This window comes from Nothobranchius furzeri, chromosome 5 (genome assembly GCF_043380555.1).
Source record: "Nothobranchius furzeri strain GRZ-AD chromosome 5, NfurGRZ-RIMD1, whole genome shotgun sequence".
Taxonomy (NCBI): domain Eukaryota; kingdom Metazoa; phylum Chordata; class Actinopteri; order Cyprinodontiformes; family Nothobranchiidae; genus Nothobranchius; species Nothobranchius furzeri.
Window position 1 is genome coordinate 75929161 of NC_091745.1, and position 142218 is coordinate 76071378.

At 42.1% G+C, this 142218-nt stretch overlaps 9 protein-coding genes across 16 annotated transcripts in view; 4 read left to right on the plus strand and 5 right to left on the minus strand.

The window, feature by feature from the left end:
- Positions 1–16725: 16725 nt before the first annotated feature.
- Positions 16726–21298, minus strand: mrpl17 (mitochondrial ribosomal protein L17). The gene is made up of 4 exons (XM_015950538.3): positions 21202–21298; positions 20928–21110; positions 17205–17273; positions 16726–17102 (listed from the first exon to the last, which is right to left on the minus strand). Exons 2-4 carry the CDS (start codon positions 21099–21101, stop codon positions 16863–16865), a joined length of 483 nt encoding a protein of 160 aa, XP_015806024.1. The 5' UTR covers positions 21102–21110; positions 21202–21298; the 3' UTR covers positions 16726–16862.
- A 1482-nt stretch (positions 21299–22780) lies between these two features.
- LOC107379680 (uncharacterized) lies at positions 22781–36325 on the minus strand. Its single transcript, XM_070551945.1, has 22 exons — positions 36238–36325; positions 36007–36160; positions 35664–35923; positions 33608–33744; positions 33337–33486; positions 32732–32829; positions 31307–31493; positions 31130–31188; positions 31020–31084; positions 30743–30942; positions 30460–30573; positions 28762–28867; positions 28477–28560; positions 28163–28204; positions 24672–24820; positions 24314–24346; positions 24054–24189; positions 23826–23976; positions 23481–23731; positions 23251–23387; positions 23032–23133; positions 22781–22953 (listed from the first exon to the last, which is right to left on the minus strand). The coding sequence occupies exons 1-22, from the start codon at positions 36272–36274 to the stop codon at positions 22906–22908; spliced, it is 2700 nt and encodes an 899-aa protein (XP_070408046.1). The 5' UTR covers positions 36275–36325; the 3' UTR covers positions 22781–22905.
- LOC107379679 (trypsin-2) lies at positions 24968–31611 on the plus strand. The gene is made up of 7 exons (XM_015950540.3): positions 24968–25108; positions 30257–30392; positions 30470–30620; positions 30715–30965; positions 31059–31195; positions 31313–31414; positions 31492–31611. The coding sequence occupies exons 1-7, from the start codon at positions 25007–25009 to the stop codon at positions 31537–31539; spliced, it is 927 nt and encodes a 308-aa protein (XP_015806026.2). The 5' UTR covers positions 24968–25006; the 3' UTR covers positions 31540–31611.
- A 667-nt stretch (positions 36326–36992) lies between the features above and the next one.
- On the plus strand, positions 36993–39326 carry LOC107379681 (trypsin). Its single transcript, XM_015950543.3, has 6 exons — positions 36993–37096; positions 37187–37343; positions 37494–37592; positions 38003–38169; positions 38675–38811; positions 38883–39326. Exons 1-6 carry the CDS (start codon positions 37057–37059, stop codon positions 39033–39035), a joined length of 753 nt encoding a protein of 250 aa, XP_015806029.1. The 5' UTR covers positions 36993–37056; the 3' UTR covers positions 39036–39326.
- Positions 39327–39477: 151 nt separating this feature from the next.
- Positions 39478–64300, minus strand: cblc (Cbl proto-oncogene C, E3 ubiquitin protein ligase). Of its 3 annotated transcripts, none has more exons than XM_054741122.2 (12): positions 64049–64298; positions 63133–63700; positions 53459–53605; positions 53225–53381; positions 53002–53123; positions 51196–51333; positions 50962–51049; positions 50698–50829; positions 48433–48615; positions 43340–43386; positions 43059–43111; positions 39478–39857 (listed from the first exon to the last, which is right to left on the minus strand). In XM_054741122.2, exons 2-12 carry the CDS (start codon positions 63492–63494, stop codon positions 39727–39729), a joined length of 1560 nt encoding a protein of 519 aa, XP_054597097.2. In that variant the 5' UTR covers positions 63495–63700; positions 64049–64298; the 3' UTR covers positions 39478–39726. The 3 variants fall into 3 exon arrangements, with proteins under 3 accessions (XP_054597097.2, XP_054597094.2, XP_054597098.2); XM_054741119.2 differs by having other exon boundaries at positions 63133–63736; XM_054741123.2 differs by lacking the exons at positions 39478–39857; positions 43059–43111; positions 43340–43386 and adding an exon at positions 47953–48261 and having other exon boundaries at positions 63133–63736; positions 64049–64300.
- A 4253-nt stretch (positions 64301–68553) lies between these two features.
- On the plus strand, positions 68554–96288 carry bcl3 (BCL3 transcription coactivator). Its single transcript, XM_015950328.3, has 9 exons — positions 68554–69373; positions 69819–69942; positions 84975–85083; positions 92369–92570; positions 93085–93173; positions 93259–93336; positions 93707–93874; positions 95089–95182; positions 95274–96288. The coding sequence occupies exons 1-9, from the start codon at positions 68887–68889 to the stop codon at positions 95387–95389; spliced, it is 1467 nt and encodes a 488-aa protein (XP_015805814.3). The 5' UTR covers positions 68554–68886; the 3' UTR covers positions 95390–96288.
- Positions 96289–98275: 1987 nt separating this feature from the next.
- tomm40 (translocase of outer mitochondrial membrane 40 homolog (yeast)) lies at positions 98276–105985 on the plus strand. 2 transcript variants are annotated; one of them, XM_015950544.3, is made up of 9 exons: positions 98276–98403; positions 99043–99269; positions 99397–99557; positions 99688–99789; positions 99912–100017; positions 103856–103978; positions 104128–104204; positions 105285–105387; positions 105481–105985. In XM_015950544.3, the coding sequence occupies exons 2-9, from the start codon at positions 99062–99064 to the stop codon at positions 105618–105620; spliced, it is 1020 nt and encodes a 339-aa protein (XP_015806030.1). In that variant the 5' UTR covers positions 98276–98403; positions 99043–99061; the 3' UTR covers positions 105621–105985. The 2 variants fall into 2 exon arrangements, with proteins under 2 accessions (XP_015806030.1, XP_054597362.1); XM_054741387.2 differs by lacking the exon at positions 98276–98403 and adding an exon at positions 98451–98798.
- Positions 105986–106165: 180 nt separating this feature from the next.
- On the minus strand, positions 106166–126534 carry LOC129163517 (meprin A subunit beta-like). Its single transcript, XM_054741368.2, has 16 exons — positions 126519–126534; positions 123715–123783; positions 123523–123608; positions 123342–123360; positions 122770–122802; positions 122426–122451; positions 122228–122312; positions 121931–122048; positions 120762–120940; positions 116162–116380; positions 115121–115282; positions 111263–111493; positions 110742–111173; positions 110491–110664; positions 110301–110406; positions 106166–106534 (listed from the first exon to the last, which is right to left on the minus strand). Exons 3-16 carry the CDS (start codon positions 123583–123585, stop codon positions 106456–106458), a joined length of 1926 nt encoding a protein of 641 aa, XP_054597343.2. The 5' UTR covers positions 123586–123608; positions 123715–123783; positions 126519–126534; the 3' UTR covers positions 106166–106455.
- LOC107379683 (meprin A subunit beta) overlaps positions 125105–142218 on the minus strand; it is a 40764-nt gene continuing 23650 nt past the window's right edge. For 4 of the 5 annotated variants that reach the window (XM_070551139.1, XM_070551138.1, XM_070551137.1 and 1 more), the window contains 7 exons: positions 140961–141005; positions 140489–140530; positions 140108–140152; positions 139997–140038; positions 139711–139755; positions 138989–139033; positions 125105–126619 (listed from right to left, as the gene is read on the minus strand). In XM_070551139.1, the coding sequence (XP_070407240.1) occupies positions 126544–126619; positions 138989–139033; positions 139711–139755; positions 139997–140038; positions 140108–140152; positions 140489–140530; positions 140961–141005 (340 nt within the window). In that variant the 3' untranslated portion in view covers positions 125105–126543. The remainder of the gene's footprint in view (positions 126620–138988; positions 139034–139710; positions 139756–139996; positions 140039–140107; positions 140153–140488; positions 140531–140960; positions 141006–142218) is intronic. The other variant, XM_070551136.1, reaches the window with a different exon arrangement.

A 142218-nucleotide genomic window follows, 5' to 3' on the forward strand; every position in this document is an offset into this window, starting at 1 on the left:
AACCCGATGGAAAACCAGTGTTATTTCCCATTTTGGTTTTAGTCGAATTTTCACCAAAGTGCAGAATTTGCCTGTTTTGAAACGGTCCTGTTCGTTAATGTGGACGCCGGTGAATGTAATGATGCAACACAGCACAAGGACAGCGGTGTTTCTGAACCAACTTTTATCTGCAAAACACTTTTTTTTTGCTTCCACCAACAAAACATCTCAGATTTACAAGCAGAAGTTTGCTTTTTCTCTTTTTTATTACAAGTGACATCATGCTCACCCATGTCTTGTACCTGAAACCTGAATATTTGATTTGCCGCAGTGCAGAAAGCTGAACAGATAGTTTTGTATATTGAGTCGGGGGAGGGGGGCTGTGAACACGGCAACACAACTGTACATTTCGTCTGTCCTGCATGGAGCGCTTTAATGTTCCTGGTCTGTTTATTTCTGATGATGTCACCCCGTTAGGCCACTTTGACACCTGTATTCATCATGCAGTAGCATTCCCTCCACTTTGTAAATGCAAACTAAAACCACCACTTTCCAGACATCATATGGAACAATTTGTTCAAAGTTGATGCTTTTGTCTTGATTTACCACATCTGTGTTAATATACCAGATTTATCGGTGGAAGTCTTGCTGTCATGGAGTTCTGACGTTAGGACCGTGGTGTGAAACGTGCTAAGAGTCTAGTCAGAGGTGTAAATTAGTCCGTGAAACTGAACGATACTTGAGTTAAGAGTACACATTTTTTGATTGTCTGACTTGCGTTTTGGCGTGTCTGCCAACTCGTCCGCCAGGACTTGGTGGGCTTTTATTGACAGAGTACCGCTGCTTCAGCCTCGTGTGTACTGACATTTAACCACAGGAGAGAGAAGTGATAACGCGTGACAGACAACAGCACAGCTTTTTGGCGACTCGGGAGCGATCTGGTTAAGAGCACATCACTAAAGCACCATTCTAATGCATTTTAATGGTGTCAAGTAATACTAAATATGCTGTACATAGACACTTTTTGCCAAAATAAATAATAAAAATAAATTATGGTTTTATTTACACCCTTGTCTGACTGTTTTATTAATTGGGGGGGGGGGGGGGGGGGGGTATTCCAGCTGGAGCAAAGGCAGAAATCCAAGGGTAGTAAATCTCATATTTGTTAATAGTTTTAAAAAATGTGCCCTCATTATGAGGGTCTATTACAGTAACGTGCACTGGGGACTGTCTCCAACCTGCTCCCAGTCTGCTGGCAGCTATAATGGTTTCAGAGGATCCTATTACACTCTGTTAACCATTCAGCCTCAAGCTTACAGAACAATTCCCTGCATGCAATGTTTTTTTTTTCTGTTTTAAGCCTTTTTTTAGGCAAACATAAAATCTAAAATGTGTTTTTGTTGCTAAATGTGGCTTGTGATTGTTATAAAAAATGAAAATAGGCGTTTCTGCAGCCATTTTGTGAGACACGGGTGTAACACCAACCCCGACAGTGAGTCATTCTAGTAATAATCTGCTCCTGTGCTTCAGTGACTCATCCTTTACGTTCTCCATGGAAATGGTGTTAACTAAGCTGCAAGTGTCACAGTTGGTTTCTATGTTTGTTGAGGAGACATTTTACTCAATTTTATTTCAGATGACTGACGGGAGAGTCTCATGAATTTTCCTCCTGCCAATCCAACAAATATCATTGAAATAACTTAACATCCAAGAGATTGATCAAGTCGCTTACATTCTTAAAGAAGTCTTGCTTCTTTTTTGGGAGTATTACCTAAAAATTTGAAGCTTTGACTCCTTTTTTCTTCATCACATGTGCTCTACAAGTAACACTGGGCCTACTGGATTACCTCGAACCTGGAATTCTTTTTGTCTTCTATGAATTTAAACAGATTATCAAGAAACATGGCGACAAAGAGGCTATCAGAAGATATTGAAGAAATTAAGAAGTTCCTTAACTTCATGTCGGAAGAACTGAGTAAGGTGGCAAAGCAGCAAACAGGACTAATGGACTTGATTGAAGAAGTAAGGCAACTTAAGACTGTGATTAAGAAAAAAGATAAGAGGATTGAAGATCTGGAGTAGTATACAAGAATGGAAGATGTGGTGATTTCTGGTCTGAAGACAAATCACTACACCTATGCACGGAGTTCAGCAGGTGACAAGGAGGGAGAAGACACACCTAGAGCTGAAAAGGATTTGCTTGAGCAGCAAGTTATTCAGTTTTTTAAAAACAAAGACTTTCCCTTGGAGAGTAAAAATATAGCAGCATGCCATACTATTTCACAAAAGCATGACAAGATGCCAACTATTATACTTCGATTTGTGAGCAGGAAATATAAAGTTGAACTGTTGAAGATGGGAAGGAAATTAAAGGGAACTGGAGTGTACGTGAATGAGCATCTTACAAAGAGAAATGCTGATATCGCACGACAGGCAAGACTTTTAAAGAAGGAAAGGCACCTGGACAAGGAACTGTAAGGTGTTCATAAGACTCGATGGGTCACCAGAACAAGCAAAAGTTGTTGTTAGAGATGTTGCAGATCTTGAGAGATTTACACAAAGATAATTCAGTGGAGAAAGAAGTACTTTTGTTGCTGACTGTGAAATGGACAATATTTGATAAGTGTGAGAAAAAAACTATGTATGTAAATGTGTGGAACATTTCATGAGTTAGATAATATTGATCCAGATATCCACCTTTATTACAATGTTGATATGACGTGATTATTATAGTGGGGAAGAGTTAGATCCTAAGATAAAAGGTTTCTCGTTAATTCACTTTAACAGTCGGAGTCTTTACAGTAATTTTTTTAAAATCAAAGATTATCTTGATCAATTTCAAAATAAGTTTGCTGTGGTGGCAATTTCAGAAACATGGTTGAATGATGACAGAACTGCAGGATGGACCAGAGGGTTATGAACTGTTTTGGCAAAATAGGAGGAATAGAAGAGGAGGAGGGGTCGCTATATTTGTTATATCGTGTCTTAAATGTAAAATTGTTAACAATATGACCGCTGTGGTGGATAACTTGATGGAATGTTTAACTATCGAAATTCAGGTTGAAAGATCTAAAAACATATTAGTTAGCTGTGTTTATCGTACACCTTCGTCGTGCATGGATCAGTTTATGAGAGAAATTTCTGTAATACTGGAAAAACACAAAGAAAAGACTACTTTATTTTATGGTGATTTTAATATTGATTCATCACTTACCTTCTTCCCCTGGGAAATATTTTCCGTAAATTTGACATCCATTTTCATTGTTACGCGGATGACACCCAGCTCTATGTATCCTCCAAACCCTCCTCTTCACTTCCTCCTTCCTCCCTCACCAATTGTTTATCTGAAATCAAAGACTGGTTCACATCAAACTTTCTCAAACTCAACAGTGATAAAACAGAAATGTTACTTGTCGGCACTAAATCTTTACTATCAAAAATCCACAGCTTTACACTTCCCGTCGACAACTCCTTAGTTTCCCCCTCCCCTCAGGTCAAGAGTCTGGGTGTCATCCTCGACTCCTCACTATCCTTCCAGTCACACATAAACAATATTACCCGGTCTGCCTACTTCCATCTACGTAACATTAACCGTCTACGCCCCTCCCTCACTACTCACTCGGTCGCCATCCTTGTCCACAGCCTCATCACTTCCCGTATCGACTACTGCAACACTCTTCTCTTCGGTCTTCCTCACAAAACCCTCCGTAAACTCCAACTTCTCCAGAACTCGGCAGCCCGCATCATTTCCAGAACTCCCGCCTTCCACCACATCACCCCTGTTCTTCAGCAGCTCCACTGGCTCCCAGTCACTTCCAGAATCCAATTCAAAATTCTGCTATATACATTCAAAGCCATCCATAACCTAACTCCACCGTACCTCTCATACCTCCTTCATCCTTCAACCTCCACCCGTTCCCTCAGGTCCCCCCCTCCTCCATCCACCTCTCTGTCCCACCTTTCCGTCTGGTTACTCTGGGGAGCAGGGCCTTCAGCCGCTCTGCTCCCCAGCTCTGGAACTCACTCCCTCCTGACCTCCGTAACATTGATTCCCTCACTCTCTTTAAAACCAGACTCAAAACCCACCTGTTCCGTCTAGCATTCCAATAGTTACTCTCTTTGCTCCATTCTGTCTGTTTGTTTATGGTGTTTTATCTTTTATTGTTGTGTATTTTATCTCTGTAAAGTGTTCTTGAGTGTTCAGAAAGGCGCTGTTGAAATAAAATGTATTATTATTATTATTGAAGGCAAATGATCACAATAAGACTTCTGAATTTACTGATATAATGTTTAGTTTTGGGCTCTATCCGTTGATCCTAAAGCCCAGCAGAATAAAGACGGGTAGTGCCACTTTGTTGACAACATTTTCTTTAATAAGATAGATGGTAAAATACTCAGTGGACTGTTAGTCACGGATGTAAGTGATCACTTGCCTGTCTTTTCAGTGCTTGAAATGAATAATCAATTTAATATTCGAGAGGGAAAGATTGATTACATTGGTAGAATAAAAACACCAGAACACATTGCAGCTTTTAAAAGAGAATTAGAAAATTATGACTGGAAAAAGGTTTATGTGGGAGACACTAATGATGCATATAATGCATTTCTAGACATATTTTTGTCAATCTGACAGCCATTGTCCACTAAAAAAGTTTTCTGAAAATCTCAAAAAGAAAAAAACCATGGTTGACAAAAAGTCTGGAAAGAGCATGTAAAAGGAAAAATAAGTTATATAATATTTTTTTGACAAATAGAACTAAGGAAAATGAAGACAAATATAAGAAACATAGAAACAGATGAACAACTATTTTGCGATATGAAAAGAAAAGTTATTATGAAAAGCTGCTTCAGAAATCTAAAAATAATATAAAGGCTACCTGGAGTGTACTTAATAAGATAATAAAAAATCAGAATATTATATTTTTTCCAACATGTATTGTAAAAGAAGGTAATGTAGTGATTAAGAATATTGAGAGTATAGTCAACAAATTTAATGATTACTTTGTTAGTGTAGGTCCCAATTTGGCAAAAGAGATTTCTGTACCAGGAAGACATGATGACAATTTTTTAAATTTTACTTCTTATAAATGTAACTCAATGTTTCTTGGAGGAGTCTGTGAGAGTGATATTATAGATGTGGTGAGTAAATTTAAGAGTAAAAACTCCATGGATTGTGACGGCCTTGATATGTCATTAGTTAAAGAAGTTCTTCATAGTGTCCTTCAACCAGTAAGTTGTATTTGTAACAAATCATTTCAAACCGGCATTTTTCCAGATACAATGAAAATTGCCAAAGTGATCCCATTATATAAAAATGGAGATAAACAGGATGTGTTAAATTATAGACCAGTATCTTTGCTGCCTACATTTTCAAAGATTCTTGAAAAACTATTTGAAAACAGACAAAATTATTTTCTTGAAAAATATGATTTATTGAATGACCATCAGTATGGGTTCAGAAGAAATCGCTCAACATCTCTAGCAGTGACTGAATTTATTGAAAATATTGCAACAATTGTGGATAAAAAACAGATTGGAATAGGTTTGTTCATTGATTTACGCAAAGCCTTCGATACGATAGATCATTCTTTACTGTTACAGAAATGTGAAAGATTTGGTTTAAGAGGTGTTGTACAACTTTGGTTAAATAGTTACTTGGAAAGAAGGTTCCAATATGTGAGTATTAATAATATGAAATCTAAACTTAGAAAAGTAACTTGTGGAGTTCCACAAGGATCGGTGTTGGGACCTAAGCTATTTTTACTTTATATAAATGATATTTGTACAGCTAGTGATATTTTAAAATATGTGATGTTTGCTGATGATACAAACTTATTTTGTTCTGGAGATAACATAAAGGAATTACTGAAAACAGTGGAAATAGAATTGATGAAGTTAAATAGATGGTTTGTATTTAATAAACTATCACTGAATGAAAGTAAAACAACATTTATGTTGTTTGGAGGTATTAAGAGTAACATTGAAGTAAAATTGAATCTAAATAATGTTGAAATTGAAAGAGAAAATGAGACTAAATTTTTAGGAGTAATAATTGATGATAAACTTTGTTGGAAGTCTCACATAGATCATGTGAAACGGAAATTATCTAAGTCTATTTCTATTCTTTACAAAACAAGAGATTTATTGCACAAGAGCTGCCTTTATTTACTGTACACTTCCCTTTGCTTGCCTTATATGAGCTATTGTGTGGAAATTTGGGGGAAAACATACAAAACATATCTGGATTCAATTTTTAAATTGCAAAAAACAGCTATTAGAATAATAAATAAAACTGGATATAGGGAGTCCAGAAACCAATTTTTTGTAGGATCAGCTATGATGTAGAGTGGTGAAAAAGAATGTTCCAATTTGTATTTTAAGTATGTTTAAATTAAGAGATGAAAAATATGATTTGAGGGGGTCTTATATGTTTGAAATACCTAAAGTGAGAACTAATGCTAAGTATAGATGTGTGTCGGTTTTGGGAGGGAAGTTATGGAATGGACTTAATGATGAATTGAAGAAGTGTTATTCTTTGTTGTTTTTCAAGAAAAATTAAAAAATTTGCATCTTCCAAAGTTATAGAAACTTAGTTTGATGTCTAACCTTGTGTTGATTTGATTTCTTGATTTATCATTGCTTTTTCTTTAAATGTTATGCACCTTAGCTATCAGCCTTGGTTAAGGATTTGATTATCTCTGTGGGAGTTAATTATAAGCCACTAGGCTTCAGCCTATTCCTTTTTTCGGTTGCTTGATTACTTTTATGTAAAACTGATAAATTGTTTTTGACCGAATAAAAATGTCTGTCTGTCTATCTATCTATTTACATTTATTTAGCTGGGAGCCTGACACTGAGATGAGGATGCTGGACTTGAACCGTTAAATCTTTGGTTAGCAGCTAGCCACTTTTCCCCTGAGCCGTAGCAGTGTGCGTCTGTGTAAAGTTATAAATGGTACATCATTTACTCATTCTAGATGGGTGCCTGAACAGCCTCTGTTTGAAGAAATGGTGTTTACGTCTGACAGGACCGATGAGTTGAGGCCAAGTCTGAAATGGATTAAAAAACTGCTCCGAATTCCTAAATTTGACAGCAGTTTAAAAAAAATCATAAATTTTTCTATTGTGCATTATTTCAACAGAATTCTACCAGGATGTATCCCTGGATGCTACATTTTGCTAGCCTAGAAATCTAGACAAACCATAATAGCAAAAGATTTTGCTCTGCAGGTCGGTCCAGCCACACTCTGTAGCAGCCTCAGCAGGTTCACCATTGGCTCGGTGAAGTGTAGGCCGGGCCAATCACAGCACTCTGTAGAGAGACATTGGGCAGGTTAAGCACCATTACAGCAGAGTTTGTTGATGGCCGTGTTCGAGATGAGCCAGTTCTGCGCAGATTAGATCAGCGGTGATCGGCGAGCAGTGCATGTCGGTTAGATTTGTGTCCGACTTTACGCCGACTTGCTCTGATATCATGCATACGTAGGCAACGATAACCTCGTGAGATCAAGGCGGCCACAGATTTTGGAGCAAGGCGCTGCAGTTGCTCTCCCTCGGCTGCAAAACCTAGGGGATGATGGGAAACGCCTGGCTTTCACCTGATCTAAGATCTGATTGGTTCAAATTTTGATCCAAACATCCGGTGGTAGAACATGAAATGCTAGTTGGTCACATGTATTCTGTAAATCATGTAACGTTGATGATGACAGCTACTGTATATAGGCCATAAAGAGAAATGTGATTTGTGTTCTTTTGTCACGTTTCCTATGAGCACACTAAAGCTACAGCTGATAACCTTTACTTATTATTACAGGCATGTCTCCATATACAACATATGATATCCACAAGCACGTGAGGATGTGTTTCGGCTGCTAACAGGTACCAGTATGTTCTAATGGGAAACAGGCTTCAACACAAACGCTTGTTCTCTGCTTGGTCCTAGAGCTCAACCAGTGTCAATTTAATATAGCATAATATTGTTTTTGAACGGTAAAAAGTGCAGGGCTCAAAACTTGACTTTGGAAAAAGTGGGGGGGACATGCCCCCCCCCCCCCCCCCCCCCCCAAATTACGTCCATGGTCCCAGGTGAATGTCAGGGCCAGCACGCCCACCCAAATGTGGACCTACTCAAGCACCGTGAATGCTGTTTGAGCACAACAGTTTTATTGAAAAATGAGTGTGTTGTGTATATTTTTTCTATTGGTGAATGTGGTTTGTTCGTCCAGCATGAACACCCAGCAGCACTTGTGTGGTGACATCACTAAAGTAGATTACTGCGTGCATAGACGGCTTGAAAGGCAACCGTAGATTCTGCCCCACGACTGAGCTCTGTCTATGGGTCCTGGCCAGACCATTTTCTAATTGTTGCCAGGCCAAAAATTAACAGCTGCAGGTGATGTTTACGCTGGTAAATAACTGGCAGGTAAAACTGTGAGCAGAAAGATGTTTAAAATCACTTTTAATGAACTGCAGTAAAGTTCTAATGGCAGCAATACACTTTGGTCTCAGATGCACTCAGATTATTCGTGAGTTCATTAGTTTGGTTAAATGTAAACATTATTAGGTTCGCAGCTGGGATGAGGATCAGCACCTCCAAATCTGAGACCGCGGTTCTCGACCGGAAAAGAGTGGCTTGCCAACTCCGGGTCGTGAGAGAGGTCCTACCTCAAGTAGAGGAGTTTAAGTATCTCGGGGTCTTGTTCACGAGTGAGGGTAGGAGGGATCGGGAGATCGACAGGCGGATTGGTTCGGCGTCTGCAGTGATGCGGACGCTGAGCCGATCTGTCGTGGTGAAGAGGGAGCTGAGCCAGAAAGCCAGGCTCTCGATTTACCGGTCCATCTACGTCCCAATCCTCACCTATGGTCATGAGCTTTGGGTAATGACCGAAAGAACGAGATCGCGGATACAAGCGGCCGAAATGAGTTTCCTCCGTAGGGTGGCCGGGCTCAGCCTTAGAGATAGGGTGAGGAGCTCGGACATTCGGGAGGGACTCGGAGTAGAACCGCTGCTCCTCCGGATCGAAAGGAGTCAGTTGAGGTCGTTTGGGCATCTGGTCAGGATGCCTCCTGGACGCCTCCCCGGGGAGGTGTTTCGGGCATGTCCTGCCGGCAGGAGGCCCCCGGGTCGACCCAGGACACGTTGGAGAGGTTACATCTCCAATCTGGTCCGGGAACGCCTTGGGGTCCTGCCGGAGGAGCTGGTGGAGGTGGCCGGGGAGAGGACGGTCTGGAGCTCCCTAGTTGGGATGCTGCCCCCGCGACCCGGATAAGCGGAGGAAGACGACGACGAGGTAATTATTATTTCTCCTAACAGATGCTGTTCAAGCAGCCTTGATTTCCAAGTGGCTGTAATGTAGGAGCTATCAGTCGTTCCTGAAGCCTGCTGAGGTTTTCTTCACTCCAGCGGAGTACTTTTGACCTTCCACTAAATTGGCAGGTTGTGTGTTTTTCTCTTCTGGCTGCCTCAAACGGTCACCTCTCTCTCACATGAGGTGGTTTCCTATTTTGGGATCCTTGGATTGTGGAGCAATCCATCATGCAGGCATTTTTATGAATTTCCAGCAGAGCACTACTGAAAAATGATAGAATTATTGTTCATGTTTTCAATTATCATGTTTTATGCTTTTATTACAATTAAAGAATGTTTCATTTGTCATGTTTTATGCTTAATGATTTTACCATTTAAATGCTTAAACAGTTGCTGTATTGTAAAGTTCCCTCATGAGACTTTAAGGGTGTTAAAATCTGACTAACTGTGATCCACGGATGACCTGAGGAGATCTGCTGTTCTGTCAATTGCTGACTCGTGCAAACTGTTTGCTACTCATCGTGTGATTAGACACTGAAAGTTCTTCGTGTAATAATGAATGCTCTTTGTTTTAAACTTGTACCAATTTAGGACTGAGAGCTGTGTTTCCCCCCTCCCTTTAGATCAGCTCTCAGCCATGTAACCAGGGAAGCTCCAAATTTGTAATAAATAGAGGTGCTCGGATTTCAAAGGCCAGAATGGTTTGAGGAAGTGTCAGCTCAATGGAGACTGGGTTGGTGCGACTTTATTCCATTCTCCTCGAGCTTAAACAGAATTCTGACTTTTGTGTCTCTTTCCCTGTACTGTGTTGTTATATGGTGTCTTAGGTGCTGTGACGACCCTCGTCCCCTCGGTCCGTCCTCTCATCCTAGCCTGAGCCTTTTGTCCCCGCTGCACGGGATCCAGCACCAGGGACAGCGCCAGGAGCGGCCAGCTCACACTCTCCAGCGCTCCAGCGCCCTTTCAGGACCTCGGAGAGAGGCACGCCAGCAGAGACAGCAGCTGATCTTCATCAGCGATCAAGCAGCTACCAGCTCTTTAAAAAGGAGGAACGCAACAGACATCGAGGAGATCCTGGAGTAGCCAGAGATTCTCCTTTAGCTCACAGACACTTTAGCGACCGTTACCAGACAGGTTTAAGGCTGTTAACACCGTTCCTGCTGGGTTTAAGGTTGTTGATAGAGATCCAGGAGTAGCCTGAGATTCTCCCTCGCTCATTTGTGTTTAGGTTTTCTACTAAGGATCCAAGATTAGCCTGGGTACCTTCTGAGTGTGTTTTCACACACCTTGTTAAGGGTTAAGCCTTTGTGGTGTTTTTCTTTTTATCCCCATAGGACTTTTGAGCCGGGGATATTTTGCGTTTTGGCAGAAAGCCTTTGTCATAAGCAGTGAGACTGCTTATGTTGTAGTTTATTATTACGAAGCCTTATTTATGCCGTTTACCCACGGACACCTTATGTTAATAAATCCTTTTGTTTTTACTCGAACCTCCTCGTCCTTTATCCTCACACACACTTTTACACCTATTTTCTTGTGTTAGTCCCCTCATCCTCCTAGACCTGCAGAGAGGGGGCGTAACAGGTGCTTAAACCTGGCAAAAGGGTTTTATTGTTCTCCTTGTTCAACACAATTATGACATAAACTCTGATTATTTTGTCTGGATGAGTCAAGAAACCGCGTGGAAAACAGAACCTGCTCCATTTTGGTAGATAACGAATATTGGTGACTGATCTTAATGCATCACTTTCCTCATTAATGTAACAACTTCAGGTTAAAGTTTTAAAAAAGGTTACAGACGACTACATCTTTTGTTATTTATAACATTTATAAAGTTACTGCCAAAAAAAAGAAGCTGTTTCCACAGGATTTCACAGACCAGAACAAAAACACCCAAACTATCCTGGTCCTACGTGAAAAGGTAAGTGGGAAATCATAAAATTTACTATTAAGCTAATTATTGAAGCTCTCGATTTAGCAGTCGATCTACGTTCCTACCCTCACCCATGGTCACGAGCTTTGGGAAGTGACCGAAAGAGCAAGATCGCGGATACAAGCTTCCAAAATGAGTTTGCTCCGCAAGGTGGCTGAGCTCTCCCTTAGAGATGGGATGAGAAGCTCGATCATCCGGGAGGGGCTTGGAGTAGACCCGCTGCTCCTCCACCTGGTCAGGACGCCTCCCTGGTGAGGTTTTTCGGGCACGTCCAACCAGGAGGAGACCTTAAAGACGACCCAGGACACGCTGGAGGGACTATGTCTCTCGGCTGGCCAGGGAACGCCTTGGGATTCCCCCGGAGGAGCTGGCCCAAGTGGTTGAGGAGAGGGAAGTTTGGGCCTCTCTCCTGCTGCCCCCACGACCCGACTATGGATAAGCGGCCGAGGATGGATGGATGTCAAATAATTTAGAAATCTGCCAGATATATAGAATTAGTAAATCACTGAAAATATGTCACAAACTAAAACATCTAATCAGTGCTTCATTAGCAGATGGTCTACAATATAAGGAGCTGTGTGTGTGTGTGTGTGTGTGTGGGGGGGGGGGGGGGGGGGGCATTGGGTTTGGCAAAATGACAGTCTGGAAGAAAAAAATGATATAAAGGCAGATATAAATTTTCAGCAGCTAAATTGATGCTTTAATCACAATTTACTATGAAACAATGCCCCACAATGTTCATTAATTTTGAGCAGAACATATCAAAGAAATTGATCAAATGTGGGGAAAAAACAATTTATTTTCATATACAATTTTACATTTATTTTCACTGCAGAACAGTTGTATCACACTATGTCTGTGAGTAAGCTTCTAGCAAACAGGTGGCTAATTCTTACAGAAAATGCATTTTTCTAAACTCACATTCAAGGTTAAATACTGTCTGTATTTATGTTCAGCTGCTCTAATATAAATACATTATCTGTTGGAAGGCTACTAAAGCTTTGTTGTGAATAAGAGTGATTTGGAAATGTGTTTCTTCTTCCTTCATTTGTTATTTTAAAATTATTTAATTTTACTTATCTTCACGTTTGCCCTTAATTTCCCCCAAATTTAAAAATATATAATTGCCTCTATAATTGTGCTTTATTGCAAGCAATTAAAAGGGCAACATTTATCTGATTAAACAAGTAAATTAAAAAAAAACTGTTGTGGTCAAACATTTATTCTGCTTTTCAGTAGCCTTTTTGCCTAATAGTTTTTTTAGTTGACTTTATTTGTTTTTGTCTTGTATTTTATTTGAGTTTTTTATACATTCATTGTGAAATCCAAATACATGTTTTCCTATTCAAAATAAAATATGAACTTTTTAAAATAAAATAAAATAATTCAGTGTCTGAATGAATGTCTAGTGTGTTTATTAGATGTTGTTTGGTATTAATTGGTCTTTGAACTAAGAAATAGTTTTAAATCTGACATGTTTGATTAGAAACTAAAATGTTATGTTCGTAAAATTTTGTTACTACGTATATTTATTTTATATTACCCATTATTTGCTAAATTTAATTTATTAAGAAAAATCTGCACAAGGCTACCGTGAATTTAATTTAGCCTTGTTGCCACTAGAGGGCGTATAATCTGATATGTTTGTTGTGCTGTTAGCTAGCTGCTTATAGCTCCTTCTGTATCTCATTTATTTAATCTTGTTAAACACAGATAATTAAAATATATTTATTGAGCTTTAGTAGTTAAGTAGTTTTTATAAGTAAAGACGTTCTGGCTTCCCCATCATTTAGTCCATTATGTATGCTGTACCACGAATTTAAAACCGTAATAATTTTTATGTGTTATGTTTTATTTTGAAGGAAATTACAGGAAAAGCCAAAAAGTAATGTTGTGTTTAACTTTATGAACGTTGCTCGTAAGTAACAAATTCTGGCCGCTAGAGGGCGGAAAAATCCTTAATCTCAAAATGTGTTTCCATCCAGTTGACCTGAAAAATATGAATCCTTTAACAGTGGTAAAATGTGTTACTAAATATATTTATTTACTTTTACCTATCATTGATTAATTTGTTAAGAGAAACATGCCTTTAAGCTTGCCGTGGATTTAATTTCGCATTGTTGCCGCTAGAGGGCGTGTGATCCGACGTGTTTGATGTGCTGTTAGCTAACTGCTAATAGTTCCTTCTGCAGCTCGTTCATGAAAAAAAAATAGAAGCACATTGATGTTTATAAAGTCAGATAAAATACAAAAAAAACTGTCCCATATAGGCGCTTTATAACATTCCTAGTGTGTGATGTTATTATAACGTAAAAGAGTCACATATGATGTGGAGATCCTGAAATGCGACCTCCTGAACAGAATTTCTCACAGAACCGGGTCACGCTGTGCTGGATTTCACGCTGTAATGCTGTGTGTCAACTAGTGCTGCATTAGTTAGAAACACTGTTGCAGAATTACCACTGACACAAAAACAACCCGAATTTTATCTGAGCCTGACAGTCATGTGGACCGTTTTGTCGGCCAGGGCTTCGAGATATGTTCCGATTCGCCGCTGATTCTAACCTCCCGTTCCACATTTTGTGAACTTGACAAATCAGCCCGAAGGCAGTGCAGGCTGATATTAGCTAAATGGAGTGAACCATGTCTCTCAAACTTTGCATTTAGGAAGGGAATTGTCTTTAGAAGATGTTAAAACTTTTATTTAGCTTACTCACCTCAGACTGGAGCCCGTCATGGTGGGGGAGCAGAGTCGGTGGGCTGTATCTAAATCGCGGAAGAGCCACGGTGGGCACAGCCTCCCTCTTGGAACGGAGACGTGCAGAATCGCGGGTAAAATGCTGGTTGCAAACTACAGCACCAGGCGGGAGCTGAATCTTTTCCAGACACGCAACCACTGGCGCCTAATTTCTAAGTCCAGCGGAAAGGAGTGCAACCCGACAGAGCTCCGCAACCATACTACACTACACCATCTCACCATGCTAACACGATATGGAGCACTAAACCCGAACTACTTTCCTGATTACACTAACAGCCAAACAGTAACTAAACTACAATATCCAACAGCCAAGCTAACACTAAATAAGTATGTATAACACTAAAAGCTATGCTAAAGACTAGGATATGCTAATGCTATATGCTAATGCTGAACTACGGCTAGCCTCCTACACTGCTTGCAAATCCAACTCTCAACTCGCCACAAGGTGTGGCCGAGACGCTCGTTGCTTTATAACGTTGACACAGAGCTGCTACGTAGTACTCTACTGGTTTCTGTAGTATCTTACTCTTTAGCCATTTGCTAAAATGTATTCAAAATGAGTCAAATTCTATGTTTTAAGCTGAAGGTGGAGCTATACTGTGGTATTTAGGCAGAATTTTTAATTTTTAAAGAAAATGCACCAAAATGCTAAAATAATGAATACACACATTTAAAACACTATTAGACACTCATTCATACAGTTCATCAGCAAAAAAAGTTAATTTAGACGTTACTTGCTCTTTAAGCTTGTTGAACACAAATGGCACAGATTTATTGAATTTCAGTAGTTTAGTAGATTTTATAAGTGACAACATTCTGGCTTTCCTGTTACATTTAGTCTAGTAATGCTGTATTACTAATATTAAGCCGTAGTCGTTTTTACTGGCATGTTTTATTTTGAAGGAAGTTAAGAGAAGTGCTAATGCGTGATATCATGTATGACTTTATTAGCGCTTCCTGTAGTGATGTTTTTGTCCACTAGTGGGCGGTACATCTTTAAAGCCAGACAGGATATAAATATAAATAACACAGCTTTCACCTTGTTCAATAAAGTTTTGAAGAAAAAAAATCTAAATAACACAGTGCTCCTGATGGCAAGTCAGCAATTGCATACAACCATTGTGTTTATTATTGTTACATAAATAAAATTGTGGTTATTAATTTTGAAGTAATTTACAGGAAGTGTTTCTACTAACTTTACTAACTTTAAACGTGCAGTTCTCTGGTTTCTCCTCCTCCTTCTTCTCCATGATAGACACAAGTGGACAAAAATTTCCAGCTTCACTGAGATAAGTAGGGTCAAATATTGTCTAAATATAAACACAGTTCAGTTCTATCTTGTCGCCACAGGAGGGCGTCAGTCCTCTTCTTGCTCAGTTAAAAGTGGAACTTGTTGCCTGTAGCTAGGGGAGTTAGCACCTCTGACAGATTGACTTTCAGCATGAGAAATTGGGGGTGTGACACGAGAGCGTGGTTAAGAGTCAAATGCGTGTGTCATGCGTGAGAGTTGGCAGCCCTAACTATGCTTATATTGCTAATTCAAAACCGTAGTAATTTTAAGTGTTTTATTTTGAAGGAACGTACAGGAAGTGCTAACGTATAATGTCTTGTTTAGCTTTATTAACACTTCCTGTACTTACGATTTCAGTCCGCTAGAGGGTGGAAAAATCCTTTAAGCCAGACAGAAATGACCAATAGTCCATTCACTTCAATAATACGGGGAACTTTCACGTCTCTGTGCTCTTAGAAACCAGCCCGCCACTGAGCACAACCACTGTGTTTATCTTTGTTAGATAAATATCATTTGAATTGTGTTTTAGCAACACATAACAAGAAAAAAAACTGTTGCTAACGCAAACACGCTGTGGCGTTTCATTTTCAAATTATTTACAAGTGTTTTTACTAACTCTTGAAACTTTATAAGTGCAGTTCCATTATTCTGCTCCTTCTCCGTAACACACCAGAGTGCAAAAATGTGATTTATTTTTCCAGCTTCACTGAGATAAGCAGCATAAAACATTCCTGTTTATTTCTAGCTTTTCGCCACAGGAGGGCGTCATTTCCCCCCTTCTCGCTCATGTGAGGTCAATTTAAATTGAACTTGTAGCGCTTGAAGCTAGGGAAGCAATGTGCAACATACTTTTATTACAGATTCACTTCTCTTCCAGCGTGAGAGATTTTGGGTGCGTGAAAACAGTCAAATGCGTGTCTCACGTGGCCCTCAATATGTGCAGATGTCATAAAAAAATCAATGAGAGCAAAAATCAGTCCCAATGATTACCAAAAAGAACGCAATGTGTCTTGGGGCTATTTTCTTCTTTCTGATATGTGTTTTTGTCACCAGAATTAGTTTTTGTTTCTTAAGGGGAATTAAGCTCAACCAACAAACACCAAATAATTGAGGAGGTCCTCTGTAGCACGAGAATGTTCAATCACAGATGAAACTAGTGAGAAGTTAGCGGTTTGAGTATAACTGGGACTTACGGTGAGGATCGAACATATTTTTATTAAAATTTCATAACTTTTCACACAACAGAGGATCTAATCAGAGACGCTGCATTATTTAAAACGTATAAACGTGTTTCTGCTGAGGCGGCTTTTACCTTCTCATTATAAACAGTATTAAAAATGTATGAATTGTTTAAATATATATTTAAAAAAAGCTACTCGTTTTATTTGCATACTTCTTGTTGGCCAAACCGTGGAGTTCAGGAAGCTAAACAAAAGTGATGGAAGAAATATGAGCGTGACTCGAGAATAAACATTTATTTGGTCAGACTCAGCTCGTTCATTTCTGATGGCACACATGAGAAGAAATGCATCAAGGTCTTTATGCAGCAAAAGCATCCATCACATCCAACAAGAAGGTGCTTTTTAGGGGTTTGCTGCTAACGCCGTGCCCTCTCTTCTCTGTAGCCTCTGAGCAGCTGGTTGATCAGAGTCAGTTCATTCTCTTTCTTCGCTGGGTAGAGCGGAGGAAACGGGTTGCCTTTGTACTCCAGGACGGCCATCTTGGCCTTGTCCAGGTTCTCCCGGTTAGGAATGCGTGCCATCCGCGTGTAGCCGTTGGACTGCGTTTCAAACCGCGGGGCGAGGACTTTAAAGAGCTTCGGGACGAGGTCCTTTTCCTGGAACGAAGAAGCAGCGAGTAAACATCAGTTGGGCTGTTTTACATTCAGCGTTGCACAGCTCGTAACTTCAGAGGGATGAGAAGAGATGCGGACACGTACCGTGAGCCAAAAACTGGCCATTTTCATCGCCTTCTCGTCAGTGTCTCCCTTCTTGGCGTAATCAATCAGCTGGGGGAGGTAAAGGCAGAAAGAACAGATCACTTTAAGCCTAAGAGGATTGATAATCAGAAAGTGCTGCTTGGTTAGCGATCTCCATGGATAAATAATGAGTAAAGATTTCTTTCTTTTTTTTTTTTTTTTGGCCTGAGTACCACAGAACAATTATTTTCACACATCATCAAGCAACACGGGCACATTCAGAATGAGAACCACATCTGGTCTAATGACCAACGCTGGGAGTCTGTGCCGCATTAATATTTATAAGATTTAACTAATCAGAGAGGAAAAACACGATAAGAAGGAACGGGTCTCTGACAGCAAATGGAGAATCACTCGTTAGAAATGGTTTTCTGTTTCAGCTGCCGAACAGACATTAACACAGCTCGTTGTTTTTTTAAAGATGTGCCAAATATCCCTGCAGTACTTTAAAGTGATGCTTTTCCACCTCACGCCACGTCGGCACGCACTGGAAAAGCAGACGTATGAATGCATTACCAGAAACAACCGCCAGGGGGCGCCTCAGAGCTCTGCACCTCACATAAAACCCACTTATGATTTCAGCCATAACATTTATACTAGACACAGGAATGTACCACAAAACATAAAAGCCAAAATAAAGTATTGCCTTTTCCCTGCTGTACCAAACATTTATTAGCACTCTGTATTGACAAGTACTCGCTCTGATTAAAAAAATTGGTATTGTAAAGGCAGTTTAAGCAACTTTTTTGTTCAAAGTTTCACCACAAGATGGCACTGTGACTTTGTGAATGCCCTAGAAAGTTTATTTAACATGTTTATTTAAAATATTTTTTTTTCATGTTTTCAATACATTTAGTAACATTTACAGGTGCACAGAATTAATAATTTTTGATATTTGAGTAATCTTGAATTGGTTTATTTTGATAAGGTGTGTTTAAGAGCACTGTGATGTCACTTCCTGTCTCTCGTAGCTTCGGAGATTTTATTGACGTGAATGTGAACGGACAAATTTGTGCCAATTAAGAACATTCGAGAAGAAAGTTAAGTGTTTTCAAGTCTACCGGTTTGTCTACTAGCAGGCCAAAGTGGCATGTTTATTCTTTATTTATAAACTCTATATGTTAGCAAACTTAAGGCAACTAACTTGTTAATTTGTACACGATTTATGCTTTTTCATTAGTTCTACGGTGTTCATGTGGTGTAAAGATAAAGAAGATGCAAGACCGCATTAAACATCAGTAAAAGGAACGCTCGTGTCTCTCGTGTACGTGAACAAGCCGGCACAGGTATCTTTGCTTTTTTATGGTAAATATATGTATGCTACATATATCACTGCATGCTACAAGTGTGTGGCAGCCGTAATTTAAAATAACGGAGGTGACTTTATTGATGTGCATCAAACACCCTAGGTGTGTTTTGCCCTCCTTCTGCCAGCTTTACCCACATCCTACAATAAGCCACCACCTTTCAGCAGAGGAAAATGCCATTTGTAAGGCACAATAACAGATAGATTCCTCAGATCGATTAAAGCAACACTTGGGAGTTTTAACACTTCAAACTATTGCTTTCTAATTACTTTCAGTGATTCTTGAGGCATAAACTTAACCAAATTCATGCTGGACGGCACTCTGCTGACCCTAACCCCCAAATTCCACTATCTCCGCTCCGGTCCGCCCCCGCCTTCCGCAGCCGCTCGCTTCCGAACTCAATTTTTACTGGTACCCGCTCTACAACGGCTCCGCTCCGCTGCGGAGACCTGAGGTGGGCAAACAAGCATGCGCGGGATTTTCGAGATCTTGCGATACAGTCCGAGCAATAAACGCGGAAGTTAGATCTAAACACCCGTTGTGTGGGAGAAGCATCGAAATGAACAGTTTAATCTGCCCATCATTTGTGTTGACAGATCAGCAGTGTTTGGATCAACAAAGTGTGACTACTTTGATAGTAGAAACTGTATTTATGGCTTACTTTTGTGCATTTAAACTTCAGCCGCCATTGATAGTTGTTAAAAGTTGTTAAACCTGTTCATATGAAACAAAAAACGCATTTTGTTTATCGATGTATTGTGAAAAACGGAAGTTGTGCTCGCTCCTTTTCCTGTTGGGCGTTTGTGATTTCTGTCCATTTACTGCGGAGGTGCTCCGGCGTCCGGCAAAAATAGGATCGATTCTATTTTTGCTGGACGCCGGAACAGAGGGCGGCGCACGGCGCCACACTGCCGGAGCACGACCGCAGTAGTGGAATTGCTCTGATTGACTAGAACGGGACCGATTTTGCTCCGGCGTTCATGTCGGAGCGGAGCGCAGCGGAGTGGAGGTAGTGGAATTTGGGGGTAACTGCACTTAACAGTGTTGTGGTTCAGGTAGGAACACTAGTGGGAGGTCTCCACCTGCTTTACAGCAGAAGCTGTTTACTGTCCCAGTAGCTAATATAAAGGCAGCCAGTAAACATTTCTAGTTTGCCGACAATCAATAAAAGAACAAAATGATTATTTTTGTTGGCGTCATGGCAGAGCCTGAAAGTAAGAGTAATGTCTTTGAGCTAAAACCAGAGTGAACATCCGTGTGGCCTATACTGGTTTGAGGAAGCTAAAGGAGGCTATGAAATCACAGAATGATGGTGACCTGGCTTTGTTGCAAATGAATTTGTAAGTAATAATAATTATTTTGCCCAACAGTGTGGATATTTTTACTTTGTGGCTTTTTTTTAGTATTAATTGGTTCAGGTTAGCTAACTGTTTTATCATTAGCTACAAACGACTGCTGCAGGGTTGTTTATAACACTTGTAATTCCACTTTCAACCAGTAGGGCAGAGGAGCAGAAAACGTATTTAATGTTGCGACATCAGCAGAATGCATGGGCATCACCATTGATGATGATGATGATGAAGAGGAGACATGCTGTGGCTTAAATTGTGTTTGCTTACAGTTCTCTCATGACAAACGTGAAAGCACTCAAATTATCTTGCAGAAATAAATCTTCAAAGGTGGAATATGGAACACGAACACTACAGCGACATCTAGTGTGTGGAGGTTGTAGCTGCAACAGTAGAACAAGGTTCCCAGCCGTTGGGATACCACCAGGTTCGCTGCAGATACGTGAACTGTTTTATTTGGGTCCATCTGTTGTAAACTTCAACTAAACTCTTCTGAGAAGGATAACGACATCTGGGGTCAGGAGCAGCTGCCTGACTTGCCGAGTCCACCATCTTCCACAGGGCAAGCCTCACTGTGCCAAGCTGGACTGTGTGGCAACCTGCAATGATGCCCTCTACTGGCTGGTGGATGTAAACATTAACCCTGTGTCACGTCAAAATAAATATTTCATTATTTTTAATTCAAATATAAGTTTGAAAGCTTAATTCTGCACACCTCTTAACACCCCGTGGAGGTATTATTAAAAACTGTATCGTTTTTAATTAAATTGTTCCATATCCAACCTTTAATATAAATTAAAACCTAATGCAGGCGTCACTTGCTTGATTCACTTAATTAAAATAAAAGGTAAAAACCTTAATGTTGAGTGTGTTTAAATCCACAGGGTATGTAATCCTGCTTGATTCGTGTTTATTTTCTATTTTTGAGCTTAGTTTGTGATTTAATAAGCTCTGATGGACTGAGAGCTTTAGGGATCATGCAACTTTCATTCCTTTGATTTTCCTGATTCGAGATGGAGGATTTTTACCTTCTCAGCATAGAAGCGGACTTCATCCGCTCGGGCGTATGTTGTTTCTATCCTCTCATGTCGGACGAGTCCAGTCAAGATGTTCCGCAGCATGTGGATCCGGGACTCCGGGCCCAGACCCATCCTGCGGGCCACCCGGCCGTGGGAGATCAACAGCTGCAGCGTGAGGCGCATCTCGAAACCCTAAAAACACCCGCGATATAAAAACAAAGGTCAGAAAGACCTAACCGGACGATCTATTACAGAAAAATTTGAAAATATGAACTAAACAGACTTTCTAGATATGAAAACAAATTCCGAGGACAGTTTTAGCTACATTTGACATTGGGTGTGCATCATCAAACATGTCCGACTTGATCATTGAACTAGGAACTATAGTTCCGCTCACCGCTGAGAAATTATTGTGAGCATTTCAAATGGATTTTTCGTTTAAAACGACAGTTTATACTTCAAAGTGAAATTAGTTTTAGACTTCCACTGTTAATTTTGTTGTTGTTTTTTATTTGAAAGGTAAAAGAAAAACAGATTAATTTATTGTTCTATCTGTAATATTGCTGCCATTTATTGACACAGTCTGACTGGATTGTTGGCTGTTCATTTTAATTAGAAAACTAAATAATTCATTTTTTTCTGTTGCATATATAACTCCTCCTTTGACAGCTCAACTGTAATACGTATTTATGAAAAATACAAAAAATAATAATAATTAAGATTGCATTGTAATATTTGTTCACTATTGTATAATATTTTCTCATTTAATTTATATATTTTTTTACATTTTATCTGCAAAAAGAAAAAAATAGGGATCAGTGTTTGTGTGTGTGTGTGTGTGTGTGTGTGTGTGTGTGTGTGTGTGTGTGTGTGTGTGTGTGTGTGTGTGTGTGTGTGTGTGGGTGTGTGTGTAAATTTGAATGGAAATACCATGACTGCTATAAAGAAATTCTGGGTTTAACTCTCATTGCCTGCTTACCTTCCATAATTTGGCACTCACCTGTGCTGCTGACTGGCTACAAACCCCAAAAGGGAATTAAAGTAAAATTCTACATCCTTCATAAGTTTTGTAAATAAGATTATTTTATTATTTTAAACTTAAAAATAAACAGATTTTTTTTTATTATTTCCAAATGTATTCCATTGACTACAGCATGAACTGTTCACTGGTTAATGATGACCTTGCCCAGATGTTGTCAGGTGAAGCCATTCTCAAAAACCAAACAAACAAAGAAATGGCCCATCTATGTTTCAAAACACATTTTAATGCTTATTTCTCTTTCTTTCTAAAATATTACAGATCATTTTCCAAATGTTTATGTCGATCAACAAACTTGAATTAGACAAACAGCAGAAATTCCGTTGAATTAATTCATAAAAAGCATGCAAACTGTGGACCTTAAAAATAATGTTTTAGCCAGCTGATAAATAGTATTCATGCTTCTGGCAATATGCTGAACTTCATAAATTAAAAAAATGGAAAGAAATGTGAAAACTTCCATATTTATTACCCATTTGTGCAAAACCAGCAATTAATAAAAGTATTAATAAATTTTATTTCAAGCAAAAGATGTGAAGTCACAATGCTGTCAAGCATGCAGCCTTTAAAAAGTGAGAACGATGTTTGGCGTCTCAAAATAGCAACAATGAGCTGTAATTTCAAAAGGATTCTAGATGATGTCACACTTCAACATGACACTGTTGTATACAGGTAACAAGTTGCTTCTAAAGGATTGCATGCAGCAGCAGCAGCAGCAGCCGTTATAACATAATAAAAATGTGATTTCACAGAGAATTAAAGCGAAGGAATAAGTTAGAAAACAAAAAGTAGACGTGTCAAAAGAAAACACAAACAAACGTTAGGATTTAGGATTTTATTGATATGTATGAAACTGGCTGCACATTTTCATGAACAAATTAACAACAGGTGTATAGTTAAAATGGCCGAAGAAAGGCAGCAGTGTAAGCCAGCGGCAGGATGTTGTGTTTAGTTGCTGGCCATGGTGCTCTCCAGCCAGTCGCTGAACATGCAGACCTGAAAGAGAACAAGAACAGTGTTACAACGCTAAATCAGCTCAGCTGGAGTCAAAAGTTTGTCCTGATTGGAGGTTACCTTGGCGTAGACACCAGGGCGGTCCTTCTGAGCACATCCGTAGCCCCAGGACACAACACCTTGCAGCTCTTTGTTGCACACAACAGGGCCACCAGAGTCACCCTGACAGCAAAAGGAAACAGTCATTAGAAGGATGGAGATTATGTTCAGCAAGGGGCCGAAACGAGTTGTTAAATAATCCAGAAGACATTCTTGTTGCAGATTTGACCTGCTCCGTACCTGGCAGGAGTCCTTGCCTCCCTCCAGGTATCCAGCACAGAACATGGACTCATCGATCATTCCAGGGTAGGAGTTGTTACAGTCCCTGTCAGAAATGATGGGGACTTCCAGGCACTGCAGCTTGTTCTTGTCAGCAGCTGAGACGCACCAAAGAGAGCACAAGTTCATGGAATCAGGTTCAAAATAAAACAAACTCAACCAGAATCGGACCAGATTCAGATCTAACTCACTGGAGCTCATGGTGTTGCCCCAGCCGGAGACAAGGCACCTGGTACCAGCGGGAGCACAGCCTCTGGGCAGATCCACGGGCTTCACGTAGCTGTTGAGGGTGGCGGGCTTGCTCAGCTTGATCAGCATGATGTCATTGCTGATGGTGTAGGAGTCGTAGCGGGGATGACGGATGACGCGGGACGAGCTGATGAACTGCTCGCTTCCCTCAGAGATCTTGATGTTGTGCTCTCCCAGACGCACCTCCAAACGGCTGGAAACACACACACACACACACACACAAAATAATCATCAAATCCTCGTTTAAATCAGAGCTGCAGACTTTAACTGAAACACGACGAACGTACGACTGGTAGCAGTGAGCTGCAGACACAACCCATTCCTCGTTGACCAGAGAGCCACCGCAGAAGTGGTAGCCAACGTTCAGAGACACCTGATGGGGCTGGGAGTAGGGCGTGCACTCATACCCTCCAACAATCTTGTCATCGTCAAGAGCAACTGGAAAAAAGTGATTAGTGAATGTTTCTCAACTCAGTCAGGAACGTCAATGAATGCATGAATAATAGCGTGCTTACAGGCAGCTCCGATGAGCAGAACAAACACCAGAGACCTCATGGTTGCTGAGTGATCCTGTTGATGAGAGGGCTTCACCTGCAGCTCTGGATTATATAGGAAGGCCCCTGGCAGTGCTCCTGCTGAGGTCACCTCCCTCTGTTATCTCGGACCAATCAGAGTCCAGAACAGAAACAGTCTGGGTGTTGGAAAAATAAATACATTTTGCTGATTTGATACTGAATGACACCTGCTTTTGTCAGAATATGCATATCATGTTCACCGTCTCTGATATAACCACAGCCCAGCAGATGGCCTGTTTCACAACACGGTGCCAACCGTTCACACTGTTTCACTGATCATTTATTCAGGTAAGCATTTTAAACATGTTTAGCTTTACAAGTCAGACGTGTTCAGGTGATTTAACACAAGCAACATTTTCAAATGATTCATTGAAAAGGAAAAAAAATCACAAATGAGGTATTGTTTTTTAGATTTTTTTATTGTTACAGATGTAATTTGACATAATAAACACTCATTATCATACACACACACACACACACACACACACACACACACACACACACACACACACACACACACACACACACACACACACACACACACACACACACACACACACAGAAGGACAATTCAGTCTCCAGTTTTCCTGTTATGCATGCTTTTAGTCCGTGGGATGACACCAGAGTGTCTGGACAAAGCCCATGTATGCACGGGGAGAACACGCAGAAAGGCTGCAGACGAGATTCAAACCTGCAACCTCCTTGCTCTGAGGCAACAGTACAACCAACTGTGCACCCAGCTTCATAAAAAAATGTTTTTATAATGTAAAAGCTAGGTTTTAATGAAAAGTCCTCTTAAATGTAAACTGACCTGCACTTGTGTTTCAGAGTCAGAGGACTCCAAAGCGCTTTACACCACAGTGCATCATTCATCCATTCACACACTGGTGGTGATGAGCTACATTGTAGCCGCAGCTGCCCTGGGGCACACTGACAAAGGCGAGGCTGCTGAGCATGGGCGCCACTGGTCCCTCCGACCACCTCCACCAGGTAAGGTGGGTTAGGCGTATTGCCCAAGAACACAACAGCAGAATCCTCTGTTTGGAACCGGGATCAAACCTGCAACCTTCTGGTTACTGGACAAAAGGCTCCACCCCTTGTGCTACTGCCGCCCTGTTTATAATGCACACAATGGTGAATGTGGTTGTCATGTGTCGTGTAATAATTAGAACAAGAAGGCATCTGTTTTATTAGAAAAACTAATAAAAATGTTCTGGATGCACTTTATTTTACTTTCATGTCATTTTTGTTGTAAGTAGAAAAAGAAGAAATTATTTTTATGTAGCGCCTCTCAAGATAAAAATCACGAGGAGCTTCACAAGAACAAAAGATGATTTCAAAATTTATATCATATTAAAATATTGGAAATTTTTTTTGTTTTAAAATGCTAAGATTAAAGAAATGAGGAAGAAAAGGTGAGCTTCACCCGCTCTAATAACAGATTTTTTTATGCCGCTGACCCGGCTGATAATGACTTTAGCCATGTCCAAAGGCATGACACACCATCTGTTTCAGTCACATCAGGTTGAATATTGTTAGAATTCTTGGTGAGGGTGTTTCCTCCAGACTTTAAGCTATTCCACCAATCAGATCGCTGGAAGCAGATTTAAAAAAAAGGTTTGTGGGTGAATGAACTGAATGACATAGTTAGGGTTTTTGTTCTCTTTATATGGCTTTGTGGTTGTGACATGACTATAAATCATTGCATTACTACTTCATCCATCCATCCATCCATCCATCCATCCATCCATCCATCCATCCATCCATCCATCCATCCATCCATCCACCCATCCATCCATCCATCCATCCATGCATCCATCCATCCATCCATCCATCCATGCATCCATCCATCCATCCATCCATCCATCCATCCATCCATCCATCCATGCATCCATCCATCCATCCATCCATCCATCCATCCATCCATCCATCCATCCATCCATCCATCCATCCACCCATCCATCCATCCATCCATCCATGCATCCATCCATCCATCCATCCATCCATGCATCCATCCATCCATCCATCCATCCATCCATCCATGCATCCATCCATCCATCCATCCATCCATCCATCCATCCATCCATCCATCCATCCATCCATCCATCCATCCATCCACCCATCCATCCATCCATCCATCCATCCATCCATCCATCCATCCATCCATCCATCCATCCACCCATCCATCCATCCATCCATCCATGCATCCATCCATCCATCCATCCATCCATGCATCCATCCATCCATCCATCCATCCATCCATCCATCCATCCATGCATCCATCCATCCATCCATCCATCCATCCATCCATCCATGCATCCATCCATCCATGCATCATCCATCCATCCATCCATCCATCCATCCATCCATCCATCCATTTTCATCCGCTTATCCGGAGTTGGGTCGCGGGGGCAATAGCCTAAGTCGAGAGGCCCAGACTTCCCTCTCCCCAGCCACTTGGGCCAGCATCTCCAGGGGAATCCCAAGGCGTTCCCTGGCCAGGTGAGAGACATAGTCCCTCCACCGTGTCCTGGGTCTACCTTTAGGTCTTCTCCTGGTTGGATGTGCCTGGAAAACCTCACCAGGGAGGCGTCCAGGAGGCATCCTGACCAGATGCCCGAGCCACCTCAACTGGCTCCTCTCGATGTGGAGGAGCAGCGGGTCTACTCCGAGCCCCTCCCAAATGACCGAGCTTCTCACCCTATCTCTAAGGGAGAGCCCAGCCACCCTGCAGAGAAAACTCATTTTGGCCGCTTGTATGTGTGATCTCGTTCTTTTGGTCACTACCCAAAGCTCGTGACCATAGGTGAGGGTAGGAACGTAGATCAACTGGTAAATCGAGAGCTTCGCCTTCTGACTCAGCTCTCTCTTCACCACGACAGACCGGTACAACGCCCGCATCACTGCAGACGCAGCACCAATCCACCTATCGATCTCATGCTCCAGCTTTCCCTCACTCGTGAACAAGACCCCGAGATACTGAAACTCCTCCACTTGGGGCAGGACCTCATCCCTGACCCGGAGAAGGCATTCTACTTAAAATAAACAGTACAAAAAATACAAACAAAACTTAAAGAATTAAGAGTGAAGCTGCTGCCTGGTTATTAGAAGATCCCTCATCAGAGAGGCTGATCTTTATAAAATTCAATTCAATTCAAAGATACTTTATTAATCCCAGAGGGAAATTAGATTTTCAGTACACACATTTCAGAGATCAGACATACATAGGCAAGACACATGACAAGAATTGGTGACTGTGGTCATTCGCAACCCGAGTCGCGCTACCTTAATAGAGATCAGAGGGGTTTACATGAGGATTGGTTCAGGTGGAGGGGAAAAAGGCACTTCAGAGTTACCCTCCACAGGGAGGGCAGCTTTGCTCTGCAAAAAACTCCTCAGACAGAAATGCAACAGACTTCAGACGTCACAACATAAGTGTCCACTAGGTGGGAGGTAGGGTTGGGGACTCTCCACACATCAGTGCATGCAGCCACGATAAGCAGCACTCGTCACCTCCATTTGGACAGGGGAGGGAGGTAGATGGGTAAGAGAGCACAGTGACTCCTGGAAACGATTCAACAGCCTTCACCGGTCGCAGTCCCACCCAAGCTGGAATAGGGAGACAGAGTTGCCATGGCGACGGCAGCATTCCACATTTCTTCTGAGGGGGAAGTATTCATTTCAGCCTCACAGACTCAAGGGCACCAGATTCAGATAAGAACTTGTTTTGGGGCCAGACAGAGATAATTTCCTCTCTGTCTTAAAGTTCTGTTGGTTCTCAACCACTTTAAATCAAATACTGGCGTAAGTAATCTCTCCCAGTCCGTGCTGACCCGTCAACTTTCTCCTTGATTGAATCCACCTTCTGTGCCAGAGTCTGAATCTCAGCCAAAGTTCCAAGCTTACGACTCATCTCGACAATTAAATGAGTCTGTGCATTCCCAGCGCGGTGTAATCCATCCCTGAGCTCCGGGATTGAGCCAATATTCCTCGACAGCTCATTAATTTTCCGGCAAGCCAGGTAACCACTCAGGCCAAAAGCAAGACACCTGACACCAACGCCACGACTATCCAGATGTCTTCAGAATCCTCTACAGACAGTTGAGATAGGCAGATCAGGTCCCACTGTTTCCAGGAGTCCATGATATGCCCAGCTGGCTCTGTCCCAGAGGGGCACCCGGGAGCCCCTTCTCCCGTTCTCATCGTTGAAAAAATTTTGTCTATCGCATTGAAAGACCAACTGACCAGATCCTTCTTTAATAATTTCCAGTTTCCAGAAAAAATGCAGAAGCACCGTCCACCCAAAGACAGACAAAGAGCCTTGGATAAGATAGGGAGGAGAGGAGGAAAAAAGCGTCTGTACTGTCCAAGAGCCGGAAGAAGAGGATTGTGTTTGTCAAGTAGCATGAAGATGGGACGGTGAAGCGATGGGAAAAGGTCACGTTGACTGATGAGTTCAGATGCGAACCAAAAGAGTGATTCAGCCATGATGCCTTAGAGCATCTCTTCTGTAGAGAGCAGTGTCTTGGCTTCAGGCTGGGTAAATCAGTCAAATTTCATCATTTAAAAATCCAACCTATTAAATTATCTTTGAATTCCTTATGATCCCCCACTGGTAAGGAAACAAAAAATTAATACACGTTCTAACATCGCGTCAGCTGATGGAAATGATGTTGGTAGCAAACATATTCGGTTAAGTGGGACTCGGTTCCGCCGCAGCCGAGTGTGAAGCAGCTGGGATGAGAGCGGCTCCCCTGAATCCAAGAGTCAGAAAAGGGTAGAATGGTCAGGGCTGAGGTCCAGTCTCAAGGAGGAGTTTAAGTATCTTGGGGTCTTGTTCACGAGTGAGGGAAAGATGGAGCGCCAGATAGCTAGTGTTGCGTCTGGAGTGATGCGGGCGTTGTACCGATCTGTCATGGCGAAGATAGAACTGAGCCAGAAGGTGAAGCTCTCAATTTATCAGTCGATCTACGTTCCTACCCTCAACTATGGTCACGAGCTTTGGGTGGTGACTGAAAGAACAAGATCATGGATACAAGCGGCCAAAATGAGTTTCCTCTGCAAAGTGTCTAGGCTCTCCCTTAGAGATACATTCCAGGAGGGGCTCGGAGTAGATCCGCTGCTCCTCCACATCGAGAGGAGCCAGTTGAGGTAGCTCAGACATCTGGTTAGGATGTATGCCTCCCTGGTGAAGTTTTCTGGGCATGTCCAACTGGGAGGAGACCTAAAAGAAGACCCAAGACACACTGGAGGGACTTTGTTTCTCAGCAGGTCAGGGAACGCCTTGGGATTTCCTCGGAGGAGCTGGATGGCTGGGGAGAGGGAAGTCTGGGCATCCCTGCTTGGGCTGCTACCCCTGTGACCCGACCCCGGATCAGCAGACAAAAATGGCTTGATGGATGGACGGAGATTGCAGCAGCTAATGGAAATGATATTCGTAGCAAACATATTCAAAGGATTTCTTAGAAAATGTTCAAATTTGCAATTTTCAAGCCTCACTAGAATCAAAAGGATGTTTTTCTCACGTTCGATGCTCATGAGAGAAATTTAGACAAATCACAGTTTGTTTTTAAAGCGATGCCACAGGAACAAAGGCATAATGACACAGATTTGGACGTGAGAATTATGTCTACAGAGACTTCTCCTAACGCTACAAAACAAGTCAGAAAACAAGCGTGAAAGGTTTCAGATTTGACTCATTTGTGTGAAACTGCCGGCCTTTTGCTCAAAGACAAGAAATGCAGCAGCGAAAGACTGCTGGAAAAGGTAGTTATAAGTATTTTTGTTGTTCAGGGATCTGTAATAACATGTGAGTTGGTCCCGGACGCTCCGTGTTGTGAAACGGGCCACCTGCTGCGCGGCCGTTATGTAAACGGTTTGCAGCTTGTGACTTATGCAACATACTGTTATAGAAATGTCACATGAAATGTTTGTCACTGTTATTAGCAACAGGTTGACTTAAGTAGGAAAGTTGTTCCAGTCACAACGTAGTTAGAGTACACTTACCTAATCAAGCCTTTGGTTTAAAAAAAACACATTATGAGTGTAAATAATTTAGTTTAGCGACACGTCAGAATTTCTGAAGGACTAAATTAAGTCCAAAACTGTTTCTGTTCTGGACTCTGATTGGTCCGAGATAACAGAGGGAGGTGACCTCAGCAGGAGCACTGCCAGGGGCCTTCCTATATAATCCAGAGCTGCAGGTGAAGCCCTCTCATCAACAGGATCACTCAGCAACCATGAGGTCTCTGGTGTTTGTTCTGCTCATCGGAGCTGCCTGTAAGCACGCTATTATTCATGCATTCATTGACGTTCCTGACTGAGTTGAGAAACATTCACTAATCACTTTTTTCCAGTTGCTCTTGACGATGACAAGATTGTTGGAGGGTATGAGTGCACGCCCTACTCCCAGCCCCATCAGGTGTCTCTGAACGTTGGCTACCACTTCTGCGGTGGCTCTCTGGTCAACGAGGAATGGGTTGTGTCTGCAGCTCACTGCTACCAGTCGTACGTTCGTCGTGTTTCAGTTAAAGTCTGCAGCTCTGATTTAAACGAGGATTTGATGATTATTGTGTGTGTGTGTGTGTGTGTGTGTTTCCAGCCGTTTGGAGGTGCGTCTGGGAGAGCACAACATCAAGATCTCTGAGGGAAGCGAGCAGTTCATCAGCTCGTCCCGCGTCATCCGTCATCCCCGCTACGACTCCTACACCATCAGCAATGACATCATGCTGATCAAGCTGAGCAAGCCCGCCACCCTCAACAGCTACGTGAAGCCCGTGGATCTGCCCAGAGGCTGTGCTCCCGCTGGTACCAGGTGCCTTGTCTCCGGCTGGGGCAACACCATGAGCTCCAGTGAGTTAGATCTGAATCTGGTCCGATTCTGGTTGAGTTTGTTTTATTTTGAACCTGATTCCATGAACTTGTGCTCTCTTTGGTGCGTCTCAGCTGCTGACAAGAACAAGCTGCAGTGCCTGGAAGTCCCCATCATTTCTGACAGGGACTGTAACAACTCCTACCCTGGAATGATCGATGAGTCCATGTTCTGTGCTGGATACCTGGAGGGAGGCAAGGACTCCTGCCAGGTACGGAGCAGGTCAAATCTGCAACAAGAATGTCTTCTGGATTATTTAACAACTCGTTTCGGCCCCTTGCTGAACATAATCTCCATCCTTCTAATGATTGTTTCCTTTTGCTGTCAGGGTGACTCTGGTGGCCCTGTTGTGTGCAACAAAGAGCTGCAAGGTGTTGTGTCCTGGGGCTACGGATGTGCTCAGAAGGACCGCCCTGGTGTCTACGCCAAGGTAACCTCCAATCAGGACAAACTTTGACTCCAGCTGAGCTGATTTAGCGTTGTAACACTGTTCTTGTTCTCTTTCAGGTCTGCATGTTCAGCGACTGGCTGGAGAGCACCATGGCCAGCAACTAAGTGATCCAATCAAAGATCCTTTGTTTTTTTTATTCAAACTGAATAAAGCAAATAAAATATTCTTAAGAGGAATATTTGTGTCACATTTTACTGGATCATTCTGTTGGATCTGTATCTTAATCTCTCGCAGAAAATGCATGTTTTATTGTAAGTTGTCTGATGTTCAGTATCGGATTTTGCACCGATGGTCAATATAGACCGATGTAGTCTAATTCTAATTTCTGATGTTTATGTATTTAGCAGACGCTTTTGTCCAAAGCGACTTACAAGTGATAATTGGCATGTAGCCCTTGAGGCTAACAACAACAATAACAACTTGACATCAATCATGGAGAGGAGGGAACAAGGAGTGGACAGTAGAGGGGGGTGCAGGGAGGGTGCTAGTTTAGAAGATGCTCTCTGAAGAGCAGGGTCTTCAGGAGTTTCTTGAAAATTGAAAGGGAAGCCGCTGTTCTGGTAGTGCTTGGAAGGTCATTCCACATTTGTGGAACGATGCATGAGAAGAGTCTGGATTGTCCTGAGGGTGGTGTAGGCACTGCTAGCCGACGATCCTGTCGGGCCAAGACGTAAGCCTTTGCAAGAGGATTCAGGTAGATGGGAGCCGTACCGCCTCGGACTTTGTATGCTAGTGTTAGCAATTTGAATTTGATGCGTGCTGCTAGTGGTAGCCAGTGGAGCTCAATGAACAGAGGGGTGGCGTGTGCTCTTTTTGGCTGATTGCAGACCGATATATACCGATGTAGTCTAATTCTAATTTCTGATACCAATATATCGTTCAGTGCAGTGGAAGAAGAAGGCTGGAGCACTCGGGTTAAAGTAAAAATATTTAATAGTGCAAATAAATGCACTGAGGTGTGTAGCGTATACAGTGTAGTGAAGACTGGCTAGGCCACTCCAGGACCTTGGAACGCCGTTTACGTAGACTCCCGTTGTTCCCGTGCATCGTGTCTAGGATCGTTGTCTTGCTGGAAAATCTAGCCATGTTTCATCTTTGATGCTCTCACTGATGGATGCATGGCCCATTCATTCTTTCTTTATGTGGATCAGAAGCCCCAAAGTATAATGTTTCCACCCCCATGCTACACTATGGGTATGGTGTTCTTGGGGTGCAACTCAACAATCTTCCCCCTCCAAACAAGTGATTGGTGTTAATACCAAAATATTCTATTTTAGTCTCATCTGACCTCATGACGTTTTCCCCCAATCCTCCTCTGGATCACCTAGCCGCTCTCTGGCGAACTTTAGACGGGCATGGACATGTGCTGGCCCAAACAGGGGTACCGTCAAGCTCTGCAGGGTTTTAATCCATGACGACGTAGTGTTACTAATGGTAACCTTTGTTACCGCGGCACCACCTCTCTTCAGGTCATTGACTAGTTGTCCCCATGTACTTTTGGGCTGTCTCCTCTTTGTTCTCACGATAATTTATACTAGTAATTTTGTACTTATTTGTAAAACTGTTTGAGTTTTAGATATTTTGGTTCTTGCTAATATTAATCTACGCTGTTAAAGGTGTGAAAACAAGTCATCAGTCGTATTTGTTTGATAAAGACGTTGCTGCTTTCACGTATAAATACCAACAAACACAACAATGCATGAAAAACGTTTTATTGATCATTCCCTCACACATCTTTTCTTTTCCTTTTCCTACACCATCATCTTTCTTTGCTGCTTGCCTGCTCATTTTTATTTCTGACGTTACCCACAACCACCTGCTGTCTCTGTCTCCTTCGGTTTCACTCTCTGCTTTGTTTCCCCGTCCCTCGTGTAGCTTCTGCGATGGCTGATCAGAGCCTAGCTGTATCTAGAAAGAGTCTCATTGATCCAGGGCAGCAGAGAACAGACTTTGGTGTAGACCCCTGGGTAGTTAGGCTGAGCACAGCCCTGACCCCAAGACACGATTCCCTGCAGCTCCCCGTTACACACCAGAGGGCCGCCGGAGTCGCCCTGATTAAGACAAAGAAGGTGCGAGGATTACTCAAATAGCTAATTTTCTCATCCAGTTACGTTTTTAAGGATTTATACAGTGCGTTGCTTTTTCTTGTGCTGTGTGATCAGTTTAAAATACCTGACAGGCATCCTTGCCTCCCTCCGGGTATCCAGCACACACCATGCGCTCTGTAATCATTCCAGGGTAGGAAGCATCACAGTCCTTATGGGACAAGATGGGAACCTCCACACACTGAAGGTAAAATGGGTTGAACACTGTAGTTAAAAGCATGAAAGAAAAACAAAGGTTGAAATACGGGATAATAACAGTTTTTTTTAATCTGAAGACCTCAAAGCATCTCTGTTTTTCTGAAATGGTGTTAAAAATTCTATTTGTTGTAATAAATAAACACCAAAGGTTGAAGTTTTACCAATTCACCAACAAACTGACTAAAACAAATAGGCAAAAACAAGAATCTTACTGCAGATTTAGATCACACTAAAATATCTTTAAACAGTAAAAGGTCCGTTTACGTTTCTAGTTGTGAAAACATGATCATAAAACATCCAGAACTGATCAATAACGTCACCTAGTAGGATCCCATTTCACACCTGAATTTTAAATTGAGATCATCTTGAGGAAAGTTGCTTTTTTCGGTCAAACCTTAAAGGGAATAGTTTGAGATTTCCTTTCTGTACCGTAAGACTTTACGTGATCTGTTAGCACCCAGGGTAAATGACACGAAGGGCTCTCAGTTTCTGCACCATGAAATCTCAGCTTGTTACATACAAAACTGACAGAGATACAGAAAGTTACAAATCAAATTTTTTACTTCTACATGAAGAAAAGTGCTATTAACCCTTTGATGCATAATGGTCACTACAGTGGACAGGTACTCAAAATTGTTATTTATTTATTTTTGCTATTAAGCACAGCTGTTGAAGACTTTATTGCATGTGAGCCCCTCCATTTGTGCTTCAGCAAGTCAAGCCAACACATTTCATGTTCAGAACGCACGCTGTCCCCTGAGTTGGACATGTAATAAACTATTTGTAAATTAACAAAATTTTACAAAAGATATTTGTTGAAATTTGTTTCATTCACACCTAAATATGAATGAAAAAAATTGTTTAAAAAATCGTGGTTGAAGATTTCATTATTCATGCATCAAAGGGTTAAAATTTCTCTTTTTTAAATTTCCAGTTCACTGAGAAACTGGTTTTACCTGTTATTGTTTTTATGTGACACTCATCTTGGCTCGCAGCGGGAAGGCTAGCATTAGCAACTCCGCAACATGGCAGAACTCCTCCAGGCTTGTGTTATTTGTGCAGGTAAAACATCAGCGTTGCAGAGCAAATAGTCAGTGGAGCCGTGTTGCTGTTAGCCAATCAGAGACGAGATGTCCAAATATCAGGAAATAAGACTCCAAAACTTGCCGTGTTCTGCTCCCCCCTGTTCTGGCTAACTTCTAGTTCAGGAGTGCCGGAGATTCTTTAGCAAGAGATCTACTTATACTAGAGATCACTGCAAATGTGTTGATAAAAGTAAGTGAACTTGGTCTTTAAATATTCGCATGAGGGGAATAAATGGGAATAAATGCTTTAATGTTTACTATGGTAATAATATAAATATAGTAATAATTTATTTAACCTTTTAAAGATACTCAATAAAATTATTTCTTTCAATGTTTTTATCTTTTAAGTTTCTTATGGTTTTTTTATGTTTTAAATTTTCCTTTTTGGGGGGGATTTATTGTTTTTTATTTATTTATTTCTTATAAAAATGTTCTGGTTAATCAAGACTTATACATTTTCATAAATGGTCAAATGGTTTTGTCCTACAGATGTCAGTGGTAATCATCTATTACTAAGGTAAAACTAATAAAAGTGTTTAACTTTGTTTTTAAAAATCTACATTTAGATGCTTTTTTAGACGCAGCAGCACGAACTAACTCCAACAGTTAACATGCACAAGATAAACGTCAGCTGTTGCTGCACTAACTTTTTGCTCGGCATCTGTAAACCTGACTGAGATGCAACTCTTTGGGAGTTTTCTCATTTGTGTTTGGCGACTCTTGAGCTGGGCTGTAGCTGCACATCTAAACTTAGTTTGCTCATAACACTTTCTGTGACTTCCAATAAGAGATCTATCACGATCATAAAATGGTCTTTTTCCAAGATCAAACTCATCTCACCATCATCAGAATAAATGTTCCCCCATCCAGATACCGTGCACATGTCCCCTGGTGTAGGACAGGCTTTGGGAAGAGGGATGGGTTTGACATGATTGTTCAGAGTGACAGGATGAGCCAGCTTCATCAGCATGATGTCATAGTCCAGGGTGGTGTAGTCGTAACTGGCGTGCCAGTAGATGGCATCCACTGACATGTACTGCTCAGTGCCTTCGTGCATCCAGATGTGGTTGTCACCCAAGACGGCAATCTGTGAAAAAGGGCTAAAAAAACGACACACAGAGCACATTATTATCGTAACCGCATTGTTTGTTTACATTTCGGGTCATGGAAATAGAGAACCAACTTTTGCCAGCAATGGGCAGCAGAGATGATCCACTGGTCATTAATGAGGGAGCCGCCACAGAAGTGGTAGCCGATGTTCAGGGACACCTGCCAGGGTTGAGAGTGGGCTTTGCACTGGTAGCCTCCCACAATTCTGTCGTCCACAGGTGCTGCAGCTGTGGCATCAGACATGTGTAAACCCAACTGTTGCATAGTTATTTAAATAATTTGAAATGCTGCAAGCAGTTTTTACCTGCAGCTCCCAGGAGCACAAAAACGATGGCGATCATTATCTGGCTGACTCAGTCCTGCCTACGACCAGACTGGATGACGCTGAACTTATTTCTGCATTTATACCTCAGCTTCTCTGTGACCTCCCCTTCATCCTTCCTCCTCCTCCTCCTCCATCTCCTCATCACCTTAACCTGATTTCTGTCCACTCCTCCCACCCCAGTCCCCATCCTGCTCTTATTAGACGAATACGCAGCTCCTGTAAAAGTGCAATAAACCTGACTAATTCTCTGATTGTATAACAGACTGAACTGCATAATCTGATTTAAAATACTCAAGAAGATTTCTTCAGGGTGCGACTAATTAAAAGCAGAAAACCAGCATGTTCCGTCGGGTCCCTGAGACCACAGATGGCCACGTTCTCACCTCTTTTGGCTTTTCATCAAAGGTGACTAAGACTGTTACACAACAGCTTGTTTGCATCTTTTTTTAAACATTTTTATTTATACATTTGAATATAATTGCTTTTCCTTAAAAGGTGTCTTCTTGCTCTAGTTTGCCTACCAGGAGTGACCCACGAGACAACCAGGTGACTTTGAGAAGCTGAACAGATGATGTCGAAGGTGTGCTGTGACAGGACCAAGGTGGGCAAATAAAAACAAAAAAAGGAGCGTGATAAGAAAGCAGATTTGGTGATTTGCTTTTAGCTCTGGGAGAAGACGGTGTGAAAACACAGATGGGGTCAACAATTAGTGGAAATTCAAAAAAGGTGGGAGGGCATTGAGACCTTGGTGCGGTATAAATACTGGCGAGTCCTGGCGACCTCTGATCTCTAACCATCATGAGACTCCTCACTCTTCTGCTGCTTGTTGGAGCTGCTGGTACACACGCTTCCATTACACACACACGTTTATTCATACCTTAATGTTCAGACTTAAAAACAATGCTTTTACTTTTGTGTTGTTGAACAGTGGCAGTTCCCCGTCATGATGGCAGGATCATCGGCGGGGAGGAGTGTGAGCCTCACTCTCGTCCTTACATGGCCTCTCTCAACTACGGCTACCATTTCTGCGGAGGAGTGCTAATCAACGAGCAGTGGGTGCTCTCTGTCGCCCACTGTTGGTACAAGTAAGCCTGCAAAAATGAAAAATAAAAGCTTTTTTGCAACAATTTCCTTGTTTTCCTTCTGATGAGAAAAAAAACTAAACATGTTGGTAATATTGTGGAAAAACTACTGTTCAAGTATCTTCCTGCTTCCCAATCTACCCCTTTTCTCAGCCCTTATGCCATGCAGATCATCCTGGGAGAACATGATGTTCGTGTGTTTGAGGGTACAGAGCAGCTCATGAAGACTGACACCATCGTCTGGCACCCCAGGTGGTTAAAAAAAAAGTTTATCTTCTATGTCTCTTCCATTTGCACATTTTAAAGAACACATTTCATGCTTCCTGGAGCTCCCCCCACCCTTTTCTGTGCATGCCAAAGCTGCTCTAACTCACAGAGCTGAAAACCAACGCGAAGGTGAGTTAGTAACCTGCAGAGAAGAGACGGTTCCTGAACACCTTGATGAGGCTTTTTTTGTAGCTTCTCACTCATAATGACCACCTTGTGGCTATAGCTGCAGCACCAATATGGCAAATGTGTTGCAGCACATAATATTTTAGAGCAATCAACTCTTGAATTGAAGCAGAATGAATATAAAGCAGCGTTTAATCATGTACTCATCATCATTAAATTATCAGTGCAGAAATGTCTTTAAAGTTTATTGTAAACATCTTCATGTGCAGCTACGACTATCAGACTCTCGATTACGACATCATGCTGATCAAGCTCTTCCATCCTGTGGAGGTGACTGAGGCAGTCGCACCCATCCCTCTGCCCACAGGCTGCCCGGTGGGGGGGCTGCCCTGCTCAGTGTCTGGATGGGGGAACACAGCCATGGATGGTGAAGGAGGTGACTTAAATTAGAGGGAATGAGCACTAAAAGAAAGAAGCTTTTTACTTTAAAGGGATAATATGCAAGTTTTTCATATTTTTAATAAATCATCTTGAGACAGTACGTGCAAAAATGACCCTTTAAAGGGTTAATGAAATGTCAGTCAGACCTCACCACTCTCTGTGGCCAGAATATTGCACTTGCAACTTCAGAGTTGCTGTCCGCCACCTGTTGGACTGGAGACAAAACGGAGCTGGTATGCCTGGCGCTGCCGTCTTTTTTCAGCACGTTTCCTGCATGTTTTAGATTGCGAACACAGCTGATTTGTTTGATTTAGTGATGATCTGTTCACTAATGAAGGCTGAGGAGACATTTCAACTGTTGGATTAAGGTGTTAAAAAGACAAACGCACGGCGAGATGAATTTCATATTTGGTTCTACTAAACGGACACTAGGGGGTGCTAAAAGCAAGCCAAAACTGCCAGGTGTGTCTTTAAACTTTGTGTGTTTTCACCTGTGATAGTGAACATGCCAACCCGCCTGCAGTGCTTGGACGTGCCCATAGTAGACGACAAGGACTGTGAGAGCGCCTATCCAGACATGATCACACGCAGGATGGTGTGCGCTGGTTACATGGATGGCGGCAGAGATGCGTGCAATGTGAGTTTTACACCCGCAGGATCCACACGTACACGTTTGATGCATTTGCTCACGCCGTCTGTGTTCGTCAGGGGGACTCGGGCAGCCCTCTGGTGTGTGTCGGCGAGGTGCACGGTCTGGTGTCGTGGGGCCGGGGATGTGCTCAACCCAACTTCCCCGGCGTCTACGTCAAGGTGTGTGAGTTCCTCTACTGGATTGAAGACACTCTGAAGGACAATCCCTGAAGAAACCTTTTCTCGTCCTCAACCCAGTCCTCTCTAACTATTCGCTAAACTTTTATCTTACAAGAGAGCAGGCAACAATCTCTTTGTCACAATTGAAATATTTTTATCATAACACACAGTCTCAGTAAATAAGATAATTGGTTACTTAATCATTTTCATTCATTAGTGTGTATGAGTTTGAGGAAAAATGGAGAATGCTTCACCAGCAGGAGCACTTGTTGCTATTAAAACTGATTAATAAACTTAAAGAGTCCTTTAATTACATGTATATTAATAAAAATGGGAATTGGAGGAAGCGTTTTTCATCACTTGCCGGTATTTTCTCATGCTTTCTGATTAGCCTTTTTCATTATCATCATAATTCAAATTTCCAGCCTTTATTTAATTTCTCTGAGGTTTATTAAATGCCTTGATTTAAAAAAGAAGACAGTGTGAGAGGCCATATTTAGAAATTAGTGCTGAAGTCACTGCACAGATAACAGCAGCGTGATTATCCAACAGTTGGACGCCACCGTGGTTTGGTTGTTTTGTTGGTTCAGCCCTCTCTCTTCACTTCCAGCTGTGCTGCAGAACGGGCGCAAGGTCGTTTACAGTCAGGCATAAAACAAACAAAAACCCAAACAGGAGCACGTGTTTACATTCGCTGAACGGTCTCAGTCTTTTAGGTTTCAGATTTAGCCATTTTGAAACTTTAGGATGACATCATTCTTGTAATTTCACTCAATCCGGCTTTGTCTTTCTGAAGTCTTGCTGCATTTTTCTCCTTTTCTTTACGTCTTCTTTCATAAACTGGGCTGGATGGTCCCATCCACGATGCTCCAACTGGAGAAGAACACAAAAACAGGCTGCTGATTTGAACGAAATGAGTGCAACAGACCCTTTTTGTTTCTTTTAAAGCTTTTTAGGTCACATTTTGTGTCATAGCTGTTTCAATGAGATTTCTTCCATCCCCTCAGCTGCAAATCAAAATCTATTTCTTAGCACATTTGAGATGAAAATTAAACATTTGTCTGATCAACAACAGATAAATTATTCATCTTTTCTGTGCTTCTGGATGACTTATTCTACAGTTACCTACAGTTCAACACAAATCAACACAAATAAGGCCCAAACCCAAAACTCGCGCTGTGCCCTGCGGTCTTCAGCAAAGTGCACTTGGAGAAAGTGCGCTGTCAGGCTTCGAGTGCGTAGTACACAACACAAGTGTGCAAATAATTGCCAGATTGAGACAGGGAGCATTGCATCATTGATTGAAACGCATGTCGTGATGCTGGTCGCTGTGATACTTAAAAAAAAATAAACTTTATTAAAAACGTTCAAACAAACAACCAAACAATGATTTGAAATACATTTACATTCATTGCTGCTTTGTCTAAAAGCTTCAGAGCACCAACTAATCATCCTAAATGAAGTACTTTCATTAGAAAGTATTTCAGAAAAGGCACTTGAGCCTTTTCTCCCGCAGCAATGGATTGTGGGTAATGCACCCAAGTCTGCAGCAAGTGCGGATCAGAGTGCAAAAGGAGCGTGATCAACTTCCGCATTTGAGAATGGAGACACCCTACGCCAGGGGTGTCAAACATGCGGCCCGCGGGCCGGATCCGGCCCACAAGCAGGTTAAATCCGGCCCGCGAGATGGTTGTGTAAACTTTATTTTCATACTTTACAATGTAGAGTGAAAATAAACTTATCTTTGTGAGCAAGTTTTCTCTGTAACGAGTATAAATAAAACAAAGCTGCGCTCAAGGCTCACACAAGAACTCGAATCACATCCTGAAGTTGGCCGCCACTCAGGATGTGACTTCTGATATTGATGTGCTGGTGAAAGCTAAAAGATGTTAAGTAAAATGAGTCAAATATACTTTAAGTGCTGCATGAAACTGATCTAGCCATGTGATCTGTAAGCTCTTTGAATCACTAAGGAATGTTTTTTTAGTTTTTTCAAAATTTCAAGTACACTTCAGGTGTTGTACTTGTACTATTTTGGATACACTGTCCTCAGGCTCCAGCTTTGTTTTATATTGATTGTATTAAAACAAAGAAAACAATCTGCAGTTTTTTTTTAATTTACCGGTCCGGCCCACTTGGGACTAGATTTCCCTCAATGTGGCCCCTGAGCTAAAATGAGTTTGACACCCCTGCCCTACGCACTCACACCCCTGGCTGGGATCGAGCAATTGAAGGGTGGAAGTGTGAGTATTGGGATTGGGCTTTAGTTTAAATGTTTTGGAAACTGTGCTGTCTTCTACTTCCTGGGTAAAGATAAATTTAGGGACCCATTAATTGGTCACATAAACAGGAACCTGTGTTACGCAAACTCTTCTTTAAATGTGTGGTTCACACATTTGCAGCGGCCTCTAGTAGGAATGAATGCCTTGTAAATCGTACTCTGGGGGAAAATGATCACATGCATCTGTTTCAGAAAGTAGCAGATTGCCACATTAAAGGAGAGCTTAACACGACAACATTTGTAGTTTTATTTCCTGATATTTGGACATCTCACCTCTGAATGGTTAACAGCAACACGACTCGACCACCGACTTCATTTGCTCTGCAACGTTGATGTTTTGTCTCCACAAATAACACAAGCCTGTTGAAGTTGCTAATGCTAACTGTTAGCTTCTATTAGCAGAGACGTTCTCTGCTGTTTCCTGGACGCTAAACCAACAACAGCCTTCCCCGTCGTGAGTCAAGATGGGTGAATCCAGGGGCGGCGTTAGGGCCGGCTACTTGGGCTGAAGCCCCGGATGTTTCATGGAAAGCCCCGGATCTAAATCGCGGAAGTAACATGCAGTACCAAAGACCAACAGAGAGGGAGCAGCTGGCAGTAGTTTGTATACAGCCTGCCTGAGCCTCCACCACTGAAGAAGAAGCCCTTCAGCAGCCGGCTTCTTCTGCAGTCTCTGCCTGAAACGCATGAGTGAAGATGGACATAAGGACGTTTTTTAGACCAAAAGTACAACGACAGAACCCCAGCTTTGATGAGACTGGTGTTGACTCAGGTTTGTGAGTCTTATTTGAAAATATTTGTTGTGCTGCTGGTTTGCCTAAAGTTAGCTTATCAGGTAAAGTTGTTGGAGAAAGAAAGGGAATATTTACTATCATCTCACACTAAACACTAACAGGAACAATACTCTGCCCTGAATATGCTTAATATGTAGCTTCAGATTAAAAATTATGTGGTGCAAGACATATATGATGTTGACAAGTGCGTGTCACGTGTGCGCGCACGCGTGTGTTAAGCCCCGGATCTTCTTAAGTCCTAAATCCGCCCCTGGGTGAATCCATGAATGTTAAGTGACAGGGTGACGTAGATCTGTCAGGCTTTTCTAATCCTAGAGTTTCACCGTCTGTTTTCTATAAGAAGCTAATGCAGGAGATAGGTGTAGGAGACTATTTTCATGTTCAGCCTGCATGAAACACTCATAGTGACCCGTTAGAATCAGAAATAATAATTAAAAATGGTTTTCAGTGTTCCACACCTTTAAAAAGGTAAATCTCAGATCTATCATTTATTTTGTGCCTAAAATGTCTTAAAGACAAACTTAATTTATGGCTGAGATAAAATATTCTTCTCATGACAGCATGATTTTGTTAAATCAAGCAACGAGTACTAGAGCTACATGGGATGAAGTAAAACCCTTAAACAAAAATAAGGCAATTTAGTTCCAATGTTTATTTAAAACTCTAAACTGTACATATTGAAATAAATATTTGTTGTTTTTCTTTACATTGTCACTTCAAACTTAAATTTTTTTACTTTTGCTTTGTTTGATTTGGCCTTTAATACTCAACAGTTAATTATCTATTTTATTTCAGACTCTACATATCAGTTATCAGACGTTTTTCACACCTGAAAATAGTTGTTGCATTTGTCCAATTTACATTCATCAACTTTTATAGTGTTTACTCAACCTTCACAGTTCTTTTTATTATACTTTAAATGCTACATTTAACTCCTGAGCTAAGCTAAGCCAAGCTAATAAATATCAGGAATCAAGACAGTAACACACGGTAACTTACACTCAGCATTAGCGGAAGAACGAGTTGTTTCTTCGAGGAAATCAGCGCTGTTTCTATGAGAATCAGAAAAAATTTTATAGCTGCAAATGTTTTGAAGAAGTCACTTAATATTGGACACATTCAAATTTCATACAAAATTAAATAAATGTACAAAAAAAACGCTATTATGAGTAAAACACATCACAGAACATGTGATGATGGAAAACATGTTAGCTGCATTTATTACAAGAATACAACCAGCCCATGTTTTTCTTTTCTCTGCTCTGCCAGCAACACTTCACCTGTTTGTCTGTGGTTTGTGTACGTGTGCTCCACTGTCACTGTTGGCCTGCAGAGAAGACAAAAACAGGTCACAACTATCAAATCAAGAAACGCGTCATAGAGATAAACAGTAACAACAATATTCTGAGAAGCTATTGTCACGTACAGCTTGGAAGCGGGCTAAACTAGCATGCGAGTTAGTTTCTGATGTTTGAGATTGGCCGGTGGAAGACGGGAACTGTGGAGCACCGACACTTTTACGATGTAGAGGAGGAGCTCTGATGTGAGAGATGGGTACCTGCTAGTCCAAACTCGAGAACTGTTCAAAAAACGTTTGTAACCTTTTACAGATGAATTCAAAGAAATAATATTTTAAACAATTTAAACGTCACTAGCTTACTTTGCAAAGATATGAGGTGCTTTTAACTCCCAAACACACCCACATCACCCCGCTTCTCCTCCAGCTTCACTGGCTGCCAGTCAACTTCAGGGTTCATTTCAAGATCCTGGTTCTGGTCTATAGGGCCTTACATGGACAAGCACCATCTTACATTGGTGATCTTCTTAGTCCCTACACCCCCAGCAGGTCCCTGAGGTCCAGTGATCAAAGCCTACTGGTTGTGCAGCACCAGGCTAAAGGTCAAAGGTGACAGATCATCTGCTGCTGTGGCCCCCAGACTCTGGACCTCTCTCCCCCTGAGCCTGAGGTTAGTGGACTCAGTGGTCTCCTTTTAAAAGCAGCTGAAGACTCACTTGTTCAAGCTGGCTTTTGTATGACCTTCTTCACCTCTCTCTCTTTATTCTGCTCTCCCCACCTATTCCACCTTCCTCAGGATCCACTGATTTCCCTCTTTCCTGTTCACTCTCTCTCTCTCTTAACATTTTTTTAAATCCCAATTGCCTATTTTTGCTTATTTTAAATATATTTTTAAACATTTTCTAAATGCTTTTTTATATTTTTACAATTTTTGTTTTTGTGAAGCGCCTCGTGATTTTTATCTTGAGAGGCGCTATAGAAATGATATTTTCTTCATCTTGTTTTTTCTCTGTATTTTCTCTCTGTATTTGATATAGCGCCTTCTAGAGTTCTGGAACCCCCCAAGGCGCTTTACAACACCATCAGTCATTCACCCATTCACACACTGGTGGGGATGAACTACGATGTAGCCACAGCTGCCCTGGGGCGTACTGACAGAGGCGAGGCTGCCGAGCGCTGGCGCCACCGGTCCCTCCGACCACCACCAGCAGGCAACGTGGGTTAAGTGTCTTGCTCAAGGACACAACGACAGCGACAGAATGAGCGGGACTCGAACCTGCAACCTTCTGATTTAAATTTAGCATTTAAAATATAATAAAAAGACAGATTACGGGGTGAGCACTTAACTCCTGTGCCACTGTCGCCCCAGGAAACTTCAATGCTAACGTGGCCAACTTGATTGGATTAAAACAGATAGTTCATTTTTGAAGCATTGTTCTTCAAAGTATGTTGTAGTAAGAATCTTACCTCCAAATACATTTTGGAGAGGAAAAGGTACTAAATACTAGAAGAAACAAGAAACCGAAAGCTTTAATCTTCCAAAATAACTCAAAACCCAAATCTTTTTGCAGCAATTCAAGCAAGCATCTATATTTTGTTACATTTTATTATATTTTATTATTAATATTATGTTCCTTACAACAAAATCTGGCTTTGCTGGAGCTCTGTTTGGGGCAAGATACTGTGTGTTGACCTTGCTACGCTTATACTTCTTCTTGGAAATGATGTGGTCAACCTTGCAGTAAAACGTGATTCTGCTCTGAACTTTGATAGTTACGTCAACGGGTTGGTGTCTTCTGCATTTCACAATCTTAGACGTCAGTCAAAGGTTACGTCTTTTGTTTCCTAGAAAGACTTAAATAGTCATTCATGGTTTTATAACCTTGCGTCTTGATTACTGTAGTACTATTCTATTTGGGAGTGGCCCTGGAACCCAAGTGTGGGTGGAAATGTGGCGGGGTGGTTGCTGGTAATAAGCAGGTGTGATAGCAAAAAGAATACATTGAACAGTTTTCGCTTGTTTAGTAATTTACAAATTTGCAGTAAAGACAACTTGTGTTTTCAGAGAGGTTTGGGTTTTACGAAGGCTATAAATGTTGCTCTGGTTTATGATGGCTATAACTACAGATTTTATCTTTTTCCAGAGGCTTTGCTTCAAAAAGTAAGAGGTGTGTCTGTCTTCTTTGTCTATGGCAGGTAGGACTTGTTGTGTTTTTGAGAAATCTGGTTACAAGTTTTTTTCCCCGCCCCCTTTTTTTTCTTTTCCCTCCATGAAGTCAGAGCAGACATACATGTTGTTCTCAGATGTACAACATCTGTCTCTCCCAGTGCGGGTATAACCAGTAAACCATGTTTTGATCAATTCGTTGACCACAGCTGTTAAGATAATTTTTTTCACCGCAAAAGAAAGAAAAATTTAGATCGCTACGCCAGTGTTGGCCTCTTTGAACTGGTTACCTGTTGATTTTAGGATTTGTGTTAAAACTTGATTGATAACTTCTAAATTTCTCTTTTAAGTTCTGGAAAGAGCTTCTTTTTCATTAGGCAAACTTTATCTTCAACTGATTTCCAATCAAGGTTTTGAATTTATATGGTATGGCATTGAGCGGTGTTTTGTTATTGGACTTCTGTGCATGTCATGGATTGTCCATAATGAACACCATGTTCAGACATGCTGACCTCTACTCAGGATCGAGGTGGATCGGTGGGCAGAATACTTTGAAGACCTCCTCAATCCCACCGACACGTCTTCCAGTGAGGAAGCAGAGTCTGGGGACTTTGGGTTGGCCTCTCAAATCTCTGGTGCTGAGGTCACTGAGGTGGTTTAAAAGCTCCTCTGTGGCAAGGCTCCAGGGGTGGATGAGATCCGCCCAGATTTTCTTAAGGATCTGGATGTTGTGGGGCTGTGTTGGCTGATGCGGCTCTGCAATACCGCGTGGACATCGGGGGCAGTCCCACTGGACTGGCAGACCGGGGTGGTGGTCCCTTTATTTGAAAAGGGGGACCGCAGGGTGTGTTCCAACTGCAGGGGGATCACACTCCTGAGCCTTCCTGGTAAGATCTATTCAGGGGTTCTGGAGAGGAGGGTCCGTCGGATTGTTGAACCTCAGATTCAGGAGGAGCAATGTGGTTTTCGTTCAGGCCGTGGAACACTGGACCAGCTCTATACCCTTAGGGGGATCCTGGAGGGTGCTTGGGAATTTGCCCAACCAGTCTACATGTGTTTTGTGGATTTGGAGAAGGCATTTGACTGCGTCCCTCGGGGGCCCTGTGGGGATACTCCGGGAGTATGGGTTACCAGGCCCTCTGATACGGGCTGTTAGGTCCCTGTATGACCGGCGTCAGAGCTTGGTCCGCATTGCCGGCAGTAAGTTGGGCTCGTTCCCAGTGAGAGTTGGACTCCGCCAAGGCTGCCCTTTGTCACCGATTCTGTTCATAACCTTTATGGACAGGATTTCTAGGCAAAGCCAAGGTGTGGAGGGCATCCATTTTGGTGGCCTGAGGATCAGGTCTCGGCTTTTTGCAGATGATGTGGTCCTGTTGGCTTCATCAGAACGTGATCTTCAGCTTTCGCTGGAGCGATTCCAGCTGAGTGTGAAGCAGCTGGGATGAGAATCAGCTCCTCTAAATCTGAGACCATGGTCTTGATTCGGAAAAGGGTAGAACGCCTTCTTCGGGTCAGGGATGAGGTCCTGCCCCAAGTGGAGGAGTTTAAGTATCTCGGGGTCTTGTTCACGAGTGAGGGAAAACTGGAGCGTGAGATCGATAGGCGGATTGGTGCTGCATCTGCAGTGATGCGGGCGTTGTACCGGTCTGTCGTGGTGAAGAGAGAGCTGAGTCAGAAGGCGAAGCTCTCGATTTACCGGTCGATCTACTTTTCTACCCTCACCTATGGCCATGAGCTTTGGGTAGTGACCAAAAGAACGAGATCGCGGATACAAGCGGCCGATATGAGTTTTGTCCGAAGAGTGGCTGGGCCCTCCCTCAGAGATAAGGTGAGAAGCTCTGTCATTCGGGAGGGGCTTGGAGTAGACCCGCTGCTCCTCCACATCGAGAGGAGCCAGTTGAGGTGGCTCGGGCATCTGGTCAGGATGCCTCCTGGGCGCCTCCCTGGTGAGCTTTTCTGGGCATGTCCAACCGGGAGGAGAACTAAAGGTAGACCCAGGACACGGTGGAGGGACTATGTCTCTCACCTGGCCAGGGAATGCCTTGGAATTCCCTCGGAGGAGCTGGCCCAAGTGGCTGGGGAGAGGGAAGTCTGGGCCTCTCGACTTAGGCTATTGCCCCCGCAACCCGACTCCGGATAAGCGGATGAAAATTGATGGAGGATAGATGGTATGGCTTGGTAAGGTAAGGTAAAGCATGATTTGGTAAGGTAAAGTATGGTATGGTATGGTATGGTATGGTATGGTATGGTATGGTATGTTGTGGCACCATCAGTACAATGATGCCAACAGTAAATCCATAACACAGGTTTCTATTAAACTATCTTGAAATATTTAAGATATGAATAATTTCAGATGACTGACATCCAATCTGTTAGGATTGAGCAACTCATACAGTACCGTATTTTCCAGAGTAGAAGTCGCACCAGCCATAAAATGTATAATGAAGAAGAAAAATACATATATAAGACGCACTGGACTGTAAGTCACATTTTTGGGGGAAATTTTATTATTTTTCTTACAAAATCTGAGACCAAGTGTTTCACATTGCAAGACAAGTACCGGTAACATTGACAGAATAAACAATCAGGGCACAGCAGCGCACCACGGTCTCCAGCAGAGGATGGCAGTGTTTCAAACCCTCCCAGCCGGCGGGGAGAGCGCCCGCAGCACCCCGCCACAGTCTGCAGCAGATGATGGTGGTGTTTGAACCCTCCCAGTGGGGCAGAGGAGCTGAAACCTGGACCGCAGCAGCGCGGTACACACAATTTGTTATATAAGTCGCAGCACCAGCCAGACTATGAAAAAAAGTACGACTTATAGTCCGGAAAATACGGTATATATGTTAAAAAACATTCATGAGTATTGTTCCAAATAAAATGGTATAAAACAGGCCTACATCTCCACACACCTTTCTCATGGCAGCAATTTCCTTTATCACCACTTCGATGTCTTCGTGGTCTTCTTCGTCGCTGTCATCACCTTCTCCCTCCTCCCACTGATGGCTGTGTTTCAGGTAGGGCTCAACGAGGACTGCCTCTGTTCCTCTGATGTTGCAGCGACAATACGGGCAGGTTTGACCCGCTGACTTCAACTAAATCATCACCAAGGACCCGAGACAGGCAAACACAAGGAAAGTCAATGTAAACATACGTTCACTTACATTTAAATTTAACTGTTTCACACCTTTTGTACTGTCTAGGGGAATATGTTGAACTCATTTTCAAAGAATAGAGGAAGACGTGGTGGAAAATACCACGTTGAACAGATGCTGTTAGATCGTGCTTTTCCACTTTGAAGATGAGGTGAAAATGAAGGTGATTTGTGACGTTTAAACATATCTGTCTGGGTTTATTGACCATCTATGACTGTGTGGAGACACGTTGGAACTCTTTTTTTTTTACTTCTGCTTTATTATTCTTGCGTTTTATCAAAACTTACTGTTTATCAAAAAGTTTCATTGGCCACAATTTAAACCAATTTAGAAGAAAACTTTATTGTTTCCCAACACTATCATCTCAAACACATTGTTGACTTTACACCGAGAATTGAACCGATACCGTTTGGGGAGGATGTGAAGCTGAGCTCACACAGGAAACTCTGAGCCAAATGTCAGGACTCAGTAGTCTGCTTCTCTTTCTTTTCTTTCTCTAAAAACTGCGAACCTCCTGAACTGGCTGGCGGGGCCTGATGCTATGGTTTGAAAGCGGCAGCAAAAACATTCTTTAATGTCATTCTGTGTGTGAATGAGGAAGCAGAAAGTTGGAAAATTACTACTGCAGAAGTGAGCAGGCCTGATGTGGGGCTGGATCATCCAGAGGTGCAACATGTTCAGCTGTGAGTTCACGCTGTACTGAAACTGATGATTCAATTCAGTTCAATTCATGCTCTGAAGTGAGGAGAGTCTCAATCCTGCCCCCCACCTAGTGGACACTTATGTTGTGTGTTGTCTGAAGCCTGTGTGCATATCTGTCTGAGGTGTTTTTTTTTTGTTTTTTGTTTTTTGCATAGCAAAGCTATCCTCTCTGTCAAAGTTAAAGTTAAAGTTAAAGTCCCATTAGTTGTCACACACACAGGTGTGTGCGAAATTTATTCTCCGCATTTGACCCATCCCATGGGGGAGCGGTGAGTTGCAGACACAGCCACGCTCGGGAACTATTTGGTGGTTTAACCCCCCAATCCAACCCCTTAATGCTGAGTGTCAAGCAGGGAGGCATTGGGTCCCATTTTTTCAAAGTCTTTGGTATGACCGGACCAGGAATCGAACCCTGATCTCCCGATCTCAGGGCGGACACTCTATCACTAGGCTACTGAGAAAGGTTTATTCGGGGTGATTCTGAAGTCCCCCCCCTCCCCCGGCTATCCTCATATAAACCCTCTTGATCTATAACGGTAGCGCGACTCGGGTTGAGAATGACCACAGTCGCCAGTTCTTGTCATGTGTCTATGTATGTATGTCTGATCTTAGAATTGTGTGTACTGAAACAACTGAATTAAAGTATTTTTGAATTTGAAGAGATATGACTTATTATTTGGCAAGAAACTGATCAGTTTAGTTTCTTTTTCACCAACAGTATGCGTAACAAACACTTATTAATTTGTCCAGTGATTAAAATGTTTATGTTTTATCCAAAGACGTGTACAATTTTAACCTATTGGGCATGTTGTGATCTGTGGGGGAAACTGGAGTACCTGGAGGAAACACGCGCATGCATGGGGAGAACACGCAACTCCACACATAAATACTGCAGCCGGGTATCGAACCTGCAATCTTCTTGCTGCGAGGCAACAGTGCTAACCACTGCACCACCATGCACCAAGATGTTGCAAATTATTTAATAAAAATCTATAAATCATTTATTTGACACACACACACACACACACACACACACACACACACATTCTGAAAACAGCAGCAGATTTAAAGAAAAGGTTTATATGGGAAACACGGACCTCATTTCTGACTCTGAACCCAAACCACATTCAAATAGGTGTAACAATAAAATAAAGCAACACCCACCAGTCAAACAAGGGCCTACAGAAGGGCGTCTGGCTTGTTCGACCTCGTGTTTCCCATCACTGAACACTAAAATGTTGCGGTAAGGCTACGGCTGCTCTGTGAAGAGCTGCATCAGCAGGAGGGAATTTAACGTAAATAGACAAAGGTTCTTCTTACCTGCCAGCCTGTGAGACACGGTCGACATAGGAGGTGTCCACAGGGCAGAATCTTAATGTCTTTGTCCCTCTCTGTGCAGATCTTGCACAGCTGGAAGGTGCTGCCGATCTCACAGTAAAGCTCATACTGCTCCTGTTGGGTTGTGGGGGGGGGGGGGGGGGGGGGGGGGGGTCAGAGAGACAGAACAGAGCAAAGAATGTCCCAAAATATGAAACGATTAATACAAATTCACCTTCTGCTGCTACAGGAGGGGCTTCTTCTTACCTCTGTTACTGTGACTTTCTCCCTGCTAGAAGGTTCACACAAACCCGTCAGGCGAGGGTTCAAATCCCGTCCATCTGGGTACATGTAGCTGCAGGCACAGGAACACACTGCACTTAGCAATAAAACGTAATCACACGGGGGATAATTGGGCTTTGTGAGAGAGAGAGTGTGTGCGTGTATGCGTGCGTGTGTGTGTGTGTGTGTGTGTGTGTGTGTGTGTGTGGTGCTACTCACCAGCCCTCCTTGAAGCCCTGAATAAGTGCTTTGCAGAGAGGTTTGTTCTGAGGAATGGTCTGGATGATGTCTCCTTCAGAGGTCACGTGGCCGATTGCCCACTGACCCATTCTTGTGCAGCTCAGACGGAAGATGTAGCTGGATAGAAAAGAACCCCCTCGTTTGTTAGAACACTTAAGTAGAAACACACTTAAACCGTCACTCCTCCTTGAACCGTCACCTTATCGTGGTGGAGGAGTTTGAGTGCCCTAATGATCCTAGGAGCTATGTTGTCTGGGGCACTTTGTGCCCCTGGTAGGGTCTCCTATGACAAATTGGTCTTAGGTGAAGAGTGAGACAAAGAACGGTTCAGAGGATCTTTCATGGATGTACAATCAAAGAGGCGGAGTACCCGGCCCGGAGGGTTACCGGGGTCCCACCCTGGAGCCAGGCCTGGGGTTGGGGCCCATGAGCGAGCGCCTGGTGGCCGGGCTTTCGCCCATGTATCCGGTTCGGGCCCACCCCGTCCCAATCCTCACCTATGGTCATGAGCTTTGGGTAATGACCGAAAGAACGAGACCGCGGATACAAGCGGCCAAAATGAGTTTCCTCCGTAGGGTGGCCGGGCTCAGCCTTAGAGATAGGGTGAGGAGCTCGGACATTCGGGAGGGACTCGGAGTAGAACCGCTGCTCCTCCGGATCGAAAGGAGCCAGTTGAGGTGGTTTGGGCATCTGGTCAGGATGCCTTCTGGACGCCTCCCTGGGGAGGTGTTTTGGGCATGTCCTGCCGGCAGGAGGCCCCCGGGTCGACCCAGGACACATTGGAGAGGTTACATTTCCAATCTGGTCCGGGAACACCTTGGGGTCCTGCCGGAGGAGCTGGTGGAGGTGGCCGGGGAGAGGGCGGTCTGGAGCTCCCTAGTTGGGATGCTGCCCCTGCGATCCGGACCCGGATAAGTGGAGGAAGATGACGACGACGCTTAAAGGTGCACAAAGAAAGAATGACATCCAGTGGATTAAATCTCGGTTCTGCAGTCCATGATTCAAAACAAACGAGTCCACCCTGAGCAACTGTGGCCATTTACGGCTCAGGGTCAGAAGATTCTAGATGACGATTGAAGACAAGTCAAACACAGTAAGATGGTAATTGAAAAAGTAGCTTGAGATAGTTTTAGACCCAATTGTTTGCACTGTTAGCATTGTTAGCTCAATGTTAGCCTCTAGCCCTCTTCACTAACTCTTGATATTAGAGTCATTCAGTGTTGAATTACAAATGCCAACACAGTCTTGGCAACCCCACAGACTCTGAAACCTTTTAGTTGGAGGTGGGACAAAGGGTTAACAACGACTATGTTCTTCTTCTACCTTTTTAAAGGATAAAACCTGGCAACCATCCAGAAGGAAATCAGTTTCAATGTAACCTTCTCTCCAACATATTTGAGACTTGAGACTGTTGTGTTATTATTTCACAGAAAAATTCTTACTTGTTGCACCTCTAAAGACACACGAGCTTAAATCTGCTCTTACTGTTTTGAGTATTTCTGATGCATAAAGTTAAATTAAACAGTTATTCGTAAAAAGGCAACAGCAGGTTTGCTTTAGTGAACATTCCCACAAATGTAGAAGTCGGAGCATGCAAGGCAAAGTTAAAATGCAAATAAGTTAACAATAATCAACCCAAACCAAATATGAAACCCCGTAGTCTCACATACTAATTTATATGTCTTATTTTGTTCAGCAGGAACTTGTTAACTTGCAGAATGTTAACTTTTATGACCACATAGCTAAAACAAAGAACATTGCTCCTTTGGTTGTGCTGATGTTCACCTGCCAGGTTTGTGAAGGCAATGCTCCAGCCGAGCTACAACCTGGTCATACGTGAGGAAGGCCATGTACCCTGGATGGGTCACCGCTAGCTGGTTCCAGTTCCTAATAAGAGACCTCCAGGGCTAAAAGGGGATGGCGAGATCAGATCAGAAGAACATTTTGATTTGACAAATTCACGCAAGAACTGAAAACGTATGCTCTCCAAAACATCCTCTAAGCTCACCTGGAACAGTCGTATGAAAGTGTCAAACTCAAACACCGAGATGTGATCATTACAGGTGAGATCAATTGTTGATTTGAGCGCCATGGACTCCATCCCTTCCTCAAATGGATGGATGCTTTTCAGCTTCTCTTTGAAGATTTTCCATTGAACTACGCACCTGTTAGAGCACAGTAAGAGCTTACAGATGCACACGAGCATACAAAACCCTGAACATGACAAACATGGTCCACATACATGTTGTCAAAGGATTTCCTCCAGAACTGATCTGCCTCAGGCTTAGCCACCTTAAAAGTGTCACCTTGAAAATATCCCCCTGGAAACATGGCCTTCAGCTCCCAGAGCATGTGGCTGAACAGCAGCGACAGCTTGGTCAGATTCCTCCTGAAGACGACAGATGAAATAAATGTTAAAGGTTCCAGATCACGAGTAAAGGTAGGCACAGTATATGATAAAACATCACCAGTGGCACTGTTGAGATGTCATTTATCTGAAATACGAGTTATTTTAATCAGCCTGAATTCATAACTGGAAATGAAACTGTTTCATTGAAGCTCCGCCCACTCCTGCTCTGACAAAACACCTACAACAGTGCCTTAGGCCAGCCTGCTGTTGCACTGGCTTTGGTAGTCCAGTGACTGCCTTGGCACTCTAACTACTGGACTACTGGGTTTGTACAAAGCACTAGTCACCTAATGGGCCATTCCCATCTGTACCGGGTCGGCCCGGGCCGGGTAGCCCCGGTCGGCCCCAGCCTGGCCCGGTTGATTCCACACATCTTTTGGGCCATTCCCATCTGTACCGGGTCGGCCCGGGCCGGGTAGCGTAGGTTGTTTACATATCTGGGTGGCCTGGTATTTTTCCGGGCCAACCAAGGCTCATTCTCAGCCCTCTTCTCGAGGAGGTCTGCTTCAGGCCGACCAGGGCCAACACACCCACCGCTGACAGCAAATTCACACCTTCCATTAGAGCAAGCCTCTGATTGGTGGGTAGAATCAGCCCACATGGGCTTAAGGCAAGGATGTGTTGAGTCAACCGGGCCAGGCTGGGGCCGACTGGGGCTACCCGGCCCGGGCTGACCCGGTAAAGATGGGAAAGGCCCATTAGAGACATGTCCTGTACCGGCCTGGGGAGGCAGGTTTCAGATCAGAGACTAGCTTCCGGGAGAGGACCAGGGCCGGATGATGGAATTGGTTTCCATTCGCGATTTACAGGATTTTCAAAGTAAAACTCACAATTTGCAGCTGAAGCAGGAAAATGTATGAATTTAGCCGAAAACGGGTTTGGGTTTTCTTTTCATGAGGAAATAATATCACATGGTAAAAAGCTCATGATATTGTAATGATTCCACGTTGTTCTGCCATGCCTGTCATGTTTTTTTTCTTCCTTTCTGCCAGTCCTCCTGTTACTAATCAGCTTCACACAGTTCACCTGAGTCCTGCCTGATTGTCTCCCTGCTGCACCGGTGCGCTCCTCTCTCTAAGCAAAGCTCTGTCTCTGTCTCCCTGCCAGATGATCGACAGCCTTGTGCCAGTAGAGACTCCAGCGATACTTTTCAGCCAAACCCTTTTCTGATTTTTTTGACCACGTTTTCTGTCCACGGGTTCTCTCCCCCATCTGTCATCTGGACACCGACCTTGGCTCTGAACTTTGACTACCGATTCCTGTTCTACCCCCTGATACATATTCTGCATTCTGTATTAAAGGTGTATACTTCTGCCTGTCTGTGTGACCTTGCCTGTACCTCACATAGACATTGAATTTTGGGTTCATGAACTTCTGTTGGGCGGGACTAATTGTCTGTCTCATTCTGAAGAGAGGAGTTGAAATCCACAGACAAGAAGAAGGGTTCCCATAGCTGGCACCAAGACAGTTTCCCCCCTTCTCCCTGCCATCACAGCACATGCTCTGTCTCCAGTTTTCCCAACAGCAGAACTTTCTACTCTTCCCTTATTCCCCCACATTCTAAAACAAATATCTTTAAAAACGGTTCACTGCTTTGGTGTTTTGGCTGATCTTCCAAGTCTTCAGGTTACATTCATTCCAGATATGACACGGCCCCTTTAAAATAAACTATGAGAGGTCAAACAAACGGTGGGATTAAAAAAATCCCATCTGACCTCATTACTTTTTTTTTTTTTGAAAAATCTTAAATCGGCATAACAATTCTGTACCTCATCTGACTTTATAGTTAAATGATGACTTTATAGTTGCACTCATTTGTTCAAATAGGCCAAACGACTCAAATGAACACGAGGAATTGCATTACTTAACAAGTCCTTGTGCACATTGATAAAAAAAAGCAATGAAGGCACTGTCAGTGTCTCTCTGTGCTGAGTGTCGGTTGAGCACTGCTGATATTTTCCACAGACACACGCATGCATGCACACGCACACACACACACGGGTAAACGCACAATAGTCCAGCATGCTAACAGGATGCTGGCTGCTGCACGCTGTCTGTAAACACCACAAAATGTTCCAGTGGCCAGTGTGACACTTCAGATCACTATGAAGCGGTTTCATTTGTCTGTTTTGATGAGATTGTTTTCTATTTTTAAACTGCTTGACTTTTTTTGACCCACATGCACCTCGGTGTTGCGCGTGATATCACACTCAAAGACTGGTTTAGAGTTCCACTGCAGCTGCATCAGATGTAAAGGAGCTTCTTTCTGGTTTATTTAAGGTTTTCTCCTCTAAACATAGTGATTTAATCTGTTTTAAGTAAAGAATGAACATAACAATGCATGTTACAGTATTTTTCGATTGCTAAAACTCAAAAAGCAAAAATGAGGCTCAATTTTCACAACCTCTACTTCTGTTCCCAATCACTTGACTCAATTTATCACTACTTAAGATTTCCTTATCATACTAGAACTCTGATTTTCCTCCTTTATACTCTGATGTCAATTTCACATGACCTTGCTGTCAGAACACAGCACACCAATTTTCAGGTTTACACACACTTTCCACATAAATTCTCAAAGCTTCAATCAACAACACACAAACATTCAAATCTCTAAACTTTCGGCTCTGGCGAGCAATTTGCAGTCAGGGACTGCAGCATAAAAGTAAGTTTCCACAAGGCTACCCATGTGTATGAGTGGTTTCAGGACCACCCACGGTTTTCCATTTTATACCTTCCACCTTATTCCCCCTTCCTCAATCCCACTGAGGAGTTTTTCTCAGTCTGGAGGTGGAAGGTGTACGAAAGGAATCCACAGAGCCCGGTCCCACTGCTTCAAGCCATGGAGGAGGCATGTAGAGATGTGGCCTTTGAGACCTGTCAGGGCTTCATGAGGCACTCGAGGCGGTACTTCCAGCGCTGTTTGGACCAGGAGGACATCGCCGGTGATGTTGATGAGGCCCTCTGGCGAGACAGAGACCAGAGGCATGATGCCCCATGATTGTGCTTGAATGTAGGGGGGGGGGGGGGTGTCTAATGTTTGTCTCAGAGAAAAGTGGGCACTGTCATACATTAAGTGTGTAATTCATTGTGTTCCATTTAGACAATTGTGTTTTCAGTTTTGCTCTTCAGTGTTCTTTCCATGCTTGGTAGTGTTCACCCAAAGGCTACTTGTGTTTAAGCAATGAATGGTATGTGTGTGTCATGTGAAAATGTGGCTGTGTTCACCAAATGAAAACATGTGTTCCATTTTGGGAACATGTTAAGATGCGTGATGGCAGGGTTTTGTTGCAAAGGGAAGCCACAGTTTAGGGATTTGTGTGTTATGTTTGGGGTTTTGTGTGTGCAGTTCTGAAAGAAACGTACAGTTTTGAAAAACGCGTTTTAGCAATCGAAAAAAACTGTAATGAGGCCCTCTGGCCAGACAGAGACTGGCGGCATGATGCCCCATGATTATGCTTGGGGGGGGGGGGGGGGGGGGGGGGGGGGAACTGTAAAAATAAAATGTTTTGTCTCAAAATTTGTGTAGGTGGGTGGGGGTGGGGGGTGGGGTGGGGGGATGGGTAAACTGTCAAAATAAAATGTATTGTCTCAAAATTTGTGTGTGTGTGTTTGGGGGGGGGGGGGGGGGGACTGTAAAAATAAAATGTTTTGTCTCAAAATTTGTGTGATGTCTAATCTTTGTCTCAGAGAAAAGTGGGCACTGTCATACATTCAGTGTGTAATTCATTGTGTTCCCTTTTGAAAATTGTGTTTTAAGTTTTGCTCTTCAGTGTTCTTTCCATGCTTGGTAGTGTTCACCCAAAGGCTACTTGTGTTTACAGTAAGAAATAAAAAGTACTTTTTCCACCCCTGGTTCAGCGGGTATAGAAGCTCAGTCCGTCCCATGTTGCTATTTTAAACGTAAGAAGTGAAGAGCAACACTTCAGACCAAATTAGAGTAACTCAACTTTTATTATTAGAGCTTCCTCCATATTCACGGTAATGCTACAAATAGGTACATTATTTTTGCTCTATTTTACATGAAAAGAAGATTCTAACATTTGAACCCATTTGGACTTTTTTTTATCTCCAACCTTTGCCTACATATTTTGTGAGTTGAATATGAAATAAAAACATTAACAGTTATTGCGAACTGATCTATAAAAACCCTTTTTATTGTTCTGTAAATGGTTCTTGAGTTTATTTGCATGTATTTTTAGAATTCCTGTCAGTGTAAGCTGAAATCACCGGCGCGTTGCGTTTAAAAAAAACCCAGAACCTTCACAGATCTGTTTCTGATGGCTAACGGGAAGATTTATTACATCATAAAGCATTTGGTTTTTCACAAATAAACTGATCATGTACTTCAGAGACACTGCTAAAGAGGATGTGAATGCATAACAATTTACAAACCCACAAGATGATATTTAAACAATTTGACATAAATACGCATAACAGTATGTGAGCCTCATGCATGGCTGCTCATGCATGACTTGCTGCGGTGAAAGACCCATCTGTGGTGCAAGAAGAAGATTCACTAACATGGCATGTTTCATTTTCAGATTCTGGAGATGTAGAAGTTGTGAAATACCAGCTAAAGGGTAAAAAAATGTCAAATAAGGGAATTGCATTTTATTCTAATTGTGAACAAAAGTATTTTTTGGACCTTACTGGTATTTAGTCCATCTACATCATTTATTTTATCAATAAAGTTTCTTATTACTCAGCCGACAAACTCAACAGAATTTGAAGAAGAGATCAGTTAGAAAAGTTAATTTCTGTGTAATAATTTTTCTGATGAGCACTTTTCTGCATGAACTTTGTCACAAATAGGTCATCTTTTCAGCCACAGACAGAAAAAACCCAACTCATATGGACGGACAGCACTCTGGAAAATATTAGCATCTCATAATGGATTTTGTGAGCGCTGATCTTCAAGCTGCTAATTCTCCAGTTTGAGCAGAATATCATGATGTGACTCAATGTGAGAAAAAGGGGTGAAAGACAAAAGATCGTCAGCCCTCCTGAGGAGCTTGTGCATCAAGGCCCCAAAAAAGAAAGTCTCCTCAGAAACAATATCGTCCCACTTTTCTCAAGCTGCTCAGATTCAAAGCAAGTTGTTGCTTTTTTTCCTCCGATTAGCATCACAAAGATGCAGGTTTGGCCCCGTTTCCACATCCATCGTTAGTATTCCCAGCAGGAATGAAAGAAGGCGGCCCGATCTCCAAACAAAGTTCTCGCTCCGTTTAGCTGCTCAGAAATGTTCACCCAAACAGCAGACGGAAGGAAGTCACTTTAATGCAAATAGTCCTTCAAGTCGATGTTATTTTGCATCAGAGCCGTGTTCAGGACTTTTAAAATGGGGTGGCCCATGTGGGGCACTTGTTTATGCATGGGTGGCACCAATGGTTATGCTTATTTATTTATTTACACAAATCGTTTGTTTATTTATTTATTTATTTACTTTCTAGTGAATTTTGGAGTTTCACATTGCACAATCACCATTTTTTTCTATTCATCTTCTAGTTTTGTGGTGGTTAGCAAGTCACTTCTTGTTGCATTACTGCCACCAACTGGAGTTGAGTGGGACTCTAAATATTATTTATGTGAATATGAAAAAATAATAAATAATAATACTGAAATGTTCTGTAGGCCTGGGCTAGAAGACAGTGTTAAAGGTGCGTGCTACCACACACTATTTTTGGAGTTTACAACCCAAGCATTTTGTCGACAACGTAAAGTCAATTTAAACTGGAACTTTAGTAGGGTGGCACCTGGGGTGGCCAATCAGATTCTAAGGGTGGCATGTGCTACCCCAGGCCACTCCCTGGACACGCCCCTGTTTTGCAGGTTTCTATCTTCATGGTGTGTTAGTTGGAATTCTGGGTCAAAACTGTTATTGCAGCTGGGAATTTTTAAATGATTAACCCATGAAATAGTTAAATATCATATTAAAAATTGCTTTTCTGTGCGTTTTATAATCAAGAAGCACTAGTCTCAGATTCCTACAGTAGATTCTACAGAATTATGGCTCTACACTACACACATATTGGTTCATAGTGACACATTGATTTATAACTGAAGTTTTTTAGTTTCCAAAAACAACCCGTTTGAGCTGAAACATCATGACTAGTTCATTATTAGGAATTTACTCTAGTCTGTTTTGTTTTTCTGCACATCTGATGCCATATCAGTCCCACATTTCCACTTGTTTAGATATGAATGGAATGCTGTTTATCAGTAACCACGTAACTTAGCAAACATTTCTGTCATCTGCTGCCAGTGGAATTACGAAGCGAATTCCCGGTGAAGTTACTGTCAGCCGCAGGTGTAACTTCAGCAGGAAAGAATATAGCAATACAAATGTTATCTTCCTTTTAAAGGAAAGCAAAGGCTGAAAATGAACGTGTCATACCTGTTTGTTAAAATGTAATTTCTGTGTAAAATCACCTTTTAGTATGCTGTGGCCCCCATACTCTGCAACCCTCTCCCCTGATTGGTCTCCTTCAAAAAGAAGCTGAAAACTCACCTGCTCAAGCTGGCTTTGGCGTGACCTGCCGCCACCCTCTCCTTATTCTGCTATATAAACCCAAAAGTTCAAAATAATCAAATATATTGAGTAGATTAAACTCATAATTAAAAAATGTTTTTAGAACTCAAATGTGTTGAGCTTGTTCAACCTTTTCCTTGTTTTAAGTACAAATGTTTTAATTAATCCAAACTACTTCCTTTTTAAGTAAACATAACTTAAATTAATCAGCTGAACTTTAATGAGTAATGTTAACTGAAAAATGATTGATTTATTATTTTTATGTTTCTATATTATTCCATTCATCTTTACGTCAACCCTAAAGTGTGTCTGATAAACAGACTTGTATATTATTTTAAATATTTGTGGATTTACAAGAAAAACAACCACAAACTAGCAATTTTGTTGGATTTCAGGAACAATAAACAGCTGGTGGGGGAGGTGCATTGTGGGTAGTCATGTTTTCAGTTATTTAGCTCTAATCTGGGGTGTTTATGCATGTTTATTGTGGAGTATTGTTGTTCTCAGTTATTATTTCATTCAGTGTTGCAGATGTGGTGTTACTTTTTGTATCATGTTGGCACCATAAGTGAGGAGGTTGGTCAAAGTAATGCTGTACGGCTGTGCTGTCCCATTGTTAATAATACTGTGGTTGTTCACACCAGATGCTCTTGACTTGACTTTGAGTGTTCCACTTTCATTGGCTGTTAGCATCTAGGGGTGCGTGAGTCATGATCTGGTGCTAGTTACTGCCTTCACCAGCCTGCCACATTGTCATTTCTAAGTAAATTCAACTTATTTGGGTTAGGGGGATATTAGGTCCATTTAGAGTTCATACAAGTTATAATATTTAAATTAGTAAAAACATGTTATGAAGTTCAAATAAAATAAGATATGCAAGTTTAGTTAAATTAAACTTTGTAAGTTGCTTAAGTACCAAGTTATAGGTTGGAGGTAGTTAAATGCTTTGATTTTATTTAGGTCATGTTTTTTAAGTTATGGTAAACTTATAGTTTTTAGATAAGTTAACTTAAACATTATTAGGTAATCAGTTTCCTCATAAATTTTGAGTTCAATGAACTTTTTCGGGGTTACAGTCTTTCCCGGGATCCACTGATTTCTCTCTTTCCTATTCATTTTCTCTCTCCATTCCTTACATTTTTGAATCACATTATTTTTCTCATTTTAAACATATTTTAAAACATTTAAAAAAGAATACCTTTTATATTTTAAATTTTTTGTTTTTGCAAAGCGCCTCGTGATTTTTATTTTGAGCAGTGCTAAATAAAAGATTACTTCCTTCCTTTCTTTCTTTCTTTCTTTCTTTCTTTCTTTTTTCTATTGTTTAAACAAAATAAGAATCCACACACTTCATTCTGCGATGTAGGAGTTTATCGGTCAAGCTTTCGGTCAGAGACCATCAGGAATTGTGGGTTAGGGTTAGCCACAATTCCTGATGAAGGTCTCTGACCGAAAGCTTGACCGATAAACTCCTAAATCGCAGATCGAAGTGTGCGGATTCTTCCTTTGTTTTTTCCACTTTTTGATCCAGCACCTTTCTTAGACGAGCGGTGACTCCTTCTACTCTATTCTTTCTATTGTTTAAAATGTGATTTTTGTGGCTATTTTTAATTGTTTTGTTTAACTAGTAAATTATAGTGAAAACAAGCTCAATAGTTTTGATGTAAATGCCCTTTATGTCATGATCATGCTACAGCTCTCATTAGTTGGGCTCATGCTGCTCACCTGTTTCACCAGCTAGTCAAACTCTCTGCCTGATTAAAGCCTTTAGAGACGGTGTCCACAATTCTTTTCCATGACTGATTTCTTGTTCCTGACAGCGTTTCTACCGCCTGGATTCTGCCCTCGTGCCTCGCCCCACCTGCATACCTCGGCCTCTTTTTGTGAAAACCCTGTATCTTTTTCCTGACTCCTGTCTTCAGCCTGTGCCCTATTGGAAGATTCTGCTTGTTGTCTCCCTGGTTCTGACCCGAACCCGTCCTTTCACCACTCTTCTGCATTACGACTTGAATCACCGACTAGTCGACGAGGTCCTTACCTCAGCTTCAGGAATTAACTTTTAAATGTCATTCTGGGTGCGGTTGCCTGTTTGAGTCCTCACAGACCATCATTACACTTTAGGCATTATTGTTAAAAAAAAAAGTATAATGTATCAAATACCTAAAAAAAAATCCAGAAAATTAAATGTTTTCTACCAGGTGTTTTTGAAAGAAAAGAAAGTTAGTTATGGTGTTAATGTGTTATTAATTTTGTGTAAACAATTTATACATAAATGTCGATTTTTTAAGACCAAACCAACACTAGCCTATTGGAAAAACGACTTAAAATTATTAGTTAAATCTTTGAATTTAGTTAAAAAGAAAAAGGCTGGTTTGTTTATTTCCTTTGTAGAAGATTTTGAGTTAGTAAGTTAATAATCTGTTAATTATGTGACCCCATCTTTAGATTTTCTTTTTTCATTTTTATTTTTTCATATACGTGAAAATGTTTAATATGCATGTAATGATTATCTTTTGAATATATAATGTAAGGTGCATTTTGTTTGTATGTTATCTTCTCTAATTTAAAAAAAACAAATTCTACCATTTTTTTGTTGTGCATTTTAGAAGAAAATTAGGTAACGCTTTACATTATGAATCCCTTTAATAATACTTGTACATTGTTAAGCATTAATAAACTAACCATTAACTTACTTCACAATATTAAGTAATGCATTATTAATCAGACCCCCCCCCCCCCCCCCCGGCTCTTCGTCGTAACCTGGACATTTAATAGTTGCCAATAGCGGTAACGTTAATAAAGGGAGCCTTTGTTCATTAATGCTTAATAATGCACCAAATAACGCTAGTAAAGAGACTCTTATTGTGAAGTGTTACCAAAATTAATTTTGATGTGAAATAAAAAGAGAGTTTTAAACATCAGCCAGGTTTCTGACATGATTAAGAACTCGTGTTGGAGCCCGAGGCCTTCTTACCTGTGACTCGATGTCTCGTCAAACATCCTCTCTTTTCCATCTTTAAAGAGCAGCACGGCCCGGTCCGTCTTATCCAGCAGGTTTTTGATGTGGACTCTCAGATACTTGGCCTCATCTCCCCGTGGCAGCAGGCCTGCTGACGGTCCCAGGCCCTTGTAAGGCTCCCAGACCTGTGAGAGGAGCGTGGCAGTCTCTCGAACCAGCTCAGGCAGGTACGGAGGGCTGTTCTTCAGGCCCAGACGGGCATTTGTGCACAGTTCCTTTAGCTTTTGCAGTCTTTTACTGGCCTTCTCCTGCAGCCGCAGGTCTTCCCTGGTAGGAAACTGGGAGCTCAGCTTGGGGCTCTTAGAGGCTCCTGACATTATGTCACTTGTGTGTGTTTGAAAGCAACGTGAAGTCAAAGTGTCTCAAAAGTTTGTGTCTCTGTGTGTTGGGGTGTGATGATCAGTGGAGTGCCACGAGGTGTGGAAGTCTCTAAGCAGAAGATGGGTGGAGTTTTTCAGGTTTTAGGGCGTTCGCTCTGACATTTGTCGTCTATACGATGATCTTTGCGAGTCCTCGGCTTGATCTGAAAAGTGTGCATCCTATCTTATTTAACTATTGTCTGGAGGAGAGAGTCAAACAGAATCACATCATCCTGTAATCAGCATGTGAAGCGCATAAGTCGTATAACCACAACAGTCCTCTTGAAGCTCATGATCCTACAGTCATGCTAAAATCAGGTTCTGACACAGTTTTAGTTTAAAAACCAACATTTAGCTCAAAGTTTAAAAATGTATGTATATGAATTAAAATTAGCGTTTAAGACAAGCATCCAGAATTTTACCATCTGAACCCTTTTATTTCTGTTGTCCGTCTCCAAAAAGACCAACAAACCTTTTTTTCCCACCACTGTTAAGAAATAAAATTTGCTCACCAGCATTTATCTGAGCAGCAAACCAGTCCTACGTTCTCAAGGTCAACAGAGCAAGAAGATCTACTTGCAGCACAGCAGAAACATGTTTTGTGTCATGCCCTGAAAGGGAGCAGTGTCCTCTTCTTCATGTCTCTTCATGTCACCCTGCTGCTCTCACACGTCTTGGCTCAGCCTTTGATTAATTTCCTGGTTGCAGCGAGACCAAAAAGGTTTGTGTTTGCTGCTTTGTTCAGGCAGACAAGTAAAACCAGAGAGAGAGAGAGAGAGACAGAGAGAGAGAGAGGGGGGGGGGGGGGGAAGGATCAGAGGTGTAGACTCAAAACAGAAAACTTTTGCTAGAATGAAAACAGGTGCAGAACTCAGTCAGCACTAGAACTTTATTTGCTGATACGTAGAAGCTTTACCGTTGGATGGGATTCCTGTAAAAGTCAAGTTGCATCAGTTTTACACGCTTGTCAGCAAGAAAAACCGTTTATTGTGTAAATAACTAACTTCAATAACTATTTTTTTCACAAGAGTTTTCCATAAACTGTTTCAGTATATTTGTATATTGTCAGGAGTTTTAGCCAAAACAAGAATTTGTGTGAGATATTTTTGGTACAGTCTCCGGTGTTACTCTGATTACTTTGGTCAGGTGCTCACTTTTCCCTCTAGCACCATCACGAGGTCGGTTATTCAAATAAACACTGTTTGCATGCGGTGCAGCTCTGAGTCATTCCTAATAACTTTGTTTTATTTTGAAGGAGCCAGATCTTCTTTGAAAATGCAGATTATTTGGAATAGTTAAAACTTTTACACAGGCTGAGTTGCGATGATTTGGCTGATTCTTTGACTCTGTTCATTTATAATACCTTCATATTTTTGAGACTTAATCAACACAATAAGATAAACTAAAGATCTACTCAGACTGTATAAACAAGTATTTTACATTCAAATCAGATGATTGATTCATAATCTGCCTTTCTGGGAATAAAGAGAGTACTTTCCTGGGTGCACGTTTGCTCCAGACCCTAAAAATAGCACCAGTCAACACATCCCAGTTCTCTCTGATTTGACAAAATAAACCTGACTAAAAAGCTGAATAAAATAGACTTCAGAGCATAAAAAAATTGCTTCAGCTCGTGCTCACTTTTCTCTATCTACAACACTTTGGTTCGATTTTTGTAACGATTATGCTAGAAATACGCCTTCAGCTATTGTTTATCAGCGTATCTACCTTGGGGGGTCCCGCAGGGTTTGATATTGGGACCCCTGTTGTTTTCTATTTATACTCGGCCACTGGGTGACATCCTGCAGAAGTATAGAATTGGGTTCCATCTTTACGCTGACAAGTGACAACTACACTTACCTTTGGATGACACTGAAGACCGCCCGATTAGAAATCTCAGGGATTGTTTGGCTGAGGTCAGGGTACGGATGACAAACAACTTCCTGTGGCTTAATGAAAATAAAACAGAGGCAGCGTTGTTTGGGCCGAATGGTCACGTTCCTTCCAAGGTGGACTGTGATGAAATAAATCCCTTCCTGAGTGTTTCTGCTGTAAATCTTGGCGTGAAGATTGACAGTGCCTCTTGCTTTGATGCTCACGTTAGTGCTGTGCTATCTTCTTTCTTTCATCCTGTGAGATGTTTGGCTACGTTAAAGCCATTCTTGACTAGATGGTTTCTTGAGACTTTTGTTCATGTGTTCATTACCTCGTGCCCAGACTACAGAAACTCTGTAAATACTGCAGCTTGTTCAGAAAGCTTCAGTGAGAGTTGGGGGGTGCTCTGGCCCATTTGACTGTGATGTTTCGCTAACGCTTCGCTGCAAGAACCAGCTGCTGCTTTTAGCTCCCAGAACTCGGGGATCGGAACTTCTGGGTCCAAAACTGTGGAACGCCCTTTCCTTATCTGTTAGGCTCTCTTCATCAACAGAGTTTTTAAAATGAGCCTGAAGACTAACTTTAATGATGTGATTTTAAACTCTGTGAGTTAGCTGTTGCTATTATTTTATATGATTTGACCTTGTAATTGTTACTTTGTTGGTCATAATTTTCTCTGTTGGTTTTATCTGTTTTATTCCATTCCTGTACAGCACGTTGGTGACATGACTCATGTCTGTAAGGTGCCCTGTAAGAAAGGCTGAGATGGGTTGAGCTATTTGAATTTGTGAAAATCATCTGGAACCCCCCCCCCCCCCCCCCCCCCCCCCGTGTAAATAAATATTGGTGAACCACAGTGGGGTCCTGACCCCAACTTTGGGAACCACTGCGACCATTGTGCACACACACTGATATTACAATCATTTTGTTGAATATTGTCTTGTGCAGTTTGAGTTTTAATCTTTTTTTACCATTCAAGGCTTGCAGGTCCCTGAGTCTACAGGAATCTGGTCAAAAATGATGGTAATACAGATGTAATACTAACATTTTCTTACTAAAATCAATTTCTGATATACAGATCTAATTTAATCCATGAAACCTGAAGTTTACTAAACTTTGTACCACTTGTACATGTCCATACATGGTCAAAATAAAATGAATGACAATCATGGTACTTTTAATGTCTCTCAAATGTCAAATTTAACTCCAAGCATGCTGCATCGCCAGATAATTGACCATGTTGGTTGGTCTTAAACTATTTATTCATCAAACATCTGCAACTTTACAGATTTGCAAGCAAACATTACTTAATTTTTAAGCAGGGAAGCAAGAAAATATTTTAGTGATAAATAATGCTAAATAAAAAGACAATTACATGAAGGAAAATGTGTTTTATAAAACCTTTTATTAGATTTTTGTTTCAAATGAGGATTTAATAAAATTAAGACAAAAGGTTTAACATTCCTAACAATGTACGCGTTTTATCTACAACATGAATAAATGATAAAGCAAATTTTATGTAACAATTAGATCAACAAACTTGTTTTGATGCATCCACAAGAGGGCAACACAAGCTCACACAAAACATCTGTTCTCATCGTGTCATTGATCTTTATATGAACTGTCTTCTGCAGATGACTTCAGGCTTGCACCTCCACTTGAAAATTATTTTCTTCTATTGAGCAAAGAGTCCCGCATGCAGGGAAGACACCAACTGTTGAACGTAATCCTCTCAGAGCTGCACGGCGGGATTATTAATGTAAAGTACATTTTAAAACTCATATTTAATCAAACTTCTATTTGACAGTTGCGCTGAACTCAGCTGTTCCTGCACAAGAGAGGCGAATTTTATTTAATTTCACATTATTTCACATATTGGTATCTTATAATGCTGACCCCCAAGATCGTAAAAAGGTGTAAAGTTTTCCGTTGACACAGTGTGTGTGTGTGTGTGTGTGTGTGTGTGTGTGTGTGTGTGTGTGTGTGTGTGTGTGTGTGTGTGTGTGTGTGTGTGTGTGTGTGTGTGTGTGTGCGTGCGTGTGTGTGTATAAAGGTCACTGACTCATTGCCAATATACAAAAATGGTGCTAAACTATAACAAACATTATAGTGAATGTGTAATTTTGATCATTATTTTCCCGACAGGACCATGATGGTTGAGTGCCTTGACAGCTGCAGGGCTTGTTTGTGCAGCGCCAGGGTGTTTTAGGGACTTTAAACACCAAGCTTGAGTTTCCGTTGCCCATTCCACACTTCAGTGCAAAGAGGAAAGTCCCAAATTGACCCAGGTAATCAGAACCTTGATGAGGGTGGAGCGAGATAAGATTATAGATGAGGGGGAAGTGCATTTGCAGGACTGTGGCCTCGCCATCATGTAGAAACACTGGCAGGCACAGTCACAAGAAGGGCATCAAAAGTACAGACTGATGAGTCATAGGGGCTGTTATTCTCTCTCAGCTGAGTTTGATACCGCAAAACCCTGCACTGTGAATATGGAAGTCCAATGTTAACAAAAACAGTCCATGTTGTTTGCAGATGAATAAACAAAGATAGGAAATGGTTGTCTTCACAAAAGAGAGTTCTCTTTAGATTAGAAGTGGAAGTAGAGGGATCAACATTCCAGATCAGAAACATGAAGGAAAACATACAAATTGGCAGATTTCAATAGCAGCGCAAGGATTCATGCAAAATTTCTAAAAGGAAGTTAGTTTTCAGTACCTGAAATGGCAGCTCCAGACTGGTATAAATACAGAATTATACATCCATGGGATTGTTTTGTTTATATGTGTCTGCAGTCTGTTTGAATTTTTTTTACAGCTTTAACTCACTTTCAACTGAGGAAACTACATTTTAGATGTGGAGCTCCAGCTGTTTTCTTGTTTTTCTCACCATTCTGCTCTGAACTGCCGATCTACCTGCCTTGACTTCTTGAGAAATTCAACGTTAGGTGCTTTGAACTTTAATGCAAACAGAGCAGGATCTATCAGAAAAGTCAGAAATGCAAAAAAATAAAATAAAATAAAAAATAATAATAATAATCCAAATAAAATAAACACGAATTCAGAGCACTCTTGAACTCCTTTCCTGCTTTACTTGGTCTAATTAAACGCTTCGATCAGACTGTTTCGGTTTAAAACGAAAGTAGAGCCGCTGGTGAGGTGTCAAACAGGCGCTCATGATCAGCAGATGAGCACTGGCGCAGCTCCACTGCGCCACGGTCATGTAGGTGCGCAGGGATACGCACAAGTTTTTTTCTGGATAGTTTTTTTTATCATTATTATCAGTGTTACAGATTTGCATGAACCTGTTATTTTGATAGCGTATTACCTAAATAACACCAGAGGCACAAACAGAATGGTTTGACTTGACAACACTTTTATTGTATTTTAGGATTTACGCACAATCTGTCCTCTTGGATTAGCCTGATTATTCCATCTGAACGTGGGCTGGTTGTCACCTGAAACGTCTCCAGTTGATGCCGAGGATCAGTACCATGAATGTTGATGACCACCAGTCGGTCGCCACTGCGCCGCTGGATTTGAGCACCACTGCGCGAGGGCGTGGGAGGTCTGGGACTCCGGACAGTAACATTTGCTCCCGGGACGCTCCGAGCGGCGGCTCCCCTGCACTTCCAGCGAGCACCGGGACCGACAGCACAGAAACCCGTGCGCCTCGCAAACGGCCAGCGGGCAGCGCGTCTTCCTTAAAGCTTCCCTTCAGGAAACGACCCTTTCCCTTCGAACCTGAGAGCCAGACGCCGTCACCGACTCCAGCAGCGAGCGGAATCCGCTCCTCTCCGGTGGAGGAGCGAGACTTGGGTTCCCTTGTTCGTCTGGGGAGAGCCGGGGGGGATCATGAGCGCAGGGTTGGAGTCGCACCGATGACCATCATCAGGAGGGTGGAGGAGGATGGACAGGGTCCAGATGGATACCCCTACTGCCTTTTCCCTATTTATGATTATGGTAAGAACTTATTTTTGTTCATAATCATGAAAAAAGGTGATTTAGTACAAAATTGCTCTTACTTTAAACATTTTTCGTTACAATTGTATTATTTTAAAGTAAAAGAACTGAGAATATTCCCCCTTAAAAGATCAGATTAAACTAAAATCCCTGGAAATGATCTTGGTTATCAGGTTTCTGTTTTCGATCTTCAGCATTATCAGCATCCATCTCTGTGATTTTACTGGCTTGTGGGTCACATCTCATGTGGTTGGAGAATCAGTGGCACCACACAGCAGCTTAAACTCAGAGAACATCCAGTCAGCTTATCTGCAGCCTTTCATGCTCACCCAGTAGCATATTTCTGGGTCAATGTTACACACTGCAGCACTTTGCTTTAAAAGTACTTGTTTACTCTTTTCTCTGCCTCCTGGCTTTCTTATTCTGACTTGTTTTTCCTGCTCAGGTCACTATCCGGTGTACTACATGCCCCACGTGGTCCCAGAGCCACATCATCCACCAGCCCTTCAACCTGAAAACCTGCTGGCTGAGATTTCTCTGGCTACGCATCAGGATGAAGATGGAGACACGTATGTTGATTCATTCAGAAAAGATCTGCTGTCACGTTTACACGAGAGGTGTTACTGCTAATATCCATCCAGATTTAAGTCACTGATGCTTGCAGAAAACTACACAATGCCACGATTCACCTTCATCAGTCAAGAATTTAAGAAACTGAAGAAGGAAACAGATCAGAGCTTTCATCACTTTAATGCACAGTCCTACTATTTCTAGCAGACTGAGAAGAATCGTAGATCTTGGCCAAAAGTCACAAATATGGTTGAGCTCAACACCTGACCCAAATGCAAATACTCATACCCACTGTAGTGGAAACTTCTATTATTACAAAAATGTATTTATAAGTTGTTTAAACTATAATTCATCACAAATATGTGGAAAATCATCTCAATTGACGAAACTGTGTGGAAATCGCACAAAAAATCCTTTAATAAAAATCTGTAACATTTTAGGAACTAAACTGATCCGTTGCTGTAGTGTTGAAACCTTGATATTTTCCATTTGAGGTGTTTTTCAGTCCAAGACTTTGTTCCTTTTGTTATTTTTCTCAGGCTTATAGCCAACTTCCTTTATTTAGTACCAGGTCTGGACTGCAGGCAGACCATTTTAGCACATGTAAGCCATGCTGCTCCAGCAAACTGCGGCACAAGTTGCATAAGCAAGAACCCACGCATGGTTTAGCATCTTTTTACACCTTTGCTGGTCCTGGGCGTAATCATTTTGCTGAAAGTACCCAAATTCTTTAGCAGATTGCTCATCCCATCATAGTTTTCCATGAAAGAGCTTGAGGACAAAAGTCACACCAAACAGCTGCATCATGTCATCCCAAGAAAGAAAATTATGAAAACCAAGTTGTTGTTTGAATGTTTTTATTGATTTGTGGCTATATTTGCCTTAGGTAATATTTTGTCTTAGGTAATATTAATGCACCAATAATACTAATAATATTCATAAAATCATAAAATAATATGGTAGTATTTCACTTTTTATACTTTTTTCCTCGTCCTACTCCGGAGCATCGCTAAAAACACAAAAAAACAAAGATTTACATGTGACAAGTTTAAATAGAGTGCTGTGCTGTTTGAATGTATAAACTGAACGCCAAGAGAAATCACGTCTTTTTCTGTGAATAAAATAAAAATGTCAGGCAGGAGCGTCTCAGGATCTGTCTGAAATCCGTCTCGGTGAGACAGATAATAGCAATCCAAAGTGCTTTTTATGTGTGATCTGACAATTGATCAACCGTTGCTTAAAAATTAAATACAGCTTAGCCGGTTAATTGCTGTGATCATAAAACACGTAAACGGCAGCACGCAGAAATCACAAGGCAACGTTTTACGTGATGTTTACTTGCTGCTATGAGTAATAAGACAGAAAAAGCCACGCCAAAATAAGTTTAGGAAGCCCACTAAGAATCGTAATAAAAGCATTTAAAATAAATACCAAACACAGTTGAGGAAACGTTGGTTTAACTACCTGATGTGAAGTGGTCGCTGCTTAAGTGAAAACCTTTACTCTCGGGATCCCACAGCTTCATCTTAGCCTGGAGGCTAGCGCGTTTCGTTGCTATGATCCAACGTTTGCAGCGTTCTGGATCTTGGGGAGTCCTGTAGAAGGCTCTTCCCTTATCTCGTCCGCGTCTGCTCCGGCATCCTGGGGCACAACAGGAATCTACCATATTTCCCGTTTGATTGAGTTTTCTGACAATAACAAATAGCCCAGCTGCGGGCTTCTGCCTGCCAAGATGGCGCCGTTTCGATTTGAACTGTTGCATGCCGGCAGAAGTGACGTCAACTCCCGGAGCTCTGTAGTCTCAACACAGAGCCTTCCAACATCATCAACAAAATATTTGATGTTGTGCAATCGGAGAGTAAAATGTTTGGCATTTCTTTCCAGTTTATTTATTTTTATCTCGGTGACTCACCTGGCTCTGACCAGTATCCCTCTCCCACTCCTTTAAAAATCTCCACTGCAGTCTCACTTCCTGTGAGGGAACCTACAGGACACACAGAGACATGCAAACATTTTCACACGTAGGGAGAATTTTGAGTCTTGTGTCGATGCTTTGGTCTGTGGGAGACTCTGGAGAAAGTCACGTGCATGGGGGGGTACATGCTAACTACACACAGAGGTCACCATGCAGACCGTCTTGAGACCACGTGAATGCAAATACTAAACTTTAACACATGGCTAACTCGACCTTGAAATCAGCATTTTGCATCTTCCCACACAGTTGCTGTGATGACAAACTGACACAAGGGCACACGTGAATACCCACGCAGTCAGGTGACTGAAGACAGAGCAAGTCCAAGAACTAAACAAGACCTTGATGAGGCAGTTTCAAAAGGAGTCGGCTTCATTTACATCCACACAAAAGAAACTCATAATGAGCAACATTTAAAAAGCCTCTTGATGCCATGCAGTTGCTGACATCTCCAGTTTATATATATATATATATATATATATATATATATATATATATATATATATATAAGCCTCTTGATGCCATGCAGTTGCTGACATCTCCAGTTTATATATATATATATATATATATATATATATATATATATATATATATATATATATATATATAAGCCTCTTGATGCCATGCAGTTGCTGACATCTCCAGTAAAGAAACCTAGCAAACAATAGTCCGATAAAAATATTTTGTTGTTGCAAACGTGAGTTTAGTTTTCACCTTGGTAGATTTCATACTTCCAATGCATGCTTCACATGTTAGCTCTTTACCACAATGCATCTTTCTAAAGCATTCATTATCCACCTTGCAGGCAGGACTATGTGACAAAGACAGTGGTTGCCTTTGACGGCACTTGCAGCACTTGCTGCACTGTGGTTGTTTGAATCTTATTGTGAATTCTGTAGAAAGAAATTTTCTCATCCCCTTCTTGTTTTTTTCTCACTGTATCTCAACGAGTGTGTATGTGTGTGTGTGTGTGTGTGTATGCAAAGTGGGAGTGACAGTGCTCTTACGTCAATGAGCCCCCTTAGTTTCGGGAAAACCAGAGAGGGCCGAGTTTTTCTACATGTTTGTGGTTTTTCTCAGGTGTCTTTCTCTCTCTCTTTTCTTCTCTGTATTTTTAAATGAATGGGTTCAAAAAACCCAAACATCCGTTCCCTACTTCCTCATTTACCGCTTTCTATCTATCTGCCTCATCTCTCTCTCTCTCTCTCTCTCTCTCTCTCTCTCTCTCTGTCTCCCTCTCTCCCTCTCTCTCTCTCTCTCTCTCTCTCTCTGTCTCCCTCTCTCTCCCTCTCTCTCCCTCTCTCTCTCTCTCTCTCTCTCTCTCTCTCTCTCTCTCTCGCTCCTTTTCTGTGGTGTGTGCCGTTTGCACTAGTGCAGATGTCTTGATTAACAAGAAACTGCTTCATGCTTTCAGTCAGTCTGTGGACTTACCTACACAATAATCCCAAAAGATGATCAGTTTACTTGTATAAAGTGACCCCACCAGAACTCAGGCAGTGCGTCTAGATGCACATCAGAAAACCAAACGAATTCCTTAAATTAACTGAAGTCAGTTTTTTATGTATGTAAAGGGGTTTGTCTGACTGACGGCAAACTGGTTCAAATATCCTGTTCTTACTCCGTCTGCTTCACTAACGCCAGCCTTTGTTTACTATTTGTTGGACTATAAGCTAACTGTAAGAGTGCCTATATGAAAGGGTGCCTGTCACCACCTACCATAGTGGAATGGAAGGAGGGCTGGTATCAACATGTTTTAGTGGTTTCTCTGCTGCAACACACTTGAATTAGTGGTTGAATCGCGTGTACAGCAGCTCATCAAGCTCTGCAGAAGCCTGTTAATCACCTGCAGAGTGAAATCAAGTGTGCTGAAACAGGGTTAAAGCTAAAACATGCTGGGTACCGGCCATTCAGCACCAGGATTGGGCACCCCTGATTTACTAGTTTACATGTAAACTAGGATAAAGTCTTCCAGTTTGTTGCTGCTGATCGACTTGGATGCACATGAAAAAACACAGACTGAGTTTCAGCTGAGATAATCAGAGGAGAACCAAAATTTAAAGGTTATATTATTCTTTGAACTTGGACCAGATTTCAACCAGCGTTATGATGCATTATTTTTAATGCATTTGGCTTCAGTAACCCATCACATGTTGAGAGCCCACCTATGACACAATCCTGGATGGATGACACAATCTATTCTCTACAGGAAGCCACTTACTGATAAACCAGTGAAAATATGGTAAAAATGGCCTGTATTTGATATAGCACCTTCTAGAGTCCTGGAACCCCCCAAGGTGCTTTTACAACACAATCAGTCATCTAATGAGCTTTGAAAGAAAAGCGTCTGGACTTCTTTGAGTTGCTTGAAGACGTTTCACCTCTCATCCGAGAGGCTTCTTCAGGTCTAAGGTCAAATGGTGGAGAGACCTAGCCTATGAACTAGACCAAATTCTTGCTTTGCAAAGAATGGTCTAGGCATGCTCCATTGGAACCTCAGCAGCTCCTACCAGGACTCTGGCTAGCCAATCACAGCTCTCTAGGGGGGTTTCAAACACAAAAAGAGCTGTGATTGGTCCATAATGGTGGGCCAATCATAGTGCTCTATCTGCTTAGTGAACAAATCACAGAGCTTTATTCGCTTTGTGGGCCAATCAGGGCACTATATATGCCTGGTGGGTGGGATGATGCAACAGAGTGAAACAAGAGTATGTCACATTCATTGTCCAGTGGAATGCGGAGATCATTTGAAAGACAACGGTAGAACCCGCCCCACAACTGAGAGCCGTCAATGGAGCACGGCCAGACTAAATAATACATTTATTTATTTAGTCTGGTTTGCCAGGCTAGGAGAGTCCCAGATTTAAACCCAGTGGGAGTGTTCCCCCCCCCCCCCCCCGAAGAGGGAACAAAAGACCCCCTGATGGTCTTCTACATAAACACATGAGCCAAGGTGTGAGTGTGGGTCCTATTCAGCCAGAGTTTCGGGTGAGCTCATTGTGAAGCCTGGCCCCACTCTAGAACTGATGAAGCCTCTCGGATGAGAGGTGAAACGTCTTCAAGCAGCTCAAAGAAGTCCAGACGCTTTTCTTTCAAAGCTCCTTAGACTACAATGACCTGGATGACTGAGAACCTTCACAGACAACACAATCAGTCATTCACCCATTCACACACACATTCACACGCTGGTGGGGATGAGCTACGATGTAGCCACAGCTGCCCTGGGGCACATTGACAGAGGCGAGGCTGCCAAGCACAGGCGCCACCGGACCCTTCGACCACCACCAGCAGGCAACGTGGGTTAAGTGTCTTGCCCAAGGACACAGCGACAGACTGAGTGGGGCTCGAACCTGCAACCTTCCGATTACGGGGCGAGCACTTAACTCCTGTGCCACCGTCGCCCCATAAGACAAAGCCCCCCAAAAGAAAACTGAACAAATTTAAGAATCCAATAAATGCTTCTAAAATATTACACATGCACTTGCCTTGTGTTTGTAGCCTGTGAGTTTACTCCTGAATCTACCTCCTCAGTGATCAAGTGGTAGAGTGTCCGCCCTGGGACTGGGAGATCGGGGTTCAATTCCTGGTCGGGTCATACCAAAGACTTAAAAATTGGGACCCAATGCCTCCCTGCTTGGCACTCAGCTTTAAGAGGTTGAATTGGGGAATTAAACCACCAAAAAGTTCCTGAGCGTGGCAACTGCTGCAGCTCACAGCTCCCCACGGAGATGGGTCAAATGCAGAGATGAATTTCACCCATTTGAGATGAATAATGGGAATTTAACTTAAATCTATGCACAGATGGAGGAAATGTGCACCATTCTGAACTTTTGGTGGAGTAGTAGCGATATGACTATTGTGTTAAGTGTGCTTCAGAGGTGAACTTGACTTGTTGATACTACTAAATGAAGGATGAATGTTCTGGAAACATGGAAACATCTACACTGACTTTTATCTGACTTCGGAATTTAATCATGTTGAAAGAGCAAAGATTGCAAATCTGATCTCACTGTGAAGGTCTACGTATAATAGGGGTGCCCATTCCTGGTCCTGGGGGCCGTTATCTAGCATGTTATAATTTTAACTCTGAGCTGCTGCACATGTGATTCAACACATGGCTGTAGTTTTTTTTTTTTTTTTTTTTTGGGGGGGGGGGGCGCATTTCCCCCTCTACTTTGTCCAAAGTCAAATTTTGTCCCAGCACTTTTTACCATCCCAAAACCATATTACGCCAAATTAAATAGACACCGTTTGAGCACTAGGACCAAGCGGAAAACTACCGCTTTTATTGAAGCCTGTTTCCTATCATATATTACATATTTTTGGTCACCTAATCCCGTGGGTCCACCATGCTGGACGGCAAAAGCATGTAAACAGTGAGCGACACGATTACTAAACAAAGGGAAAAGAAGAGCCTGAAATTGTTTTTGCGATCAAAAAAGCTTACGTTCTCTCTGCAGCTGTTCACAGATGTGAACATGTTGCTGACTTTGCCTAAATTCACCCCTCTGGATTTATAACTTTATGTTGTAAACAGCGTTTCACTTTACACCAAAGCTGATTTTTAAAAAGTCCGGATCCCTACCAGCTTCTGTTGCTGGTGGTGTTACCGGGTTCAGCTGCTGCTCTCACACCGGAATGAGAAGATCTCTGAACGGCGACGCTCATATAAATAAATAATGTAATTTTAACACAATCATACATCGGAGCTTTGATATTGTTAATAATTGTCTCGCTGTACACTACAGTGGACGGCGCGCAGCCTCCGTGGTGAAATACCCATCCATCAGGATTATCAATAACCAGTAGAAACACATCACATTCATCCCTGTCCCTGTCTTCCTCGTGAAATAAATTAACGTTAATCTTACCCGGTAAAAACATGTTCGCTGCAAATCTGAGGACTGCTTGATCGCTGCAGTTCATCTCCGTCCTCGGTCTCCATCAAAGTTATTAAAAAATTAAATGAGTTGAGTTTACGTCCTTGTCTGTTAGTGCAGCCGACCACGCAGCAAGCTAAAACCATTTTACTGTCAAATCAACTAAATAAAAGTGATAAAAAGCTACAAACTGACTCGTTTTGACTACCTTCACTGGAATTTCTACGGGTGTAAATGGTCTTTTTGCCGTCCATCATGGCGAAGGGGGCGGTCACATGAGTGGCATGACGTCACGTGCAAAGGGTCAATACTTAATTTAAAGACCACCCATACCCCCCCAACCCCCCACCCTGGTCCTCATGCTGGTTTTGTAAACCCCCCCCCCCCCACACACACACACACACACACACTTCTAAAGTCAAAACTGCATCCATGATTCAACCACTTTTTCAAGTGTGTTGGAGCAGAGAAACCACTAAAACATGCTGGATGCCGGCCCTCCAGGACCAGTATTGGGCACCCCTTATTTGGTACAAGTGTCCCTCGTGATAGTGAAGTATAGAGACAGTGTTTAGAAAGTTATTGGTTAAGTCGTTAAAGCAGAAATGCAGAGTTTTTCTGAGATGGCTCCATCTAGAGGCTGAAACTTTTATTGCACCTGAAGCCAGTCTCCTTACTTGCATGATTAAGGCTGGAAGCAATGCCTCTCGTCCGTGAACGCTTTCCTCTAGCCGGCCAACAGAGATAAAACATGTTTTAATTATTCTCACTATAAGCTGTTTATTAATTCTAATACATTTTAAAGATGTACTTGTCCATTAGAAATGTCTCTAACTCTGCATCAGGCTTCTGCAAACGTACGCTCATGCTCAGTGATTGACATGTCTAATGCTATTGGCTAATGCTGAGTGATGCACACATCACATTTATGAATTTCTTAAAAATCATACATAATTTCCAAAATGCAGAATTTGCTGCTTTACGTAGCAAATTTGACATTTCTGATTTAGAATATGTAGTTTAGCTATTGCGACATGGCTTTCTTCTTAAAGGGACTTTACGGAGTTTTGAAATGTTATGCTCACGATTGCCCCCTCAGGCCAAAAGTGTTACGGCAGCTTCAATAGTAGGCTCGTGCACGAGGCTAGCATGCTGTACGTCCACAATCCTTAACAAAAATAACAGCTGAGAGTCCTGTGTGTGTGTGTGTGTGTGTGTGTGTGTGTGTGTAAATGGTAAATGGCCTGTATTTGATATAGCGCCTTCTAGAGTCCTGGAACCCCCCAAGGCGCTTTACAACACAATCAGTCATTCACCCATTCACACACACATTCACACACTGGTGGGGATGAGCTACGAAGTAGCCACAGCTGCCCTGGGGCGCACTGACAGAGGCGAGGCTGCCGAGCACTGGCGCCACCGGTCCCTCCGACCACCACCAGCAGGCAACGTGGGTTAAGTGTCTTGCCCAAGGACACAACGACAGCGACAGACTGAGCGGGGCTCGAACCTGCAACCTTCTGATTACGGGGCGAGCACTTAACTCCTGTGCCACCGTCGCACACCCGTGTGTGTGTGTGTGTGTGTGTGTGTGTGTGTGTGTGTGGCCTGGAGGACAGAGGACAGGAGAACGCACACAGCTAATTAATTAAATAATGTGGTTCTGTACCTTTCTCTTCAGCACAGCCGACAAAGGTTTATGATGGGTCAGTCCTCCTGCATGCTCAGATCATTCCCTTCCCTTGCTTGAAAAATTGTTCCAAAATGAAAGTTGAACCCACATCTTTTTTATCTGTGAATTCAATGCTGTTCGGTGAGTCTCAAATAAAAATTTGGGCATCTTACTGTAAAAAAATATACCATTAATGTAAAAAATAAACTCTAAATAAACTATGTTCACATCCAGAATCAAACCCAGGTCTTCTGCACGAGAGTCCGACGTCTTACTAGGTGAGCTAAAGCGCCAGTGAAGTCCTCTGTATCTGTAACATTTATATCCTTGATGACAGCTGAAACAACGTTCAAAGAACGGTTCGGAGCGAAAATGGCTATTTTGTTGCTAATTTGCAGGAAATATTTAGAAGAAAGTTCTACAGAAAGTCGCTAAGGGTCCTCAGAAATGTAGCTAGCTTTGTCACTAGGCGTTAGGAACAGCGACAAAGTGGCACTGCCTCTCTCTCTGCTGCTAAAGCTACGGATAGCAAATGCTACGGGCGATGCCTGAGCGTGAACGCGCATGAAGCAGCCTGCTCGACCCGAGCATCTCTCTTTTTCTGTGATTTTACAGAAAAACAGGCAATCACAGTAAAAATGCCAGGGCTCATTCTACAGGACCAGGACATTGCAGGAGAATGTATGAAGAAGACATTTATTATTTCTATACATGTTTTGGCTGTCAGACTTCCATAATGTCCCTTTAAAGTTTAGATTTAACTTTCACAAATTCTCTGGAAGTTGTTTAAAATAAAGGTCCAAGATGATGTGAATGAATTCAGTGTTTCTTATTTTATTTTGATGTTCACACAAACTGACACATCACGTCATTACTCAGCTGGTCCTCAGACCACAGGATATGTCAGACTCTAGTCTCGTCAGTCTACTTGTCTGTATCCTCACCCTCTACACCAAACAGGATACCACATGCATGCCGCCTTTTCTCGCAAGCCTCTCGTTAGATTTTTTCTTCTCATTCTTTAACGTAGCAGGTTAGGGACTCCTGCCTGCGTCAGCAACGCTGTACCCGAGGTTATCTCAGGCTCCTGTCAGCTGCACTTCTGGGAAGAAGAAACAGTAGTTTCATGTTAGGAGAAAAGAGAAAGATGGATGCAGATAGAAGAGGGTGTCACAGGGTGCTCAGGATGTCTTCACGCAGCTCTTTTAAGGAGGTTGCTTTTGCATCCGAGCAAAGTTCAGATGCAGTAATTAATCACCAGGTCGAGCTGCAGCTGTCATCTGTCTTTGTTCACCAGAGCATCACTTTTTTAACACTTTTCTCTGAGTTCAGAGTGACACATCCCTCCACGAGTCAGAACAAAATACCCGGTCATTATTTGATGCCTGGTCTGTGGCAAGCCGGGGCCACAGTGTGACACGCTGTACCTTTTTCTTTTTTTTTTTTTAATACCAGTTCTCTGCTGATACAGAGCTTTTATTTACAGTACTGAGGTCACTTACAGGAACAAGGATCCTCTGAGGAAAGAACCGTCATTCTCAAAACACTAAAGTTCTGCTTTTCACTTTGATGTCAGGGACACGCCATGAACTTACTCTGCCATTGCAATTCTCACTGACACTTTAACATTATACTCAGTGATGTCTGTTAAAAATGCAGATGCACTTACATTTATTTAATTTTACTTACTTGGACATATTATTGCTTTTTTCCCTGCGAAAGTAAAGGTCTAGACTATTTTTAGTTTTGCATCACAGACAGATAAATCGATCTTTGGTGACTACATGTCAGACAAGTGCATCACTTACAGGAAGTACTGCAAGTGTATTTGAACTTATTTTTGACCTCATATATTTTTTGGAAGCACTTTTAACTTATTATCAAGAAGCACTGCTTCCTGTTGCATACTGGCTTTGCTTTAGTGCTCAAGGCTTCTCCACTGGATAAAGCTGACTTTGCAGACCTGCAGAAAGCCCCTGTAAGAAGCTGTGCAGCTTTACGGCTAGATTTTCAGCACACAGAGGAGAAAGTATGTTGCCTTTGTCACTGACAACAGGATGTGACATAAAAACAAATCTGTCTCTTACTGGAAGCTGCTTCTTTTGATAGTATGAGATCGAAAAACGTTTAAAAAAATCACACAAGCCCTCCTGCTCAGTTTCCTGCTCTCTCCTGTCTTGAACCTTGGCTTGTGTTTGTACGTTTACCATAGACCACATACAGTGGTTTTCCCTCTAGTCGTGATAAGAGTATGCGATGAGAGAACTCTGACTCCTGCCTGTAAATCAATACAATTGTCAGAAAATTTTAAACGTTTTGTCTTCTTACCAATCACCACAATTTTTTTATTGATGAATTTGAGCACACAAACCAAAAGTTTGTTACTTCATCTCCACTTGGTAGATGTTATTTTGTCTCTGAAACACACTCTCTGAATATGTAAATCTTTTTTTTAATAATCTCTTGTTTTTTTTCTTACCATCTTTTTTTTATACAGGCTAAAAACAGCGAAATACATCGGGCGTAGTTCATGATTAAACATTGCAGCTGAGCAATTGAATATCTTTACAATAAATGTTACAAAGTCATGTCTCAAAGAGCTGTGCACAAGGCGTCTTCTACTGTGTCGTAAAGGTTTTAGACCCCCAGATAAGGGTTTTATAGCTGTCAGAACACACGGCATTGACATGTTATGGCAGGGCTGGACCAGTGGCGGATCTAGGGTTTTTCTGAGTGTGGGGCCAAAATTCATCAGCATCAGACTTTATTTATAGTGCACTGGTTAACAATTAGGGTGTTGATCAGCACCAAATAACATGCACAAATAAAAAAATAAAACAAAAAGCAGTCAAGTAGTGAAGTACAATGTTAATGAACCAAAACCAAGATACCTCACAACACAATTATAAAACAGCTAAGAAAAATCCACAAAACAAAAGGTTAATGTGAAGGAAATTTTATAAAAGTGTGTTTTGGATCAACTACACCAAATGCATCAAGAGGAGCTAGTTGAGGTGGCATGGGCATCTGATTAGGAAGCCTTCTGGATGCCTCACTGGTGAGGTTTTCTGGGCACGTCCACCCAGGAGGACACCTTAAGGGAGACCCAGGACACTTTGAAGGGACTATGTTTCTTGCCTGGCTAGGGAACGCCTTGGAATTCCCCCGAAGAGCTGACCCAAGTGGCTGGGAAAAGAGAAGTCTGGTCATCTCGACTTAGGCTGCTGCCCCCGCGACCCAACTCTGGATAAGCGCAAGAAAATGGATGGATGGATGGATGAATCACCAAATGCTTGATCGCAGCACAATTTCTTATTTGTTGGTGGAACAACCAAAAGATGCAAACCTGAAGAGCGAACAGAATGCGGGGGTTTGTACGGGTGAATCAGATTAGAAAGGTGCAACAGACAAGCAGGGAATTACAATAATTGAAGCGTGTAGTAACGAATGCATGTATGACCATTTCTAAGTGGGCCCATGACAACACAGCTCTAATCTTAGAAAAATATGATTAAAACATGAGCTTACAGTCACTTTAACATGCTTTTCGAAGAATAAATCATCATCCATCTTTATTTTGAGGTTTGTAACCAAACTCTTCCAGAACGGAATCAACAATCCCAATCCTGGGGGCAGGGTGTTCCCACAGAGAAATGCCAGGGCTGAATTTTTGTCCCAGTCCATCCCTGATGGAGCATACATCTGACAATTGTCTGCATACAGGTGAAAACTGACCTTATACTTTCAAAAGATCATGTCAGGTAAATGGAAAACAAAAGTAGTCCAAGTATGGACCCTTGTGGCACTCCATAATTTGGGACAGCATCTCCGGATGCCACATCTCCCATCCAAGTGTGCTGGTGCATGGCTGCTTCTGCATTTTTTCTGGAAACTGGAAACTGAAATCACTAAAATGGATCTGGTCAGTTGGTCACTCAACGCGACTGATAACATTTTTTCAATGATGAGAACAGGAGAAGGGGCTCCCGGATGCCCCTCTGGGACAGACCCAGTTGGACACATCATGGACTCCTGGAAACAGTGGATCTTGATTTGTTTATCTCAGCTGTCTGTAGAGGATTCTGAAGACGTGTGGATATTCGTGGTGTTGGTGTCAGGTTTCCTGCTCATTGGTCTTGGAGGCTTCCTGGCTTACCGGAAAATTAACGAGCTGTCGTGGAATATTGGCCTGATCCCGGCTTGGAACTTTGGCCGAGATTCAGGCTCTGGCAAAAAAGATGAATACCATCAAGGAGCGAGTGGATGAATCAGCACGGATTGGAACAGATTAATTTACGCCATTATTGGGATTTTGAGAGGTTGAGGACCAAGGAACTGTAAGACAGAGAGGAAATCATCTCTGTCTGGCCCCAAAACAATTTCTAATCTGAATCTGGTGCCCTTGAGCCTGTAAAGCCTGGTTTATGCTTCTCCGTCAGCTCCGCAAGAGACAGACATGTACGGATTAACGGAAGCGTTTTGCTCTTTTACTTCTGCGTCTCATGGAGAGTGTTGCAAAGCAATTGCCCGGCAGGACCACAGAGGGCGTAGCGCTGTTCTGTGGTATCCTGTCATGTATCGTCCAAGATCGTTTGTTTATATTGTGTTTTTTGTGTATATAAGAGACTTTTAACACGGACATGTTTGTCTCATTCTCCCACCGCTTCATGCGCTCCCCACCTCTAAACCCACGTTTCCTGTCATTTACGTCCACAAATAAAACGCTTGCTGCGCATCTTTTCACTCCTCCAGTCACGAGAGGATGAAACGTTCATATTTTTAGAGTTTTTTCGCGAGGTATTCTTCAAGCTTCTCCGTGTCTGCCGCTAGTTATCCTTGGCTCTCTTTGCAATGGCGGCGCTGTAAACAACAGCGGCGTCCTGACCAATCACAAGCTTGCGTAATCCGTCTCGTTTGACGGATGTTTAAAAAAGTGGGCTCGACTCCGTACGTACTTGCGTGCCTGCCGGAGCCCTACACAAGGACGGATAATGGCGTTGCGTGTCTCCGCACTGACGCAGACGGAGAAGCATAAATCAGGCTTAAGGCTCCAACAAATACCCCCCCCCCCCCCCCCCCGAATAAACGTGGAATGCCGTCGCTATGGCAACTCTGTCTCCTATCACAGCCTGGGCGGGACTTCGGGCTGTGAAGGCCAAAGACTCGTTCCAGGAGTCACTGCACACTCCAAACCCCCCTGTTCAGACTGAGGTGACATGCGCTGCTTATCGTGGCTGTAGGAACTGAAGTGTGGAGAGTCCCAAACCCACCACCCCACCTAGTGGACACTTGTGTTGTCTGAAGTCTGTTGCATTTCTGTCTGAGGTGTTTTTTTTTTTTTTTTGCTTAACAAAGCTGCCCTCCCTGTGGAGGGTAACTCTGAAGTGCTTTTTTCCCCCTCCACCTGAACCAATCCTCATGTAACCCTCATCTCTATTAAGGTAGCGCGACTCAGGGTTGCGAATGACCACAGTCACCAATTCTTGTCATGTGTGTACTGAAACTCTAATTTCCCTCTGGGATTAATAAAGTATCTTTGAATTGATCCTCACATGCTCACACATTTCTCCAAGCGTTTAATCAGGATGTCCTGGTCGACGGTATCGAATGCTGCAGTCAAATCCTGCAGTAGTAGCACAACCAATAACCTAAATCATTAGCCAAAAAAAGTAATTTGCTAGGCTTACTCTGTACTGTGTCCGGCCTTAAAACCAGATTGAAACGTTTCACCGATTTCATGTACATCGAGAAAATGTTTCAGTTGATTTCTCCAGGACATTTTAAAGCAGAGGTTACCCGATGAACACACCGTATACTTGTTGTCGTTGAAATACGGTCAATCACTCTGAGTTTCTCATGTGTCCTGAGCATGAAAATAGTCCTCTGCCCCCTTTTCCTGCACTAGCTGACAAAATAAAAGGGACGGGAAACAGTCAACTAAAAAAAAAAGGCCAGTCTATTCTGTCGCAGGGAAATTGGCCTGGCTTGTGACAGCAGAAGAATTAGATTTAGCAATTAGGAGAGCAGTGCATGTCTTGGCTTGCAGAAGCTAACTTTTAGCACTAGCTGCTTTTTAACCCAAGAGAGAAAAGTGAATGGAGGCGGACGAGTCACACTGCTGTTAGCCAATCAGTGGAAAGGCATTTTCCTGCCATGAATATTAATGGTTAAGACTCAAAATCCTGCCATTTTTCGTCTCCCATTCCTCCGACAACCTTCAGCTTCCTGAAACTGGAGCGCCAGAGCTTTTTTTCCACAAAAAATTCCTCACAAGGCATTCATTCACACTAGAGACCACCGCAGATTTATTGCAATAATGAGTGTATGACCACTTCCAAGTGAAATTGCTTGAAATTGCTTTTAAGTTTTGCAGTTTGAGTTAAGTATACCACATACACAACAAACCATCTTTTTCTGGTTTTGCTCTTTTGACATTCTGCATATTCCTTGACATGCACCATTTCACGTTTTGTGTTCGGGTAAAACGTTTTGCGTTTGTGTCTACTGCAGAGCTCTCCATATAGCTGTGGTGCAGGGGGAAATGTCTATCGTCTGCAAACTCATCCGACTGTTGCTGTTGGCTCACAAAGGCCTGGACATCCACAACAATCTTCGTCAGGTGAGGCAAATGCACCAGCAATAGCACACCCAGTAACAAGTCCGTAGACATTAGAGGCCTTTTGCACATGTGGATCTCTCACATACAAAGAAAGGTCTGAAATGGTATCACCTGAACAAATTGAAATCAGATTGAAAGTATTTTTGGAACTACTAACCTAGCTTCAGCATGTAAAAAAAATCATTCTTCCACCTCCTTAAAGAGGAAATGCCTTAGTTTCCTCCTTTTCTTGCACGTTATCAAATACAGTTCTAGGCATGGCAGCTCAGGCTTATGAAGTGGAATGTACCCTTCCTGGTTTCTCAACCTGTGCTTGTCAACAGGTTTATGGGAAGTACGGTGTCTGTGATTTCCAATCTTTTGTTTTACAGAGGGAATAGTCCTGCAACAATCAGCTGAGGGAATTTTTTGGGGTTTACACGCCGGATGCATCATGCGAAGTTCAAATGAAAATGCCAAAACAATTAAACCTTATGAAAAATGCTTCTCATTAACATTTTTAAATCCCATGTTCCTCATAAAAGGGAAAAGAATCAGAAGATGCTGCAAAATTAAACATAAAGTACATTTTAAATGTTTATAGACTGATAAATACATCTATAACACTTTTAATGAGATGACTAAACCTTTGTGGTCCTTTAGCTACCTATAAAGCTGAGTATCTTTACTGGAATGTGCTCAAGGAATGTGTTTCCTTACCCAGGGCTGTCCCAGCCACTGGTTCAAACCCAGTCCTTCCACCTTCTATCCCCTTTGTTGTCTTAACCTCACTGCCCTCTTTATCTGCACTCTGCCAGCTGCCTCTTTTTCATCCTTCAACAGAAAAAGCACCTGAGCTGTGCAGAGCTGTAGTTCACAGGGCTGGGGTTTCACACCACACAGGCGCTGCAGGCATGCTTACCAGAAGTAATGCTGCCGCTATCACCGGTTGTTCTTTTTTCCTTATCGCGGAGGCTTGACAACATAGGTTTTGTGATATCCTGTGTCAGCCCTGTCTATGAAAGTGCTTGCACGCAACTGACTCTCACACACACAAACACACACACATACGATGCTGCTGCTGCTTCATGAGCACACGCTTTATGTCAAGTGCAATTGTGACCAGAAGGGAAGATTTACAGGCACCAGTCTCATCACACTCATTTGCCTACCAGATGGTGTGGTTTTGTCTGAATACCAGGCATAAAGAACACACTTATCTAAATGAGGCCAGGAACTTTTCACTTTACAAAACATTAAGTTGACTAGAAAAACCTTGGAGGCATTTTCCAGCATTGACCAACTTCCCAAAGACAGAAATCAACTAGTAGGGTTTTTATTTTCTCACTCTCTCTCTCTCCTTCACAATATTGATGACAAATCCTGAGTTTCTGTAGCTTTGAAGGTGGAGATTTTTTGACAGAGTGTTACTATCGGCACCATCGCTGAACCATAGTGTGTGTGTCAAAGCATGATTTGCCTTCCACTACATTGGTTTGAAGGCAGCTGTCTGATACTCCCACGTCGGTCATGCTATCAGTGTGGCTACAAAAACACGCACAGCACCAGTCCTCTTTCTGTTGTTGTTGTGACAGCTGATTTTGTGTGTGTGTGTGTGTGTGTGTGTGTGTGTGTGTGTGTGTGTGTGTGTGTGTGTGTGTGTGTGTGTGTGTGTGTGTGTGTGGCATTGAGATAGGTGAGGTCTGGTGACTGAAACCTTTTGAGCACCCTACCTGAAAACACATCTGGATGATTTTGTGTGTGTGTGTGTGTGTGTGTGTGTGTGTGTGTGTGTGTGTGTGTGTGTGTGTGTGTGTGTGTGTGTGTGCGCGTGTGTGTGTGTGTGTGTGTGTGTGTGTGTGTGTGTGTGTGTGTGTGTGTGTGGCATTGAGATAGGTGAGGTCTGGTGACTGAAACCTTTTGAGCACCCTGCCTGAAAACACATCTGGATGATTTTGTGTGTGTGTGTGTGTGTGTGTGTGTGTGTGTGTGTGTGTGTGTGTGTGTGTGTGTGTGTGTGGCATTGAGATAGGTGAGGTCTGGTGACTGAAACCTTTTAAGCACCCTGCCTGAAAACACATCTGGATGATTTTGTGTGTGTGTGTGTGTGTGTGTGTGTGTGTGTGTGTGTGTGTGTGTGTGTGTGTGTGTGTGTGTGTGTGTGTGTGTGTGTGGCATTGAGATAGGTGAGGTCTGGTGACTGAAACCTTTTGAGCACCCTGCCTGAAAACACATCTGGATGATTTTGTGTGTGTGTGTGTGTGTGTGTGTGTGTGTGTGTGTGTGTGTGTGTGTGTGTGTGTGTGTGTGTGTGTGTGTGTGTGTGTGTGTGTGTGTGTGTGTGTGGCATTGAGATAGGTGAGGTCTGGTGACTGAAACCTTTTGAGCACCCTGCCTGAAAACACATCTGGATGATTTAGTGCATTTTTTTTTCTTACAGCAAGTTGTTTACATGTTGTTGTGGTGCAGCTGGCAATGCAGCGCTTCAGTATTTGCTTTTAGCTGGAAGGGTGCACGTTGGCACACCTTTTTGTTCCACTAGTGTGTGTATGTGCATGTGCGTGCAGAAACGAAACGTCCACGTGTGTGTTTATGTATGCTTTAGTATCCTTGTTCCGAGAAGTCACATGACCATCACCCCTCCCCGCCTGCTTTGCTCTGTGCTGTTTCTCAACATACCTTGCTCTGAGGTTCAGAGGGTAGTTTACAGGGACTTTCCCTTCCTGCGTGTGCTTCTCTATCTGACAGCCTTGCTCTCTCACTGTTGTATTTTTTCGTATCGTTGTTTGAGACTTTAACCAAAACTGACTGATGCTATCGGAATAACTGTCAACAACGCTGACGTAAAACTGTCATTTTTATTTGTGCAGCGGCAGTCGCTTTTACACCCGTTACAGAAAAAAGACATTTTCTTTTTTCTGCTACATTCCATTTTCCGTGTGCTTGGCACTGCCTATGCCCTGGGGCTGTTTTTCATACCCATAAATCTCCACCCTTCTGCTCTTTTCATCTCATTCATGTTGATCAACTCATTTTGCAGGAATGTCTATAAATGAGATTTCGCTCAAGGGAAAGAGAAGGGATTTTCCCTAAACTCTCCTGCCTTTCCCCTGGACTTCCATCTGGCATTTCCACCTTTCTTTGCTCCTTTGTCCCTCAACTTTAACTTTCATTTCACTTCCTTTCCACCCTATCTCTTATCGTTGTTGGAGGTTTTCTTGTTTAGTCACTCTGAGGTGCATTACAGGAAGCAATGGCCGTCTGCCAGCACCAATGGCTCTTTTTAATGGCTATAAAAGGCTTCAGAGTAAATAGGGATGTGTCCATTCTGGGAATCACTCGATGACTGAACATGGTTTTAACACTGAAGAGCAGTAAAACTGGTGGTGGTGGCGGTGTGTGTGTGTGTGTGTGTGTGTGTGGGGTGGGGCTGGGGGTGGGGGGGGGGACTTGGTATAAAAGAAGAAAATCATTTTTTTGGGATAAGATCTTGAACGATAATACAAGGTGAATTTAGCTCAAAAAGTGAGGGAATTTGTTTTAACAATGCGTCTTGGCAACACATTTTATATAGTTGCAAAGCTTGATTAGTCTCTTTAACCATGAGGTGCAGCTTGGAAGGATTGTGCAATTGTGGATTGAATGACACAACTAAAATCCCCCCAGTGTGGTATTCAATTATGATTTGATCTAAGTGGGCTGGTCCGATCCGCTGCTTCCAAAGTCCACTCCTGTTTTTAACTGTCGGATGTCCTTTTTCCTAAAAGATTATTAAATTTAGCCTTGTTATTATTTTATGCAGTATTGCCGACGTCGTGACTTTGTCACCATTTCAAACGAATTTTTTATACCCCCTGCACAACTTTTATTCTGGGCTGTTCTTCCAGACGACCAGAAAGGTCGTTCCTCTCTTCTCCTTTCTGTTCCACGCGCTCTCCCGCAGTGCGAGGCCGGTCGGCGGGCACGGCCTTGTCCCCCAAAGGGATTCTCTCGGTTCTCAGTCCGGCCCTCCCTCGTGACAGAGGCATATGAGCGCCGTCTGGGGTACTCCGGGTCATCCACCCACCTACCTCGGCTGGCTGCTTCGGGTGTCCGTCTTCGGCGCTCTCCCCGTTCCGCTGGTCCTCTCCGGCGGTTTCTCTGGCGGCGACCATAATGGGCCGTGGTCCAACCTCCCTCGTCATCTTCCTCGTAGTAAATATGTGGAGGCATATTGTGCCTCTGAAAAACGTTTAAACAACTCGGTTCCGTGTAACACACTTATAAAATGGAAAAAAATGTTTTTTCACTTGGGCATAAACGGCCCCTTTAATAACCCTTTAGTCGATTTTACCCTTTCACAAATAATTTCATATATATATATATATATATATATGTATATATATATATATATATATATATATATATATATATATATATGTATATATATATATATGTATATATATATATATATATATATATATGTATATATATATATATATATATGTATATATATATATATATATATATATATATGTATATATATATATATATATATATATATATATATATATATATATATATATATATATATATATATATATGAAGACCACATTGTGACTTTTTTAGCAACACGCCAACACAGCATGTCATGACGACATCACTATATGCAAATTAGCATATGTTGTCTCATGGTGACATCTAGCAACGTTCTGGGTCAACTTTAGTTACCGTTGGAGACAGTTGGCAACTTCGTCTTTATTTGCATGCAGTTTGTGTAATTTGCCACAGCAAGACCTTGTGTTAGTGGAGCACTCTACAGACAGTTGATATTGTCCATTTACAAGGTCAATAGAGTTGTCACAAAGACCTCAGTGCATAGAGCTAAAGAAGACAACTAGTTGCTGAATACAGCGTCTGTGTGCATTACGTATCTGTGGTTCACAACAAGTAAGTTAACTATAGTACAGAATGGGTGTTAGACGACGTTCACGGCTCCTTAAGGTGTTTGTCTTTCAGTTGTGATTATAAGAAGCTCAAATTATGAAATCGAACACGCGTGTGTGTGCAGTCTGTCTTTGTGTGGCGTGAGTCATGAGGTTCAGGGAAGCTAAAGGGAGAAACACTTGCTTTGACACAATGAAGGAATGCCACACATTGGCTCTCCCACTGTTTGTTTTGTCAGTTCTTACTGGAACAGATTGCACACACACACACACACACACACACACACACACACACACACACACACACACACACACACACACACACACACACACACACACACACACACACACACACACAGGATAGGAATGCAACAAAAGTGAAACTTTGAGCCGCCATCTCTTCCCGGTTGCCTAATTTTTGTGTGACCCGAATAGCTGCCAAAATGCTCAGATTAGACAACTTCCTTTTGTGAGCCCCCGAGAACTGATCGTTCCTTAAGACAGCAGATGAATTCAGACCTCTTTTGCCTCATTTGACACAGTTTCCATGGTAATTAATGCTGAGATCATCCAGAGTCACATCCCAGATGGTTGAGGAAATTTCATTTAGCGCTTTGGTAACTCTTCTAACAACTACAGTTTCTTTTGCCATATTAGAGCTTTATGTCCTTCATTTGTTTTAGTTTGCTGGGTTTGGTTTAGGGTTATGGTTACGGTTAGAGTTAGGGTAGGGCTTGAGTGACACTGGACTGTGTTCTTAACTCATGTTTCTGCAGCATTACTGTCTCAGAGCATGCTGAGCATTTTTGTCACAAACCTGACATGAACTCGTGTTTTTCTCAACATCGTATCTGAACAGACGAATGAGCGGGCCTTCCCCTTTTGATTGTCAAGTTTTACCCATTGACATTAGCAAATCCTGAGGTCGCAGTTTTTTCAACGTGCTTTGCTCTTTTTTGGGGGGGGGCTTTATGGTTTCCGTATACGATATCGCATGGCTCAGTCATGGGTTAGTAGTAGTTAGTATGAGTTGGTAGTTAGAGCCACAGATCTGAACCAACACTTTACTACTGCCTTGGCTGGGATTCCAAATGAACATACTGCTGATTGGTCGGAGATAAATCACACGGGTAGCGAGCTGCAACCACACACACACACACACACACACACACACACACACACACACACACACACACACACCAGAAAGTAATTACAAAGTTCAAAACATAGATTACAACCTGAATCAGAAATGCCAAATGTCTGCTTCATCGTAAATTGAGAATTTGTGAGCTTGTTTATTGACGTCGAGGATGGATTTAGTGACCCTGTGCTGAAAATCAAGTAGAAGAAAATGATCTTGTATGCTTAAAAATGCACCTCAGCTGCTGTCTTTCTTTTCAGCTCCACTTTACTGACCCAGATTTTCCACACAAGTTCTTTGTTTACCTACTTTAGGTGTCGTCAGAGCCCAGAGACACTGTTTAAATGTGACACTGATCTTCATCATGCAGAACAAGTTATGGAGGAGTGTCTTTCTTGAAATGACAACAATTTTTTCTCAGCTTAAAGCCACACTATGCAAGTTCTTCATATTTTCAAATTGTTTTCTTTTAGCCAGTTTGTGCTGAAAAGACCCTTTACGGTCAATGAAATGTCACCCAGACCCCCACCACCCTCTGTGGCCGGAATACCGCATTTGCAAGTTCAGACTTGCGGGCCGCCGCCTGTTGGACTTCCTGCAGTCTGGTTCCAGCTCGTTTCCAGCATGTTTAAGATCACGAACACAGCTGATATGTTTAATTTAGTGATGAATCACTCCTGTAGACACTAATGAAGGTTGGGGAGACATTTCAGCTGTTAAGTAAAGGCGTTAAAAAGACGATCGCACAGCGAGGAGATAAGTTTCATTTTCATTTTGACCACAGACAATAATAACGGACACTAGGGATGCTAAAAGCAAGCACAACTGCCAAGTGTGCCGGACCAACTTTAGGTTATAATTACATTTACAAACCATTTACTGTAAAATTAAAGTTATTTACATTGGTTCATACTTGTTTAACCCTCCCACTGTCCCAATGGGTGACCCCGTGAGGAAAGTTGATCATTGAGGGTTGATGGTTTATCCCTTGAGGTCCACGTGGCAGGGGTGAGGTGGTGCTCACTCCTCACCCAAGCCACATGGACCTCAAGGGATAAACCATCAATCCTGCTCAATGGTCAACTTTCCTCGCGGGGTCACCCATTGGGACAGTGGGAGGGTTAAAATCGCCTTGACAAAAAACAAAGAACAATATAAAATGAGCTATTCCAGTGTGTGTGTGACAGAGTAACACAACACCTGTTTGGTCATCTAAACACTTTATTTTTTCTTCTTATAGACTCCCCTTCACCTGGCAGTGATCACAAAACAATCCAACATGGTGGATGTGTTGTTGCAAGCGAGAGCCGACCCTTCTGTCCTGGACCGTCACGGCCAAACGGCGATCCATCTCTGCTGTGAATACGACCAGCGGGAGTGCCTGTCCGTGCTGCTGTCCTTTCCCTCATTCTCCTCGTGTCTGGAGATCAGGAACTTTGAGGGTAAATACAGTAGAATAGCATGGTTTGATAAATAAATGATCATTAAGAAATTATAATGTTGATCAGTATTTTCTCTGCAGCTGTTTTGCACTAATTAAGTTTTATAAAACCTAATAATCAAGCTTAGGGGTTGCAGACAACCCAGATCCCACATTTGCTGCAACATCAAGACCTTCAGAGATGTTCTAACCACAGCCGCCTCAGCAGTGCGTTGTTGGTTAGGGGATATGTGAGCCCGTTATCAGGTGGGGGTTGAACTCTGTGTAGGTGGGATGAGAACATTTCTTTTCTTTGTGTTTTGGTGCACTTGACAAGTTGCAGTGGTAAATCTTTACATAAAGCAGCAGACAACTCAGGTGTAAAGGGGGAAAAACACTTTTCCCCACCATTTTTTGCAAAAATATATTTTTATTTCTGAGCTGTAATGTTGAAACGTGTGTATGCTGTAGGATTGTTGACCTCATTCACTTCACAAGGCAACAATGTAAAGTCTGGTTTTGCTTGCTGTCCCCAGGTTTGAGCCCTCTGCATTTGGCTGTGCTGCACGGCCACCAGGACTTGGCTAAAATGCTGCTGGACGCAGGAGCCGACATCAATGCCATGGTCAGTCAGACTTACCGTTTCACAGTATTGCAGATCTTAAATGTTCAATCTTTACATCTTTTGACTTCCTTTTTTTTATTATTAGGATGTCAAAAGTGGCCAGAGTCCCCTCATGCATGCAGTGGAGAGCAATAATGCAGATTTGGTCCACTTCCTCATTGAGGTAAATGATTTGTGAGGCAGTGGAGGAAAAGGAAAGAGAAGGTGACTCAGCTTTGATCAAACAAGCTGATTTTCTCTTTCCAGCTCATCATACTGTGTAAATTGTCTTTAGTACAAGCAAAGGGTCTTCCAAGAATGTGCAATGCTTTCATAGATCACCTTTATTATCAGAGTTTGCAGATGTACATAATACATCAAGAGACTTCTTCTGGTTTTCATCATTTTTTCTTTGAAAGTTATCTCTTTACTTTATCTCCTTCTGGTCTAAGTCATTCCTACCACCGCTCGACCTATTCTTTGACTTTTGATGCTCACCTGACCAAATATGGCTTCCTTTATGAATCTCAACCTTCGGTTTCTCTCTCTTACAGAATAGATGTGATGTCAACAGCCAGTCATACAGCGGCAACACGGCGCTGCACATCGCCTGTGGTCGAGGTCAGGTGGACACTGCAAGGCTGCTCCTGAAAAGTGGCGCTGACAGCAGCCTCAAGAACTACCACAACGACACCCCAGTGATGGTGGCCAAAAACAAAAAAGTAAGACCGTTGTTTCAATGGAAACCACATTGCAAATAAATCCCTTCCTTGCGGTAGCGTTTTGCTTTTTTGTAGTTGCTGTATGTTGTTGGTTAAAGGAAATCCCATTTAGGAAAGAAGGAAACCCCAAAGAGATTACCAGAATCACCAATAATCAACTATAGCGTGACTGTCCAAACTTTCATCTCAGAATAATCTTGACACGGAAAATCGCGTTGATTTACCAAAGTTACATTAGAGCTAATACAAACAATTAAAAAACCTAGATGACTCAGCTCACATTGGTGCAACAGTAGAGTCAAGAGTAGAATGATAATGAGAGTGTTGCTCCCTCTAGAGGACAAACCTGAAACGTACTCTGTTTTTCACCTGGATCATTTTTTAAACCTCAAGATCTTTTAAAACTGGGGGGGGGGGGGGGGGGGATCTCAATTGGAAAAATCAATCAACTTAATTAGAGGCTTTGTAATCAATAAGACTGATAATCATGTTTTAATCATTCAAAACAATTTGCACCCAAACATGTTTTTAATCATAAATGATGTTAGTGAGGCACAGATGACACACCCACACTTTTATGAGTGTATTTCTGTAACCACAAGGTCTACTTCATTACTTTGGTCTCATTATAAAGGTAACCAGTGTGGGATTTATTGGGATACATAAATATTAGTACATGTGTCACTGATTAAGTGTAAATGGGCATGAAACATTGTTAACGTACTGAACTGAGCACTAGGTGGCAGCAGAGCACTGCTGATACATATAGAGGTGTAGTGTAGAGCTCAGGGGAAGTTCTGCTGACAGTTACAATATGCTTGTTCCTCCAGCTGTAATAAAGTTCATATGGGTAAAGTTACTTCCTGCCTGCTTTCTACCAACTAGAAAACATAATAGTAGATTTTTTTTTACTTCCTTTATTTTTTTTCATGATAGGTGATTTGTCAGGGTTCATTTAATCGTATTTTTAACTGTGATAGAGCACATAAAAAAGATTTATATCTCTTGTAGCCTGGGCTCTGCAGTTCTGTTAGAAGTGCAGTTTGATTATATTTATTGATATGGTGGGCATGAAATGTCATGCTAATTTTTTCACTTTTTTAAAATAATTATTTGTAATTAACGCAACGTCATTAAATTCCCACCTCTAGTTAAAACATAACTACTCCACTGACTTTAAATATTTACCAAAGTTTGTTATAAACCTTTTGCAGATAGCTGATGTGTTACGGGGAAGAGGCTCCAAACATGTCAGAGATCCACACACTCTGTTGATCTCACCACACGGGTCCAACTATATGGAAAACGGTGAGAACCTTCACACACAAGGTCGCAGACAGGATATGTGAAGGCATCGCCAACATCAGCAGTAACTGTTCTTCCTTTTGTGGTCTTTCAGGATCTCCATCTTCCAGCCAAAGTCGTGGATCTTCACCTTCATCGACACCACACACCTTTCATAATAGTGCATCCCATTCCCCAAAGACTCCACCTGCACAGGTTCACTATTACTAGACTGATATGATCCAACAATGAAGCCTGCAACTACCTCCAGCTAAGCATCAAACTCAGGACATTTACGTGGGCAGACCTGAATAATCAGCTTTCAGAACTCAACCGGATTGCGACTGGCAGCCCTCCTTTGATCTCCAGTCCTATCAGCTGCTGCTTTGGACACTTTTGCAGTGAATGGGGAGAAAAACAGCTGCAGTGACCGGATGGTTTACTGATCAACATGAAGTGAAATATGTGAAAGACAATAATGAAACTCCATGTACTTATGTGTAAATGACATTGAAATCTGAGTTTTTGCCACTTTACTTTCATTTTTACATCTATATTGTAAATAAGAGTAAATGAGAAGTAACCAATATTCCTATCCTTACTTGAACTGTAGATATTTACATTGCTGTTGTCTTCACTGCTGTACGGTAGGGCAGGGGTCCCTAACTCTGCCAAGGGTCGGTACAGTCTGTGAATAATTTGATACCTTATTTTGAGAATTTACTACAATTGTTTATAAAGTCACATTAATAGAAATAAAGTGTAAAATTTGTTTAATTGTTAAATTTATATTGTTCACTTAGTTCTGTTTGAGCATAATTACACCCACCCACCCCCATGGTTCGTTTAAAGGTTTTCTTACACCAGACTGGTCTTGTATGCAAAACAGAGACTGCACTAGAGAATATGTAATGATGGTCTATATTATCGACCATCAAAGGCAACAGTTCCAGTATTTTTGTTTAGTTTTGTACATTTTTCCAACGTACTCAATAGAGACAAATTCCCTCTCTTCTATATTTAAATAATGTACTTCATTTTGTTTGCTATTGTGTTTGTTTACTTGTATACATGTGTGTTTTTTCCATCATAATTAAAAACTGAGTGTTTTTCTAGATTACTTGTTAAAACCTTGTGGTCTCTGTAGTGGTTTGCTTTAAACCAAAGAACTGAGTGATGATTGGTCAGAAGTGTTTTTAGCATCCAGTGCTAAAACCAGCACCGACTGGTTTTTCTATTGCTGATACCGATGCTGATATGTGGGTCAGCCGATGGCTGATAAGTACTGCCAATTTTCATGGCCAATATCTGGACATTTCCATCTTTTTTGCGTCCTGTGCCACCTGGGGCAACGATGGCACAGGAGTTAAGTGCTCGCCCCGTAATCGGAAGGTTGCAGGTTCGAGCCCCGCTCAGTCTGTCGCTGTCGTTGTGTCCTTGAGCAAGACACTTAACCCACGTTGCCTGCTGGTGGTGGTCGGAGGGCCCGGTGGCGCCGGTGCTCGGCAGCCTCACCTCTGTCAGTGCGCCCCAGGGCAGCTGTGGCTACATCGTAGCTCATCCCCACCAGTGTGTGAATGTGTGTGTGAATGGGTGAATGACTGATTGTGTTGTGAAGCGCCTTGGGGGGTTCCAGGACTCTAGAAGGCACTATATCAAATACAGGCCATTTACCGTTTACCAGTTTTTTCATGCTTAAAACATCAGTTGATGCACAATATTCTGAAGCTGAATCAGTTTTTGAACTCTTTTCACTGGTAAATCTCAACTCTGTGCACTTCTCAGTGTTAAAGTCATACACCCAAATAATGTTAATTTAGAGTATTTATTATGCAGATGTTATTAGTTAACACAAAAACATATTTTAATTCAATCCTGCAACACTGGGCTGCCCAAGGATGGGCCTGACTTTAAATCGGCTTTAAGGACAAATACCGGTCGATGCCGATGTATGGTCAATGTCAGCCCGATATGTTGGCCGATCGATGTATAGGTCTACCTCTTAATATGAAGATGTTTGAATACAAAGGTAAATGTTAGATTCCATTATCATTACATTAGTATTGATATTTTATGGTATGGCCTGACATGGCATGTCATAATCTTAAAGAAAGATCACACAAAATGTTTACGATACACAAGTTTTAATAACTAAAAAACTATTTCTGATACTGATGTGAGTAAACATTCCAGATAGTGGGATACTATCTTTCACGAGTATCTAAAGTTTTGTCACACGGATTTCACTTGGCTGAAGAAGTAAAGTAAATCGGAATCCCTTTTATGCATTTCCATAATCTATAGTGCATTTAATATAATCAATAGATGTAGCATGTAAATAGTCACAGAAACCTACAATTTGCGGAATTATATTGGTTGTTGTCTGTTTTGTTTAACTTTTGTCAGCTGTAGTGTTTCTGCTTTAGGTCAGTCAGTTCTGAATTTAATTATTTTTAATAACATAAGATAGCTCACTTTGTTGTAATTTTTTATTCAGTTTGCCTGTGAAAAGCACACAGCACTCTGCTTGTATAAACATGGTGTTTGGGGTCATGTTTACCTCAGTAAGGGCAGCACCTGAGCACTGTGAACATAACTGGCATCATTTAATAAATCAGTGAGCCAAAATCAATACAGAAGACAATTGATTAATTATTTTATAATGATGTCAAACCCTATATATTTATTTGTTGTATTTTGATATTTGATGCTATTTCATTTGTATTCTTTGCCTCAAAATCAGACAAATTGTTAAAATTAGAAGCTGTTCTTCCTAAAAGTTTATTTCAGGTCTGGGGGTGATGTCTTTATGGATTATTTCCAAAGTTTCTAATGTTGTTAGAATTTAGGTTGAAAACACAGCTAATTATTTGTACGAAACGCTTTTAGGACTGCGGTTTATTCTCATTTTGTTTACCTAAAATGCGATTTTTAAATGGCGCTCATGATATTCCAAGTTTTGTGATTTTACGTTCACGTGAAAGCCCCCTAACTAGGCGTACCCTTGGAATGTCATTCAGCAGGAACATGAAATAAACCAATGTGCGGCGAATGGATCTCTCGTTACGTCATCAATTTCGGACCACCCCAGCCGTCTTTTTAGCCAATGGTGGTTCAAAATGTCCGTTCATCGGCCAATCAGCGAACGCCATAGAGGAAATGGGCGGACATTCTAGCACTACGGTCACGGACGTTCTCGTGAACTTTACCGGTGTTTAACTACCCCCTGGCCCCTAACCGTCTTCGTGAGTAGCTAAATCAAAATATTTCTTGTGGGTTTTATGAAAAATGGGTCGCGGCTTATTTTATGATTCCTTCCATGGCATTTTTATGTATGGTGGTTGTGATATTTATGCGACCTGATCTCGTGGTGGACTCCACATGGCTACCTAGCCAGCTAGCTAACATACTAACCCTGCAATGTTACATTAGCGCTCAGAGATTAAGGTTAGCTAGCAGGTTTTTAATTTGACTGCTTGCTCTAAATTGGCCTGATTAGAAAAGCCACAAGTTGAAGTTTGATATTTGTCGTTGTTACCTAAATGCATTTTATATATCTGGAATCTGACTTGGCTAGGCCTTGGGTACAAACAGCTTGCTAGTTCAGTGGATGCATCATTACAGCTTTCAGGATTGCCGGGTAAATTCTAGTTTTGGTGTTTACAATGCTACGGTTCATTTGTTAAAAGGATTCAAACCGTTTTCTATTAAAAGTACTTTAATCATGTGAGTAAACATTCCAGATCTTACAAATCAATGAATGCTAAATACCATTTCATCAGTCATATGTGGTTATTAATTCCACCTCTAGACCTTTGTATTATTACCCCCACAGATATAAACAGCTTTTATAACTCATTTTAAATCCACATCTTTTCTTCCAGTCCGTTACTGTGACAGATAATGGGCAGTGTGTTGGCTGCTGCCTCACCCAGTCCAGCCCCAGCGGCTGCTGGAGGTGGTCAAGGACTTCCAGGGTTGGTGTCGGTCCCTCCAGGGTTCACTATGCCCTCAGTGTCTTCCGTCCCTTCAACGCCTGAATCTGGTCAGCAGACAGATTCCTCACTCCCAAACCCAGGCACCTATGAGGAGTGCCATCGGAAATGTAAAGGTGAGGAGACGGGTAGTAAATATTGATGAGTTTTGTAGAATTATTGATATTTCACTTTTAAGCACTAATCCTGGTGTTGTTTTGCTGCTACGGAGATATAAAGTAACTAATTGTTTTGCTTTTTTAGAGGTGTTTCCTCTTCAGATGGAAGGAGTGCGATTGCTGGTCAACAAGGGTCTGAGTAATCACTTCCAAGTCAGTCACACTGTTACCCTCAGCACGCTAGGTGATTCCGGTTATCGGTTTGGTTCTACGTATGTTGGCAGTAAACAGACTGGACCAGCAGAGGTAATTATTAAACTTAAATAGCATTTAATGAACTTTTAAATGAAGCAGACATTAATATAACCTTACTCTGTCACTACTTATACAGAAAGATGATGTCCCATAACTACAATTGTGCACTGTGCTTTCTTAGTCGTTTCCAGTCATGGTGGGAGACATGGACAACACTGGCAGTTTGAATGCTCAGATCATTCACCAGCTTACTAGTGCTGTACGCGCCAAAGTAGCCATCCAGGTGTGTGTAATAAACAAAATCATATTAATGGAAATGGGATCCTAAAGAGTAAATGTCTGCTTTTACATTATTGTACGAAGTGTTGTTCAGATTTGATCTTTCTTTTTGTTTCTTTGTTGTAGACTCAGCAGCAGAAGTTCGTGAATTGGCAGTGTGATCTGGAATATCGTGGTCAAGACTTCACCTCCGCCGTGACCCTCGGAAACCCAGATGTTCTTGTTGGATCTGGTATGTTTATGATTAGACCAGGAAAACCAAAACTTATGGGCTCATTTGTTCAAGAACATTGTGTCATATTGTAAATATCGCTTGTATTTATTATTTTTGCTTTGGGAGTAATGTCCTTCAAGTTTGATAACGTTTACTTTCTAAACCTAAGATCCAAGAGTTTTTATTTCCTTATAGAAAATATTTCTACTAGCCTTTACCGGTGGATCTACGTCCCAATCCTCACCTATGGTCATGAGCTTTGGGTAATGGCCGAAAGAACGAGATTGCGGATACAAGCGGCCGAAATGAGTTTCCTCCGTAGGGTGGCCGGGCTCAGCCTTAGAGATAGGGTGAGGAGCTCGGACATTCGGGAGGGACTCGGAGTAGAACCGCTGCTCCTCCGGATCGAAAGGAGTCAGTTGAGGTGGTTTGGGCATCTGGTCAGGATGCCTCCTGGACGCCTCCCTGGGGAGGTGTTTCGGGCATGTCCTGCCGGCAGGAGGCCCCCGGGTCGACCCAGGACACGTTGGAGAGGTTACATCTCCAATCTGGTCCGGGAATGCCTTGGGGTCCTGCCGGAGGAGCTGGTGGAGGTGGCCGGGGAGAGGACGGTCTGGAGCTCCCTAATTGGGATGCTGCCCCCGCGACCCGTACCCGGACAAGCGGAGGAAGACGACGACAGTCTTTAAATAAAACTTGTTTAAACAAATTTATGTTCATATTAAGGAGGTTTGTTTTAATTCTAAACAACTAGGGAAGTTCCAATCGTGCTTTTTACTACAGATCCGATTCAGAGTCATTTGATTTTAAGAATCTGCCGACACCGAGTCCGATACTTTAGAAATCGCTTTGAGCGATTCGTATTCCTGCGACAGGGATGGCACAACACATGACAGCCAGCAGCAGGGTCACTTCTTTCTACAGAACACCTTCAGTGCTGCTGCGTGACTCAAGGAGACGGCAAAACCCGACGTTTGCAACCACACTCATCCAGTCTGATAAATATACGACTATCTTTATGCATTTTTAGTGTCGGCTGGCTTATCCAAATAGTTGCAGCAAATTGGATGGGTTAGCTTTTTTTGGGTGGCGCACCAGATTCGCACTGTTGAACGCAGCACTAGCTTTTCCACCACGTTAAATGCCCAGTTTGTGCACATTACACATGTCCATTACACTTATTTTGCCATCCGTTTAAAAAATACATTCAAATTAGACCTTTTCTGTCTCTTAAGGCGACGAGTTTGCTCTGTGTTAGCCTGTTAGCTCGCAGCTGCACATCATGGTGTATGAATTACCGAGCTTCGTTAGATTGTGGGACTGTACCGTGTTGTTGTCTGTGAAACAGAATACTGATGTAGAGGAGCTTGTTGAATTTAAAACTAAGCCATTGTTATTCAGTTTAAAAATCTCTTTCTCAGGATGAATTAAAGTCATGTTTGTTTTATATGGTTAAGTCCAATCTTTCCCACTTGATTTAAAACCGTTGAAAATCACATGATCAGATCGGAGCATCCCTATTAAAAACCTTTAAATAGCGCAGAATAATCACTCCCAGATATGTCTAATACTTGGAGCTAGGGATGTCCCGATCCGATCACGTGCTCGGAAATCGGCCCCGATCACGTGGTTTCAGACTCGATCGGGACTCGGGCTTTACTTCCCGATCCGAGCCCCGATCCGGACTCGGATGCTGGGTTCAAATTACAGGAGAGCAGCGCGGCGCACGCTCAGCTTTTTTTGCGGTCAATAGATCAATTTGATCTGCTAGTTAAAAAGTGACTTGTGAGGTGAAAAAGAAGGAAGCAGGCAGGAATTTTTCTGGAGGACTGGGAGATGCAGGAAGATGAGAGACAGACGGGACAGGAAGATGAGAGACAGACAGGACAGGAAGACAGGAAAATAAAAACCAAGAAAACAAAACAAAGTTCTTAAAAAAACAAAATGTAGGTAGATTGATCCCACTACACGTTTGGACCTGTATAAAGCAATAACTTATCAGCATGTAGTATTTATATAGTTGATACAATTCAGAACATCTTCAAAACTCCGTCCCATGTCCAGGGGCGTATCTAAGCATTTTGGGGGCCGAGGCAAAATAGACCCCTGCCAGGTATTTTAAGTTGAGTGCTATCTGCTTTTATATTAGACTTTTTATGTTTGCAATAAAGTCCAAAAGTAAAGAATTTATGTTATTTATTACTTGATTGTTCAAGCTACCCCACAGAAGTGATCTGTTGTTAAAAATTAAAATAAAAAGGTAATTAAATAAAAAATAAGGAACATTCTGGAACTGTTTCTTCCTTTTCTTTATTTATTTTTTTATGTATCGAAAGTATCGGATCGGGACTCGATATCAGCAGATTCTCAAAATCAAATGACTCGGACTCGAGGGCAAAAAACCTGATCGGGACATCCCTACTTGGAGCCTTTGGAAAATCGCTGATAAGCTACCACGAAAGCAAACTCGTGTGGAGGGTTAACTTTTATTCCTTAAATTCAGGAGATACATCTTCAAATGATCAGGTTATTGGGTTTTTATTATACAACAAACAAATTTAGGAAAATTCAGAATGATGGGAAAAAAAAACATGTCACACAATTTTCTAAAAATATAAGAAATCATGATTCACATCACTTGGTTCAATCTTATAGAGCCTGTTAACTACATAATTAACAATGTCATGAATTAATACTTAGCCAGTTTTGGGCTGACTGCACTGAAAACTGCAGCAAGAGGGCGCCTGTACGTGTGGCATGGAATAAAACAAACATCTGACTGAGACGATTACAGAGACCATGCACCCAGAGGTCAAGATTGTAGCTTTGTAGAATAGAAAAAATAACAGATGACAGACTAGAGTTGGTTCATACGAAGATGCTGGGCTTAAAGCAAGAATGAAACTTGGTTTGGATAAAATCACAACTCTTTTTTTTTCTCTCTCTCTCTAAATCAAACACTAAAGTTTTGTATCGATACCTTTAATACATTAGTTTCTATATCTGACTATATACGATTAAATGTGGTAATTACCACTCATTTTGACATCAACTTGAAACAATTTTTTTTATCGTTTCTAAACTCAGAACAATGGTGTCTAAAGTTGATCTTGAGTTGATTATTCACGCGTTTACATCATCCCGTTTAGACTACTGTAATAGTTTATTTTCTTGTCGAAACAAAAAAGAGCTGTCCCGCTTACAGCAAGTCCAGAATTGTGCGGCTAGAATTCTGACCCGTGACAACAGAAGGGCCCACATTACCCCCATTTTAAAAGCTCTTCATTGGCTTCCAATCTCATTTTGCATCAATTTTAAAATTCTTGTGCTGACTTTCAGAGCGCTGCATGGTCTGGCTCCATTGTATGTTCCAGACATGCTCTGCCCTTACACACCTTCTCGCAGGCTGAGATCACTGGATCAAAACCTTTTAATGGTCCCACGTACTCAGTTCAGGACACGAGGAGATCGCTCATTCCAGGCCGTCGCTCCTAGGCTCTGGAATGAGCTACCTCTGTCTTTACGCTCAATCGACTCAGTTGATGTTTTTAAGAGCAATCTTAAAACCCATTTGTTTCTCCAGGCATTTTAAACTTAGTCTCATTCGGATTGGTGGTATTTGACACTATGTATATTGTGGCTGTATTTTACTGTATTTATATGTTGTTGCCTTTAACTTGTGAAGCACTTTGTGACCTTTTTGTCTGTGAGAGGTGCTATAGAAATAAAGTTACTTACTAAAAAATTGTGTCAACTGCAGGGTTTAAATATGTGATAAAGTTCTGAAGGGAAAACCTTCACGTTGAAATCATGTCACACGTTGAGTTCATTCATGTAATCCGATGGTTTATTACAGGGATTGTGGTCGCTCACTATCTCCAGTCAATCACACCATCACTGGTTTTGGGCGGAGAACTGGTGTATCACAGAAGACCCGGAGAGGAAGGAACAGTCACCTCCCTTTTGGGAAGGTACACAGGTAAGGTCTGATTAGTTTATTATTATTGTTATTATTATTATTGTGACTCCAGCTCCAACTGTATAAATCATTATCAAATACACGTTCATGTACTCTTGTGCATCATATTTCTTTTGTTTGATCAGCAAAAACATTTTTTTACTTCACAGGTGACAACTTTGTTGCTACTTTAACTTTGGGCGGAGCTGGAGCTCATGCTACGTACTACCACAAAGCGAATGATCAGGTACTGAAAATCTTTCAATGTGACTTGGTTGTATTGATCAATCCTACCCAAAAAAAAAATTGTTGCCACCAAAAAAAAAAGGTCACACAGTAATATTTTGTTGGACCACCTCTAGCTTTGATTACAACACACATTTGCTGTGGCGTTGTTTCGATTAGCTTCTTCACCGGATTTAATTCCATCCAGTGTTGCATTGATGTTCCACAGAGGTTTTGCATTGATGATGGTAGAGTCTGACCGCTGCACAAAGCCTTCTCCAGCACATCCCAAAGATTCTCAGTGGGGTTAAGGTCTGGACTCTGTGGTGGCCGATCCGTGTGTGAAAATGATGTCTCCGCTCTTTCACTATTTGAGCCTGATGAATCCTGGCTTTGTCGTCTTGGAATATGGCCGTGCCATCAGGGAAGATGGATATTCAGGTAGTCAGCTGACCTCATTCCTGCTGAACCTAGACCTGACCAACTGCAGCAAGCCCAGATCATAGCACTGCCCCCACAGGCTTGTACAGTAGGCTCTAGGCATGATGGGTGCGTCCGCCTCTCTTCTTACCCTGATGCACCATCACTCTGGACCAGGGCCCATCTGGACTCATCAGACCAGTTTTTAACATGTTGGAAAGTTCTGAACCCAGTTTTAGTCGTTTCTGCATCTCCTTAGATGTTTTCTCTGCTTGATGCCAATGATCTGACCCTTCTCACACACACTAACATCTTTTCCGCGAGCGTCAGATGTGTCTTTCCACCATGTTGTTTAAGAAATGAGAAGCAACTATTTGCACCAGTTGGGGTTAAATAACTTATTGGAATGCTAGAAGATAACCACCCACCAGTAGTTATCAAACAGAAGGCTCGCACCTGTTTTCTTAGTTAAATCCAGGTGGCGAATTTTTATTCTTTGGCCTGGGAAGTGTACTTTATGAAAACAAAAATTATTTTTGGATTTAAAAAACAGTAATTGTCCAAAATCTACCTGAAAAGAGATTCTTTAGAAGTCCTGCACCAATAAGTGTGTATCTATAAATCTGATGTTGTGCTCACGTGGACTCGGCTCGCTAACTCTTTGGATTTCTGTGCTTTATAGTTGCAGGTAGGTGTTGAATTTGAAGCCAGCACTAGGATGCAAGACACTACAACATCCTTCGGTTACCAGCTGGACCTTCCGAAAGCTAATTTGCTCTTCAAGGGTGAGTAAAGGTTTTATGATTGTAACCTCAACATGAATCATTTCTGAAGTGAAAGCTCCAAAATGAAAACATACGTTGTTTTGTCCTCTGAAGGAACGGTCGACAGTAACTGGGTGGTTGGAGCTACCCTCGAAAAGAAACTACTTCCACTCCCTCTCACGCTGGCTCTGGGGGCTTTCCTCAACCATCGCAAAAACAAGTTTCAGTGTGGCTTCGGGGTCACCATTGGCTAGAGGTGCTCAGGCTGCCTGGAACCAGCTTTCAGACCACGGCTTGGACTGGCACAGAGACACAAAGGAACCTGGACTAAGTTTTAGGAATTGGATTCAGAGACTCTCTTCCAACTGATTTCCAGGGTCAACAGAGAGACTAAGACAACTACCAAGGAGCCAGAACTGGCCGAGCCATGCCTACATACTGTAGCACAAATGTCTTTCCTGTATGATGTTTTGGATGTACCGAGAGGTGGTGTCTATCAGATGGCTTCAGGTGATGCATGAGAACATGTTATGTGAAAATTAAAGTGGTACAGTAAGACATAATATATTGTGGTCATGTATGGGTTGAAATAAATGTGATAACGTTTTGTACAACAGAATTTTGTGATAGTCTGTTTAGAAACCGGCGTCAGGGGAAACGTAGATTATTTCAATGCAGATTTAATTATAAACCAATTAAATGAATGGGATTCTGAGGTTCCCTTTAAATGAAAATAACTATGCTGAACGTAATGGTTTATATTGTTTCTAAGCTGTCAAAAGCATAAACACAATGTTAATCATACTTTCGATATCAAAATTTATTTTGTTTTGTTTTGATTGGACGCTGAATAAAGATCAAATAAACTAATTAAAAACCTTACAGAAAGAATATGAATCACATACATCAGGCATAGTTTTTACACTGACAATACAAACTAAAGATCTTGAATTTCCACTCATTCTGCAAACCATACCTAGACCGTGTATAGCACCAACCACTGTTAATAGATGAAGAACAAATAGAGCTGAAATAAAAATGGTGATTTTAGGGTTTGGAATTTGCTGGAGTCCTCTGCGTAGAGTGCAATCAGAACTCCAGATGTTTCAGGACTAGTAGAAAGGTGAGGACGGGAGATGCCACCAACCCAGGGGAGAAGCTGGAAACTCTAAAATAGAAGAATGACAAGTTAGCACATCCTGACATGGAATAGTTTACCTAACTAGAAAATGTAATTTATTAGACTGAGTCACCTCAACTGAATACCCTGGTATTGATACACTCTAAAGCAACCCCATACACAAGCCTGAAAGTGAATGCATTTAAATTTAAATAGTATTTAATTTTTTTATTGGGTTAAGCCTTTTGTCCAGGGCCGGTGAGTCCTTCACACATGCATCAGTAAGCACTGGGCTCCAACTGTTCCACTAGGTTTAGCACCTTCTCCACTTCTGATCAGTTCTGACTGCAGCTGATTGGGTTCTTACCTGCTTTCTTGCATCGGTTTTAATTAAACGTTCATGCTTGACAAATGCAATTCTCTGCTTTGCAACAACTTGCAGAACTGAAAGTTCACCTTCTGTTATATGGCCTTGTTGACACTAGATGTCAGCCTTGCCTCAACATTGAAATAATCACCATGGGTCTTTGCGTCATCTTTAGCAGTGGCCCCTACATGGACGGAGTGTGACAGGACAATGACAGTTTTAAGCATGGACGTAATCTTCACTTTAGAAGTGTGTGTGTGTGTGTGTGTGTGTGTGGGGGGGGGGGGTATTTAATGGGAAACAGGCTTCGGTCCTTGAGCTAAACCAGTGTCAATTTAATAATAGCATAATATTGTTTTTGGATGGTAAAAAGTGCAGGGGTCAAAACTTGACTTTGGAAAGGGGGGGGGGCATGTCCCCCCTGTTTCCCCCCCCAAAATTACGTCTATGGTTTTAAGTATGCACATAGCAAGGCCACTGTAGGTTATTACAGTGGTGGCAGGCAACATATCTACAATGTGATGCTACAACCTCTCCAGTACGTAGCTGCATCCGAAGATGTTCCACAAGAGTTGTACTGGTGTGGATCTTAGGAATGGTGCAAATGTAGGTGGTGTCAGGGTCAGGGAATTTTGTAATAAATGAGGGATCAAGGGAGAATATTGGATGTGGGAAAGGGCAGGCATCTGAAGTTTTACATGACTGTGGTCAGCTCCCATGCTGTTTTTAAATGTGCCATAGAAATAAATAGGTGTGGTGTGGTAGGTCAAACAATTGTTTTGTGAATACAAAGAGCAGTAGTACCGTATTTTCCGGACTATAAGCCGCTACTTTTTCCCACGCTTTGAACCATGCGGCTTATAATGAGGTGCGGCTTTAGTCAACCAGAAAGGATGGATGCTGGAAAGTCTAATGAAGGAATGGTTAAAGGAGCGCTACGGAAAGCGCCCAGGAGGATTTCTTTCACAGTAAAACGGCGCTGCTTGTTTTCCCAGGCTTCACCCCGGGATGATGACAGCAACACGGAGAGCGACACTGACATCGCCACAGAAAAGGTATGTGACGAAGCTCTTCTGAGGCTGTTCTACTCCGACACTGAATAAAATGACTTCAATGGTTTCAGTGCGCAGGAGGACGATGAATAAACTAATCAATAACTTTTCTGTTTTGTTTGATACTGATCAGTTCAGCTACGTTCAATTAAACTACGTTTTCAATTCAGTAGATATCTGCATCTTTTAGCCCGGTGCGGCTTAAATTGAGGTGCGCTCTATAGTCCGGAAATTATAGGCATAATCTTTTCAGAATCTGGGGGCCACAGCAGCAAATGATCTGTCACCTTTGGTCTTTAGCCTGGTGCTGCACAACCAGTAGGCTTTGATCACTGGACCTCAGGGACCTGCTGGGGGTGTAGGGACTAAGAAGATCACCAATGTAAGATGGTGCTTGTCCATGTAAGGCCCGATAGACCAGAACCAGGATCTTGAAATGAATCCTGAAGTTGACTGGCAGCCAGTGAAGCTGGAGGAGAAGCGGGGTGATGTGGGTGTGTTTGGAGGACTTGGTCAGAAGCCGAGCACAGGCTTTCTGAACCACCTGTAGACGGTTCAGGGAGGTTCTGCTCAGACACGTGAAAAGAGAGTTACAGTAGTCTAAGCGTGAGGAGATGAAGGTGTGGAGAACTTTCTCAAGTTCAGAGCGAGACAGAATGGGACTCAGCTTAGCAATGTTCCTGAGATGGAAGAAGGAAGAGCGAACAAGAGAACTGACATGAGAATCCAGGGTGAGAGCTGGGTCAAAGGTCACGCCAAGATTCCTGAGAGAAGGTTTGGTGTGAGAAGCAAGCTGACCAGGAGAGTCTCTGACTTTGGGAACCAGCTTGTCTGGGGCACAGATGAGGATCTCAGTCTTATCTTCATTCAGCTGAAGAAAGCTCCCAGCCATCCAGGTTTTGATAGAGTCTAAGCAGGTGTGTAACAGCTGCAGCTTAGACATCTCATGGGGCTTAAAGGAGAAGTACAGTTGGATCTCATCTGCATAAAGATCGTAGGAGATTCCTTTGAAGGAGCTCAGGATGTGCTGAAGAGGAAGCAGATAGAGGAGGAAGAGAAGAGACCTCAGCACAGAACCTTGTGGGACACCATGGGTAAGAGAGGTGGTGGAGGACCTAAACTTGGAGACGGCCACAGAAAGGAGTGCTCAGAAAGATAAGAGGAGAACCACTCCAGAGCAGATCCTGATAGGCCTACCCAGTCTCTCAGCCTCTCCAGTAGCAGGTGATGGTCAACAGTGTCAAAGGCTGCAGTCAGGTCCAACAGGTCCAATGAAATGCCCTTTAATGTCTGGTGTACTTTATGAGTATTATGGAAGTCCATTCTGCACTGGCCAAGAAAATTACCAACAAAGAACCATCCATCCATTGTCTGAACCCGCTTTGTCCACATAGGGTCGCGGGGGGGCTGGTGCCTATCTCCAGCGGTCAATGGATCATCAGGCGAGGTACACCCTGGACAGAGAGCCAGTCCATCGCAGGGCGACACAGAGACACACAGGACAAACAATCATGCACGCACACACACACACACACACACACACACACACACACACACACACACACACACACACACACACACACACACACACACACACACACACACACACACCTAAGGACAATTTAGACAGACCAATCAACCTAACAGTCATGTTTTTTGGACTGTGGGAGGAAGCCGGAGTACCCGGAGAGAACCCACGCATGCACAGGGAGAACACGTAAACTCCATGCAGAAAGATCCCAGGTCGGGAAGCGAACCCAGGACCTTCTTGCTGCAAGGCAACAGCTCTAACCACTGCGCCTCTGTGCAGCCAACAAAGAACCTAAGACCTAAAATCTTACTGTTGATTGCCTTCATTTTACAAATATGTCACAACCCAGCCACGTTCTAGATTAAGTTAAAGTCCTATTAGTTGTCACACTAGTGTGGCATTCTCTTCTTCACATTTGACCCATCCCCTGGGGGAGTGGTGAGCTGCAGACACATCGGCGCTCAGGAACCATTTAGTGGTTTAATCCCCCAATCAAACCCCTTACTGCTGAGTGTCAAGCGGGGAGGAATTGGGTCCCGATTTTAAAGTCTTTGGAATGACCCAACCGTGAATTTGAGCCCACAATCTCCCAATCTCAAGCTGGACGCTCATACCGCTAGGCCACTGAGGGATCGGAGCCTAACCTAGTTATTAGGCCACTGGGACTAATTGTTGCAGCATGGTTTTCCCTTCACTCTAATGTCGTTAAACCATGCAAATGTAAATAATGTGCTTTATCTGTTTTCTGTTGGTTCAGAAGGTGCATCACTTGGGGTTAAAATCCAGTAAAAGTCACATGTTGTGAGTAACATGGATGTCTTTTAATGTTTTGTTTCACTTTTGAAACCTTTTTAAGTGGATTACCGTGACAGACATGGGCTTTTGTCCAGAGGCGTGGGTGGGTGTGACGTCTCCACAGTTCTAATTTCAGGACACGGTAGAGTGCTTCCGTTAACTAGAGAAGTGAGATCTATTCAAAAGAAGAAACTATTAGAAACACATGTTCAAGCAACTGAAATGTTTCATTTAACAGAAAGATAGAAATTCAACCTACCTTGAAAACTCAAGGTGAAAACGGCACTCCCGCCTTTAAGGAAATCTCTAAACTGCATTTCTTCCAAAGACATAAAGTTGTTTAAACCAGTAAGAGGTCCTGCATGGACTTCCCCTTCAGTCGGAGTCATAATAAGACTTCCTGTTTCACCAGGATTGGTCCAGGATGTGCCACCTATTCATAAAGAGCACATATAACATTAAGCCAAACAGGTAACATGTTGTTTCGTTTTTCTTTCCTTGTTGTCTTACTTTGGTCAGTCATGAAGCTCCTTTTCTTTGACATCTGCATCTGGATGTTAGGGGACTGATCCAGCATTTGGAAAGTCACTTGATTTTGGAGGACAGGCCACTCTAAGGTGCTATCATAGGCACCTGACAAGAGCTGCACATACAGCATAACTGAAGTCTGGTTGAATCCAACAGCCAGTCTATAAGCATATCCTTTTTCCGTGTAATGACGCGGACTGTAGATGTTCTCTTTGCTATCAGAGCTAAAAATGTTCTCAAATTCATCGATTTGCAAAGATAAATGTGGACACTCGATCTCGGAGAGATTGACGTCATCAATTGAGAAACCGCCCTCAGAACTTCCAGGTCCCTTCTGAACCTCAAACACCACCTGGAAGTTCTTGGAGGCGTTTAAGGAAACGTGTTGGAGCTTCCAGTAAGATGTTCGAGAACCTGTAAGAAGAATTTTTGAGCATTTCATGACTTTATTATTGTTATTATTGAGTGCGCAAATAGAAAAGAACATGATTAAATAACAGTACCAGTGATCTGTTTCATGAGCCGAATGGCTCCAGTGGAGTCCCAGGCATCTTGAAACTCTCTGACCCAGATGTTGAGAGAATCAGACTCATTCCCACTGGAATAATAGTAGAACTGCAGACACTGGACGTTACATTCCCTTTTCAAATCCATTCTCTGTGTCTCAAGCCGTTTAGAATCTCCTTTCTGACCGGAAGACGTGCTAGCATGCATGAAATATCCCGTTTCTTGATCTAGAAAATGTATCAAACTTTATTATGGTTGATCTTCACACGATATATCTAATTATGCCTTGAATAATCATTTTATGTTAAATTAGCATTGGGACGTTATCTACTGCATATAAATAAAACAGTCTGAGTCCATTTAATGTAAGTGGGTACATATGGTAAAGCGATAAGATTCTGGGCATCCAACGTCCTTCAGTGCACAATGAACCATCTTATTTACAATATAGAGTGCTCTAAATCAGCAATTTTATTGACTGGATTTTACTGTTGTAAAAAATGCAAAAACAAACAAAACAATCAAGATTGTTTTCCTTATGGGAGTACCAAATAGAAAAGGCTTGTCTTTTGTTTTCAGTACATGCACAGCAAGTAGTCAATTATCCTCATTTTCCAATTGTGATGGCTAATTTAGCTTTAAAGGTGCAAAGAACAAAGTAATAATGACATCCTGTGCTCAAATTTGGCTTCTGCAAGCAAAAAAATCACTTTCACACTCCCGTTATGAGTTTCATGGTTGTTGCCAGTTACGAATCTGCGCCAAAAGATTATAGGTGACAAGCAAAACAAGTCACACACAGTAAGAGGATACGTAAATAAATACACTGTCACATCTAGTTTTAGCACTCGGGTGTTTTACGGTAGGGAGCACTTACTATACACATTACGGTAATATTTCTCTGGCATTATTGGGGGGGGGGGGGGGCTGACTGACAACACTCCAGCCACCTAAGAATGAAATCTGTAATGTTCCTTCCTTTAGACTGTTTAGTGATTATTTTACTGTAGAATTCTTACATGTTGCCCCTTTAAGCCTTACAATAGCTGCATTTCTGTAGCCTAGCCTGCCAGACTTGCCTTCTGTTTAATTCTACACAGAGAACTAGTCTGGTTACTCACAGGCAAAGAGGCACATGAGGAGCGGGGCTAGCCAGGTCAAAAATAACCAATCAGAAAAAAGGTGTGTGACCACACTGCTCAGTGCTGATTGGCTCGGTTTGAATTCTCAGGGGGTGGGGTTACTTGAGTAGGAGAGTTCCCGGACCCAAGAAGCATGGGGCTGGCTGGCCAGGCTAGTACTTCTGTGCAACATCACTGCAAATCTGAATATGCTACAAAAGGCCCGATAGACAAAAGGCTTCAAATAGTTAGGTTAGTCATGCTAGAAAATTTTCTATTTAAGCCTTTAATCTCACTGTCACACATTCTCAAGCTTGGAGTTGTTAAAAAAACATTCAAACCCTTATAAGCAGACTTAAAAGAAGAAGAAAAAGAAGAAAATTAATTTCTATAGCGCCTCTCAAGATAAAAATCACGAGGCGCTTCACAAAAACAAAACATGTAAAAATATAAAAAAGCATTCAGAAAATGTTAAAAAATATATTTAAAATGAGCAAAAATAGACAATTGTGATTTAAAAGAAAAAATGTTAAGAAAGAGAGAGAGTGAATAGGAAAGAGGGAAATCAGTGGATCCTGAGGAAGGTGGAGAGCAGAATAAAGAGAGGGGTTGAAGAAGGTCGTACAAAAGCCAGCTTGAACAAGTGAGTCTTCAGCTGCTTTTTAAAGGAGACCACTGAGTCCACTGATCTCAGGCTCAGGGGGAGAGAGGTCCAGAGTCTGGAGGCCACAGCAGCAAATGATCAGTCACCTTTAACCTTTAGCCTGGTGCTGCACAACCAGTAGGCTTTGATCACTGGACCTCAGGGACCTGCTGGGGGTGTAGGGACCAAGAAGATCACCAATGTAAGATGGTGCTTGTCCATGTAAGGCCCTATAGACCAGAACCAGGATCTTGAAATGAACCCTGAAGTTGACTGGCAGCCAGTGAAGCTGGAGGAGAAGAGGGGTGATGTGGGTGTGTTTGGAGGACTTGGTCAGAAGCCGAGCACAGGCGTTCTGAACCACCTGTAGACGGTTCAGGGAGGTTCTGCTCAGACACGTGAAAAGAGAGTTACAGTAGTCTAAGCGTGAGGAGATGAAGGTGTGGAGAACTGTCTCAAGTTCAGAGCGAGACAGAATGGGACTCAGCTTAGCAACGTTCCTGAGATGGAAGAAGGAAGAGCGAACAAGAGAACTGACATGAGAATCCAGGGTGAGAGCTGGGTCAAAGGTCACGCCAAGATTCCTGAGAGAAGGTTTGGTGTGGGAAGCAAGCTGACCAAGAGAGTCTCTGACTTTGGGAACCAGCTTGTCTGGGGCACAGATGAGGATATCAGTCTTATCTTCAGTCAGCTGTAGAAAGCTCCCAGCCATCCAGGTTTTGATAGAGTCTAAGCAGGTGTGTAACAGCTGCAGCTTAGACATCTCATGGGGCTTAAAGGAGATGTACAGTTGGATGTCATCTGCATAAGGATGGTATGAGATTCCTTTGAAGGAGCTCAGGATGTGCTGAAGAGGAAGCAGATAGAGGAGGAAGAGTAGAGGCCCCAGCATAGAACCTTGTGGGACACCGTGGGTAAGAGAGGTGGTGGAGGACCGAAACTTGGAGACGGCCACAGAAAAGGAGCGCTCAGAAAGATAAGAGGAGAACCACTCCAGAGCAGATCCTGATAGGCCTACCCAGTCTCTCAGCCTCTCCAGTAGCAGGTGATGGTCAACAGTGTCAAAGGCTGCAGTCAGGTCCAGCAGGACCAGAACAGAACAGTCCCCTGCATCACTGTGGGTCAGAAGGTCATTAGAGACCCTAAGAAGAGCTGTTTCAGTAGAATGAGCTCTACGAAAACCTGACTGGAAGCTATCATAGATGTCATGTTCATCAAGAGCAGCTGTGAGTTGTTTAGCCACAACCTTTTCCAAGATCTTGGAGATGAACGGAAGTTTAGAGATGGGTCTGAAGCCGCTATGGAGAGAGGGGTCAAGACTCTGGTTTTTAAGAAGCGGGTGGATTACAGCGTTCTTAAAGTAAGCAGGGACCTGACCAGAAACCAGAGAAGCATTAATTATAGAGAGCACGCTGGGACCGATGGACTGAAAAGCACTTTTTAACAAAGACGAGGGTAAGATGTGGAGGGGGCATGCAGAGGTCTTCATAGAGTTAACTAGTTTGGTTAACTCAGGCAAAGAAACAGGAACAAAGCTATCCAGGATGATGGGCCTGGTTGGAGTCGGGAGAGGCAGCGATAAGGCTGAAGGAGAGACGCTAGATCTAACCTTGTTGACTTTGTCCACAAAGAAAGACAGAAAGTTCTCACAGTCTGTAACAGAGTGGATGGAGGCTGTAGGAGAGGCAGGAGAGACGATGCTGCTGATGGTGTTAAACAGCACCTTGGGGTTCCCTTTGCTCTGGGACACCAGGCTGGAGAAACAGGAAACCCTAGCGTCTGACTGCAGAGTTAAAGGATGTCAGAAGATCCTTTAGGTGCAGCAGATGGACGTGGAGATGGGTTTTCTTCCACAACCGCTCAATTTTTCTGCATTGGCGCTTCAGGCTGCGAAGGCTGTCATTAAACCAGGGAGTAGGGTTCACTGCAGGAACTGATCTGGTTCTGAGGACAGATGTTGTCCAGAATGGATCCAAAAGGATCCGAAACGTGAAGAAACAGGACACACATCAATGCATCAAACAATTTTTTACATCAAACATTTAGCAGTAAACATGTTAAAGCTTAATTTATAGGTTTTGATTTCTTACCCTGGTTTGTGTTTTTACTGAGGAGACTGGTGTGATCAGAGCTTGGACCCCCTTGAACTTGTGAGATCATTTCCCAGCCGTTACCGCTCCGTGAGCACTGGCTCATTTGACACATGCTACCGTTAATAAAACCACAGTACATCTGAAAGGCAGCGGTTGAGTCTGTGAGGAGGAATGAAAGATTAATTAGTGACTCAGACCTGCTTGTGAGACACAGCAAAGACTCTTTGTTTATATCTTAGCAGGGATGACTGACTTGTTTCATGACGCCTGGTGAAATTTGATTTCTCTTTTCTAATCTTTAAAGGGATTCATGGTCGTTGTTTCATTGATAAATAGTCTAGAATCTTCTCTCAGAAGCAGAAAATGAATGACAGATATTTGTAAAAAAAATAAATAAATAAAATTGAAAAACATGCACTTGCAAAAAATAATTCTTGCTTTAAAAGTTTAAAAATGTACTTGGAGTACCAGAACTTCCAAATCTATAGTTTTTACAGTTCCACTTGTTTCTGTGGTTCTACTGGGACACCAGCTAATTTTCAAGCTCGACTACAGGCTGGTCTCATTTGTGCTCTTCAGAAACCTTTGGGACAGAGTTTGAGCCTCAGCATTACAGGTACTAAACCTTGGTAGAGGCTTTATGCATTTACAGCAATCTGTGCTGGATATTATCTGTTTCATAATCATCTCTAATTTGAACAAAGTCATTGTAATAATATGGATGTTTATTTTTTATTAAGACTGTTTAAATATAGAGTTGAAACTAGATTTTCTCACATCATCCATCATTGCAAATTGAAGGTTTTTGCAAAACATTTCAATGCATTACTAGTAAAATAAGTTGCATGAAGTATGTTTTTGATAATAGTAATAATAACGTTTTTTTTCTGTGGATAATTCCAAAGCTGCAGGAAAAAGATCAGAATAAAAACTTGTGAAGGAAATGTCGAGACAGTGATTTTTTTTTTTACTTTACAAATCAAGTATTTTGTACTTATTTGTTGTTCATTACATAGTTTAATCTCTGTGAACTCTTACTGCAGTTGTAAAAGCGGTTCAGTTCCAGAGCATTGAGCGGACTCATTCCCAGAGTTTGACCAATCACATTCTGGAATTTTGGGTCTTTGGTGAGAATTGTTGGGCCATTGCCGTTGCTGTACGCATCTTTGCCGTAATGTAACACAGACCAGTAGTCATACGGTGTTCCAAAGGTGCTGCTGACTGCACGACTTATGTTTTTAAAATTCCCACTGTGACCTAGGCAACATAAAGAAATGATTAGAACACAACTGGCGATAATAGTGAAAGCAAGGCTTTTATACTTAAGGATACATTTACTAGAGCTGCTATAGCAAATCTGCAAACAATTTAGGTTTTGGATGCAAACACGGTCACCGAACACACCCCTCCCCTCAGGTATCTTGCCTCACGTCCGCTTCCGGTCGGCAACAAGATGGCGCCTGTGCTTGGCTTAGCCGCGGTCACCGGCCACTTTTTCAAACTTTTCTCCACTAACCTCCACTTTCCCACCTTGCTCCTGTCTGCGATCCTCCTCAGTAGTGTCCCTGCTACCATCTCCTATGATCGCAAGACTCTTTTGTCCTTCCATTCGTTCATGATTGCCCAAGATGTGCCGAGGACGTACCATCCTGTTTGTCTACCTGAGTGGCGCACTGGCCCCGAGCCAAACGACGGTCCCGAGCTGCGCACCTCTAGCGATGTTTGTCCGGTCCCGGGAAAACGTCGGTGGAAAAGCGGTAAACGAGCAGGAATCCAGGTGAGAATAAGACTTCTCTTAAAGCGTGGTTTATCTAGTAAACATCGGCGTGATCTTCTAGCTTCTTTTCCTTTGTTTGGTGACCTGAGCGCCACTTCCGCATTCCCGCCAGGCCGCGTTGCAGCGTGGTTCATCCATCCAAGTTTTTTAAGGTCGGTTTATCCTCATTCCTCAGTGGTTTCTCCTCCTGTTCCCTCCATAAGTGGTTTTTATAAACACCGTGGATCTAACCCTGCTAATTTACGTCCACTAACTCCAACTGTTTCTGTGGTTTCTGATTCCTCCACCTCACTCAGTATGGCTCTATTAAATTCCCGCTCTGTTAACAATAAGTCTTTCCTGCTCAATGATCTAATTCTGTCTAAAAACCTGGATTTTCTGTTTCTGACTGAAGTTTGGCAGCAAACATCTGATTATTCTGGTCTGATTGAACTCTGCTCGAGTGGTTATTCTTTTCTTATCCAGCTCCAGGGTTCTGGTCATGGTGGAGGCCTAGCTGTTGTTTTCAGAGACCATCTTCCATGTAGCTCTACAACCTCTGGTAACTTTGCTTCCTTTGAACTGCAGCTGATTAAAGTCGGGCGTAAGGACCCGTTCTACTGTGCTGTGGTTTATCGTCCACCCGGTCCAAACAGTTCTTTCCTTCAAGAGTTTAGTGACTTTCTATCCTCCACTGTGAAGCTGTCCAGACTGGCGATTGTTGGTGACTTCAACATCCACGTTGATGATCCCTCTGATCACTTTGCCATGAATTTCTCCAGCCTTATGGACTCTTTCAGCTTTATCCAGCACATTTCTGGCCCCACACACACCAGGGGGCACACTCTAGACCTTGTTTTTACCCTGAGTCTAAATGCTGACAGTGTTTGTCCTGAGGACATTTATATTTCAGATCACCATTGCATTTTCTTTAACTTGTCAGTTTCTGCGTCCCCACCTCCTGCTCGCCGTATGGTTAGTTCTGGTTTTCTTAATGAGAGCACAGCTTGCAATTTTTCTGCCACCTTTGATCCACCCTGTTCTTCTGATAACGACCCAGATTCCTTAACTTCTCAGTTTAACGAGCACTGCCTCTCCATTCTGAACAACATCTGTCCTGTCAGAACCAGATCAGTTCCTGCAGTGAACCCTACTCCCTGGTTTAATGACAGCCTTCGCAGCCTGAAGCGCCAATGCAGAAAAATTGAGCGTTTGTGGAAGAAAACCCATCTCCACGTCCATCTGCTGCACCTAAAGGATCTTCTGACATCCTTTAACTCTGCAGTCAGAGACGCTAGGGTTTCCTATTTCTCCAATCTGGTGTCCCAGAGCAAAGGGAACCCCAAGGTGCTGTTTAACACCATCAGCAGCATCGACTCTCCTGCCTCTCCTACAGCCTCCATCCACTCTGTTACAGACTGTGAGAACTTTCTGTCTTTCTTTGTGGACAAAGTCAACAAGGTTAGATCTAGCATCTCTCCTTCAGCCTTATCGCTGCCTCTCCCGACTCCAACCAGGCCCATCATCCTAGATAGCTTTGCTCCTGTTTCTTTGCCTGAGTTAACCAAACTAAATGGTAAATGGTAAATGGCCTGTATTTGATATAGCGCCTTCTAGAGTCCTGGAACCCCCCAAGGCCCTTTACAACACAATCAGTCATTCACCCATTAACACACACATTCACACACTGGTGGTGATGAGCTACAATGTAACCACAGCTGCCCTGGGGCGCACTGACAGAGGCGAGGCTGCCGAGCACTGGCGCCACCGGTCCCTCCGACCACCACCAGCAGGCAATGTGGGTTAAGTGTCTTGCCCAAGGACACAACGACAGCGACAGACTGAGCGGGTCTCGAACCTGCGACCTTCCGATTGCGAGACGAGCACTTAACTCCTGTGCCACCGTCGCCCCACTAGTTAACTCTATGAAGACCTCTGCATGCCCCCTCCACATCTTACCCTCATCTTTGTTTAAAAGTGCTTTTCAGTCCATCGGTCCAGTGATCAAAGCCTATTGGTTGCGCAGCACCAGGCTAAAGACCAAAGGTGACAGATCATTTGCTGCTGTGGCCCCCAGACTCTGGACCTCTCTCCCCCTGAGCCTGAGATCAGTGGACTCAGTGGTCTCCTTTAAAAAGCAGCTGCAGACTCACCTGTTCAAGCTGGCTTTTGTATGACCTTCTTCACCACTCTCTCTTTATTCTGCTCTCCCCACCTATTCCACCTTCCTCAGGATCCACTGATGTCATGATCTGCCCCTGCCTTACTGACTGTGTTCCTCTCCTGCCCTGATTAGCCCTTATTGTTCTCACCTGCCCCTCGTTAACCTGCCCATGTGTTCCTGATTTCCCTGTGTATTTATGCCTCCCTGCTTGTGCCAGTCTTTGTCAGATCATTGTTGTTTGTCGTGTTGTTCTCATTATTCCTGCCTTATCCTTTCATTAAACCCATTGTTACTTTATCCGTGCTTGCATTCCTGCCTCCTGGTCAGCTCCACCACACTTGGTCCATCATCTCCACCATCACAACATGACAACTGATTTCCCTCTTTCCTATTCACTCTCTCTCTTCCTTAACATATTTTTAATCCCAATTGTCTATTTTTGCTCATTTTAAATATATTTTTAAAAAATTTCTAAATGATTTATTATATTTTAACGTTTTTGTTTTTGTGAAGCGTCTCGTGATTTTTATCTTGAGAGGCGCTACAGAAATGATATTTTCTTCTTCTTCTTCTAAAGCCTGATTCATGCTTCTCCATCAGCTCCAACAGGGAGAGACACGCACGGACGGAGGCATTTTGCTCTCATACTTCTCCGTCTCCTGAGGAATGTTGCAAAACAATTCCCCGTCAGGACAACAGAGGACGTAGCGCTGTTCTGTGGTATCCTGTCATGTATCCGGTACAAGATGGTGTGTTTATATTGTGTTTTCTTGTATATAAGAGACTTTTTAACACGGATGAATTTGTCTCTCATTCTCCTCCACCTCTTCATGCACTCGTCGCCTCTAAACCCACATTTCCTGTCATTTCCGTCCATACATAAAATGCCTGCTGCTCAACTTTTCACTCCTCCAGTCATGGAAGAATTAAAAGTTCATATTTTTAGAGTTTTTTGGCGAGGTGTTCTTCAAGCTTCTCCGCGTCTGTCGCTAGTTATTCTCGAATCTCTTTATGTTTTTGAGGGCGCAATGGTGGCGGTGTAGACGACAGCGGCTTCCTGACCAATCACAAGCTTGCGTTCTCCATCTCGACGGACGGATGTTTAGAAAAGAGAGCTTGACTCCGTACGTCCTTGCGGGCCTCTCCAGCAAGCCCGCAAGGACAGATAATGGCATTGCGTGTCTCCGCACTGACGCAGACGGAGAAGCATGAATCAGGCTTAAGACGCTTCTGCTGGAATCGGAAACCTGTGATGCCAGACTAAACGAGATAGCGCTAAACACCAGTCGCCGTTTTCTAGGTCCAAACAACTTAAAATGATGTATTTCTTTTTGGGACTCTGAAAGTTTGTCCTAAAGCGTATGTGGCAGCAGCCGACTGTTTCTCCTTCTCTGATATTATTGAGCGTAGATCCTCTCACACCAGTGGTGTTCTGTTACTAAATATGTGAGTGTGTGATGAGTGGAGGACCCAGGGAAGTGCGGCGGTTCGGTGAGACCGACAACTGGGTGGTCTAATGGTTGCTTTTGCTCCAAAACGTGTTATTGGTGGAGGTTTTTTGACAAATTTGAGAGAACCACTGTATTCATTTTTTATACTATGTTAGAACGTTGTTAAGGGCATGGGAAAAAAACGTAATTTGTTTCCCAAATTTGCCATTGCAGCTTTAACCGAATTAAACATTAAACAAATGTTTGCAATGGAGAAGTTTCACAAACCTTTTAGGATGTTTGCATACACAATAGTTATATACTCATCTCTGTCGTATCTGCACTGCTCATGAAAGAAGCCAAGAGCGTGTAGAAACTCATGTTCAACCAAATACTGTTGACCACAGCCGTCTCCGATGGAGAGAGCCTGTCCATTGGCTTTTTCTTTTCCAATGTCTGAAAAACATCTAGAAAAAAACACTTTAATGCTAGTCACATTTATATAATTGGGCAAGAAACTTAACCAAACATTTTCTTTGTCAACAAACAGACAGAACTATAAAATACTCAGCAAATAATTTATAATTTCACAAGCCTAAAGAATGTTGTTAGGTGCAAAATTTTAGTAGATGACTATAATGTTAGTTTACCTTGGAACAGAAAACATAATAATAATAATAATAATAACAAATGTTATTATTATTATTATTATTATATTATTATCTCGACCGGAAAAGGGTGGCTTGCCAACTCCGGGTCGGGGGAGAGGTCCTACCTCAAGTGGAGGAGTTTAAGTATCTCGGGGTCTTGTTCACGAGTGAGGGTAGGAGGGATCGGAAGATCGACAGGCGGATTGGTTCGGCATCTGCAGTGATGCAGACGCTGAGCCGATCTGTCGTGGTGAAGAGGGAGCTGAGCCAGAAAGCCAGGCTCTCGATTTACCGGTCGATCTACGTCCCAATCCTCACCTATGGTCATGAGCTTTGGGTAATGACCGAAAGAACGAGATCGCGGATACAAGCGGCCTTAAATGAGTTTCCTCCGTAGGATGGCCGGGTCAGCCTTAGAGATAGGGTTAGGAGCTCGGACATTCGGGAGGGACTCGGAGTAGAACCGCTGCTCCTCCTGATCGAAAGGAGTCAGTTGAGGTGGTTTGGGCATCTGGTCAGGATGCCTCCTGGACGCCTCCCTGGGGAGGTGTTTCGGGCATGTCCTGCCGGCAGGAGGCCCCCGGGTCGACCCAGGACACGTTGGAGAGGTTACATCTCCAATCTGGTCCGGGAACGCCTTGAGGTCCTGCCGGAGGAGCTGGTGGAGGTGGCCAGGGAGAGGACGGTCTGGAGCTCCCTGGTTGGGATGCTGCCCCCGCGACTCGGACCCGGATAAGCGGAGGAAGGCGACGACGATTATTATTATTATTATTATTATTATTATTATAAATAATAATAATAAATTACCCATTTAAATTCTGGACAGAGATGTAATACTCCTCAGAGAGTTCTGGAACAAAGTCTATGCATGACTTGACCCTGAAGCTGTCGAAGGCTTTCAGGATGACTCCTTTGGCGTTCAGGTCTTCCATTGAGACAAAGACAAGAGAAAAAAATATGTATTACAAAAAAATAATTTATTTAGAACTGCTTTCCTTGACATCATCTTGTTTTAACTATTTTGATTTACTACATTTACTGGTATAAAGAATTTTCTCACTAATTAGCTTTTTTATATTAATTTACATGAAATATCTTCTTTACCTAGGCCGTCACCAAAGACATAAGGAATCGGGGAAGTCCATCGTACGTTCTGAGCTGTGTAGGCAAGCCTTTGGGTGTTTTGTGGCTAAGATAAAACAACACACACACACACACACACACACACACACACACACACATGCAAGACTTATTTTAAATTTTTCATGTTTTATCCTTTGCTAAGAAAAATAAAACACTCACTTTTTCAACATTGTCATAAAAAGCATCTAGAATAAAGCACAAAACAAGTTTTTAACAGAAATCAAATTGTCAGCTTTCATATCAGATTAACCCTCCTACTGTCCTAATGGGTGTGACCCCGCGAGGAAAGTTGACCATTGCGCAGGATTGATGGTTTATCCCTTGGGGTCCACGTGGCAGGGGTGAGGAGTGAGCACCGCCTCACCCCTGCCACGTGGACCTCAAGGGATAAGCCATCAATCCTGCTCAATGGTCAACTTTCGTCGCGGGGTCACTCATAAAGACAGTGGGAGGGTTGAATTATTCATAAAATGTTTAATACCCAAAGTCTACGTCTAGCTTACCATTGTTGACGAAGCAATTTCCTTCTTTAAGGTCTACAAAAGCAGACAAGATTCATATTTAAAGCCATGATGTTTTAGAAAAAGTCAAACAGGAGAGTGAGAGAAGGAAGGGAAAGTGTGATGGAGAGAGAGAGAGAGAGAGAGAGAGAGAGAGAGAGAGAGAGAGAGAAAATGGCCTGTATATGATATAGCTCTTTCTAGAGTCCTGGAACCCCCCCAAGGCGCTTTACAACAAAATCGGGCATTCACCCATTTACACCATAGACTGTATTTACACACACATTCACACCCTGGTGGTGATGAGCTACACTGTAGCCATGGCTGTCCTGGGGCACACTGACAGAGGAGAGTCTGCCGTACACAGGTATGACAGGTCCCTCCGAACATCACCAGCAGGCAAGGTGGGTTAAGTGCCTTGCCCAAGGACACAACGACAGCGACAGACTGAGCAGGGCTCGAACCTGCAACCTTCCAATTGCAGGGTGAGCACTTAACTTATGTGCCACCGTCGCCCTAAGAGAGAGCGATAGACAAAGAGAGGGGGGGAGGGGAGAGAGAGAGAGAGAGCTTACCTATAATTTTCATTTCAACCTGCAAGAAACCAACATGTTTGTGAGAAAAATGTGAGAAAAGGGATTTTAATAAAGCTATAAAGTCCACAATTTGCTCACAAAAACCATGTTTACTTCGTATTTTTATGATAATTAATGAAAGAATAATTCCCTAGAAATTCTATAACAAAGAAAGTCTTACTGGATTTGAGCAGACTGCTGATCCGGCAGCCCAACTCAACATTAGGAGAACATAGTTCCTCATCTCCGGACGTTTCTTTAATTAAACTTAAATTAGAAGAATAAATACATGTAAAATTAATGATTGATTAAAGTTTGATCTACTTCATATTTTGAAATTTTATAGTGAAAAAATTCCATTAATTTTTTTTACCTCTTGTTGCTCCAAATGCGTTTCCCAAGAGGAAGACAAGCTTGGCTGAATCGGGAGACTTTTAAACCACTTGTGAGGCACAGATAACAAAACAGGTTTGAAACATTTTAACAAATACTTATCATTCATGTTAATAAATGTAAAAGTCTGAAAATACGTGAACCATTGCAAGATTTATGTCTTTTCTTGGGCTACTTATCTGGATAAACATGGACGACAGGACGCATCCTTGCTGGTTTTAGTGGCTGTGATGTGATTACTGAGGGACTTGAACTACGTTTAAGGTCAAGACCTGCGGCAACCTTGTCTGGACAGAACTAGAGCAGCCCAGACACGAGTTAAGCATTATACGTGGAAAACAAATGAGAATTTCCAGAACTTCACAATGAACCCATAGCCCTAAAGTGTGTGTGTGTGTGTGTGTGTGTGTGGGGGGGGGGGGGGTCCTGACCGAAAGGAAGGACAAACCAGGCCAGACTACCACCCTGTCTGCCTTATCCATGCCCTTGGACAAGACCCTTTGCTGTGGTGGTGGTTGGAAGGACAGGTGGCTCCTGTGATTGGGCAGCTAGCCTGTGGCTGTTTCTCCTCACGCTTAGACTACTGTAACTCTCTTTCCACGTGTCTGAGCAGAACCTCCCTGAACCGTCTACAGGTGGTTCAGAATGCCTGTGCTCGGCTTCTGACCCAGTCCTCCAAACACACCCACATCACCCCGCTTCTCCTCCAGCTTCACTGGCTTCCAGTCAACTTCAGGGTTCATTTCAAGATCCTGGTTCTTGTCTATAGGGCCTTACATGGACAAGCACCATCTTACATTGGTGATCTTCTCAGTCCCTACACCCCCAGCAGGTCCCTGAGGTCCAGTGATCAAAGCCTACTGGTTGTGCAGCACCAGGCTAAAGGTCAAAGGTGACAGATCATTTGCTGCTGTGGCCCCCAGACTCTGGAACTCTCTCCCCCTGAGCCTGAGATCAGTGGACTCAGTGGTCTCCTTTAAAAAGCAGCTGAAGACTCACTTGTTCAGGCTGGCTTTTGTGTGACCTTCATCACCAACATCTCCTTGTTCTGCTCTCCCTACCTACTCCACCTTCCTCAGGATCCACTGATTTCCCTCTTTCCTTTTCACTCCCTCTCTTTCTTTACATTTTTAAATCACAATTTTCTATTTTTTGCTCATTTTAAATATATTTTTTTATCATTTTCTAAATTCTTTTTATAATTTACATTTTTTTGTTTTGTGAAGTGCCTCGTGATTTATATCTTAAGAGTCGCTACAGAAATTATACTTTCTTCTTCTTCTACATCAGTGTGTGAATGGATGAATGACTGAGTGTTGTACAAAGCTTTGGAGGACCATTTCTGTTAGCTGAAAAGAGATCTAGTCATATTTGGTTTTATTAATTTTCTTTAATTATAACATAACCAATGTCCATGGTTAAATATATCAGGAAAGATCACAAAGAAAAAAGATTTACAAGAAACTGAAAGACTATGAAAAGCTGATATAGCCTGATTCACACGGCAGGGATTTTAAATAGTAGTCGATTAAAAAAAATCAAGGATATGTCAGTTTTTTTCACTTTCATTCACCGTTCAGATGGGTAATCTCGAGAGATAAAACGTGACTTGGAAGCAAACAAACACGGAGGAGGAGGAGCATGCAGCATGCTTCTGTCACCTTGCTTTCTGATTAGCTAAATGTCACTTTCAACAGGCAGCACGTTAATTTGTCCCCAAATATCAGACTAAGAGGGACAGTTGAAAGCCCTAATTTAAAATCAAAGTGGTCCTGACGTACTTCTGATTGTACCAGAGCATTCACAACACACTGTCATGGTCTGCGTCTCCCCTCACGTGTCTCCTTGTGTTCTCCATCCCTCTCTAGGTTCCCCTTTTGTGTCTCCTAGCGCCCTCACGTGTCCTCGTCTGCGTCTTCCTCATGTGTATCCTGGTGTTCTCCATTTTTCCCCAGATCTTCAGCCCTCAAGGTTTCTCTCCCCAGGTATCCCCCTCCCAGGTCCTGTGCTCCTGTTGCCCCTTTAGTCAAGCCCATGTAGTTTTCTTTATGTAGTGTTTTTCCTTTAGTTTCAGCTCCCTCTTAGAATATTAGTTATGTTTCCTGCTCTTTTTGTCTTTAGGTTTTACTCTTAGTTCATGTTAGTTTCCTCCCTGATTGGTTATTAGGTTCACCTGGTCTCTCTCTCCCCACACACCAGCAGCCCATCTCCCTCTCATCCTCCCCAGTGTATATAACCCTGTCTGTGTCTCAGTAATTTGTCGGTTCATTGTTTTTTGTCAGTCTCGTTCTCATTTTGGCTCTCTAGCTTCTAGTGTTTTTGGATCTCTGGTTTAGTCATTTGGAGTTTTGGTTTTTGGCTCCATGCCTTTGGATTACTCCTAAATAAAGGATTTATTTTCATCATCTACCTCCTGCCTCGTTCATCTGGTTTCCTGCATCTTGGGTCCTAAACATCCTCCTGCCCTACTCGTGACACACACAAGGTAGGATTATCTGAAAAGATTATCTTTAGAGTCTTGACAGTAATCGTCTGCATCATTAAGACTGTCAGAGGGGGCGGGGCATGTCAAAATTATCCTGCCGTGTGAGGCGAGCTATGAACAACATTGTGCTACAATATCATTTAATCAAAGCCACTTTTAATGATTAAGCTGAGAAAAGATTTTTAAATAAATAAAAATGTTCCAGAACAAAATATAACTGTAACATTTCCTATCAATAATCAATTCATTGCATTAGATAAATACTGAGACTTTCTGGTGCTGATTGAAAAAATAAATACAGTTGATGTGGATGGAAGGTGTCCTTCAAGGAACCAACAGCATCAATCCCAGCAGGACAAGGACAGGTGAGGCCGACACACCAGGAGAAAAGCTGAAAATTCTGCAATAAAAAGAAAATATATTAAATACTAAATATGTCAAGAGGGAAAGTACAGCATGGAGCTCTAAAAGGAGGTCGACCCCACCTACATATTGTGAAGCATTATATACATTTCTAGACATTTTACTTTGGGATGAGAATGGGCTCCTCTTAATCCAGACCAGAAAAGTGTAGAATGCCTTTTCCAGGTCAGGGACGAGGTCCTGCCCCAAGTGGAGGATTTTAAGTATCTCGGGATCTTGTTCACGAGTGAGGGAAAGCTGGAGCATGAGATTGATAGGTGGATTGTTGCTGCATCTGCAGTGATGCGGGTGTTGTACCGGTCTGTCGTGTTCCTACTCTCATCGATGATCACGAGCTTTGGGTAGTGACCGAAAGAAGGAAGTGAGTGTTCTCTGCAGGGTGTCTGGGCTTTCCCTTAGAGATAAGGGGCTCAGAGTAGACCCTCTGCTCCTCCACGTCGAGAGGAGCCAGTTGAGGTGGCTCGGGCATCTGATTATGATGCCTCCCTGGTGAGGTTTTTCGGGCACATCAAACCAGGAGGAGATCTAAAAGAAGACCCAGGACACGCTGGAGGGACTTTGTTGGCTGGCTAGGGAACACCTTGGGATTCCCCCGGAAGAGCTGCGAGCCACGCAACCCGACCTCATATAATAAATGGGTGAAAATGGATTGATGGATAGATGGATTTTACTTTTGGGAACATTGCAGCACTTTACTTATGGAACCTTTGCTCTTGTATGAGATTTACCTTTTTTATGCTATCCCTTTCTTGCATGGATTATGTTTTGCTAATAATTTTATTAATCTTTAGGTTGAAACAAATTTCAACTGATTTTATTTATTTATTATATAAATTGTATTTAATCTTCAGAGAATACATGTCCACTTCAGTGGACAGCACAAGTACTGAAAATGAAACATGCTCGCTTGACTCACTACCGTCCAACGGAGAGGCTTAAATGCAACAAAAGCTTCAACAGCTTTGCTTAATAGCAAAAAAACAAACATTTTGAGTCACTGTCCACCATTATGTATGAAAGGGTAAACACTAGGAGTGGGACTTGATTAAAAAAATGAATCTAATTAATTAGAGGCTTTGTAATTAATTAATCTTAACTAATTGCATTTTAATTGTTCATGAAAATTTGCCACCAAACTATTTTTCTATTAAAAATAATGAGGCAGAGAATCAAACTTTAGACATGGAAATTATTTTTGTAAACTCAAGCCCCTCATTTCTGAAAAATAAATAAATAAAATTAAACAATGCTTTTTAATTATTCAAATGTCACTGTGTTACATGAAACAAACCCCCAATCAACTAAAATTCATAACTGCAAATAGAAAACACCTGCAAAGGGTTCCCGAGCCTTTAAATGGTCTCTCGGTCTAGTTGAATCATTGAAATAAATGGACTTTGCACCATACTGCAATTTTTTTCAGTTTCACTTTTATGTATAAGCATTTCTATTATTCATAATCTAGTAAATGCATATATCAATAAAAATCCTTATAAATGACACCAGAACAGGCACAAATCTGATGGAGGATTTAAATTTACTAACTTGGGTCAGACTCAGACAAGGAAGTGCTGAAGCTGAGTAAAGACACTGGGTGTGTCCGAATCCAGGAGCAGGATGCTTGTGAGAACAGGTCATCACCGGTCTAGCAAGGCCGGGTCCTTGCTCGACCGCTAAAACCGGAACCCAGCGGCTCTGAATTTGGACAGTCTAGCCTTCACCTCTACGGTGGCCCGTAGGCCCCATCACAGGCGTGGCGGCAGCTACACGCAAAGAAAAATACTAAAGCTAGCAAAAATCGAACAGGAAATCGAGCTACAGCAACTTCACGTCCATCATAAGTGTTTGTTCACAACCGTTTTCAAGTAATTTAGTTTATTCTACAAGCTTTCAGGACTTATACGTTAACTTTAGATCGTTTCATGCTGGGACGTAATTTTGGGGGGGGGGACGGGTGGGACATGTCCCCCCCCCCCACTTTTTCAAAAGGCAGTTTTGGTCCCCTGCACTTTTTTCCGTCCAAAAACAATATTACGCTCCATTAAATGGATTTGGTTGAGCACTAGGACCGACACGGAAACAGGTTTCCTATTAGACCCGCCCAAAAGCTAATCTATTGGCTCTGCTGATACTTGCTAACGTATTATTGGCTGTTGCTGCTGTCACTCAAGTTGTAAACAGTCAGAACGTGCTCACGTTGTTTTGCTAGTTTGGAGCCGCTAGGGAACACCGGTACTGAGTCACATCGTCAACTAGACGCTGTGTAATATCAGAGCTCAGCTCAGCTTCCATTACATAACATTTGAATAAGTGTTCATTTGTGAGTCTTTGGTAGTTAGGCACAGCCAGGAGGCAGCATGTCAAGAAAATGAAAAGTGGATATAAGAGACTTCTTTCAAAGTCAAAATGTAAGTTGGAACATGTGACACCCCTGCATTAAGCTCAGACTCACCTCCTCCTTCACAAACATACTCAAAACTAACTTTTACAAACTCATCTCCTCCACATAACTGACTCCTCAGACACAATTTATTCATATTATTATAATAATTATTGTTTTATTATTACTATTATCATCATAATTATTATTACTAGTAGTAGTAGAAGTGTAACTTCAAAACTTTTATCATTTAACTTTATTGTAAACTTATCTATTGCAATGTATATGTTCACATTAAAAAGCTCTGAAAAATGAACAGTATCATCATCGTCAACAGATTTTTTAAGCTCAATGTCAAAGATGTACACTTTTCATTAGATTTATCTTATTTTTTCCATTTATTTTTTGTGTGTTGAAATGCAACAACTGTTTAAACACTTATAAGGGAAAAAACATATTTAATATGTTTTTATACACTCAAATGTTAGGGTGATGATCATGTGTAAAACATTAGTTCAGCATGTCCTCTAACACAGCAAATGAACAAACGGCCAGATCTCAGGAGGGACCGTTTATGTATAAATAATTTTTATACTTTTGACTAGGCTTGGGAAAGTAACAAATTTTGCTGGACGATATTTTGTCCAACAAATTGTTGATGATAAACGATATCATTGTCAACATTATCTAGACCAAAATAACCACTAATATAATGTTAATATATCATAATAATGCAAGTACACCCTTTAAAATGCAACAAATAAACCTTCATTTAACATTGAAATGTCCAGAACCAGAACTTCTAAATGAATAAAAATAACAAACAAAAATTTAATAAAAAAGGAATCTCACTCCCTGTTAGAAAATGTTGCACCAAAAACAAAAAAGACCCAAAAACAATAAATACAATGGCCTATCCATTGTCAACAGCCAAAACTGCACTTCAATAATGATAATAAATAAAAATAATAATAGAGTTGTACATTTTTTAACTTTGATATATATATATATATTGAGGATGGAAAAATTATTGAGATGGGCACGTGACGTGTCAAGGGGTCTTTACATAACACCCCCCACCCCAAATCCGCACAAGCCTGCTCTGTCCCCCCCACTTCTGAAATCAAAATTTCGTCCCTGGTTTCATGTATGTTTTAAGCTACAGAATTAACTGGTTAAACATACACAACACATTACTACAGATTATTAACATGTAGGTAATTAATTTAAACCAAATGCTTTATAAATGTTGAATGCAGTAGGATATTCTCTAATGTTAATTGGACCTTAGAACTACTTATTTTTCATCAAATGGGGGTAAAACGTTTAAAAAAAACAGGCTTTTTAATATAAAATAGCATTTAAGTGTTTTCAATGTGCATTTTTTATTCAACTTAAGCCTAATAATGTTTAGATCTGTCTTAAAAATGTAAATTCTCTGTCGTTTTTCCTGCTGGTTTTCTTTAAACTGAACAGAACCAGTGTACTGCAGGTTGTATGTTTGTTTTACATTTGTCAATTAAAAAATATATATTGCAAGTGAGCAGGCCCTATTCTGCATATCTGCCTCTGTGCTGGTGAAGTTGTGAGCCTGGACAAACACACTGGAGGATGAGCCTGAGGAAGATGTGTGTCGAGGCGGTCAGCGGTGCTCTGTCCTGGAGGACGCACCAGTAGACCACCACTGCTGTTAACAGACAAGTCATTTACGTAGGAACCTCTATTAAAAACAACACTGTGGTTTTATTTGCTGAAGAGTCACAATTGTTATACCAGTGGATCCATAAGCCATCTCCTCATTTCATATTTCTGAATACATCTTAGAGATGTAACAGCCCAGCAGTCCCTGTAGATGGATGATGGAGTGGACAGTGAGAGGAAGCATCCCAAAACTCTCTCTGCAGACCGTCCTGTATGATGTTCCTCTGACCAGAAATGTCTAGCTCTCCATCCACGTCTGGATCCTCCTGCAGCAGATCCAGCTGCACTGTTAAAGACTTCCTGCTCACTCAGTTTAAATAAGTGATCCAGGAAAAGAGTAACTCAAATTAATTCAGCTTTAACCGTACATAAACTGTTCCATATTTGTTTTGATCTGTAAATAATTGTCACCTATTATAAATAATCTTGCCTCCTAACCATATTTTCATTTTCTGTTCATGTAACATGTTCAAAAACATCTTTAAATAATAAAACTGATAAAATGAATGATCAAATGAGTTATCAGTTAGTATTTGTTAATAAATGTGTTCAAATATCAATCAACTAAATAACATTAACATGATAACAGTAGAAGGCCTCTCTCCCAGGAGGACCACCAGGTAAAGCCTCTCCTGACCCTGGACACCTGAAGTCCTAAACAGAGAAAATAAGATATCACAGGTGACAAAAAGGCAATAAACACATTTTTACATTTATCCACATGAGAAGATAAAAACTATATTCTTCACACAAACACTTCATTAAAATGTGTCAACTGTGTATATCCCTGAATGTGAAACTGTACTTTTCACAGCAGAACACAGAAGAACTACTGTAGTCATGTGTAGACAGCTTCACTCTTCACCTCTAAGCTTAATAAAAATGCTTCTTTGTTCTGTTGTCCCTAAAACAAATGATAAGTTTAATTCGCTACACACACACAAATGGGAATAACTATGGGACCCGCGATACAAGCTCGTTCTGGATGATTTCTGCCTAAAATGTCATTAAAAAACAAATACACAAACGAAAAATGTCTATAAACTGAACCGCTTTAAGCTTTTTAGTTTTCTACCGTTAGTTTTTAAACAAACTTACGTTTAAAACTTTGTTGCTCTCCCCATTTTCTTGTTGAAAATCCACATCCGGCGTGCAAAGCATGCTGGGATAGCCTTGTTCTGTGAGGATACAACAAACCCATCCTCGAAATGTGGGTGGAGCTAGGACGTGAGAGTGAGTATTCTTGGAATTCTGACAAACTCGTCGCTGCGCTGTGACGTCATCTACCTCAAAATGCGTCCTCACAAGCATCCTGCCCCTGGATTCGGACACACCCAGGGTGTTTCTCGACGCCAAGGAACCTCGCCTTGATGTATTGGTCCCGCCCCGGGTACCCAGGAGATCCGTCATCAGGAGCCGCCAAGACGTGTTCCAACGTTCATGGGTGTTTGCTTACAATGACACTGTCCTTCCTTGGTCAAATAAAATGGTTAAATGGTGTAGCTGCCAGCTTCTCATCCGCCATCCTTTTGGAAATACTGCGGTGTATTCTGGGTAATTTTTGATCAAGGCTAGGCTAAAAGACACCTCCCGTGGATCCTCGCTCAGCTAGCTAAACAGCTAACAAACGGAGAACACACGCCTCGGTAGAACATGAACATTGGAACATTCTTGGCAGCTCCTGATGACGTATCTCCTGGCAACCAGGGCGAGGGCAAGACATCAAGGCGGGGTTCCTTGGAATGGAGAAATACCCTGTGTTCTCCGTTTGGTAGCCATTTAGCTAGCTGAGCAAGGAGGTGTCTTGTAGCCTAGCCTTGGTCAAAAATTACCCAGAATACACCGCAGTATTTTCAAAAGGATGGCGGATCAGAAGCCGGCAGCTACTTCGGGGGCAAATTTCAAGTTTAAAAGTAAGTCAGCTAATTTAAAATGTTTATTAGATCCAAAGAATTTAGCTATGGTTGGTTAGTTGCAGCTTCAATGGCTAGCAGGTAGGAACTCACTTCTATATTTAATTTAACAAACATATAGACAATTTAAAAAGTAAAAAGCTTGTTGTATATTTAAATTTAAACTAATACGTATAAAATATAACGTTATCTCCCATGTCACATAACATTACGTGACCGCCGTGAAAGCCGTGGTCACGTGACGCAAGTCTGTTCCAAGGCACCTGGCCTCGAAAGACGTCTCCTTGCAAGGCCAGGCACCTTGATACTGACTGACAGTTAGGAATTAATGATCGAATTTATGATCTGACGTCATTCCTTACAGGGGAAGTCCCGCTCTCACATCAAGAAGGGTATAGCTGCAGATTCACGACTGCAGCAGCGAATCTGCGGGTCTCCCATCGGGGTCTCCAGTAGGGGTTGTATGAACTAGTCGACTAGTCAACCTCACGGCTCTGTAGTGACTTTTTACGCTTGTCATCGACTAGTCGCTGTCACGTGATAATGACCGGCAAGATGCAGTCCTCGGAAAAGACAGCAGGTGACGAGCTCCTGCGCGTCGGGAGGCGACGTGCTGTGCCAGAGCGTCGGTACTGAGGTCCGCCGTAAAACGTACATTTGACCAAATTGTGACCTTTACCCTATTACAATTTAACCTTCCCCTCACCCCCATCCTAACCTTAACAAGCTTGCGCATGCAAAGCTCTGATTGTTGACGCGCTCCAGACATCTGCGTCCTGAGCTCGGCCACAGTAATGTTATCAAATTAGGTGTCGCCACCTCAAAAACTAATTTAACACGCGTTCGATCATGTCGGCTCATTTTCTATTATGTTTTCTGTCTTTTATTTGTGCCTGATGCGTTTCGCTGCTGTGGAGCGGGGCGCATCACCTTGTCCTCCGGTGACGCACCTCACCGGTGCTGCCAGCGCGCACTCCGCTGTTTTTGCGGTCGGTAGATCTTTTAGAATTGCAGTTCAAAGGTAACTCATAAGGTGAATATATATGAACCCAGGTAGCAGTTTTTCTTTAGGATTGAGAGGAGATGCAGGAAGATAATAAACAGACAGGACAGAAAAATAGTCAAATAAAAACAAGTTAGTTTTTGTACCTGGTGGTTGCAACAAACAGACACCATTGAAGGTAATCAGAAGTGAGGAACAGAAAATGAAATAATTATTTTAATGTTTAGAGCAGCAGGAACTCTGAGAGGCTGCAGGCGCACCAGTGAGTTTGCGGCCGCTGTGCAGGGGGAGGGGGGAGAGGGCTGAAGCATGACTACCGTTGTTAAAAGAAATGTGTTTAACTTTGAAAATGTGGACGCAATTTTAATCGTCAAAAAAACCTCCAGCGAACCAACCGACACCCCCCACCCCCACCCCCCGCCGCGCTACAGGTGTATGACGTCATCGACGACTAGTCAATGTCGACTCGATTTTCATTACTTGACAGTTGACTTAAAAAAAAATTAAGTCATGCAGCCCCTAGTCTTCAGATCAGCTGACGCCCCTTTAGCTCCGATCAGCTGACGACCGCTTCGACACACTTTGCGGCTTAATTATAGTAACGTACGTATAACGCATAGGTAGTTACTCGTCTCAGAAAAATATAGTGAACCGACAGAACTGTTTAGAAAATTACAAGAAAGTTTTTGGACCGTTATTGTTGCTTTAACACTGAGCAGTGCGAACACGGAGCATTTCCCCAGCTGTTCGTCTGACTACATTCATAAACTACTGCTAAATGCAAAACACCATTCCGTCTGATGACGTCACTGCTTCACCATATTAGGAATTTAGCTTACCTTGACTTTATAAATCTTCAGGTGCGCAGATCAATAAAACAGGCGCTGAATGCGAGCAGCAGCAGTGAGATCAGAGATCCTAACACTAGAACTCCCAGCACGCTCTGATTCCCGAGCTCTACCAGAGCTTTGTCAAATGACTGCTTGGTTTGATCACAATGACTAAATCACTGATCAATGTAGACAGCCACAGATGATGGCCAATGGAATGTGCTTGGGTGTTGGGGGTTGTTCCTTCAGGCTAGCCCAGTGGCTTTACTTGTCTTGAATCTGGTCAACTGAACATATCCGTCCAAATACTTCACAGAAGCACACAAAGGACAAGAAAGGATTTTTTATGTAGCGCTTAATTTAAAAAAAGCATGAGTCTCTTCAAAAGAACAATAAAATTAAAAGAGGTAAAAATAGAATAAAAAATTGAAGATAAAATGAAGAATTAAGATAAAAAATTAGAATAAAAATGAAAAAAATAAGGTTAGCATGGGATCCTGAAAAATGTGGAAATGTTCATGTCCTCTGTCCTATGTTTCTTCCCCTCTTTCCCTATGCATCATTGCCATTTCTGTCCCTCTATTTATTATCTTTTAGCTTTCATACTCACACCCTTATTACAGGGTCAGTCCAGCCATTCCCAGCCCTAGCCTCTGATAATTTCAGTTTTTACTTCTCATCAGTTTTCACTTTCTTGTTTTTTGTGCAATTTTTGTGTCTTCATGTTTTATTTAGCTTCCGTTTTTGTGCCTTTGAGCACTGCGTGTTTCTTAGTTTAATTTTTTTTGTTTGTTTTGTTTAGAGTCTTCTATTCTCCTGTTCTAGTTTTTTCCTCAGTGTTTTTCCAGTTGTGTTTACCAGTTGTTATCTGTTGTTGCTGACAACAACAACCTGCCACACCACACCCAGGGAAAGGGTCACGTGTCAGGTGACCATCCAGTGCAAGAACAATTGCGCGACACGCTGCATACACTGCTACAAGTATAATTGTGGAAGATGCAGGAAGGACATTGAGTGGGAGTGGAAGATATGTGGAAACAAATCAGTCAACTGAAAAATGAAACAATAATCACACCTAAACACACACACACACACACACACACAATGGATCTTGAATATTTGTGACAATGTTTATTTTACTCTGAGCTGTAGATTTTTATGCGTGTTATTTTTGATCTTTTGGACTGAGTATGAAAATAAACAGAAAACTTAGCGGAAGAATGTGTGCAACTTTAAGTTCACTAAGGACCTTGCTTACGCACGTTTTGGACATGGAGAGCACCCGCAGTGCTGCTGCTGTGAAGGATAAAATTATGAAATCCTGCAGCATTATCACTTGTACTCAAGGTCGGATTATAATACGGGCAAACTGGGCACAGGCCCAGGGGCCCACGCAAGCAGCAGTCTTTTTTTTGTGTGCAGCAGTCAACGTTGGAGAAAAAAGTTGACAAGTGATTAAAATTGCGCCCACATTTTCTAAGTTAAAACATAATTCTTTTAACAATGATAGTTTTTGCATCTTTACGGTTACCCTGCTTCAATCAGCCCTCTCCCCCCCCTCCTCCTGCGCAGTGGCTGCAAACTCACTGATGCGCCTGCAGCCTCTCAGAGTTCCTGCTGCTCTAAACATTGAAAGAATAATTTCATTTTCTGTTCCTCATTTCTGATTACCTTCAATGGTGTCTGTTTGTTGCAACCACCAGGTACAAAAACAAACTAGTTTTTATGTGACTATTTTTCTGCCCTGTCTGTTATCTTCCTGCATCTCCTCTCAATCCTAAAGAAAAACTGCTACCTGGCTGCATATTTTTTCACCTCATGAATTACCTTTGAACTGCAGTTAAAAAATATCTACCGACCGCAAAAATAGCGGAGTGCGCCGAGAGCTGACCGCACCGGTGTGGTGAACTCACCGGAGGACGAAACAGGTGATGCGCTCCGCAGCAGCGAAACGCATCAGGCACAAATAACATGAAAGGATATGAGCCAGCATAAACGGTCAGGTGTTTAATATGTTTTTTGAGGTGGTGACACTTTGAGAATGTTACTGGGGCCGTGCTCAGGACGCAGCTGTCTGGAGACCGTCAACGATCAGAGCTCTGCACCTCTCAGCTCAAAATAATCCCTAGAGAGTCCACATAGCTGATGTAATATAAGCAGAACCAGGATCCTTTTTGGGCTAAAAATAATCTACAGTCCATCTTCCCTAATTTCTTTGAACTGAGAACAACACAAACTCAACAGCACCTCTGTGCACAGTCACTGATGGCTATTGAATCTCAGCTTATCAGGAATCTGGACTTTGATGACATTGTAAAAGAATGTACCAATAGAAAGGCCAGAAAGCAGTTTTTCTGAAGGCAAGAGAGGAGACTAGCAAGAGGAGACAAAAAGATGAAGGAGACAGGAGACAAGGGGAGGAAGGAGACAGGAGACAATGGGAGGAAGGAGACAGGAGACCAGACGAGGAAGGAGACAGGAGACCAGACGAGGAAGGAGACAGGAGACAAGACGAGGAAGGAGACAGGAGACAAGACGAGGAAGGAGACAGGAGACAAGAGGAGTAAGGAGACAGGAGACAGTACGAGGAAGGAGACAGGAGACAATACGAGGAAGGAGACAGGAGACAATACGATGAAGGAGCCAGGAGACAAAAGGAGGAAGTAAACAGGAGACAAAAGGAGGAAGTAAACAGGAGACAAAAGGAGGAAGGAGACAGGAGACAAGATGAGGAAGGAGACAGGAGACAAGATAAGGAAGGATACATGAGACAAGAGGAGGAAGGAGACAGGAGATAAGACGAAGAAGGAGCCAGGAGACAAGACGAGGAAGGAAACAGGAGACAAGAGGAGGAAGGAGAAAGGAGACAGGAGACAAGATGAGGAAGGAAACAAGATACAAGAAGAGGAAGGAAACAGGAGACAAACAAAAAACATGCAGATATTTCATCTTTACAAACTTTTCAATAACTGTATAATCTTTTAAATAATCCTGCGTTACTTTCTGTTGTAGTTGGACAGTGGGATCCATTTTACAGCAGACTCACTCGCCCCCACTGTCCCACAGATTGACAACATTTTTGTTATTACAGAAAGAAGAGAAGACAGGAGTGCTGTGAGGAAGAGAGAGAGAAAAAGAGGAGAAAAGAGAAAGGACAGAGGAAGAAAGACATATGAGTGAGGCACAACAAGAAAATGGTTATAAAACAATTTTGACCTGGAGGTAAATGCATTTGTATCAACATAAGTACGTGATTTTTAATATTGACAATGTTATGAAATGTCTAAAAAGTGTTACTGGGTGACAGTAATGTTGGGGGAGGCCGGGTGGGGTGGAGGGCACAGGGGCCCCTGCAATGAAAATCTGACCCTGCTTGTGCTGCTTCCTTTTCACACCGAACAAGACCCCCCACATGTACACACACGCACGCCTACACACACATGCACGCGCGCGCACGCACACACACACACACACACACACACAGCCTGAAGTGTAGAATACGGAATGCAGAATTCAAATTCAAATTCAAAAAAACTTTAATCATCCCTGAGGGGCAATTGTTTCAGTACAGAAGAATTGGTACTGTGGTCATTCGCAACAAGAGCTGCGCTACATGAGTATATCAGCAGGGGGACAGATTGACACAGAATGCCATGTGTCTGTGACAGTGTGTGTGTCCTGTCACTGTGACCCAATTGATCATGTGCTCTGGCTACTTGGACAAGGAAGATCTCTGTTTGGCTGATTGATTAGCATGGATGACTTTCACCTGGATGTCTGGGGATCAAATCCTGATTGGACCATTTTCTTTATATCCGCCACAGATCTCTCTGAAGAATTCACAACATTGACGGCTTCAGCAACGCTGTGCCACTCCGTGGATTTTCTCTTATTTGTTTTGCAAAAGCACTTCCTTTCATTTCTCCACCTCACCCACAAGTACCTCAATTTCTGCTTCTGTGAAATTGCGCTTCCTTGATCTGCCTTGATCTACGGTCACCATCGATATTGGTGGAGCGCAGCAACAGCCGGCTTATGTATATGCATGAGGTCCACAAGGCACTTTGCATTGAATATTTATGACAGTAAGTGGGCGTGGTGAGGGCGGGATGTGACTAAAATGCAGCTGAGAACCATTCTCGTTAGTCTCTGATTTATGAAACGGAGATTGCGTGCAGCTGTGCGTACTCCATGTTTGATAGATCACAAACCTACTTGGCGTAAGTACTTTTTTTTGTTGCTGAGCTTAAGTACGGCTTTAGCAAGGATTCTACGCAATGTTTGATAAATGAGACCCCAGAGCAGGGCTGCTTTGTTGTGTGTGTGTCATGAAATAGGCGTACCCGGAATCCGTGCAATGACAAAGGTTCCGCCTTTTTGAATTTCAAGCTGTGATTAAATGCATGAACTTTTTTAACACGTCATTTGTTTCTAATTAATCATAATTAACGCGTTAATGACCCACCCCCAGTAAACACACATTTCTATGTGTAAAATGTGTGATTAAATGTGGAATTACCTGTCATTTGATGTAGGAGTTGGACTAATGATGGATGAGTTCTTCCTGTAAAACAAATATCAGAACTATTTGATCGCAGATATAAACTAATAGAATAATCATACATTTTAGTTCTAAAAAAACATTGAAACTTAATTAAATATAAAAATTTTGTGGTATGTAAAATTAAAGTAATTAGTACTATTACTAGTACTATTTTCAAGAATTTTTGTTGGTTACTTTCTGGTTGCCTGATTGAATGCACCTGCCATTTGAACCTTTATTTTTCTTTGCACTCAATCAGTCATTAAAGGTGCAGTATGTAATAATATAGGAATGATTTTACAGAGAAAAAATCCCAAAAGAGTCTAATGTTTCAGTCATTTAGGAAGGAAGGTTACATTGAAACATATTTCAAATCCAGCTGGCTGCAGAGATTGTAGTTTTTCTCCTTTTAAAACATAGGAAGGAGGGACATAACTATTGTTTACCACCAGTGTGGGGGTGCCGTGCCTCCTGAGAGCTAATGCTACAGCGCCAACAATTGTAATTAGACGATGGCTGGCAAAAAGCTCCAGAGTTGCTTAAAGTGGTTGCAGTAACCACATTTTAGCGCAGGATGTCATTTTACTACATTTCTACTTAATGCACCTTTAACCGTTTACACATTATTTAATTTTATCATTTAAATTCATCCTTTCCCCCAAACTGTAAGGTTTGTAATCTAATGTGAGAATAAAAACCTGTTATCTGTTGTTGCAGCAGGTGGAGCAGTACCGGATGAGTTCCTATAAAAGTCAGAAATTTTTGAGAGGACACAAAATACATTTTCAATTTTATCAATATTCATATAGGCTGCTTCTTGTAGACTATTTTCACAAAATCATATAAAACAAGTCTGGTTTTATGCATCCGGATTATTAGAATCTACCATAATCCAGTTATGTCATCTGCCCTCTGGTGGAGAATCTATGCAATAGATGCCGCAACAACGAAATGTGTCAAATTAGTGTTCAGTCGTGGGCTTACCTGATGTTTGTTGCAGGATGTGGAGTAATGCTGGGGGAGTTTCTGCAGAAGTCAGTATCAGTATTATTTTGACAAGAAAATTTAAGTATTTATCAAATGTACAAATCAAACCTGTCATCTGTGGTTGTAGGAGATGGGCTGATAGTGGAGAAGTTGCTGTAAAAACAAAATATGCATTATTCACAGCAGGAATGACTTCATAAATTACAGATTACTCAGTAAATAAAGTAAATTAAAGAGCTCTGGAAAAGATCTCACTGGAATAACATGAGGTTTTCTGATGAAATGAAATCAACTTGGTTAGGTTTTAAAGTTTAGTCATTTAAAATAATTTTGTTTTCCAATTTTCATCAATTTATTTGAGCTTAAATTGTCATTTTTTAAGTTTTTTGTAGCTTTCTGATCACCAGTAAAATAAAAACTAATTACTATTTAAACAATATTCATACTTTACATTTCTATAGCAATATTTTTCAAATGTGGGAATAAAACCTGTTTTCTGTTGGAGGAGGCGGACTGATGCAGGAGGAGTTTCTGTGAATATTTTGACAGAATAAAGAAGGGAACAAATTAAAGACACAATAGATAAACTTCAAACTATTTTATTTTGCAACCATTTATTGGACTCTAACTTTATGCACTTGGACGTACAGTGGCCAAACTCCTCAGAAAAAGTTTGGACGTGTAATTTCAGCCTATCTCCATGACATGAGCAAACATGTTTATTGTGTCACTGAAAAATGGTACAAATGCCCTGCAATGTTGTGTTTAAGCCCACACATTTAGCTGTGATGTTCATTTGATGGATGCATGAATCTTGCAAATTTAACTTCATCTTAAAATTGACAAACTGTTTAACTTTCATTCATAAAAACAATCATTACATTATCAACGTCTGTATTGAAAATGTACACTCCAACAACAAACCTTGTGTGTAAAATGCATGTTCAGTTATAATATTTACCTGCAGTTGTCGGTTGTAGGAGGTGGACTAACGGTGGAGAAGCTTCTGTAGAAAACAACAGCAGAAAGAAATTTTAAAAGTTGCGTTTTGCAGTAGATGAAAAATTAACTGAATGTTTTTTCTTTTGGTGTAATATTTTGTTCTTTAACCATCCATCCATCCATCCATCCATCCATCCTTTTTCATCCGCTTAAGGCGAGAGGCCCAGACCTCCCTCTGCACCTGCAGTGCTGCTGCCGAGAAGGATACAATTATGAAATCCTGCAGCATTATCACTTGTACCGCTTCGTTTTCACACAGAACAAGACCCCCCACACGCACACACACATGGGCGCGCACACACACACACAGCCTGAAGCGCAGAATACGGAATGCAGAACATCAGCAGGGGGACGTTGAGACAGAATGTCATGCGTCTGTGACAGTGTGTGTCTCCTGTCACTGTGACCCAATTGATCATGTGCCCTGGCTAGTTGGACAGGGGAGATCTCTGTTTGGCTGACTGGTTAGCATGCATGACTTTCACCCGGGAGTTGGGGATCAAATCCTGATTGGACCATTTTTTTAATATCCGCCACAGATCTCTCTGAAGAATTCACAACATTGACGGCTTCAGCAACGCTGTGCCACTCTGTGGATTTTCTCTTATTTGTTTTGCAAAAGCACTTCCTTTCATTTCTCCACCTCACCCACAAGTACCTCCATTTCTGCTTCTGTGAAATTGCGCTTCCTTGATCTGCCTTGATCTTCGGTCGCCATCGTCATTGGTGGAGCTCTGCAACAGCCGGCTTATGTATATGCATGAGGTCCACAAGGCACTTTGCATTGACCATTTATGTCAGTAAGTGGGCGTGGTGAGGGCGGGATGTGACTAAAATGCAGCTGAGAAACATTCTCGTTAGTCTCCGATTTATGAAGCGGAGATTGCGTGCAGCTGTGCATACTCCATGTTTGATAGATCACAAACCTACTTGGCGTAAGTACTTTTTTTTTGTTGTTGCTGAGCTTAAGTACGGTTTTAGCAAGGATTCTACGCAATGTTTGATAAATGAGACCCCAGAGCAGGGCTGCTTTGTTGTGTGTGTGTCATGAAATCGGCGTACCCGGAAACCGTGCAATGACAAAGGTTCTGTCTTTTTGAATTTCAAGCTGTGATTAAATGCATGAACTTTTTTAACACGTCATTTTTTCTAATGAATTAATCATAATGAATGCGTTAAAGTCCCACCCCCCAGTAAACACACATTTCTATGTGTAA

Coding starts and splice junctions, on each gene's coding strand:
- mrpl17 (XM_015950538.3), bottom strand. CDS start 21,101: ATGCGCCTCACGCTGCAGCTGTTGATCTCCCACGGCCGGGTGGCCCGC. Junction 17,274..20,927: donor TCCGCTTCTATGCTGAGAAG/GTAAAAATCCTC, acceptor TACCTCCCCCAG/CTGATTGATTACGCCAAGAA. Junction 17,103..17,204: donor TGGCCAGTTTTTGGCTCACG/GTACGTGTCCGC, acceptor TCTTCGTTCCAG/GAAAAGGACCTCGTCCCGAA.
- LOC107379679 (XM_015950540.3), top strand. CDS start 25,007: ATGAGCTACATTGTAGCCGCAGCTGCCCTGGGGCACACTGACAAAGGC. Junction 30,393..30,469: donor TCTGCTCATCGGAGCTGCCT/GTAAGCACGCTA, acceptor ACTTTTTTCCAG/TTGCTCTTGACGATGACAAG. Junction 31,196..31,312: donor GAGGCAAGGACTCCTGCCAG/GTACGGAGCAGG, acceptor TTTTGCTGTCAG/GGTGACTCTGGTGGCCCTGT.
- LOC107379680 (XM_070551945.1), bottom strand. CDS start 36,274: ATGATCGCCATCGTTTTTGTGCTCCTGGGAGCTGCAG. Junction 32,830..33,336: donor AGACTCTTTCTAGATACAGC/TAGGCTCTGATC, acceptor AAAACCCTGCAG/AGCTTGACGGTACCCCTGTT. Junction 24,347..24,671: donor AGACTGAATTGTCCTTCTGT/GTGTGTGTGTGT, acceptor GTTGTGAAACAG/GCCATCTGCTGGGCTGTGGT.
- LOC107379681 (XM_015950543.3), top strand. CDS start 37,057: ATGAGACTCCTCACTCTTCTGCTGCTTGTTGGAGCTGCTG. Junction 37,344..37,493: donor GTCGCCCACTGTTGGTACAA/GTAAGCCTGCAA, acceptor CCCTTTTCTCAG/CCCTTATGCCATGCAGATCA. Junction 37,593..38,002: donor ACCATCGTCTGGCACCCCAG/GTGGTTAAAAAA, acceptor CTTCATGTGCAG/CTACGACTATCAGACTCTCG.
- cblc (XM_054741122.2), bottom strand. CDS start 63,494: ATGTCAGGAGCCTCTAAGAGCCCCAAGCTGAGCTCCCAGTTTCCTACC. Junction 43,387..48,432: donor AAATTGCTGCCATGAGAAAG/GTGTGTGGAGAT, acceptor TCTTCTCTGCAG/GCCAACAGTGACAGTGGAGC. Junction 39,858..43,058: donor TTCTTCCGCTAATGCTGAGT/GTAAGTTACCGT, acceptor GTTCTTCTCCAG/TTGGAGCATCGTGGATGGGA.
- bcl3 (XM_015950328.3), top strand. CDS start 68,887: ATGCCGAGGATCAGTACCATGAATGTTGATGACCACCAGTCGGTCGCC. Junction 69,374..69,818: donor TTTCCCTATTTATGATTATG/GTAAGAACTTAT, acceptor TTTCCTGCTCAG/GTCACTATCCGGTGTACTAC. Junction 85,084..92,368: donor TCCACAACAATCTTCGTCAG/GTGAGGCAAATG, acceptor TTCTTCTTATAG/ACTCCCCTTCACCTGGCAGT.
- tomm40 (XM_015950544.3), top strand. CDS start 99,062: ATGGGCAGTGTGTTGGCTGCTGCCTCACCCAGTCCAGCCCCAGCGGCT. Junction 99,270..99,396: donor GTGCCATCGGAAATGTAAAG/GTGAGGAGACGG, acceptor TTGCTTTTTTAG/AGGTGTTTCCTCTTCAGATG. Junction 103,979..104,127: donor CCTTTTGGGAAGGTACACAG/GTAAGGTCTGAT, acceptor TTTACTTCACAG/GTGACAACTTTGTTGCTACT.
- LOC129163517 (XM_054741368.2), bottom strand. CDS start 123,585: ATGAGGAACTATGTTCTCCTAATGTTGAGTTGGGCTGCCGGATCAGCA. Junction 115,283..116,161: donor GAACCGCTTTTACAACTGCA/GTAAGAGTTCAC, acceptor TCCTCCTCACAG/ACTCAACCGCTGCCTTTCAG. Junction 110,665..110,741: donor GAGCTTCATGACTGACCAAA/GTAAGACAACAA, acceptor CTTTATGAATAG/GTGGCACATCCTGGACCAAT.